At 45.8% G+C, this 107,417-nt stretch overlaps 1 protein-coding gene across 1 annotated transcript; it reads right to left on the reverse strand.

Moving 5' to 3' along the window:
- Positions 1–22,253: 22,253 nt before the first annotated feature.
- Positions 22,254–81,988, reverse strand: SDE2 (SDE2 telomere maintenance homolog). The gene is made up of 7 exons (XM_030195718.1): positions 81,874–81,988; positions 64,053–64,170; positions 62,338–62,449; positions 56,394–56,563; positions 49,215–49,326; positions 47,854–48,208; positions 22,254–25,234 (listed from the first exon to the last, which is right to left on the reverse strand). The coding sequence occupies exons 1-7, from the start codon at positions 81,973–81,975 to the stop codon at positions 25,019–25,021; spliced, it is 1,185 nt and encodes a 394-aa protein (XP_030051578.1). The 5' UTR covers positions 81,976–81,988; the 3' UTR covers positions 22,254–25,018.
- Positions 81,989–107,417: the final 25,429 nt, after the last annotated feature.

The following is a 107,417-nucleotide window of genomic DNA, read 5'->3' on the forward strand; positions in this document are numbered from 1 at the left end:
AACGATAACTTCATGAATTTAGGTAGCTGTTTGGATAATTTCCGGAATTGGTGGTGGGACATATGGGGGTGGGGGGAGGCAGAGCTGGGTGTGCAAATAAATTCCTGAGGGAGGGAAATGTGAGGTAATTTACCTAAAACGGTGGAGAACGTACAAGAAGGTGATTCTATCACAGCTCACGTAAATATCGTGCCTAAACGCACACCTGGATAGATGGCATTATCACATGTCCAACAGGGGGGTAAATGTAAGCAACCTGTCGTGAAATGAGGGGTGATATGGATAAAGCGAAGTTACTTACCTGTAGCAGGTGTTCTACAAGGACAGCAGGCCAAGTATTCTCACACTAGGGTGAAGTACCAGACAGAGCCTGGTGCGGATACAGCCAATAGAAAGTTCTAGCAGCATCCCACCACTCATGCACGGGTGCCTTCCCACCCGACTTGCAAGCGCAAGTTCCTCAGTACAGTAATATAGCTGAAGGAATACAACTCCTAGGGGAGGTGGGAGGGTATGCAAGAATATTTGGCCGCCTGCTGTCCTCAGAGAAAACACCTGCTAAGAGTAACTTTGCTTTCTCCAAGGACAAGCAGGCCATTCATATTCTCACATCTGGGAAAACCTAACTACCAGGTTCACAAAAAACAATAATGCTAGAATAATAGGGACTCAAAACATCGAGGCGGTGAAGTCAACCAACCTTAAGTTATATACATAGTAGTTGTGAAGGTGCAGCCTGGAACATAACAAAACTGGGCCTAGGAGGGTGGAGTTGGATTCTAGACACCAAATTCTGCAGGACTGCCTGACTGAACTGCCTGTCACGTCAGATATTCTGCTCAAGGCATTTGTTGTCAACACCTTCTGAGTAGATGGGAAGCCAGAGTCCATTGGGCACCTCTCAAATGAAGGCAAGCCATGGGAATGACATGCACCATGGAGGCCATGTGGCCTAACAATCTCAATATCTGCCAAGCTGTGACCTCCTTGCTGCTTTGGACTTGCAGGGCAAGCAAGCACTATCAAGGTATCTGCTCTCGTTAGGCACAGAAAAGCCTCAGCATGCACCATATCAAGCAAGGCTCCTCTGTATTCCAGTTGTTGAAGTGGGAGAAGGTGGGACTTGGGATAATTGATGATGAACACTAGGAACTCCAGCACCCGAATAGTTCTCCGCATTGACTCTTGCACTCCCTCTTGCGATGTGCTCTTGACCAGCCAATTATCCAGGTAGGGGAAAGACAAACTCCCAGTCTTAAAAGTGCTGCTGCAACCACTGCTAGACACTTGGTGAAGCACCTGGGAGCCGATACAAGAATGCAATACTGGTAGTGGTGTTTCCTTACTTGGAATCTGAGATACTTCCTGTGGCTAGGAAGTATTGAAATGTGGGTATAAGCATCCTTCAAGTCCAGACAGCATAGCCAATCTTTTTCCTGAATCATGGGAAGGAAGGTGCACAGGGAAATCATTGAATGTTTCTTTGACCAGGAATTTGTTCAGGGTCTTTAGGTCTAGGATGAGACAGAATCTCCATGGTTTTTTGGGGCACAAGGAAGTGCCTGGAATAGAATCCCTTCCCTTCCTCCCCTGGTGGAATGGGTTCAACCGTATTGGCCTGTAGAATGGCGGAGATTTCCTCTACAAGTACCTGCTTGTGCTGAGAGTTGATGGAAGATGCTGTCGGTAGGCAATTTGGTGACACCAAGAATTCTGATGCCAATGAAGTGCGTAACCGAGATTAACTATTCAGCCTTTCTGCCACTGGTAGGCTGACCAGGGTGGATGCTTGGATTGCAGTTATACTCTCCTGGAGCCAGTCAAAAGCTCATCCTATGACTGGGGCTTCTATGGACAGGACTGACTTGGCTGGGAACATTGGGGCTAGGGCTGCTGGGTAGAGCGGGAAGGCTTCAGAAACCTATGCCTTTGAGATTAATAGGCCCACTCGAGAACCTCCTAGTAGAGGACATAGCTGGAGCTGCCAAGAGAGGGACTGGATGGTGTCAGTGTTTCTTGATGAGATCCGTGACTTACTCCACCTTGTCCCTAAAAAGATTTCCATCTCAACATGTTACGTTCACCAACCTCTCTTGAACCGCTGTTTCTAGGTCAGAAACATGCAGTCATGAGAATCTACGCATCCCCACACCCATGGCAGAGAGCCTGGATGCAATATCAAAGGTGTCATAGGTGCCCCTGGCAACATATGGTCTACACTCTAGTTGCTTTTTGGCTAACTGGCAAAGCTCTGCTCCTGAAGGAAAGAGTCCATGAAACTAAGTGTACTGCGCACCAGAGACTTCAAGTATATGCTCATGTAGAGCTGATAGGTCTGGATGCAGTTAATGAGCATTGAGGCCTGAAAAACTTTCCTCACAAACGAGTCCAGGGTCTGAGCCTCTCTACCCCAGGGAGCAGAGGCATGAGACCTGGAACTTTTGGCTCGTTTGAGGGCAGAGGTGAAGTAATTGCACCCTCTCAAATTCAGGAGCCTTCTGTATACGATATTGAGTATCCAACTTCTTTGGAACAACCTGCACTGAGAGGGGAGATTCCCAATTCATCATCAGCGCATCTTTAAGGATAAGGAGTAATGGAACCATGACCTCTTCCTTGGGAAGAGATTCATAGTCCAGGACAAATAACATCTCTGCCCTGGGCTCCTCCTCCATCTTCAATGGGTTTCCTTTACAAAACCTGTGAATGAGAAATTCTCAGGTGGAGGTTTATGCCTCTCTTGAGGCAGGGAGGGGTCAGAAGAGATTTCCATAGGGCTCCTTCTCCTCCGAAATGTAACGTGGATCCTCCTGTGACTCCCATGAGTGGTCCAAGTCAGACTCCGCACAATACTCTCTAGGGGAAGAGTGAGTATGCACCTGCTCCTCCTTCAGCATGTCCCAGTACCGGTCATCAAGGAGGGCATTGGCAAAGACTGGGAAACCAGTTCAAAGACATCATGAGAAAGAGTCTGTGTCAAACTGGAAGCAGGAACCTGGCTGCTCGGAGACTGGTGGACCGGCACCTCCACCAAGGAGGGACAGAGACCCTCTCAGTGCTGATGCTCAGGTGCTCCAACATCATGCTTCAAAGAAGACTAATGCTAATGCTTCTTTGGCTTCCCTTTACGCTCAGCATTCCAGTTCCTCAGTGCCGATGAAGACGTTTGTCCCAGGCCTATTATCAGCATCTGATGTCAAGGGAGGTAGAGACTTCCTTGATGCCAATGCACTCCCAGTGGTAGATGAAGTCTGAGCAGCCATCCAGGTTGATGTTTCCAGTGCAGATGTCGATGGACCGACCTTCAAGGAGCCAAAAAGTTTCTCCTGCTGGACCTAACGCACTTTCTGTGTCCTCAACTGCATTTTAAACAGAGATAACAAGAGTCAGGCTTGTGCTTAGGACCTAGGCACCTGATGCACTAAGTGTGCAGGTCCATTACCAAGATCACCCGACTACACTGGGCACACCTTTTGAAGCCACTGGGGGTCTTCTTGGAATGATGGCTAAATTAAACTCCTAAATACTGAGCAACATAAAGGGCAAGGGTCAAATTGAGGCTGGTGCTCAGGCCTAAAAAGGACCTAAAGAGTTGTGTGAAAAAGAAGGAAAACGTGAAGGGCCTAAAAACCTACAGAAATAAAGGGGAAGTGAGAAAAAATAAATTTTTTAGGAAAATAAGAAAAAATGCAAGGAAAGCCTGCACAGGAAGGTACTCCACGTTAGGAGTCATGGACCAAGAAAGAGATCTAGGTGTCGTCGTTGATGATACGTTGAAACCTTCTGCTCAGTGTGCTGCTGCGGCTAAGAAAGCAAATAGAATTTTAGGTATTATTAGGAAAGGAATGGAAAACAAAAATGAGGATGTTATAATGCCTTGGTATCGCTCCATGGTGTGAGCGCACCTCGAATATTGTGCTCAATTCTGGTCGTTGCATGTCAAAAAAGATATAGTGGAATTAGAAAAGGTGCAGAGAAGGGCGACAAAAATGATAAATGGGATGACTTCCCTATGAGGAAAGGCTAAAGCGGCTGGGGCTCTTCAGCTTGGAGAAAAGGCGGCTGAGGGGAGATATTATAGAGGTCTATAAAATAATGAGTGGTGTTGAACGGGTAGATGTGAAGCGTCTGATTACGCTTTCCAATAATACTAGGACTAGGGGGCATGCGATGAAGCTACAATGTACTAAATTTAAAACGAATCGGAGAAAATGTTTCTTCACTCAACGTGTAATTAAACTCTGGAATTCATTGCCAGAGAATGTGGTAAAGGCGGTTAGCTTAGCGGAGTTTAAAAAAGATTTGGACAGCTTCCTAAAGGAAAAGTCCATAGACCATTATTAAATGGACTTGGGGAAAATCTACTATTTCTGGGATAAGCAGTATAAAATGTGTTGTACTTTTTTGGGGATCTTGCCAGGTATTTGTGACCTGGATTGGCCACTGTTGGAAATAGGATGCTGGGCTTGATGGACCTTTGGTCTTTCCCAGTATGGCAATACTTATGTACTTATGTGCTGAAGAGAGACCACAAAGACGTGTCCACCCAGCTCCACAGAAAAAAAATACAGAGGAACCTGTGCTCACACATCAGGCAGGAAGGCACTGGCACATTCACAGTGGGATGCTGCTAGAATTTTCTAGTAGTTGTATATTCTAGGTAGCGTCCGCACTAGGCTCCATCAGATGAGGTCACCCAGATGTGAGAATACTAATGGCCTGCTTGTCATTGGAGAAAGAGTGATACACTACAAGTGGTTCAGCTTCTGTGGCTAGCAGTCGGGATGCATCCAAAGGACAGAAATAAGTGAGCAAACTGGATGGGCCAATTAGTCTATCATCTGTCATCCAGAGCTGGATTAAGGCACAGGCAAACCAGACTCTTGCCTAGGGCCTAAATGTGTAGAGGAGGGGCCCGGTCACATGTGCACAGTACTCATGAATGAAAATCTCAGTGGTGGGAGGGGGAAAGAGTGACTGTGGCTTGGGGAGGGGGGAAGGGCTGAGGGTTGATAGAAGTAGAAAGTGTGTGTGTGTGGGGGGGGGGGGGGGGGGGGGGGGCAGGGAGTAGAATAACAGAGATGTATGTTTGCCTGTGTTCCAATACAGTGTTAATCCAATGCTGCTATCTATATAACTAATGTGATCACTCATTTAGGGCCCTATAAGAATAGCCATACTGAGTCAGACCAATGGTCCATCTAGCCCAGTATCCTGCTTCCAGCAGTGGACAATTCAGGTCAGAAACTGAGATAGTAGCAAGATTCATGCTACTGATCCCAGGCACAAGCAGTAGCTTTTTCCCATGTCTGTCAATTTATTTATTTATTAATTGCACTTGTATCCCACATTTTCCCACCTATTTGCAGGCTCAAAGAGTTACAAAGAGTATGACAAAAAAGAGCTAGACAAACAATATAGAAGGAAGATGTTCAGAATAAGGGAAGAGTGGTGAAGTGTTATAATTAAGCTATGGATTCTCGTGGTAGGCCTTGTTGAAATGATAGGTTTTCAGAGATTTGCGAAAGTGGGTTATATCGTTAATTGTTTTCAGGTTAATTGGTAGTGCATTCCACAGCTGCGTGCTCATGTAGGAAAAGCTGGATGCGTGTGTTAGTTTGTATTTTACAGACTATGTACTTTTCCTCCAGGAACTTGTCCAAACGTTTTTTTATAAAACCCAGATACACTAACTGCTGATACCACATCCTCTGGAACGAGTCCCAGAACTTAACTATTCATTGAGTGAACAAATATTTCCTCCCGTTAACTTCCTTGAGTTAGTCTTTGTGCGGAGGTCTTCTGTGCCCATGCAGAAAAGTCCCAGGGCCAGATGCACTAAACTTAACGAGCAAGTAGGAAATTCTTATTCGGTTAATATGATTGACATGATATTCTTATGCAACTTATCTGAATCTATATTCTGAAAAGTCTTATTCCATTAATGTGAGTGTTGTTGTAACTTATTTTGGGCCACATTGAGCCTGCGAGTGGGTGGGAAAATGTGGGATACAAATGCAGCAAATAAATAAATAAAAATAAATAAACCCTGGCATGCACTAAAGACTTTTTTCCCATGACGGTAGCAGCTAACGAAAACAGAATGCAGATGAGCAAATTGTGTAGAAACCCTTATTGTAATGAGATGCACTAACCTTTTCCGATTGCCTTAACGCTGGAAAATCTAAAGAGAGGTCTGTACCTTTCGTTAAACTGCTACAAAAGTAAAAAAAAACAAAAAAATCGGGGGAAAAAAGTCATGCTCATCAGTGCAATAATAAAAACGTCTATTTTAGCCATCATTCCCCCCCCCCCCCGAAGACGCCACGCTGCTCACCCCCTCCGATGCGCCTTGATGCAGAGGACAGTGCAGTTGAGGACGCCCATCCAAAAAACCCCACCCATTTTGGCCGCCTTTCCCCCCCCTGCAATAATAAAAATGCCTTTTTTGGCAGTGCTTCACTCAGCTGAGAGACCTGGAAGTCTCTGAGCCAATCATAACGTGTTTAGCAGAGCTAAATGCGCTGCGATTGGCTCAGAGACTTCCAGGTCTTTCAGCTGAGTGAAGCACTGCCAAAAAAGGCATTTTTATTATTGCGGAGGGAGGGGAGGGGGAATGATGGCCAAAATGGATGTTTTTTTTGATTGGGGGCGGCGGGGAGGCCGGGGCTGCGGGAAGCTGTCATTTCAATGCAGGGGGGAGGGGGAAGCGGAGGTGATCTCAGGGGGGGGGGGGGCGCGGCGATTTTGGACGTTCTTGGCATGCGCAGCGCAGCGCAGCCAGCATAACGCTTGGCTGCTGTGCGCATGCTCGACCGGCTGACTGTTTAACGACGGAATAGAGAATGCAAGTGAGCTACAATGAGCAGCTCATTTGCATTCCTTTTCCTTGATGCATGCCCGTTCCTTACCGATTCGCTAAGGGAATCGGTAAGGAAAGGGCTTTAACCAGTCTTTAGTGCATTGGCCCCTTGAGTTAGAACCTGCTGACTTTGGGTCTGCAAGCTAACCTCAGTAAGGAATCCCTTTCATAGCTCCTCAGTTCCCTCTGACCTCTCAGATTCAAGAAACTTTATTGGCATAGCAATTTGTATCTGTGTTGCCACAGGCACACAGAAAGTGCCTCACACAGGGGTGCACAGAGTGTCTGACAGGAGCTTTTCAAAGCCCTCTGCTAATAATGTCTGTGACTGAGAAAGTAAACCTGCAATCCACATCTAAAGAAAGGGAGGCTTCTGCAGGAACCGCTGGAGGTGAGCTTTGGGGAAAAGGAGCCAGGGACCAGGCACATCAAGAAATTCAGCATCTGGATGAAGCATGCTGTAATTTGTTCACAGCTTTTGATAAGCAAGTGAAGCTGTCACATAGGGAAGGCCAGGGGTAATTTTTTGCAACAGGTGAAGTACTGGGGGAAAAAGAGAGTAGTGAGCTGTGTTTAAATATCTTTTACTACATTCAAAAGCCAAAATGTTGGAACTTAGGAAAAAACCCAACAACCTTAGCTACATACCGTAGTTCATCAGAATGCTTTGCTAAATCGTCCTTGCTTAATTAAACTTCTTTTAAGTTGATCCAAACTATACCTTAAAACCAATTACGACGCTCAGCTAAGGAATTAACCATATAGATTCCAGACTAGGTGAAACAAATACAATTCTATGTAACACATATTCAAAGTAATGCAAGTTATGCAATTCAGCAGCAAAAGAGCAAGTAAGAGCAGAGGGCTGAGAGGAGGGAGAGCAGAGCTCCCTTCCTGCCTCTCCCACTTACCTTGGCTAAATCATTCACCCACCACTACCTCAGGTTATCAGCTTAAGAGTGTAAGACAGTGGTTCCCAAACCTGGTCCTGGAGGCACCCCAGCCAGTCATGTTTTCAGGATACCCTCAATGAATATTCATGAGAGAGATTTGCATGCATACAAACCTCATACGAATATTCATTGAGGGTATCCTGAAACCCCAACTGGTCAGGGTGCCTTCAGGGCCAGGTTCGATGCTACTAATATGGTTCTATCACATTTCGACATGTAAGTTATATACATTAAGCCAATAGGTTAAATACATAAGTAATGCCAAACTGGGAAAAGACCAAGGGTCCATCGAGCCCAGCATCCTGTCCACGACAGCGGCCAATCTAGGCCAAGGGCACCTGGCAAGCTTCCCAAACGTACAAACATTCTATACATGTTATTCCTGGAATTGTAGATTTTTCCCCCAAGTCCATTTAGTAGTGGATTATGGACTTGTCCTTTAGGAAACCGTCTAGCTCCTTTTTAAACTCTGCCAAGCTAACCGCCATATGCTGTATGTGTATATTGTGTTTTTATGATTTGGCATTATGCATGTCACATTTAGTGTGTTTTCTATTGTATTTATATCAATCAAGCATGTTTGATTGGTATAGCGAATGCTACATACCTGTAGAAGGTATTCTCCGAGGACAGCAGGCTGATTGTTCTCACTGATGGGTGACGTCCACGGCAGCCCCTCCAATCGGAAACTTCACTAGCAAAGTCCTTTGCTAGCCCTCGCGCGCCCGCGCGCACCGCGCATGCGCGGCCGTCTTCCCGCCCGAAACCGGCTCGAGCCGGCCAGTCCAGTATGTAGCAAGACAATACACCTCAAGGGAAGACACAACTCCAAAGGGGAGGCGGGCGGGTTTGTGAGAACAATCAGCCTGCTGTCCTCGGAGAATACCTTCTACAGGTATGTAGCATTCGCTTTCTCCGAGGACAAGCAGGCTGCTTGTTCTCACTGATGGGGTATCCCTAGCCCCCAGGCTCACTCAAAACAACAACATTGGTCAATTGGGCCTCGCAACGGCGAGGACATAACTGAGATTGACCTAAAAAATTTACCAACTAACTGAGAGTGCAGCCTGGAACAGAACAAACAGGGCCCTCGGGGGTGGAGTTGGATCCTAAAGCCCAAACAGGTTCTGAAGAACTGACTGCCCGAACCGACTGTCGCGTCGGGTATCCTGCTGCAGGCAGTAATGAGATGTGAATGTGTGGACAGATGACCACGTCGCAGCTTTGCAAATTTCCTCCATGGTGGCTGACTTCAAGTGGGCTACCGACGCTGCCATGGCTCTAACATTATGAGCCGTGACATGACCCTCAAGAGCCAGCCCAGCCTGGGCGTAAGTGAAGGAAATGCAATCTGCTAGCCAATTGGATATGGTGCGTTTCCCTACAGCCACTCCCCTCTTGTTGGGATCAAAAGAAACAAACAATTGGGCGGACTGTCTGTGGGGCTGTGTCCGCTCCAGATAGAAGGCCAATGCTCTCTTGCAGTCCAATGTGTGCAGCTGACGTTCAGCAGGGCAGGAATGAGGACGGGGAAAGAATGTTGGCAAGACAATTGACTGGTTCAGATGGAACTCCGACACAACCTTTGGCAGAAACTTAGGGTGAGTGCGGAGGACTACTCTGTTGTGATGAAATTTGGTGTAAGGGGCCTGGGCTACCAGGGCCTGAAGCTCACTGACTCTACGAGCCGAGGTAACTGCCACCAAGAAAATGACCTTCCAGGTCAAGTACTTCGGATGGCAGGAATTCAGTGGCTCGAAAGGAGGTTTCATCAGCTGGGTGAGAACGACATTGAGATCCCATGACACTGTAGGAGGCTTGACAGGGGGCTTTGACAAAAGCAAACCTCTCATGAAGCGAACAACTAAAGGCTGTCCTGAGATCGGCTTACCTTCCACTCGGTAATGGTATGCACTGATTGCACTAAGGTGAACCCTTACGGAGTTGGTCTTCAGACCAGACTCAGACAAGTGGAGAAGGTATTCAAGCAGGGTCTGTGTAGGACAAGAGCGAGGATCTAGGGCCTTGCTGTCACACCAGACGGCAAACCTCCTCCAATGAAAGAAGTAACTTCTCTTAGTGGAGTCTTTCCTGGAAGCAAGCAAGATGCGGGAGACACCCTCTGGCAGACCCAAAGAGGCAAAGTCTACGCCCTCAACATCCAGGCCGTGAGAGCCAGGGACTGGAGGTTGGGATGCAGCAGAGCCCCTTCGTCCTGCGTGATGAGGGTCGGAAAACACTCCAATCTCCACGGTTCTTCGGAGGATAACTCCAGAAGAAGAGGGAACCAGATCTGACGCGGCCAAAAGGGAGCAATCAGAATCATGGTGCCTCGGTCTTGCTTGAGTTTCAACAAAGTCTTCCCCACCAGAGGAATGGGAGGATAAGCATACAGCAGACCTTCCCCCCAATCCAGGAGGAAGGCATCCGACGCCAGTCTGCCGTGGGCCTGAAGCCTGGCACAGAACTGAGGGACCTTGTGGTTCGCTTGAGATGCGAAGAGATCCACCAGGGGGGTGCCCCACGCCTGGAAGATCTGTCGCACCACACGGGAATTGAGCGACCACTCGTGAGGTTGCATAATCCTGCTCAACCTGTCGGCCAGACTGTTGTTTACGCCTGCCAGATATGTGGCTTGGAGCACCATGCCTTGACGGCGAGCCCAGAGCCACATGCTGACGGCTTCCTGACACAGGGGGCGAGATCCGGTGCCCCCCTGCTTGTTGACATAGTACATGGCAACCTGATTGTCTGTCTGAATTTGGATAATTTGGTGGGACAGCCGATCTCTGAAAGCCTTCAGAGCGTTCCAGATCGCTCGCAACTCCAGAAGATTGATCTGTAGATCGCTTTCTTGGAGGGACCACCTTCCTTGGGTGTGAAGCCCATCGACATGAGCTCCCCATCCCAGGAGAGACGCATCCGTGGTCAGCACTTTTTGAGGCTGAGGAATTTGGAAGGGACGTCCCAGAGTCAAATTGGAGCAAATCGTCCACCAATACAGGGATTCGAGAAAACTCGTGGACAGGTGGATCACGTCCTCTAGACCCCCGGCGGCCTGATACCACTGGGAGGCTAGGGTCCATTGAGCAGATCTCATGTGAAGGCGGGCCATGGGAGTCACATGAACTGTGGAAGCCATGTGGCCCAGCAATCTCAACATCTGCCGAGCTGTGATCTGCTGGGACGCTCGCACCCGCGAGACGAGGGACAACAAGTTGTTGGCCCTCGCCTCTGGGAGATAGGCGCGAGCCGTCCGAGAATCCAGCAGGGCTCCGATGAATTCGAGTTTCTGCACTGGGAGAAGATGGGACTTTGGGTAATTTATCACAAACCCCAGTAGCTCCAGGAGGCGAATAGTCATCTGCATGGACTGCAGGGCTCCTGCCTCGGATGTGTTCTTCACCAGCCAATCGTCGAGATATGGGAACACGTGCACCCCCAGCCTGCGAAGCGCCGCTGCTACCACAGCTAGGCACTTTGTGAACACCCTGGGCGCAGAGGCGAGCCCAAAGGGTAGCACACAGTACTGGAAGTGGCGTGCGCCCAGCTGAAATCGCAGATACTGTCTGTGAGCTGGCAGTATCGGGATGTGTGTGTAGGCATCCTTCAAGTCCAGAGAGCATAGCCAATCGTTTTGTTGAATCATGGGGAGAAGGGTGCCCAGGGAAAGCATCCTGAACTTTTCTTTACGAGATATTTGTTCAGGGCCCTTAGGTCTAGGATGGGACGCATCCCCCCTGTTTTCTTTTCCACAAGGAAGTACCTGGAATAGAACCCCAGCCCTTCTTGCCCGGATGGCACGGGCTCGACCGCATTGGCGCTGAGAAGGGCGGAGAGTTCCTCTGCAAGTACCTGCTTGTGCTGGAAGCTGTAGGACTGAGCTCCCGGTGGACAATTTGGAGGTTGAGAGGTCAAATTGAGGGTGTATCCTTGCCGGACTATTTGGAGAACCCACTGATCGGAGGTTATAAGAGGCCACCTTTGGTGAAAAGCTTTCAACCTCCCTCCGACAGGCAGGTCGCCCGGCACTGACACTTGGATGTCGGCTATGCTCTGCTGGAGCCAGTCAAAAGCTCGCCCCTTGCTTTTGCTGGGGAGCCGCGGGGCCTTGCTGATTCGCACGCTGCTGACGAGAGCGAGCGCGCTGGGGCTTAGCCTGGGCCGCAGGCTGTCGGGAAGGAGGATTGTACCTACGCTTGCCAGAAGTATAGGGAACAGTCTTCCTTCCCCCGAAAAATCGTCTACCTGTAGAGGTAGAAGCTGAAGGCTGCCGGCGGGCGAACTTGTCGAATGCGGTGTCCCGCTGGTGGAGAGACTCTACCACCTGCTCGACTTTTTCGCCAAAAATGTTATCCGCACGGCAAGGCAAGTCCGTAATCCGCTGCTGGACTCTATTCTCCAGGTCGGCGGCACGCAGCCATGAGAGCCTGCGCATCACCACACCTTGAGCAGCGGCCCTGGACGCAACATCAAAAGTGTCATAAACTCCTCTGGCCAGGAATTTTCTGCACGCCTTCAGCTGCCTGACCACCTCCTGAAAAGGCTTGGCTTGCTCAGGGGGAAGAGCATCAACCAAGCCCGCCAACTGCCGCACATTATTCCGCATGTGTATGCTCGTGTAGAGCTGGTAAGACTGGATCTTGGACACGAGCATAGAGGAATGGTAGGCCTTCCTCCCAAAGGAGTCTAAGGTTCTAGCGTCCTTGCCCGGGGGCGCCGAAGCATGTTCCCTAGAACTCTTAGCCTTCTTTAGGGCCAAATCCACAACTCCAGAGTCATGAGGCAACTGAGTGCGCATCAGCTCTGGGTCCCCATGGATCCGGTACTGGGACTCGATCTTCTTGGGAATGTGGGGGTTAGTTAATGGTTTGGTCCAGTTCGCAAGCAATGTCTTCTTCAGGACATGGTGCAAGGGAACAGTGGACGCTTCCTTAGGTGGAGAAGGATAGTCCAGGAGCTCAAACATTTCAGCCCTGGGCTCGTCCTCCACAACCACCGGGAAGGGGATGGCCGTAGACATCTCCCGGACAAAGGAGGCAAAAGACAGACTCTCGGGAGGAGAAAGCTGTCTCTCAGGAGAGGGAGTGGGATCAGACGGAAGACCCCCAGACTCCTCGTCAGAGAAATATCTGGGATCTTCCTCTTCCTCCCACGAGGCCTCACCCTCGGTGTCAGACACAAGTTCACGGACCTGTGTCTGCAACCTCGCCCTGCTCGACTCCGTGGAACCCCGTCCACGATGGGGGCGTCGAGAGGTAGACTCCCTCGCCCGCATCGGCGAAGCTCCCTCCGCCGACGTAGTCGGGGAGCCTTCCTGGGAGGTGGCCGCGGTCGGTACCGCACGCGGTACCGACGTCGGGGACCTCAACCTGGGCGATGGGCCAGCCGGCGCCACGCTCGACGGTACCGGTGGCGCAAGCACCGCCGGTACCGGAGGGGTAGGGCGCAACAGCTCTCCCAGAATCTCTGGGAGAACGGCCCGGAGGCTCTCGTTTAGAGCGGCTGCAGAGAAAGGCTGAGAGGTCGATGCAGGCGTCGACGTCAGTACCTGTTCCGGGCGTGGAGGCTGTTCCGGGCTGTCCAGAGCGGAGCGCATCGACACCTCCTGAACAGAGGGTGAGCGGTCCTCTCGGTGCCGATGCCTGCTGGGTGCCGAATCCCTCGGCGACCCAGAGCTCTCGGTGCCGACACGGGGAGGAGACCGGTGTCGATGCTTCTTCGATTTCTTCCGAAGCATGTCACCGGAGCTCCCCGGCACCGACGAGGAGGACGTCGAATCCACCCGTCGCTTCCTCGGGGCCGAGACTGAAGAAGGTCGATCTCGGGGGGGCTGTACCGCAGGAGCCCTCAGGGTAGGCGGAGACCCACCCGAGGGCTCACCGCCACCAGCAGGGGAATGGACAGCCCTCACCTGCACTCCACCCGATGCACCACCGTCCGACGACATCAGCAGACGAGGTCCTGGTACCACCGACGTCGATGCAGCTATCCGATGTCTCGGCGCCGATGCAGAGGCCCGATGCCTCGATGCACTCGATGCAGGGGCGGCCGAGGAAGATGGTCTGGACGCTGACGACGTCGATGCACTCGAAGATCCCGGTGCCGATGCCGACGAAGAGCCCGAGAACAACACGTTCCACTGGGCTAGTCTCGCTACCTGAGTCCGCCTTTGAAGCAGGGAACACAGACTGCAGTTCTGAGGGCGGTGCTCGGCCCCCAGACACTGAAGACACGACGAGTGTCGATCAGTGAGCGAGATAACCCGGGCGCACTGGGTGCACTTCTTGAAGCCGCTGGAAGGCTTCGATGTCATGGGCGGAAAAATCACGCCGGCGAAATCAAAAGCCGAATGGCGAAATTCGAAGCACCAAATTTAGAGGGAGAAAAAATCTCGACCGAGGCCGAAAAAAGGCCTACCCCGACGACGAAAGAAAACTTACCGGGGCAAAAAAGCTGGAAGTACGGGGAGGATTTACACGAAACCCGGCGGGGGGTTTCCGGAGCACTTCCCGACTAGGACAAAGCTTTCCCGAAGGAAAAAAAACACGTTCAAACAAATTGGACGCGCGAGGTCGACTTTCCGGGGCTCGACACGGCGAAAACACGACCGTACCGAGTGCGGACAAAAGAAGACTGGCCGGCTCGAGCCGGTTTCGGGCGGGAAGACGGCCGCGCATGCGCGGTGCGCGCGGGCGCGCGAGGGCTAGCAAAGGACTTTGCTAGTGAAGTTTCCGATTGGAGGGGCTGCCGTGGACGTCACCCATCAGTGAGAACAAGCAGCCTGCTTGTCCTCGGAGAAATATTTTTACACTTAGTTTTTTTGTAGATGATTGTCATGGTATTTATAACTATCCACGTTTCTTTAGTCCATTATTATTGTTTGAAGTCTTCATAATTTTGTGTATTTATTTTTGAAGCCCCTGACACAGCCCTTATGTGGGTGAAACACAGCCTGTGTCATGCATTGAGTCTTTAACAGAAAACTTGCTTGACAGTAGAGAGTTGCACAGGGACAGAAATCCAACCCGTCCCCACTGGAATCCAACCCATCCCCATTCATCCCCGTAGGGAATCTAACCCATCCCCACCCGTCCCTGTGGGGAATCTAACCCATCCTCACCCAGTCCCACAAGAATTTAATGGTACATTAAAAAAATTCCTTTTGGCTCTCTCAGTCTCTGGGTTTGAGCTGCCGCACTGCAGGCAAGGAAGGAACGGAAGTTGGAACACTCTGGTGCGCACAAGTAAGACTTCTCTGATTCACTGGCACTGCGTGCTAAGAGATCACCACATGCACACGCCAGTAGGTCAGGTGACATCTGATGCTCGTGCCTATGTCAAAGCTGAGGTCTGCGCATCAGCCTGGAAGCAGAGAGGATTAATAGTAACATAGTAAATGACAGCAGGTAAACTCTGGATCGGTCCATCCAGTCTGCCCAATAGTCACAATCATTATCAATTCATGATTAAATCAACAATGAATATGACATTATCTCCCTCCCACACACCTTTCCTCTCTAACCCCACTCCAACCAGCAACTTTCCTTCTCTCTTCCCTCCCCCTTATGCATCTGGTTCATTCTCCACTGTGGGTTCAGCATTTGATCCCCCCCCCCCCTTATTCCTTTATCTCCTTGATCCAACATCCCTCTCCCTTTCCTCTAACACTAACCCTTCCCCCTCTCATAGGTCCAGTACTTCTCTCCCTTCGTTCTCGCCCCCCTTGCAGGTCCATATCTCTCTCTCTTCCCTCCAGCCCTCCCCTGCATATCCAGCACCTCTCTCCCTTTGCTGCAGCCTCCCTTGCATGCCCAGCACCTCTCCCCCTTCCCGCCTGCCCTCCCCCACAAATCCAGCAGCTCTCTCCCTTCCCTCCCACACCCTCACCCAGCACATCTCTCCCTTCTCTCCCTCCTACATATCCAGCACCTCTCTCCCTTCGCTCCCACCCACATATCCAGCACCTCTCTCCCTTCCCTCCCACCCACATATCGAGCACCTCTATCCCTTCTCTACCCCTACATATCCAGCAACTCTATCCCTTCCCTCCCCTCACAGTTCCACATCTCTATCCCTTCCCTCCAGCACCTCCTTACATGCCCAGCACCTCTCTCCCTTCTCTCCAACCTCCCACCCACAAGCATGCATGTCAAGGGCCCCTCCCCTCCAGCCCCCATGTCCAGGGCCCCTTCCCTCCCCTCCAACCCCCATGTCCGGCGCCTCTCTCCCTTCCCACAGTTCCAGCATCAGCACGGCGCCACCTCGGTGTCTTCCTTGCCCACCCCCCATCCTTGCCGCGGCGCTTGCTCTCTGTCGTTGCCGCCCAGCGGGAACTTCGGGCGGCGCGTCGGCGCTGTGTCGGAGCCTTCCTCTCTGCCGCATCTCACGCAACTTCCTGTTTACGCAGGCTGGGTGGGATGCGGCGGAGGGGAGGGCTCTGGCGCAGCGCTGATGCGCTGTTTGGGGTTTCTGCTGGGCGGCGATGGTGGGGTGAGCGGGCGCCGCGACGGGGATGGGGGGTGGGTGGGGAAGATACGGAGGTGGCGGTGCCGGAACTGTGGGAGGGGAGAGAGCCGCCGGACATGTGAGGGTGAAGGGAAGAGGCGCTGTGCTGGACATGGGAGTGAGGTTGGAGGGAAGGGAGGGAATTGGTTTGGGTGTAGTGCTTCTGGGTGGGCCTGAACCAAGACTGGATGGGCCCAGGCCCACCTGTAGCTACGCCCCTGTTTTGTACTTATGTAAGAAAAGCTGGATGCATAAGTAGATTTGTATTTAAGTCCTTTGCAGCTTGGGTAGTGTACATTTAGGTATGTTCGTGTTAATTTGGATGCGTTTCTGGTTGGTAGGTCAATAAGGTCTGTCATGTAGAAAGACTAAGGAGGCTAGGGCTTTTCAGCTTGGAGAACAGACGGCTGAGGGGAGATATGATAGAGGTATATAAAATAATGAGTGGAGTGGAATAGGTAGATGTGAAGCGTCTGTTCACGCTTTCCAAAAATACTAGGACTAGGGGGCATGCGATGAAACTACAGTGTAGTAAATTTAAAACAAATCGGAGAAAATTTTTCTTCACCCAACGTGTAATTAAACTCTGGAATTCGTTGCCGGAGAACGTGGTGAAGGCGGTTAGCTTGGCAGAGTTTAAAAAGGGGTTAGACAGTTTCCTAAAGGACAAGTCCATAAACCGCTATTAAATGGACTTGGGAAAAATCCACAATTCCAGGAATAACATGTATAGAATGTTTGTACATTTGGGAAGCTTGCCAGGTGCCCTTGGCCTGGATTGGCCGCTGTCGTGGACAGGATGCTGGGCTCGATGGACCCTTGGTCTTTTCCCAGTGTGGCATTACTTATGTACTTATGTACTTATGATTATGGTCTTTCTGTGACGTTTCTGGGCCATAGACCATAAAAGTCTGCCTGGCCCTATCCTTATGTTCCAACTGCTGGAGTTTCCCTCAAAGCCCACTCCAGCCTATTCACTTATTTGTGGGACACAGGCCATAAACGTCTGTCTAGCACTGTCCTCATTTTCCAGCCACTAAAGTTGCTGTCTAAACCCTTTCCAGCCCATCCTAAACCAGATTGCCATATATAAGACACAGACCGAACAAGTCTCCCAATATTGGCCCTAGTTCATCACAGCCAGAGTCACCATGTAAGTGTCACGTGACACATCCACACACATGCAGCCATTTAAGTTTAGATTTTTTATAACTTCCATTTTCTAATTAGAGATCCTCTGTGTTCACCCCATGCCTTTTTGAATTTCATCTCCATTTGTATCTCTACCACCTCCTTAATGGAAGACTTTCCGCATCTGTGCTGTTAAAGCGAGGAGGAGGAGACAGCACTCAAAGAACTTGGTACTCAGTAGGTGAGAGGCTGGTGCAAGTGCTGCATACGCTTCATGAGAACCCCACAGGCACTGCTTCCGTCCCCACGGGGTCCCCACAGAACTGCCTCCGTCCCCGCGGGTTCCCCGCAAACCCTGTTCCCGTGCAGGTCTCTACTTGACAGTCATCCTTTGGTCTTATTCCTAGGTCTCCCTTCTCTTTTGTACAAGAAAGGGATCTGGGTGTCGTCGTCGATGATACGCTGAAACCTTCTGCTCAGTGTGCTGCTGCGGCTAGGAAAGCGAATAGAATGTTGGGTGTTATTAGGAAGGGTATGGAGTCCAGGTGTGCGGATGTTATAATGCCGTTGTATCGCTCCATGGTGCGACCGCACCTGGAGTATTGTGTTCAGTACTGGTCTCCGTATCTCAAAAAAGATATAGTAGAATTGGAAAAGGTACAGCGAAGGGCGACGAAAATGATAGTGGGGATGGGACGACTTTCCTATGAAGAGAGGCTGAGAAGGCTAGGGCTTTTCAGCTTGGAGAAGAGACGGCTGAGGGGAGATATGATAGAAGTGTATAAAATAATGAGTGGAATGGATCGGGTGGATGTGAAGCGACTGTTCACGCTATCCAAAAATACTAGGACTAGAGGGCATGAGTTGAAGCTACAGTGTGGTAAATTTAAAACGAATCGGAGAAAATTTTTCTTCACCCAACGTGTAATTAGACTCTGGAATTCATTGCCGGAGAACGTGGTACGGGCGGTTAGCTTGACGGAGTTTAAAAAGGGGTTAGATAGATTCCTAAAGGACAAGTCCATAGACCGCTATTAAATGGACTTGGAAAAATTCCGCATTTTTAGGTATAACTTGTCTGGAATGTTTTTACGTTTGGGGAGCGTGCCAGGTGCCCTTGACCTGGATTGGCCACTGTCAGTGACAGGATGCTGGGCTAGATGGACCTTTGGTCTTTCCCAGTATGGCACTACTTATGTACTTATGTACACTGTTATATATATATTTTTTTTAACTTACAGACATTCTGTTGCTGCAGAAAGACTGGCAAAGACTGCCCTATACTTTTTTTTAAAGTTGGGAGGGAGGATGAGGAACAACTCAACACAGGGAGAGAGGGTAGAAGAGACAGAGGTGGCCACCAAGGTGGGCCAGAAAAATTCATTTCATTGGTTCCTCTGTTTCATCAATGTTAGGGTAAGCAAACCCCAAAAGATCTCAGGTGTGTTTCCATGGCTTGATGAGCAGTTTAGGCCAGATCTATGAAAGCACAAACCTTTCAAAGGCCTTCCAGACTGAACAGCAAAGTCATAAATGAATTCCATGCTTGAGGGAGACCAGATTGGAGAACACTGGTGGCCAAACTGCAGGCATCATTACACACAGCTTTCTTTTATTCCCAATTTGTAAGGTGAAAATGCAGAGCCGTAATGTAATAGCAGCTTCCTTAGGATTCTTTGCAGACTTCTTGATCATATCCAACCTCCTCCTTTCACCCAGAATCCAGACACAGCTGGAGAATTTTCCCTCACCTTCTACCACCAAGGGGAATCTCCTAGCCCTAAGTTAAGGTATAATACAGACATTATTATATACCTTCCAGTCATGTGCGACTTGCACAGAGCCCAAGGAAAGGAAACCCTCATCCACAACAGCCATAGCATGCTTTGACTCAGGCCTCTAAAAATAGTCAAACATAGTTTTCATATAAATTCAAATTGGTCAACATAGCAGCAGTGGAAATACTTCCCAAGACAGTTTCCACCATAGTCCTGACCCTATGAAAAAAAGGACAGTACAGGAGGGCTGTACACTCTATAGGACCCTACGCGCATACATGGATGGGCTCCTACCACAACCCTCCCCCCCCCCACCTATATATATATAGTAAATGATGGCAGATAAAAGCCTGTATGCTCCATCCAGTCTGCACAAAATAAAGAGAAAGGGAACTGGGACTTGATATACTGCCTTTCTGAGGTTTTTGCAACTACATTCAAAGTGGTTTACATATATTCAGGTACTTATTTTGTACCGGGGGCAATGGAGGGTTAAGTCACAAGGAGCTGCAGTGGGAATCAAACTCATTTTACATGCTATGTGATACTTTATATGTATACCCGAGTTTGATTTGTCCTTGCCATTCTCAGGGCACAGACCGTAGAAGTCTGCCCAGCACTGTTCTTGTACTAAGTTCTGAAGCTAACGTCGAAACCCCTTAAAATTTACACTCCAGCCAATCCATACCTATTCAGTCATGATCAGGGCACAGACCATAGAAGTCTGCCCAGCACTGGCCTTGTTCTCCAACTTCTGAAGCTGAATCTGTCCAGCCACAATCAGGGCACAGACCACAGTAGTCTGCCCAGCACTGGTTTTGCTTCCCAATTACCAGTGTTGCCACCCAATCTCTGCTACAATTCCATAGATCCATTTCTTCTAAACAGGATTCCTTTGTGTTTATCCCACACGTTTGAATTCCATTACCAGTTTCATCTCTACCACCTCCTGCGGGAAGGTATTCCATGTATCCACCACCCTGTTTGTGAAAAAAATACTTCATGTCATTACCCCTGAGCCTGCCCCCCCTTCAACCTCAATTCATGTCCTCTAGTTCTACAGCCTCCAAAACTGAACACCAATGACATGTAGAGGGGTATCAACACCTCCTTTCTTCTGCAAGAAACGAGTGAGCGAGTGTGTATGTGTCTCTTCATACACACCCACACCTCTTCATAGTCACATTCACTATTTTTCAGCCCCTCATTCCCCCAGGTCTTTCGTCATGGTTTTCCCCTCACACTGTTACACTCAGCGAGCCTGTTGATGTAGGTCCAAGCAGCCATTTTTACATTGGAGCCAGCATGTGCAGGAGTGACTTAGGATTGCTCCTGCCCTGCTAGGCCACTAAACCAATGGTTCACAACCCAGTCCTCAGGGTACACCCATCCAGTTGGGTATTCAAGATATCCACACTGAATATGCATGAGACAGATTTGAATGCATTGCTTCCTTGATATGTAAATCTCTCTCATGCATATTCACTGTAGATACCTGAAAACCTGACTGGCTGGGTATGCTTTGAGGACAGGGTTGGTAAGCCCTGCACTAAACCACCAGGGCTTCTAAGGTAGGCTGGGGAGGGTGGCGCTTTTAGTCAGGGGAGGAGAGCTGGCTTGCTGTAGGGGGGCATTTGGTCTGCTTTTGGTCTGGGGGACCATGGCGTACCTGTTTCAGCCAAAACTGTAGTAAAATTTGCTCGCAGATTCAGTTTTGGCTGAAATCGAAAAAGCTGTTTTCAGTCGCCCTCTAGCTGCCTATTATGGTATCACCCATATTTTACTGACATCGTATTCTGTTATAGGATTGTTTTATAGTGCCGTTCAAAGTTTATATTTCTATTAGTCCTATCCTCCCATTGATTGTATGCATGCTTACAGTGGGCACAGCTAGGACTGAATGGGCCCTGGGCAGAAAAATTGAGATGGCCCCTCTATAAAACCACCATCACTAGAGAATACACATTTTCCAAAGCTGGCACAAATAACTTTTTTTTTTCTACCTTTGTCGTCTGAGCAATGCTTTGGTTCTAGTGTCTCTTAAGTCTCTCCAGGGTCTCTCTTTCTCTCTACCATCCATCTTTCCTGTGTCCCCCTATCGATCCTGTCCAGCATCTCTGTTATGTGTCCCCTAGCCATATCCTCCCTTCATGTTCAGAACCTCTCCTCTTGTATCCAATACTGTACCTCTGTGTCTCTGTCCCTATGCTTCCTCCATGGCCAGCATGTCTTGTGTACCTGCTTCTCTCCGCTCTGCCCTTCCTCCTGCCCCCCCCCCCCCCCCAATTCTGTGGTGTGGAATTTCTCTCCACCTCCCTTTCTTGGTCCAGTGTCTCTACCACAGCATCTGCTCCCTCTCCAGTCCAGATCTCTCTGCCATCTGTTCTCTAACCCATCCCTGCTCCCTCTCTTCTCAGTCCCCTTTGGTCCAGGTGTCTCTCTTCCATTCATTCTCTACCCCTCTCCCCCAATCCAGGTCTGTTTTCCCCAGTGCTGCAGCGAGTGGCTGGCACAGGAAGCGCTGTAAACTGGCCAGAGAGGGACAGTTTTCAGCACTTGCTCTGCCCATCCCACCCACAGGAAGTTACATCAGAGGCGGGACATGGCAGATGAAACACCCCACTGGTCGGCCACCCACCACACCATGGAAGAAGCCAAGGATGGAGCGATGCTGGGCTGGTCACAGAGATGGGTGAGGAGGAGAAGAAGAGAGGAAGGTAGAGATGCCAGACCTGCAGGCGGGAGCAGCTTCAGGTAGCCCCTACCATTGGGCAGCCCAAAGCATTTTTGCAGGTTCACTCAATGGTAGCTACACCCCTGCTTGCTTGTCTATGATCATTTTACTATTACTATGCTGTTAACAAAATTGTGTTTTGTTTTGTTTTTTTAAGCTGTACACTGCTGTATACTGGTTTTGGTGAAACTCACCATAAACGCAGTTAATACATCCCAATAAATAAATAAAAATAAAAGAAACACCTCCAAAGGCGTTTTTTTTTTTTTGCAAGGATATCCTTGTTTACCAAGAGAATTATTTCTGACCCCGCATATGAAGTCAGATACAGAAAATGTTCTCATTTTTGTATTCATTTATCAACCAAATTATTTAGAAATATTGTGACATTATTATCATCACATACTTGTTCTATAAATAAGACATTGAGGATAAGCACCTTAAAGAAACATAATGTCCTTCAGATGTTAGTAAAGATTACACAACTTACTTTCGATTTGCTTTGGTTAGACATTACAAATGTGGTCAGTGGCTGATGTTCAACATTACTTTAGAACGTTTGCAAATCCTGCAGCTACAAGGGAAGTTTAAAGAAAAATGTATCTTTCTGCTAGTTTCTGAAACTAATGAGAATTTGTTCAGGTTTTGAAGAATTCCATCTACAATCACTGACTATGGCACAAAGATTTAAGAGTAGGGGTTATCTAGTTGAGCACATATCCGTTGGATACACTACAGCACGTCAAAAAGAAAGAAAAGAATTACCACCACCAAGACAAAACAAAAATACACCATAGTCTGTACCCCTCAGTACTCCTTTCAGGAAAACAGGATCCAGAAAATAATTAGATGCCATTGGCATATACTAGAAGGTCACAAATGCTTCAAAGATAAGCAACTCAGAAGGAAACTACCCTTCGGCCCACCGGGATATAGTCTGGACCTGGCCTGCGCCCAAGCTCATCTGAAGTACAATCTGTTTTTGTGAGCACAGGTCCCGGGTACCTGACCCAAGGAGCTTAGCTGGCAGCCCTGAGGGATAAGCCAGGGAGGGTTACATAAAACTGGCGACCAATGTGGGGTGAAAGGGGAAATTTTTCTGGGACAAAGACATTGGTGATCAAGAGATCTAGTAGAGACACTTTTTTTTGGACTGAAAGATTACATCTTGCATGAAACAAAGTAGAAGCCCAAACCGGTGCTGAGCCCTACCTGCCTCGAAGATGAGCCGCACAGAGAGACTGTGGCGCAGCCCTGCCCAAGAAACTGAGAGTAGCATTTGGTGCAGAGTTGGGTGAGAGAGAGTGCACAGACATATGGAGGTAGTTCCTGCCGGCAGGAAATTTCACTGGAAGAGAAGGAGTTTGTCACCACGATTCCATCACTGGCGTAGAGCCCACACCAGTATGACAAGGGATGAGAGTGATATAGAGCTGGACCACACCCAGGAGACTGAGGTGAATGTGGAGAGAGCGAAATTGGAGTGTGGAAGCACAAAGAACACGACATGTTGGTTGAGCTGGCAGTGAATTTCATCGAAGACCCCAGCAGGCCACATTGACTTATGGCCCTGGGAGAGGTGAATCCCGGGATGCCTATGGAACTTATGACAGTCCAAAGTCTGGGATTGACTAGGTCATTAGGAACGCAGAGTCTAGCTGCAGGTGCACAGAGACTATGGTCTGTTCTCCACAGGGGGCCAGTGAAGAGACCCGGTGGGTGCGAGCACCCTACAGGAGGGGGGGGGGCATCATTCTTGGATTGAGCCCGGGAGGGCCAATCAAGAAAAGATGCCTAAACTAAGCAGGGCAGATCGCTACCTGTGGCGCCTATGGTATCCATATGTCCCCCTCCAGGTAATGAGCATGGTGGAGGCCCAGATGCAGGTGTACATTTATGAGATTTTCAAATCGGATGCAGTCAAACCCAATCTGCTGGGCTACACCTTGGAGGATCCCAGCTACAGCGGAGCCATCCACCAACAGTATTTGGACTGGCAGATTGGTCGTTCCATCAAAAAAACAGTTTGTTGAACTTGTAGACGACAAGAATCATCATATGTGCAAGCACTACTGTTAAGAAGCCAGACCCAAAGTGGTATGTTGAAAGAGTAAAGCTGGTTTTGGGGGAGGGGGGAGGTGAGAGAACTGCCAAAATGGGGGACAATATTATGAAGAATAAAGTTGTGATTAATGGTAGAGAGAGAATTATGTATTACAGAAAAAAAGAAAGGTTGAAATCTGCTTGTTGAATCACTGTCATATGAAACCTGAGGACAGAAGAAAAATGGATTTCTTTTGGGAAAAGAAGAAAGAAACCTTTGGTCTGTACTAGTGTGGCAACTTATGTACTTATGAACTAGGGGGGGGGGGGAAGTGTGACATCTTCCCGAAAAGTGCCTCGGCTGTAGGCAAAGGGTGGAAAGATTTTCTGGGGGTCACTAAGTCAACAGGGGCTTGGTTTGCCAGCCTGGTGGTGGACATGGGCAGGGCCAGGATGTAACACAAGAGGTTGACTTTGTGAAAATGTGGTCTTTGGTTGCCAACCCCCACCAAGATCCAACTACCAAGGGGAAAGTCTCTGAACTGCAGAGGAGAAATTTGAATTGCACAGTGAATGAGACCCCTGCCACAGAGCAGAGGGTACCCACAGTTTGATTTCCCAAAGCGAGGAATCTTTAAGGAAGGAGTTGCCTGGGGAAAGGGATGGAGACTATCATATGATCAAGTGAAATAACAGCTAGTCTACAACCAAACTGGCCCTTGGAGTAACTCTGAAGAACAGCATCTCATACCTTCTACTCTAAGCATCTGTTGCAACTACTGAAAAATTATGACTAGGCCTTGACCAAGACAAGGGAGAAACAAAGACAGATGTGTAACAAACAACCAACGAGAAAAAAAAATTTGCTGAGAAAAATTGTAAAAACCCCTCAATTTTCCATCATGTTAAAACACCTGCTAAAAGCTGAAACATTTACAGGTTCCACTGTATACTCCTGAAAGGCTTTTTCAAAGTATGACATAAAAGGGTAATTGACAGTTGGCCAGTTTTATTTCTTTGTGCCCTTTGAAGGTTTGGCAAATAGTGTTGGACTGATCTGCTCCTTAGACAGGCCTCTGACAGAAAACAGTCGGGCAGCACGCTCCTGTAATGTGCCTCCACATTTCAATCCCCAAGACATCAGCCCCAGCTTCAGTTTCTCTGGTCCCAGCTCTGCCAGTTCTGCAGCTGAGCTGAAATTCATCAAATCCAATGGTTCTAGCTCCTACAAAGGATGACAACAGAAAACTCATTATATTACCTTTCAAAATGGATCCAGGGGTAGGGACAGCAATTTTAAAATACAAACCACCCTTATGAATTTCAGTTTAAAGCAAGTTATTTCTACACAGAGACATTAACTTGGAAATGTAATCTCCCAACACCAGTAATTTGTCAAGTTCCAAAATGCTTCCTTATTGCTTCGGTCTGCCCTAGATCAGCGGTTTGCAACCCTTCAAACTATAAAAACAACATATTTTCCTTCCACCCAAGGAAACTAGTGCTGTTGGTTAACTGCCATTAACATCTGTGATTAAAGTGCAAATGTTAATCACAGTTAAAATGATTAATGCTGTTAACGCTGACCACCACAGCCTGAAATCAGGCATCTATGCCTTTCACAAGCTGCTTCTACTACTACTAATTATTTCTATAGCGTTACTAGACACATATGGGCCAGTCCCTGCTCAACAGAGCTTACAATCTCTTCAAGGTGGACAAATAAGAGATTGGGAATGATTAAAAAACATGGGCACTGAACAGGTGAATATGGAGCTGAGAGTTAAAAGCAGCCTTAAAAGGGTGGGCCTTTAGTCTGGATATGAATAGGGCCAGAGATGGAGCATGACATACCGACTCAGGATGTCTATTCCAGGTATAGGGAAGAGAAATTATTTAGGCTAAGAAAAATGTTTACGATCACAATTTGAGAGGTCTGACAATTCTAGTAGGACACTTCTCAAAGTTTTTGATAGTTTAATTAATACAGATTTATTGTTTATGATTCGAGTCTCTGCAGCCAAGCACAGAGGACTTAATGCAATTTTTCCAGCTTAAGGTTAACAAGATTAGGCAATCTTTTCCTACGATCCAAATGAGAGTATTATATCACTGGGTGCACCAGAACTTCCTACTACATAGAATATGTGATATGCCTGGAACAGCCTTCCCGAGCCCATACGTCATGCGCCCTCCCTGCCCATCTTCAAGTCCTTACTCAAAACCCATCTCTTCTCCCTTGCTTTTGGCGCATAACCACCTTCCCCATTCTTGATACCTATACTGACTACATAGTTTGTAACCTTTAGATTGTAAGCTCTTTTGAGCAGGGACGGTCCTTCCCCGTGTTAAACTTGTACAGCGCTGCGTAACCCTGGCAGCGCTATAGAAATGCTTAGTAGTAGTAGTAGTGATATGTTCCTTGTATACTGCTAACTCCCTCTAGACAGAGGTTCAAAGCGGTTTCACAAACTAAAGACAAAAACAAAAATGAAAAAAAAAAAAGAAAAAAAGAATGTAAACAGAAATGAGAATTAAGACAAATCGTTTAAACAAACACGACTAACAATTTCCTAAAAGAAAGATAACTGGAAGATCCACGTAAATCCTGAGGGACAGAAAGCAAGAACTGCAGTGCCTGAAAGCAAAAGGACATTTCCAAATACCAATAAAAGAAGGGAGTAACAGGCAAAACGGATCCCTAACTTTCTACATTCCACGAGCAAAGGGATTATAAATTAATTAAAAAAAATATTCTGCAGCAGAGCCATCAAACATTTAAACAAAACTCTAAAACGGACACCAATGTAAAGCAGCTAATACAGAAGTTCAGCTGTCAGATTTTTTCAGGCCCAAAATAAGTTTGGCTGCTGGATTCTGCAACAATTGTAGTTTGAAAGAAAGTTTTAACATAAGAGAAACATACAAACCATTGCAATAATCCAAATGACTCAAAATACATGCCTGCATTATATTTATTATCAAATTACTTTCTAATGCAATACAACTGACGTAGTTTAAAGAAAACAGTTTGTGTTAAATGCTTGACCTAGGGTTCTACAGAGAGAGGAATCCACAATGCCCAAGAATTCTGGAAGTCTGATCTATTTTGAGGATCTGATTCAGGCATAATGCTGCCCTTGTATGCTAACCAGAGTAACTTTGTCTTGTCTTCATTTAATTTAAAACCATGAAGAGCTATAATGTTTGATAGTATCAATACAACTTATCACCTTCAAAATGGTGTCAGACCAGTTTTCACAAACAACAACAAATCATCTGCATAAGAATAAAAATTCACTCCTAAGGAGGAAAAGCCAAAATCCATAGTAGTCATATAGATATTGAGTAAAATCGGTGATAATGGAGACCCCTGTGGGATACCCGCAAGGCAGTATCGACAGAACAGAAAATTCACCTCTCACTTTGATCGAATACTGTCTGTTGGACAAAAATTTCTTTGAATCACTGAAGAACTCTGCCAGAAATACCTATCAGGGTGGTGGACTTTGGTCCTGGGGAACTGAGGAACTGAGTTCGATTCCCGGCACAGGCAGCTCCTTGTGACTCTGGGCAAGTCACTTAACCCTCCATTGCCCCATGTAAGCCGCATTGAGCCTGCCATGAGTGGGAAAGCGCAGGGTACAAATGTAACAAAAATAAAATAGATACTATTGGAGATTCTACATGGAATGTTGCTACTATTGGAGGTTCTACATGGAATGTTGCTACTATTGGAGATTCTACATGGAATGTTGCTATTCCACTAGCAACATTCCATGTAGAAGGCTGCGCAGGCTTCAGTTTCTGTGAGTCAGACTCACAGAAGCAGAAGCCTGCGCGGCCACATTGGTGATCTGCAAGGGCCAACTTCTACATGGAATGTTGCTAGTGGAATAGTAGCAACAGTGGAGGAGTGGCCTAGTGGTTAGGGTGCTGGACTTTGGTCCTGGGGAACTGAGTTCGATTCCCACTTCAGGCACAGGCAGCTCCTTCTGACTCTGGGCAAGTCACTTAACCCTCCATTGCCCCATGTAAGCCGCATTGAGCCTGCCATGAGTGGGAAAGCGCAGGGTACAAATGTAACAAAAATAAAATAGATACAATTGGAGATTCTACATGGAATGTTGCTACTATTGGAGATTCTACATGGAATGTTGATACTGTTGGAGATTCTACATGGAATGTTGCTACTATTGGAGATTCTACATGGAATGTTGATACTGTTGGAGATTCTACATGGAATGTTGCTACTATTGGAGATTCTACATGGAATGTTGCTATTCCACTAGCAACATTCCATGTACAAGGCTGCGCAGGCTTCTGTTTCTGTGAGTCTGACGACATCAGACTCACAGAAGCAGAAGCCTGCGTGGCCACATTGGTGATCTGCAAGGGCCGACTTCTACATGGAATGTTGCTAGTGGGACTCTGGGCAAGTCACTTAACCTTCCATTGCCCCATGTAAGCCGCATTGAGCCTGCCATGAGTGGGAAAGCGCGGGGTACAAATGTAACAAAAAAAAAAAAAAATTATACAGTAAGACTGCATGATCCATGTATCAAATGCAGCAGTTAAACTGAATTTTAACAATAATGACTTTCCCTTTTGCCATAACACATCTAGCATCTGAAATCAAAGCTAATAATACTGATTCACTACTATGAAATGCCCTAAATTTATTTATTGAGAACATTTATATCCCACATATTCCCAACATAGCAGGCTCTATGTGGCTAACAACAGTTAGAGAATTTACATCATACCAATGCAAGGATAGGACAGAGAATAAGGATCAACTGGGGGGAGGGGGAACAACAGGGGAAACAACAAGGGACGGCAAGAAGTTAAGTAACTACGGAGTAAGTTTTATCACAGAGACAAGTCTTGAGGAGTTTCTTGAACAAAATATGGTAGTCTCTAGCAAAAAGAGGAGGTGAAGAGCAGTTTGTAACGGAGATTTCTGCAGTTAGAATAGTGGAGATTTAGATGTGTGTGAGACGGTTTTATGGAATTTGTGGAGGAAGATCAATCAAGCTGAACATATAAACTGGAGGAACCCCATAGACGATCTTGTGGGTCAGGGCACAGACTTTGAATTGGATGCGCTCTTTTATCGGGAGCCAGTGGAGCTTCTCTCTTAGAGGTTTTGCTGCTTCAAATCGAGATGCACCAAATAGTAATCTTGCCGCCGTGTTTTGCACCGTCTGAAGTTTCTTAAGGGTGTGTTCTTTGCATCCGGTGTAAATCCCATTGCAGTAGTCAAAGTGGCTCAACACTAGAGAGTGGAGTAGAGTCCGGAACAGATCAAATGGAAGGAACTGCTTGATATGTTTGAGTGAGCGCATGGAGAGGAATATTCATTTCTTAATAGCGGAGATCTGAAGGTCGAGGGACAGGTGGGAGTCCAGAATGATATCAAGGAGCTTCAAACTATCTGTGATAGGGATGGAAAAGTCAAGCGCAGAAATCGTGCCTGGGATAGATTTATTGAATTGGGAGGAGAGAATGATGCTTTGTGTTTTCTCCTTATTAAGCTTGAACTTGAATGTGCTCGCCCAACTGGTCATGATGTCAAAGCTGGTCTGTATTGCGTCAGAGATTTCAGTTAAAGAAGAGCGGAAAGGAATGTAGATGGTTATATATTATCAGCATATACAGTGGGGGAAATAAGTATTTGATCCCTTGCTGATTTTGTAAGTGTGCCCACTGACAAAGACATGAGCAGCCCATAATTGAAGGGTAGGTTATTGGTAACAGTGAGAGATAGCACATCACAAATTAAATCCGGAAAATCACATTGTGGAAAGTATATGAATTTATTTGCATTCTGCAGAGGGAAATAAGTATTTGATCCCCCAACAACCAGTAAGAGATCTGGCCCCTACAGACCAGGTAGATGCTCCAAATCAACTCGTTACCTGCATGACAGACAGCTGTCGGCAATGGTCACCTGTATGAAAGACACCTGTCCACAGACTCAGTGAATCAGTCAGACTCTAACCTCTACAAAATGGCCAAGAGCAAGGAGCTGTCTAAGGATGTCAGGGACAAGATCATACACCTGCACAAGGCTGGAATGGGCTACAAAACCATCAGTAAGACGCTGGGGGAGAAGGAGACAACTGTTGGTGCCATAGTAAGAAAATGGAAGAAGTACAAAATGACTGTCAATCGACAAAGATCTGGGGCTCCACGCAAAATCTCACCTCGTGGGGTATCCTTGATCATGAGGAAGGTTAGAAATCAGCCTACAACTACAAGGGGGGAACTTGTCAATGATCTCAAGGCAGCTGGGACCACTGTCACCACGAAAACCATTGGTAACACATTACGACATAACGGATTGCAATCCTGCAGTGCCCGCAAGGTCCCCCTGCTCCGGAAGGCACATGTGACGGCCCGTCTGAAGTTTGCCAGTGAACACCTGGATGATGCCGAGAGTGATTGGGAGAAGGTGCTGTGGTCAGATGAGACAAAAATTGAGCTCTTTGGCATGAACTCAACTCGCCGTGTTTGGAGGAAGAGAAATGCTGCCTATGACCCAAAGAACACCGTCCCCACTGTCAAGCATGGAGGTGGAAATGTTATGTTTTGGGGGTGTTTCTCTGCTAAGGGCACAGGACTACTTCACCGCATCAATGGGAGAATGGATGGGGCCATGTACCGTACAATTCTGAGTGACAACCTCCTTCCCTCCGCCAGGGCCTTAAAAATGGGTTGTGGCTGGGTCTTCCAGCACGACAATGACCCAAAACATACAGCCAAGGCAACAAAGGAGTGGCTCAGGAAGAAGCACATTAGGGTCATGGAGTGGCCTAGCCAGTCACCAGACCTTAATCCCATTGAAAACTTATGGAGGGAGCTGAAGCTGCGAGTTGCCAAGCGACAGCCCAGAACTCTTAATGATTTAGAGATGATCTGCAAAGAGGAGTGGACCAAAATTCCTCCTGACATGTGTGCAAACCTCATCATCAACTACAGAAGACGTCTGACCGCTGTGCTTGCCAACAAGGGTTTTGCCACCAAGTATTAGGTCTTGTTTGCCAGAGGGATCAAATACTTATTTCCCTCTGCAGAATGCAAATAAATTCATATACTTTCCACAATGTGATTTTCCGGATTTAATTTGTGATGTGCTATCTCTCACTGTTACCAATAACCTACCCTTCAATTATGGGCTGCTCATGTCTTTGTCAGTGGGCACACTTACAAAATCAGCAAGGGATCAAATACTTATTTCCCCCACTGTATGAACGGGTTCAGGCCATGCAACCTCGGTGGATAGGGCCGTAGCAAGCGGAGACATCATAATGTTAAAGAGGGTAGGTGACAGAGGGGAGCCCTGAGGAACTCCACAGTAGGATAAGTACATAAGTAATGCCATACTGGGAAAAGACCAAGGGTCCATCGAGCCCAGCATCCTGTACACGACAGCGGCCAATCCAGGCCAAGGGCACCTGGTAAGCTTCCCAAACGTACAAACATTCTATACATGTTATTCCTGGAATTTTGGATTTTTCCAAGTCCGTTTAGTAGCGGTTTATGGACTTGTCCTTTAGGAAACCGTCCAACCCCTTTTTAAACTCTGCTAAGCTAACCGCCTTCACCACTTTCTCCGGCAACGAATTCCAGAGTTTAATTACACGTTGGGTGAAGAAAAATTTTCTCCGATTTGTTTTAAATTTACTACACTGTAGTTTAATCGCATGCCCCCTAGTCCTAGTATTTTTGGAAAGCGTGAACAGACGCTTCACATCCACCTGTTCCACTCCACTCATTATTTTACATACCTCTATCATGTCTCCCCTCAGCCGTCTCTTCTCCAAGCTGTATAGCCCTAGCCTCCTTAGTCTTTCTTCATAGGGAAGTCGTCCCATCCCCGCTATCATTTTAGTCGCCCTTCGCTGCACCTTTTCCAATTCTACTATATCTTTCTTGAGATGCGGCGACCAGAATTGAACACAATACTCAAGGTGCGGTCGCACCATGGAGCGATACAACGGCATTATAACATCCTCACACCTGTTTTCCATACCTTTCCTAATAATACCCAACATTCTATTCGCTTTCTTAGCCGCAGCAGCACACTGAGCAGAAGGTTTCAGTGTGTTATCGACGACACCCAGATCCCTTTCTTGGTCCGTAACTCCTAACGTGGAACCTTGCATGACGTAGCTATAATTCGGGTTCTTTTTTCCCACATGCATCACCTTGCACTTGCTCACATTAAACATCATCTGCCATTTAGCCGCCCAGTCTCCCAGTCTCGTAAGGTCCTCTTGTAATTTTTCACAATCCTGTCGCGATTTAACGACTTTGAATAACTTTGTGTCATCAGCAAATTTAATTACCTCGCTAGTTACTCCCATCTCTAAATCATATATAAATATATTAAAAAGCAGCGGTCCTAGCACAGACCCCTGAGGAACCCCACTAACTACCCTTCTCCATTGTGAATACTGCCCATTTAACCCCACTCTGTTTCCTATCCTTCAACCAGTTTTTAATCCACAATAGGACATTTCCTCCTATCCCATGACCCTCCAATTTCCTCTGTAGCCTTTCATGAGGTACCTTGTCAAACGCCTTTTGAAAATCCAGATACACAATATCAACCAACTCCCCTTTGTCCACATGTTTGTTCACTCCTTCAAAGAATTGAAGTAAATTGGTCAGGCAAGATTTCCGCACACAAAAGCCATGCTGACTCGGTCTCAGTAATCCATGTCCTCGGATGTGCTCTGTAATTTTGTTTTTAATAATAGCCTCTACCATTTTCCCCAGCACCGACGTCAGACTCACCGGTCTATAATTTCCCGGATCTCCCCTGGAGCCTTTTTTAAAAATCGGCGTTACATTGGCCACCCTCCAATCTTCCGGTACCATGCTCGATTTTAAGGATAAGTTGCATATCACTAGCAGTAGCTCCGCAAGCTCGTTTTTCAGTTCTATCAGTACTCTAGGATGAATACCATCCGGTCCAGGAGATTTGCTACTCTTCAGTTTGCCGAACTGCCCCATTACGTCCTCCAGGTTTACCGTGAAGTCAGTAAGTTTCTCCGACTCGTCCGCTTGAAATACCATTTCCGACACCGGTATCCCACCCAAATCTTCCTCGGTGAAGACCGAAGCAAAGAATTCATTCAATCTCTCCGCTACGTATTTGTCTTCCTTGATCGCCCCTTTTACCCCTCAGTCATCCAGCGGCCCAACCGATTCTTTTGCCGGCTTCCTGCTTTTAATATACCGAAAAAATTTTTTACTATGTTTTTTTGCCTCTAATGCTATCTTTTTTTCATACTTCCTCTTGGCCTTCTTAATCTGCATCTTGCATTTGCTTTGACACTCCTTATGCTGTTTCTTGTTATTTTCAGACGGTTCCTTCTTCCATTTTCTGAAGGCTTTTCTTTTAGCCCTAATAGCTTCCTTCACCTCATGGACTTTGACCTGATAGGATCGATATGATAGAAATCCACGAAACCAGTCTAAGACATAACCTCCCACACCAAATTCCGATAGTAAGGTGAGTAGGAGGTCGTGATCCACCATGTCAAAGGCGCTGGACATATCAAATTGCAGAAGTAAGATGTTTTTCCCAATTGAAATTTCCTTCTTAAAATTGGAGAGGAGAGTGACCAGTACTGTTTCGGTACTGTGGTGAGATCGGAACCCGGATTGGGAGGCATGGAGAATAGAGAATTTATCCAGGTATTCAATGAGCTGTGAATTGACCAAGCTCTCCATAGACTTGACTAGTAGCGGGATAGTTGCAACAGGGCGGTAGTTGGATATTATGCAAGGCTTGTGCTTCGGGTCCTTAGGGATTGGTGTAAGGAGAATGCTACCATGATCGGTGGGGAAGCGCCCTTGCTGGAGCATGAAGTTCAGATAGGTGGCACAGTCAACAATAAAACACTCCGGCGCTGACTGGAGCAGGTAGTTTGGGCAGCTGTCCAGTATGCAGTGCATTTTAGAAAATTTTCAAATGGCTAGGGAGACCTTTTCGGTTGAGACCGTGTCAAAGGTAGTCCAAAAATGGTCAGCTGGAATTTGGCCATGTGGAGGCGAGAGGTCAGTGAGAAAGTCATCCATAGTAGAGATGCACGAGGGGAGCGAGTTCCGAAGTGATTGGATTTTTTCCTTAAAATAGTTGGCTAGCTGAATCGCTGACGGCATGCCGGCAGTCGGAGAGGTAAGCGGGGAAGTGTCAAGGAGAGAGTTCAGTTGTCGGTAGAGCTTTCTAGCGTCCTTTATAACTTGCAGAATACGTTTCTGAAAGAAAGTTCTTTTGGCTTGCTTGATGGCGTATTTATACTTGCGGTGAGCTTGTTTCCAAGCCGTTAAGGTGTGGTGACTTTGTGACTTTAACCAAGCTCTTTCTAGCCTTCGAGTTTGGAGTTTTAATGTTTTCAGGTCAGGAGTGAACCAAGCTTTAGATGTGTGATGGTGGGAGGATTTAAGGTGCAAAGGAGCCAGGTCTACCAGAATGCAGAGGCAGAGGCATCTGTTATCCCAATGTGTAAGGAAATCAAAGGAGTCTGCGTTTACTTGCCAGTCACACATATAAATGTGTTTCCAAAAAGAGGCCAGGTCGACTTCCCCTTGTGTATAGGGAGTGGCTGACCAGTCTTCCACCAATTAATCGAAAAGTTCAGCTTGTAGTGGTCTGTCCAAGGAGCAGCTGACCATGCAGTATTCCCCAAACAAAGGATGGTATCATTGAGGAACTTGTAAGTAAGGAGATTAAAGGTGTGGCCCTTTACGTGCGTCGGATGCATATCGGGGTATTGAAGATCCAGTAGTTGGAGGAAATTCAGGCACTGACAAGCATTAAGTGAGAGATGGTCTTCTAAATGAAGGTTCAGGTCATCCAGGATGAGGACATTGGAGAAATTGGTGCAGGAGTTGGAGAGAAAGTCCGTGAAATGTATTTGACTGTCCGCCCAGTTCTTCGGTGGCCTATAGAACAGAATACAACAAAGAGAATCATGAAGAGATCTGTTATGGACCTTTACTGAAGTGATTTCCAGGAGGGGTGATATGGATTCAGCTATAGGGTTAACTATGAGGCCCGAGTGGTAAATCAAGGCTAGTCCCCTACCTCTTTTCCCTTGTCTAGGCCAGTGCATAATTTTGAAACTAGGGGGGCAAAGATCTAGGAGAATTGGGTCTTTAGAGTCCCGTAGCCATGTTTCAGTTATGAAAAGAAGGCCAAGTTTGTCATTGGTGAGCCAGTTTGAGACTGTTTTGGTCTTGTTGATCACGGACCTAGCATTACTGTAGCCCACCTTAACGTTTTGATATAGGTCCGGTTGGCCCTTGGAGCAGGGGATGTATTTGAGGTAATGATGCCTGGGGGTACTGCTGCATGGAGAACTGTGCTGGTGAAGAGCACTTGAATGGAGGCCAGGGAGTGAATCTGTGGGGCAACGAGAGAAGAGGCTAGATAATTTCCGATTGGATATAAGTACAGGTATGGAGCTGCAGTCAGGCAGGACTGCAGTGCGTGAGGAGCGGATGAGGGTCACAAAATAGAGAATCATGGTAGTGACTACAGTAGAATAATCCTGAATTCAAAGCTGTGCAAGCGTGTCTTGGGCATGGTAGCTGTGCTGTCCTTCAAGGTGGGGGTAACCAATGCTACAGCAATCTGGCCTATGCAGGGCAAAAGACACTTGTCTTGCTTTGTGCTGAGAGGATACGGATGACGGCAGGAAGGAAAAACTAGACAGACAATTAGGGGAAGGCTTATTGGAGCAGGACTGGACGCGCCTCCTCTTCAAGTCACAGCTAGATGGGTCCTCCAATACAGGAACAGCTGGCACTGTTCAATGAAGGCAGGAGAAATGAAGTGAAAGAATTCAGTTCAGGGAACAGGCTGGTGTATTCAATCAGAAGCGGTAAACTGGTGGGTTGGTCTGAAACAGAGAGGTAAGTGCAGAGCGAATCGTCTCCTCGAGTTTTAACCGGCCAGGCCCTCTTATCCAGGGCAGCCAATGCCACACAGTAAGGGCCAACGGACAGTCAGCAACTGGTCAGGGCGAGCAGGGCAAACGACTTCCAAAAGCCCAAATCCCTGGCAGCAGCAGACCGATGCGTCCCTCCAGTCTGAACAGCCCAAATCCCGGGCAGCAGTGGACTGACACGCCACTCCGGTCTGAAGGAGAAGCCCACCTTCACGACAGGGCCTCCAGATGGATCCAGGCGTGCAGGGCAATGGTTGTCGCCAGCTCCTTAGGCCCGTCAGGAGCCTACCGGTCAAGCGTCGTCAGACCACCCTCGAGCTGCAGTCCAGCAGACAGAGCTAGGTAGGAAATCGGCTGAGGTGGAAAGAAAAATTTGAAAAAAAGGGAGTAACGGTTGGGGGGAACTCTGACGCAAACAAACTGGGCAACACAATAATAATGGAGTGGAGGAGTGGCCTAATGGTTAGGGTGGTGGACTTTGGTCCTGGGGAACTGAGTTCAATTCCTGGCACAGGCAGCTCCTTGTGACTCTGGGCAAGTCACTTAACCCTCCATTGCCCCATGTAAGCCGCATTGAGCCTGCCATGAGTGGGAAAGAGCGGGGTACAAATGTAACAAAAATAAAAATAATGGGTGATTTCTATTACCCAGATACTGACTGGGTAAATGTAATATCGGGGCACGCTAGGGATATAAAATTCCTTGATGAAATCAAGGACAGCTTTATGGAGCAGCTGGTACAGGAGCAGACGAGAGAAGGAAAAATTCTAGACCTAGCCCTTAGTGGAGCGCATGATCTGGTGCGGGAGGTAATGGTGCTTGGGCTGCTTGATAACAGTGATCATATGATGATCGGATTTGATATTAGCTTTGAAGTATACATAGGAAATCAAATACATTAGTGTTTAACTTTAAAAAAAGAGAGTATGATAAAATGAGAACAGTGGGGGGGGGGGGGGGGGAACTTAGAGGAGCGACTGCGAGGGTCAAAAATTTACATCAGACATGGATGTTGTTCAAAAACACCATCCTGGAAGCCCAGGCCAAATATATTCCGCGTATTAAAAAAGGAGGATGGAAGACCAAACGACAGCCGGCATGGCTAAAAAGTGAAGTGAAGGAAGCTATTAGAGCTAGAAGAAAATCCTTCAGAAAATGGAAGAAGGAACCGACTGAAAATAATAAGAAACAGCATAAGGAATGCCAAGTCAAATGCAAAGCGCTGATAAGGAAGGCTAAGAGGGACTTCGAAAAAAAGATTGCGTTGGAGGCAAAAACACATAGTAACATTTTTTTTTAGGTATATTAAAAGCAGGAAGCCGGCAAAAGAAAAGGTTGGACTGCTAGATGATCGAGGCGTAAAAGGGGCGATCAGGGAAGACAAAGCCGTAGCGGAGAGATTAAATGAATTCTTTGCTTCGGTCTTCACCGAGCAAGATTTGGGTGGGATACTGGTGCCGGACATGGTATTCGAAGCTGACGAGTCGGAGAAACTTAATGAATTCTCTGTACACCTGCAGGATGTAATGGGGCAGTTCTACAAACGGAAGAGTAGCAAATCTCCTAGACCGGATGGTAGTCATCCCAGAGTACTGATAGAACTGAAAAATGAGCTTGCAGAGCTATTGTTAGAAATATGTAATTTATCCTTAAAATCGAGCATGGTACTGGAAGATTGGAGGGTGGCCAATGTAACGCTGATTAAAAAAAAAAAAAGGTTCCAGAGGAGATCCGGGAAATTATAGACCGGTGAGTCTGATGTTGGTGCTGGGCAAAATGGGGAAGACTATTATTAAGAACAAAATTACAGAGCATATTCAAAAGAATGGATTAATGAGACAGTCAACATGGATTTAGTGAAGGGAAATCTTGTCTCACCAATCTACTACATTTCTTTGAAGGGGTGAACAAACATGTGGATAAAGGTGAGCCGGTTGATACTGTGTATCTGGATTTTCAGAAGGCGTTTCACAAAGTACCTCATGAAAGACTCCAGAGGAAATTGGAGAGTCATGGGATAGGAGGTAGTGTTCTATTGTGGATTAAAAACAACTCTACACAAATGGGGAAAAGGGGGCGTCTGGAAAAGTGAAGATACTTACCTGTAGCAGGTATTCTCAGAGGACAGAAGGCTTCATATTCTTATGTGGGGTATACGCATCCCGTGTCGCCTGGGCCAGCAAAATGTCATAGAAAAGAACAAGAGCTTTCTGGCGCACAAGCAGCGCTCCAATGCATATGTGCTTTCCTACCTGCAGCGCAGGCAGCCTTTCAGTTTAATACAAAAGCAAAATACAAAATAAAATATGAAGAAAAAAAAATTCCAAGGGGAGGTGGGCAGGATTGTGAGAATGTGAAGCCTGCTGTCCTCGGAGAATACCTGCTACAGTAAGTATCTTCGCTTTCTCCGAGGATAAGCAGGCTTACCATTCTCACAGGTGGGGAATCCCTAGCATCCAGGCTCATCCAAAACAACAAACATTGGTCAATTGGGCCTCGCAATGGCGAGAACTTAACACAGATTAACCTGAAACTATATACAACAGATGAGGGTGCAGCATGGAACAGGACAAAACGGGCCTAGGAGGGTGGAGTTGGATTCTAGACCCCAAACAGATTCTGCAACACCAACTGCCCAAGCAGACTGTTGCATTAGGTATCTTGCTCAAGGCATTAGTGAGATCTGAATGTGTGGACTGAAGACCACATTGCAGCCTTGCAAATCTCTTCAATGGAGGCTGACTTCAAGTGGGCTACCCATGCAGCCATGGCTCTAACATTGTGAGCCATGACATAACCCTCCAAAGTCAGCCCAGCAAAGACTAATAAATTGAGTGCCCTTGGTATAGGCCCTAAAGTGAAAGACTGGGTTAGGAACTGGTTAGCAGAAAGTGACAGAGGGTAGCGGTAAATGGAGCTCATCCTGAGGAAAAGAATGTTACCAGTGGTGTGCTGCAAGATTTGGTTCTTTTTAACATATTGCTGAACGGCTGTCTGGTAAGGTTTGCCTCTTTGTGGATGATACCAAAATCTGCAATAGGGTAGATATCCCTGATGGTGTGGATAACACGAGGAAGGACTTAGCAAAGCTAGAGGTATGGTCTGGAATTTGGCAGGTTAGATTTAATGCTACAAAAATGCAGGGTCATGCATTTGGGCTGCAAAAAACTAGAGGGAATGGTACAGTTTAGGGGGTGAAGAACTTTTGTGTACGAAAGAGGAGTGGGACCTGGGTGTGATCATATGTAATGATCTTAAGATGACCAAAGAGGTAGAAAAGGCGATGACAAAAGCTAGGATGCGTGGGTGCATAGGGAGAGGAATAGCAAGTAGGAAAAAAAGAAGGTGATGATGTTCTTGTATAAGACTCTGGCAAGACCTCATTTAGAATATTGTGTATCAATAGAAATCAAACAAAATAAAACATGGAAAAGAAAATAAGATGATACCTTTTTTATTGGACATAACTTAATACCTTTCTTGATTAGCTTTCGAAGGTTGCCCTTCTTCCTCAGATCGGAAATAAGCAAATGTGCTAGCTGACAGTGTATATAAGTGAAAACATTCAAGCATTACTATGACAGTAAAATAGATACTATTGGAGATTCTACATGGAATGTTGCTACTATTGGAGATTCTACATGGAATGTTGCTACTATTGGACATTCTACATGGAATGTTGCTACTATTGGAGATTCTAGATGGAATGTTGCTATTCCACTAGCAACATTCCATGTAGAAGGCTGCGCAGGCTTCTGTTTCTGTGAGTCTGACGTCCTGCACGTACATGCAGGACGTCGGACTCACAGAAGCAGAAGCCTGCGCGGCCACATTGGTGATCTACAAGGGCCGACTTCTACATGGAATGTTGCTAGTGGAATAGCAACATTCCATGTAGAATCTATAGAAATCAAACAAAATAAAACATGGAAAAGAAAATAAGATGATACCTTTTTTATTGGACATAATACCTTTCTTGATTAGCTTTCGAAGGTTGCCCTTCTTCCTCAGATCGGAAATAAGCAAATGTGCTAGCTGACAGTGTATATAAGTGAAAACATTCAAGCATTACTATGACAGTAAAATAGATACTATTGGAGATTCTACATGGAATGTTGCTACTATTGGAGATTCTACATGGAATGGTAAAATTATGTATAATCATACCTGATAATTTTCTTTCCATTAATCATAGCTGATCAATCCATAGACTGGTGGGTTGTGTCCATCTACCAGCAGGTGGAGATAGAGAGCAAACTTTTGCCTCCCTATATGTGGTCATGTGCTGCCGGAAACTCCTCAGTATGTCGATATCAAAGCTCCATCCGCAGGACTCAGCACTTAGAGAATTACACCCACGAAGGGACACTCTGCCCAGCTCACCACCGCCGAAACGGGGGAGGGGAATTAACCCAGCTCATCCCCACACAAGTGGGGGAGGGGAATCCGTCCAGCTCATCCCCGCGGAGCGGGGGAGGGACACCACACCCGCCGATGCGGGGGGGATCTGGCTTATCCTGCAACCGCAACCGCGGGAGGAGCTGACTGACCCTAACACCGCCGAAGCGGGAGGGGTACAAAACTGCCCTACAGCCGCACGAAGCGGGAGGGAGTGCCGGCAGAATTTATGTCTCAATCCAGCCCCGTAAAACGGAGGGGAGAGGAATGCAGCAGCTCACTGTAACACAAACTCGTCTCAACATTTGAAGAATCCAAGTGAAAGAACTTGAACACGAAGTCTTTCTGAAATAACTGAAGACTAAACTTGAACCTGAAATGCAACCAGAATAAAAACAGAACAGATATCTGGGAGGGGCTATGGATTGATCAGCTATGATTAATGGAAAGAAAATTATCAGGTATGATTATACATAATTTTACCTTCCATATCATCAAGCTGATCAATCCATAGACTGGTGGGATGTACCGAAGCAGTACTCACCCAGGGCGGGACATTGAAATCCCTGACCTCAACACTGAAGCTCCAAACCGGGCCTACGCCCGTGCAGCCACAGTCAAACGGTAATGCTTGGAGAATGTATGAGCCGAAGCCCAAGTTGCCGCCTTGCATATCTCTTCCAAGGAGACGGAACCGGCCTCTGCCATCGAGGCCGCCTGAGCTCTCGTGGAGTGAGCCTTCAGCTGGATAGGCGGCACCTTCCCCGCGGCCACATAAGCCGCTGCAATGGCTTCCTTGACCCATCTTGCCACTGTAGGCTTAGCAGCCTGCAGACCCTTACGAGGACCTGCAAACAGGACAAACAGATGATCCGATTTCCGGAAATCATTGGTCACTTCCAAGTATCTGAAGATGACTCGTCTCACATCCAGATATTTAAGAGCAGAGTACTCCTCTGGGTAGTCCTCCCTACGAAAGGAAGGGAGACAGAGCTGCTGATTCACATGGAAGCAAGAAACAATCTTGGGCAGGAAGGAAGACACTGTGCGAATAGTCACTCCTGCCTCAGTGAACTGCAGAAAAGGCTCTCGACATGAGAGCGCCTGGAGCTCGGAAACTCTTCTGGCTGAAGTGATAGCCACCAAAAAGACTGCTTTCAACGTCAGGTCTTTCAGAGATGCCCTCGACAAGGGTTCAAAAGGCGGCTTCTGCAGTGCTCTTAGCACCAGGTTGAGATTCCACGCAGGCACCACTGAGTGCAGAGGAGGGCGCAGGTGATTAACTCCCTTGAGAAAGCGCACCACATCTGGCTGCGAAGCCAGGGAAGCACCCTTCAGGCGGCCCCTGAAGCAAGCCAGAGCCGCTACCTGGACTTTAAGGGAACTGAGCGACAGGCCTTTCTCCAGACCTTCTTGCAGGAACGCCAACACTGAAGAAATTGGAGCAGTGAAGGGAGAAAGTGAGCCTGCTTCACACCATGCTGCAAAGATACGCCAAACCCTGGCGTAAGCAGTAGAAGTAGAGCGTTTCCTCGCTCTCAGCATAGTGGCGATGACCTTGTCTGAGAAGCCCTTCTTCCTCAGACGCTGCCGCTCAATAGCCAGGCCGTAAGACCAAAGGGAGAGGGATCCTCCATCACCACGGGACCCTGATGTAACCGGCCCTGCTCCACTGACAGCCGCAGAGGATCGTCGACTGAGAGCCTGATCAAGTCCACATACCAGGGACGTCTGGGCCAATCCGGACCCACCAGGATTACCCTGCCGGGATGCTTTGCCACCCGGTCTAGCACCCTGCCCAACATGGGCCAGGGCGGGAACACATAGAGGAGCTCTTGTGTCGGCCACTGTTGGAGAAGAGCATCTACTCCCAGGGATCGAGGGTCCCGTCCTCTGCTGAAAAAGCGCGGCACTTGGCAATTGGCCGATGACGCCATCAGATCTAGGCTCGGCTGGCCCCAGCGCTTCGTGATGTCCAAGAACGCCTGAGCAGATAGTTGCCACTCTCCGGGCTCCAAGGTATGGCGACTGAGAAAGTCCGCCTTGACATTCATGACTCCGGCAATGTGGGCCGCTGAAAGCTGCTCCAGGTTCGCTTCCGCCCACTGGCAAAGACTCATAGCCTCCTTGGCTAGAGGGGCGCTCTTGGTACCTCCCTGGCGGTTGATATAGGCCACAGCCGTGGCATTGTCCGACAGGACCCGTACAGGCTACAACACCAGTACCGGGATGAACTCCAATAACACCAACCGAATGGCTCTGAGTTCCAGGAGATTGATAGACCACTTGCCTCTGCAGGAGACTAGAGCCCCTGCGCTGTCCTTCCCAAGCAGAGGGCTCCCCAGCCCATCAAAGAGGCGTCTGTCGTGACGACAATCCACTCCGGGGTCACCAGAGGCAATCCTGCAGACAACTTGTCTGTCTGCGTCCACCAGCTCAGCGCCTTGCGCACTGCTGGGTCCACGGGAAGGCGCACAGCATAATCCTCCGACATCGGAGTCCAGCGCAGCAGCAGAGATAGCTGTAGTGGTCTCATATGAGCCCTGGCCCAGGGCACTACTTCCATCGTGGCCGTCATAGAGCCCAACAGCTGCACATAGTCCCAAGCCCGAATAGGAGAGGCTACTAGGAACTAGTCCACCTGAGCCTGAAGCTTGACAATCCGATTGTCTGGCAGGAACACTCTGCCCACTTGGGTGTCGAATCGAACTCCCAGATACTCCAGGGACTGAGTCGGGCGCAGCTGGCTCTTCTTCCAGTTGATGATCCATCCCAGGGAGCTCACAAGAGCAACTACCCGGTCCATAGCTTTGCCGCACTCTGCATAAGAGGGGGCTCGGATCAACCAGTCGTCCAGATAAGGATGGACTTGTACTCCTTCCTTTAGCAGGAAGGCCGCTATGACCCCCATTACTTTGGAAAAGGTCCGCGGAGCAGTAGCCAACCCGAAAGGGAGGGCTCTGAACTGGAAGTGTCGTCTCAGGACTGTAAAACGCAGAAAGCGTTGGAGAGGAGGCCAGATGGGAATATGCAGGTACGCTTCCTTGATGTCCAAGGAAGCCAAGAACTCTCCTGCCTTCACTGCCGCTATAACAGAGCGGAGAGTCTCCATGCGAAAGTGCCTCACTTTCCAGGCCCGATTGACCCCTTTGAGGTCGAGGATAGGCCGGACAGAACCTCCTTTCTTTGGAACCACAAAGTAAATGGAGTAACGTCCCTTGCCAATCTGATTTTTTGGCACCGGAACGACCGCACCCAGGCGGATCAGGTTGTCCAAGGTCTGCTGCACTGCCACAGCTTGACCGGAGACTTGCAGGGAGAGAGTACAAACCCGTCTCTTAAGGGTTGGCAGAACTCTAGCTTGTAGCCGCCTCTGATGACTTCCAGCACCCACGCGTCTGAAGTTATAGTGGTCCACTCGCCCAGAAACGAGGACAGCCGTCCTCCAATCTGCACTGGGGCGTGGACCAAGGCCCCGTCATTGGGTACGAGACCCTGGGGGAGGACCGGAGGGAGCACCTCCGGGACGGCGGTCTCTGCGAAAGGAATGCTGCTTGGGGGAGAAATTCCTCTTGAAGGAAGAGGGGGCAGAGGAACCCGACTTGCCCGGGCGGTATGGAGGTATCGGGACGAGTACTAACCCGAGCCCTGACCTCTGGTAATTTCTTGCCCTTAGACGTGCCGAGATCGGTCACGATTTTGTCCAGCTCGACCCCAAAGAGCAGCTTGCCTTTAAAAGGCAATCTAGCCAGGCGGGATTTAGAGGCGTGGTCAGCAGACCAATGTTTCAGCCAAAGCCACCGCCGCGCAGAGACTGTCTGAGCCATGCCTTTAGCTGAGGCTCTCCAGACATCATACAGCAAGTCTGCCAAATAGGCTAAGCCCGATTCCAGGGCCGGCCAATCAGCCCTCAAGGAATGATCCGAGGGGGAAGCCCGCTGCACCATAGTCCGGCACGCCCTGGCCACATAGGAGCCGCAAACTGAGGCCTGCAAACTTAAAGCAGCTGCCTCCAAGGACGACCTTAAGGCCGCCTCCAATCTTCTGTCTTGGGCGTCCTTTAGGGCCGTGCCACCTTCCACCGGCAACGCCGTTTTCTTAGTCACCGCAGTGATTAAAGAATCCACGGTAGGCCACAGATAGGCCTCACGTTCACTCACAGCCAAAGGATAGAGGCGGGACATAGCCCTAGCCACTTTAAGGCTCGTTTCCGGGACATCCCATTGAGCCGCAATTAAGGTGTGCATGGCATCATGCACGTGGAAGGTTCTAGGCGGGCGCTTCGTCCCCAGCATAATGGCAGAGCCAACAGGGGCTGAGGGAGAGACGTCCTCCGGAGAGGAAATCTTCAAAGTGTCCATGGCCTGTAACAACAGGTTGGGCAAATCCTCTGGGCTAAAAAGCCGCGCTGCAGAGGGGTCATCCGCTCCATCCGAGCGGGGATCTATCTCCTCCAAGGAATCCGCAAAGGATCGTTGGGAGACCTCAGACACGCTGCCCTCATCTACATCGGAGGAGACAAAAGTCCTCCAAGGCCTGGAAATCAACCCGAGGGCGTTTACCTCTGGGAACCTCAACCTCTTTATCAGAAGAGGGAGCAGGGGCAGCGTTTTGCATGAGGAAAGCCTGATGCAGCAGCAAAACAAACTCGGGGGAGAAACCCCCCAGACTGTGCACTTCCGCAGCCTGGGCAACAGCCCTAGACGCACTCTCAACCGGCGCTCGCAATAGCGGGGGAGAGACATGCTGCGCATCCAAAATGGCGTCCGGCGCGAAACTCCGTGAAGGAGCCGCGCGGGAAGAACGGCGCTTAACTTTAGCCGCTTTTGTGCCGTCGCCCAAATTAAGGGCGTTCATGGCATTAATGTCTCCAACCTCAAGGGCGGCCCCGAAGAAGCCGTCCGAGCCGCGTGGCCGGCCAAGATGGCGGAGGCGAGGAGCGGGGGATGGGCGTTTATGGCGGGAAAAAAACCGCCACGCCGGAGGAACGACCGGGACATTCATCGGTCACTAAACTATCACCCATCAAGGGCGAATCAGGTTGTAAAACCCCCGCATCCCCTCTAGAAGCGCTCCAGCGATCCGGGGAGCGACCCTTTGCGCCCTCGCCCTCCGACGCCATTGCCACGAGGGGAAGAATCGGGGAACCCCCTGCCCGCTATAAAAAGGTAAAATTACCTGCTTGCCGCTCCGAGCTGTAACGAACTGGTGTCCCAGTGAGTAGCTGCAATGAACGTTTAAAGAAACGTCGAATTAAACGCCTTTAAAGACGTTTAAAAATTTTTTTTTTTTTTTTTTTTTTTTAAACGGAGCCAGCGGGAGGGGGGAGAAAAGGAGGGACCTGGCACCACCAGGTTTGCACTTGCTCAAAAGAGCCCTCAACCCCAGGCCTCAACAAAACCTAAGGATTAGGCTTGGAGGCCTAGCCAGAGCTGCTGCTGTGTGTGACCACCACCTGCTGAGATAGAGAACATACTGAGGAGTTTCCGGCAGCACATGACCACATATAGGGAGGCAAAAGTTTGCTCTCTATCTCCACCTGCTGGTAGATGGACACAACCCACCAGTCTATGGATTGATCAGCTTGATGATATGGAAGTTGCTACTATTGGACATTCTACATGGAATGTTGCTACTATTGGAGATTCTAGATGGAATGTTGCTATTCCACTAGCAACATTCCATGTAGAAGGCTGCGCAGGCTTCTGTTTCTGTGAGTCTGACGTCAGACTCACAGAAACAGAAGCCTGCGCAGCCTTCTACATGGAATGTTGCTAGTGGAGTAGCAACATTCCATGTAGAATCTCCAATAGTAGCAACATTCCATGTAGAAGTCGGCCCTTGTAGATCACCAATGTGGCCGTGCAGGCTTCTGCTTCTGTGAGTCTGACGTCCTGCACATACGTGCAGGACGTCAGACTCACAGAAACAGAAGCCTGCGCAGCCTTCTACATGGAATGTTGCTAGTGGAATAACAACATTCCACGTAGAATCTCCAATAGTAGCAACATTCCATGTAGAATCTCCAATAGTATCTATTTTACTGTCATAGTAATGCTTGAATGTTTTCACTTATATACACTGTCAGCTAGCACATTTGCTTATTTCCGATCTGAGGAAGAAGGGCAACCTTCGAAAGCTAATCAAGAAAGGTATTAAGTTATGTCCAATAAAAAAGGTATCATCTTATTTTCTTTTCCATGTTTTATTTTGTTTGATTTCTATTGATAACCTTTAAGAGTGGACTAACACGGCTACCACACTCCTCTACTTAAGATGGAATATTGTGTACAATTCTGGATACTATACCTTCAAAAAAATATAAACAGGATGGGGGCGGCTAGTAAAATGGCCAGTGGTCTATGTCACAAAGCAAACTGGTACAGACTTAAAGATCTCATTATGAATACTTTGGCGGGAGAGGGGAGATATGGTAGATATATTTAAATACCTTCGTGGCATAAATGCACAAGAGGCGAGAGTCTCTTTCAATTAAAAGGAAGCTCCGGAACGAGGCAGCATAGGATGAAGGTGAAAGGGGACAGGCTCAGAGGTAACCTGAGGAAGTACTTCTTCATGGAAAGGGTGGTGAATTCGTGGAGCAAGACTAAAATTGTATCTGAATTCAACAAGCTTGGGTCAAGTACATAAAATCTTTAAGGGAAAGGAACATATAGATGGACAGACTGGATAGGCTGTTTGATCTTTATCTGGATTAAGTTTTCTATGTTTAAGTCAAAGTAACACCAGACGATTCAGGGTACTGATGCTGAAAAAGGATACTGGGTGGAAAGAGCTGATTTGAAATAGGGAAGAGAAGGCCAAACTGTATGGCCTATAAAGGTCTCTTCAATCCAACAGGTAAGTAATTGTATAGTTTTATGAGCAGTATAAGTATTTTTATAGTTGCAAGCTTTCCCTTGGAGCTTAATGGTTAGAGCTGGAAACTGGATAGTCCAGGTTCAAATCTCAGAGCAGCTCCTAGTGGCCCTGGGCAAGTCTCTTAACCCTCCGTGCGCTGGGTAGGTTCTAGCAGAAATGCCTGTCTGGATCATGCCTCCCTATATTGGACAGCAATTGACATTGTGCTGCCTTACACTGTATGGGAGAAAGTAATAGCAAACCACTCCTGTATCATACTAAGAAAATCAAGAGGGGGGGAGCCCTCTGTGTGTGTGTGGCACATCTGGATCTGGACGTTTTCCTTTATTATTTTGTATATTGGGTAAGTATAACTGTTATATTAATGTTTCTAAATTGATACCTTGAGAGTTCCTGTAAACCTGGGGTATCAAATAGAAGGCAAACATTTCCCTATGCTTCAAATGTAACCTTTTAAAATAAAGTATATATACGACCCTCGCCGGCATTCCTGAGCATTCTAAAGTACTACTTACAGCTATGAAGCCAGAAGAGAGAGGGTTACAAGCAAGGAACCCAAGTAGAGAGAGAGAGTCCCTAGTTCAGATGTACTCACGTTGGTCTGTGACTCTTCCAGTTCAGGCTCTGAATGCTTTTCCACTGTTCCTTCTGTGGCCACTTTGGTCAATGTATATTCAACCTGAGTTTCAGCTGGTACGTCTGTAGTATTTTTTTCTGTTTTTGTCTTCTGCTGTGAGTCACTGGCCGTGTCTGTAACGCATTCTTGTTGCTTTTCAGCAGTATCAAATGTGGAACTACAGTTTTGAAACACCTCGGATTCAGTGGCCCCCTCACTTTGAACAGGGCTTCTGGAGCACTCCACATCTTCTAAAGAACTTGAGCTTTCCGCATCTTCAGATTCACTTCCATCATCAGAACTTATAGAATCCTGCAGTTCTTCCACCCCTGTCCTGCCAAGAACAAAAACAAACTCTTAAATGTGGCACAAAGACTAAAAGGAGGTTCAGTATTATTTTCACACTAGTAAAAAAGGCCCGTTTCTGTCTTTGATGAAACGGGCTCTAGCCAGCTCCGGACTCCCTTCCCCTCCCCTTACGGTTGTGTCCCTGGTGGTCTAGAGGTACCTGTTCAGTCGGGGCAGGAAAGAAAGACCCCCCTCTTTCCTGCCCGTAGCGGTGTTGGTAGGTGCCTTGCAGCATCGTGTGGAATTCCAGCTCTCGGCATTTCAAAATGGCCGCCGAGAGTTGAAGTCTCGCGAGGCAGCTTGAACTCTTGGCGGCCATTTTGAATCGCCGAGAGCCGGACTCCGACACGATGTTGCCGGGCAGCTAGCAGCAGCGCTCCAGGCCAGGAAACCGGGGGTTCCTTCGTTCTTGGCCGTGCAAACAGGTACCGCTAGACCACCAGGGATAGTGGCGTAAGGGGAGGGGAGGTACATGGGGGAGGGAAGGTGATGAGGGGAAGAGTTTGCTACCGGGTGCGGGGCGGTACGTTGAAAGGGGCGGTGAGATGGGGCGAAAGGGGGCGGGTTGATGGGCACGTCGTCGGCTGCAGGTATTTTTTGGAAGGGGAGGAGTAGGGAAACCGTGTGTTGTTTTGCCTCGCCCTCAGCGTCATAACGTGTGACGCGAGGGCGGGGCATGCAGACATGGTGAATGTTGTGGCTTCACCACCATGAAGTTACGAACTGGTGTGTGAGTGCCTGCAGTGACGTCAGTGTCCTCAGAACGTTGAGAATGCGTTTTATTATAGTAGATTGTATTTCTATGGTGCTGAATACTATATATATATATATATATATATATATATATATATATACACATACACATACGTATACAATACACATACGTACATATGGGGGACGCAGTCTCTGGATCAAAGCACTGGTAGCTATATCCTTGAAAATTCTGTGGTGAATAGATGCCTATAAAATTCAGAGATTAATAGTACTCTTACCAAATGCATTTCCTTTTCTCTGGCTTCCCTCCTTTCAGCTCGGATGCATTAGAGCGTTTATGACCAATGCTTGTGTGAGGAGATACCATCGTGCTAGAAGATGCCTGCATGCCTAATACAAATGTTTAACAAAGTTAAGCATTTCTGATATTGCCACTGTAGCTACTAATTGTAGTTTCTCTTTGTTTGTTTTTAAAACATTGTCTATTATTTATTTATTGGGATTTATTAACCGCATTTATAAAGAGATTCACCCAAGGCGGTGTAAAGCAGGTACAGTTTAACATAAAAATTACAATTTTGATAATAGTATAACAATAGGAAAATAACCAAGAATAAACATAAATACAATGAATGAGGTAAACTTGAAAACAGTAAATTGAACCCTAATAATAGAACTACAGTGAAACAGTATCAAAAATATACACATTTAACAGCACTGGAAGTCAAATACCAGAGATATAATACAAGCATACGCCTAATAAGCGTGAATTAGAACTTATCATATGGTGTGAGAGAATAAACTGAATTAAGTCCAAAATCTTGAACTATAAAAATGTATATATAGTACAACAATGGATAAAGCAGGCAATTATGAAAGAAAAGTATAGAATGCTATATGAAAATCAGAGTGAAAAGTTAAATGAGACGACCTACTCAACTGTTGAACACAAGAAAACATCAGCATGCAGGCTTCAAAAAGAAGCCATGCAAAATGAGTTTTCTAGCACCAGAAGCTCTAGCTCCTGAAAAATAGGAGGGTTTGAGCCAAGAGAATTTGTCAACTGGATGTAATAGTCCTGTTTGGCAAGTAAAAGAGCAGACTGGAAGGAGGTCAGCAAGAATTTGAAATGTATGAAGTCAGCATGGGCACGGGATTTCAGCCAAAGGCACAGTGGGCACAGGAACGTATGTAGCGGATTCTAGAGGGCAGCCAAGGCTGGGGTTTGGTACGTTTTACAGAACGGGGAATGGGAGGAGTGAGAGTATCCAGAGCAGAGGAGAGAATAGTGTTATAGGAAGAGACAGCCTCATTGACAGACTTGGATAACATAGTGGTAGAGAAGAGATAAACAATAAAGAGACAAGTATCTTCATTACACTTAATTGGTCAATCCTACTCCTTGTTATTCCCTATCATAGTTCACCTTTTTACACTTGTGAATCACACTAATATGACCTTCATTCAGTGCAATACATGTTCTGCTTTAATCCTAAGGCAAACTATCTGGAACCTCAGAGCTTGTCCTGTCTCCAAATATCAGCTTTGAAAGATGACATCAACAAACTCAAGAAACAATCAGCTACAATTAAAGAAGCATCCAGGATCACTCATTTCCCAGCCAATTTACCACCACCACTGCCCTCAGAGAAGAGGAATAGATGAGTCACAGTAGATCTTTGACACAAAAATACTCACACTCCCAAGCTTTGCCCCTGTCAAATTCTTTTGTAGCGTTGCAACATTATGATGCTGAAAAAAGAAGTACTGTGGTGGAACCAGAGGCAATGAAAGTAACACAACCCAAGCAACATCCCCCAAATAATGACAGATTGGTGAAAAGCAGAAAATTCTTACTACTCGGAGACTGCATTATCAGAGGCATTAACTTAGGAACACAGTTCAGGGGATCCAACCTAGTGAAATGTCTTCCAGGATCTTCAGCTACAAGATGAACAGACCAAATACTGAAAGTGATCCGAGAAGAGAGCAAGGCTTCAAACACTGATGTTACAATTCACCTGGGAACAAATGACCCGGCCAACAATAGGAAGTTTACAGCACAGAGAGTGTTCCAGAAGCTTGAGGAGGGACTGAAATCTTTGGTTCGGACTGTGGCTTTTTCTGAAGTAATTCCTACATTGGGGAAGGGCGAGAAAAGACTACGCAAAACAGTGGAATTCAATAAGTGGCTTAAGTCTTGGTGTAAAGAAGGTGGTTTTAGATACATAGGAGAATGGGGTAATACATGGAAAAATAACAGGTTGTACTGTAATGATGGGCTACATCTTTCTGTGATGGGAAAAAGGATCCTTGGGGAGAAATTCAGACAATATGTTTCTAGACATTTAAACTAGAGGGTGGGGGTGACAAAAGGAAACAAGGGATTTCAAAACGTCACCCCCCAGAATAAAACATGATGGCAGAGGGAAAGGTCATCTAAATATAGAAAACCACCTAAACTCACTAACACATGGAAAGCAATGAGCACAAATGCTTATAGTCTAAGTAAAAAGGTTCAACACTTGCAAGCCCTGATGTTTGAAGAAAATTTGGATATTGTTGCTATTACAGACACGTGGTTCAACGATTCCCATGAATGGGATGTGACTATACCGGGCTATAATCTTTTTAGGAAGGATAGGGAGGGCCGAAGAGGTGGAGTACATAAGTACATAAGTACATAAGTAGTGCCATACTGGGAAAGACCAAAGGTCCATCTAGCCCAGCATCCTGTCACCGACAGTGGCCAATCCAGGTCAAGGGCACCTGGCACGCTCCCCAAACGTAAAAACATTCCAGACAAGTTATACCTAAAAATGAGGAATTTTTCCAGTCCATTTAATAGCGGTCTATGGACTTGTCCTTTAGGAATCTATCTAACCCCTTTTTAAACTCCGTCAAGCTAACCGCCCGTACCACGTTCTCCGGCAATGAATTCCAGAGTCTAATTACACGTTGGGTGAAGAAAAATTTTCTCCGATTCGTTTTAAATTTACCACACTGTAGCTTCAACTCATGCCCTCTAGTCCTAGTATTTTTGGATAGCGTGAACAGTCGCTTCACATCCACCCGATCCATTCCACTCATTATTTTATACACTTCTATCATATCTCCCCTCAGCCGTCTCTTCTCCAAGCTGAAAAGCCCTAGCCTTCTCAGCCTCTCTTCATAGGAAAGTCGTCCCATCCCCACTATCATTTTCGTCGCCCTTCGCTGTACCTTTTCCAATTCTACTATATCTTTTTTGAGATACGGAGACCAGTACTGAACACAATACTCCAGGTGCGGTCGCACCATGGAGCGATACAACGGCATTATAACATCCGCACACCTGGACTCCATACCCTTCTTAATAACACCCAACATTCTATTCGCTTTCCTAGCCGCAGCAGCACACTGAGCAGAAGGTTTCAGCGTATCATCGACGACGACACCCAGATCCCTTTCTTGATCCGTAACTCCTAACGCGGAACCTTGCAAGACGTAGCTATAATTCGGGTTCCTCTTACCCACATGCATCACTTTGCACTTGTCAACATTGAACTTCATCTGCCACTTGCACGCCCATTCTCCCAGTCTCGCAAGGTCCTCCTGTAATCGTTCACATTCCTCCTGCGACTTGACGACCCTGAATAATTTTGTGTCATCGGCGAATTTAATTACCTCACTAGTTATTCCCATCTCTAGGTCATTTATAAATACATTAAAAAGCAACGGACCCAGCACAGACCCCTGCGGGACCCCACTAACTACCCTCCTCCACTGAGAATACTGGCCACGCAATCCTACTCTCTGCTTCCTATCTTTCAACCAGTTCTTAATCCATAATAATACCCTACCTCCGATTCCATGACTCTGCAATTTCTTCAGGAGTCTTTCGTGCGGCACTTTGTCAAACGCCTTCTGAAAATCCAGATATACAATATCAACCGGCTCCCCATTGTCCACATGTTTGCTTACCCCCTCAAAAAAATGCATTAGATTGGTGAGGCAAGACTTCCCTTCACTAAATCCGTGCTGACTTTGTCTCATCAGTCCATGTTTTTGTATATGCTCTGCAATTTTATTCTTAATAATAGCCTCCACCATCTTGCCCGGCACCGACGTCAGACTCACCGGTCTATAATTTCCCGGATCTCCTCTGGAACCTTTCTTAAAAATCGGAGTAACATTGGCTACCCTCCAGTCTTCCGGTATTACACTCGATTTTAGGGACAGATTGCATATTTCTAACAGTAGCTCCGCAAGTTCATTTTTTAGTTCTATTAATACTCTGGGATGAATACCATCAGGTCCCGGTGATTTACTACTCTTCAGCTTGCTGAACTGACCCATTACATCCTCCAAGGTTACAGAGAATTTGTTTAGTTTCTCTGACTCCCCCGCTTCAAATATTCTTTCCGGTACCGGTGTCCCCCCCAAATCCTCCTCGGTGAAGACCGAAGCAAAGAATTCATTTAATTTCTCCGCTACGGCTTTGTCCTCCTTGATCGCCCCTTTAACACCATTTTCGTCCAGCGGCCCAACCGACTCTTTGGCCGGTTTCCTGCTTTTAATGTATCTAAAAAAGTTTTTACTATGTATTTTTGCTTCCAACGCTAATTTCTTCTCAAAGTCCTTTTTTGCCCTCCTTATCTCCGCTTTGCATTTGGCTTGGCATTCCTTATGATCTATCCTGTTACTTTCAGTTGGTTCTCTTCTCCACTTTCTGAAGGATTGTTTTTTGGCTCTAATGATTTCCTTTATCTTACTGTTTAGCCACGCCGGCTGACGTTTAGTCTTTTTTCCCTTTTTTCTAATACGTGGAATATATTTGTCCTGAACCTCCAGGATGGTGTTTTTAAACAGCATCCACGCCTGATGCAAGTTTTTTACTCTGCGAGCTGCTCCTTTCAGTCTTTTTTTCACCATTTTTCTCATTTTGTCGTAATCACCTTTTCTATAGTTAAACGCTAGCGTACTTGATTTCCTAGTTTCACTTCCTTCAATGCCAATATCAAAACCGATCATATTATGATCACTGTTATCAAGCGGCCCTCGTATCGTTACCCCCTGCACTAGATCATGAGCACCACTAAGGACTAAGTCTAGTATTTTTCCTTCTCTTGTCGGCTCCTGAACTAGCTGTTCCATGAAGCTGTCCTTGATTTCATCAAGAAATCTTATGTCCCTTGCGTGTACAGATGTTACATTACCCCAGTCTATATGCGGGTAATTGAAATCCCCCATTATTATTGTGTTGCCCAGTTTGTTTGCGTCCCTGATTTCCTTTAACATTTCCGCATCCGTCTGTTCGTCCTGGCCAGGCGGACGGTAGTACACTCCTATCACTATCCTTTTCCCCTTTGCACATGGAATTTCAATCCACAGTGATTCCAAGGAGTGTTTTGCTTCCTGCAGAATTTTCAATCTATTTGATTCAAGGCTCTCGTTAATATACAATGCTACCCCTCCACCAATCCGATTCACCCTATCACTACGATATAATTTGTACCCCGGTATGACAGTGTCCCACTGGTTATCCTCCTTCCACCAGGTCTCAGAGATGCCTATTATATCTAATTTTTCATTTAGTGCAATATATTCTAACTCCCTCATTTAGTGCACTGTATTTGACACACAATATCAGAGCGGCTGAAATGCGGGAAACCTGAGGAAAAGAAGAAGCTTTACGGATCGTCCTGGAAAGAGAAGACGGAACCTCTATCCACAAGGGGGTTTGTCTACAGACAGAGAAGTTAGGCAAGGATCTGATAGAAGATATTCAAAAGATTGATATGAATGGGAAAGTTCTACTGTTGGGAGATTTCAATTTGTCTGATGTGGATTGGAACGTCCCGTCTGCAGAATGGGAAAGAAGTAGGGAGATTGTGGATGCCTGTCACAGTGCCTTGCTCAGACAAATGGTGACAGAACCCACGAGGGAAGGGTCGATGCTGGATCTAGTGCTCAACAATTGAGGAAGTGTTTCCAATATCCGGGTGGGTGCCCACCTATGTAACTAACAGTGATCATCACACCATATAGTTTCATATAAGGGCAAGGGTGGAATGTGGACGCACAAAACTCAAAGTACTGGATTTCATACATACTGATTTTGATAAAATGGGGGAATACCTGAAGAAGGAACTGTTGGGGTGGGAAGGCATAGGAGATGTGGAAAAACAGTGGTCCAAGCTAAAGGCTGCTATAAATATGGCGACTGATCTTTATGCAAGGAAAGTAAACAAAAACAAGAGAAGCAGGAAGCCTAAATGGTTCTCCAAACAAGTAGCTGAAAAAATAAGAGCAAAAGAGGCTTAGTTCAAGAAATACAAAAGAATGCAACAAGAGGATCAAGGAAATAAATTATCGGATTAAACTCAAAGAAGCGAAGAGGGGAATACGGCCAGCGGAAGAAAAAAATGGCTAAAGATGTAAAGAGAGGTGACAAGACTTTTTTCAGATATATTGGAGAAAGGAGAAGAGATAGGAATGGAATTGCAAGACTGAAAGATAATGAGAATGGCTATGTGGAGAGTGATGAAGATAAAACAAACGTACTAAACAATTATTTCTTTGCGGTGTTCATGGAGGAAAATCCTGGAGAAGGACCGCGGTTGGCCTGCCAAGGGAACGTCTGGGAATGGAGTGGATACTGTGCCGTTTATGGAAGAAAGAATTTATAAACAGCTGGAGAATCTGAAGGTGAACAAAACTATGGGGCTGGATGGGATACATCCCAGGATACTGAGGGAGCTCAGAGAGGTCCTACTGGGACCTCTTAAAGATTTAATAGATCTTTAGAAACGGGAGAGGTCCCGTGGGATTGGAGACGAGCGGATGTGGTCCCTCTTCACAAAAGTGAAGACAGGGAAGAAGTGGGAAATTACAGACCGAACTGTACTCAGAATTTCAATCCAATAAACCACTGCGTCGCAATCAAACTTCTTGCAACTTGTAACTCTGCGAGTTGCCAATTCGAAACATGCCGCCACATGAAGTATACAAAACAGCCCTATTCCTCACTTTCACTGTTATTTGTTATGTGGATGTTGACTACAGTGTTTTATAAAGATAAGTATATTTTCTATATGGTATAAGAATTGTTTAATAAAGTATTCTGAATAGATTTTAAGAGTGCCTAGTGGTTACTAGGAGTGTAATATTACTTGAATGTAACTAGATTGAAATCAGGATACTCATTTTTGTTTTGATTAATATTCATGAATGAGATATGGCATGCACGCTACCTCCATTTTATGCAAATCTCTCATATGCATATTCATTTTAGATATTCTGAAAGCCTGGTCTGTTTGTGGGTCTTGAGCATTGAACCTATGCAACCCTGCTCTACAGAAGCTCCAGAATATCAAACCTGCTCTCCTGCACAGAAGTACAGGATCACCACCGTGCTTTGAACCAAGTCCAAGCTTTTAATGCACCACCACCAATAGTTATTCCTATCTTCCTACCTTTCAGGACAGAATCTTCTAAGCGTTCAGACATCTCGAGGCACTGCTGTTGGTACTCGGGATTAGTGAAGTAATGTTTTGGCTCACTGAGCTTCCGCTGCAATCTTTCCAGACGTCTTTGTTCTTTTTCTGCTTCCCGGTCTGCTTGTTTCTTCACCCAGTCAGCCATGCTGTTCAAAAAAAGTAGCAGGCAGATGAGGACCAAGGAGGAGAGCTCTCCAGAGAACAACAAAAGAAGCACTAATAAAATAACCACTGGTGTCTGAAGGCTAATACCAGACCTGTTTTGGCCAATAACAAGTGATAAGGAGGATCATGAGTTTCAGCATAATTTTCTAAAATGAGAGGTGTGAGAGGATATGCGTACAGAAGTCCCTTCCCCCAAACTGAGGAGTAAAGCATTCAAGGTCAATCTGTTGCTTGATCCTGGCCTGAAACAGAACTGACGGACCTTGTTATTCAGGTGAGTGGCAAAGAGATCAATGGGGTGTCCCACTTGATCCCTTGGGCTATGTCTATGTTGAAAGACTGCGCGAATGGCTGCATTATCTAGATCAGTCTGTTGGCCAGTTCTTCACTGTCAGATATGTGGCTCTGAGCACCATGCCATGGCTGGATTCCCAACACCACATCCTGACTGCTTCCCGACACAGGAAATATGATCCTGATCTCCCCCCTCCTTGTTGACATAATACATTGCAACCTGATTGTCCATTTGAATGAAGATAATTTGGTGCATTAGCTGATGCATGAAAGCCTTTAGAGCATTCCAATTGGGTTGTGGTTCCAGGAGACTGTTGTAATGCAGAACATCCTGGGGGGGGGGGGGGGGGGGGGGGGGGAGGGGGGGACACTGACCTTCAGGGTGGAGCCCATCTACATGAGCTCCCTAACCCAGGTTGGATATATCTATTGTTGATTTCTTGTGGGGGTGGAGGAATTTGGAATGGAAGTCCCACAGACAAATTACTTTGGAATTATCCACCCAAAGAGGCAACAATGATGGCATTCTCCTGGATTGGGACCACTGAGAAACTAGAGACCTCTGGGTGCCATAGGGGTGACATGCACAGCTGAGGCTCTGTCCTAAAAATCTCAACATCTACTGAGCTGAAACCTACTAGTTCTGATGGATTTGCAGTGCTTTGGAGAACAACACCTCTGCAGCCTGCCCTGGAAGAAAAGCCCAAGCTCAAATGGTGTCTATCAGGGTTCCAATGAATTCCAAGCATTGTACAGGAAGATGGGACAGGGTAGTTTATGACAAATCCAGTATCCGAATAGTTGTTTGCACTGATTCTTCCTTCCTTTGATGTGTTTAACCAACTGTCTAAATAGAGAAATATGTGTAATCCCTAACCTTATCCTCCCTTCAACTGTCTCTTATCCCTTATATGTCCTGTCTGTCCTAACCTTTATCCCTTACCTGTCCTGTCTGTCCTAATTAGATTGTAAGCTCTGTCGAGCAGAGACTGTATCTCCGTGTTCAAGTGTAAAGTGCTGCGTACGTCCAGTAGCGTTATAGAAATGATAAGTAGTAGTAGTAGTAAGGGTACAGAGACTAATAAAGTTTGGTGGGGTTTTTGTTTTTATTCTATCAATAATCTACAATTCCTATTTTAAACCCCAATCTTTAAGTTACCAAAGGATGTTCACTTGATGGCCAGAAAGCCCGACATGCAGCGAGGGCGGAAGGTACGACAGCCAGAAAAAGAGCAAGGCGCCTCCTCCATAGTTGAGCCGGGCTTGAAAACCACAGATGGAGCAAGGTCTGACCTCCAAAGACTGAACAAGGCTCTATATCCAGAGACAGAGCCAGCCTCAATATGCAGGGGTGAAGCGCCCCACCCCCTCTGGGGAATGCGGGCAGGAGTATAGCTCGCAAGGCAGCGAAACTCACCAGGCTTGAAAGAGCAAGTTCCACCAACCAGTTCTGCTCAACTGCTTCACCCCATGAGAAACGCCAGAAACCGGATCAGTAACGTCCCGAAGGACAGTACAGGGAAAAAGGGACAGAACTGGAAGGAACATGATGACAGCCAGAAAATAAACCAGAGGGCAGCGCCGTCAAAGGCTGGGAGAAAAGTACAGGAAGGCAGGAATTGACCCCAAGAAATTTCAACGTGGCACAGCATATGGGCCCCATGGCAATCAAACCTGGGTCCAATGGAGAGCAGGCCCCTAACTGAAACCCAGGGCAGCCTGCAAACCTGGGAAGAGAAGACGACAAACATGGTTAGAAGAACCATCCTGGGAAGGGAAAACGTAGGCTGGCACTGCCAAAGAAAGAATCCTGAAAAGTGGCAAAAGACAAACACAGAAGAGGGCACCAATGTGGCTTGAGCCCCAGGAGAGGCCCCCGACCTGAGAAGAGACTGGACAGCCAACTCAGAAACTGGATGGCAGGTCTGTCAAAGGACAGTGTGTCTAAACAAGAACACATAAGTATGTGGCTCCAGATGGGGTGGCAGAGCGACCTGCCCGAAGCCAGGAAGGCAGACCGGCCATGGTAGAGCAACAGAAGCAACTGCTGGCACGCCCCAAAACCAGCTCGGAGGCCTGGGAGAAACAGAATACCCGCACCTATGCCCTGCCAGTCCCACGCCTGTGAACCAAGGCCGCAGGCCCTGGGGAAAAGCCCCAAAGTTGAAACAGGACTAGAACTGGGACCCTTGGGTCGCAGTCCAGTGCACTAACCATGAGACTACTCCTCTGACCTCGACCCCGAAAGCTAGACTCCAGCCAAAGACCGTCAAGCATACAACAAAGGGGCAGATCACTGATGACCTGTGTGAAGGACTGCAAACAAATATCAACTCCTGAAGGGAAACCAACACAGGAAAGTAGGCTGGACAAACAAGGAAGGGCAAAGCCAAGACCCCAAAGAAAGGAACCGTATTGTCAGCCGGGCGCAAAGCTCTCTCAAGAAGATATAAGGCTACAGGGGAATGGACTACTGCTCTGAAAGGATGGCTTAAAGTGGCCAGGCCCTAGGGACAAAAGTGGGCCAGGGAAAAAACAAAATGGAAGGTGCCACTATGAATCTGAGCATGCCCGGGACACGAAAAGAAGGCAACCTTAACTTAAAAACCAGACCTCCAGGCCCGCAGCCATAACCATCTCAAACACCAGCCAGGGAGTTCGAGTACCATGCACAAAGCAGCGCCCAGCACAGAGCCAAACCACTCAGCCGATGCCCCTGTGGGACAGAAGAGAAACTGAAAGAAAAGACAAGGATTGAAGCCCAGAACACAACGCCCACAAGGACCTGCTGACGAAGACATCGGGCAAGCTGCTGCAAAAATACCAACACAAAAACAAAAGGAGGATGGCCAAAGGGCATCCTCGAGGGGGCTACAAACAACTGCATTTCCAGAAAAGACTGCGCCCCCAAAAGGCCAATAATACCAGAAGACCTAGCTCCACACAAATAAAATGCAGAACAAAAGGCAGAAATACTCCTACCGAAGTCTGAGTTGTGGTTTTTTTTTTTGCAAGGGGCTACAGTCTGCCAAGACTGCCGGCCGTGTCTCAAAGCCACCTCTCCAACACAAAAGAAGATAGGAGGGATACTGCCAAAAGTGTGGACACCAACCCTGGTAAAGAAATCCGACATCTGCTGCAGCGGGAGCCACCCCTGGAATCACTGATTGCGAGACGGTGGAACCAAGCAACAGGCGGCCCAAAGAGCAGGGTGGGGAAGCAACCTAACACGCCAGGCCGAATGAGGTTCTGGCCCACCTTCCTTTTTTTTTTTTGCACAGGCAGGAGATGCAATGATGCAAACCAGAATAAGCTGACATGCTGGCAGGCAGGAGAGGAAGGGAAGGGGCAAGGGAGAGACCTGGCAGCACCAGGTGTGCACCCAAAATGGTTGAGTCCAGCCAAGACCCCCAGGCTCAACTAAACCTGAGGGCACAGGCTAAGAGCAAGACCCATCCTGAGAGCTCCACAGGATATGGCCATCCACCTGCTGAGAGAGAGAGAGAGAGAACATGCCCACAAACAGTAAACCTCTGAAGTTCTCTATCTCCACCTACTGGTAGCGGGACATAACCACTTATCTCTGGATTGATCTGTGGGACTTAATGGAAATACTGTGCAACTAATTGTTGGATCACAGTGTACCAAGATCTGGCCTGAATCACTTTGTAAAAATGGATGGAACTGTGAAAGGTGACTCATTTTTCCCATCTATCAAAACTTGCAATATTAAATGATTGTACCCATTTGGACGATGGATTACAATGGCTGGCACATCCCGCAGGGTCAAAACTATTGCTGAGGCTTGGAAAGCTCGAGGATTTGGGCTGTAACAATTTCCTACCACATAAGCCTTCTAGTGCATCCATGTCAGTTAAACGGACTGTGCATGGCAGCAGGTCCAGAATGGGCGCAAAACCCACAGAAGACTATGGATGTCCCAGGTAGAGGAATTGCAGAAATTTTATTGGCTTCTTGACTAGGCAAATCCAGCCGCAAAAGACTTTTAATGTATATACAAACAGTGTTCAGAAAGCCGTTTATATATGTGGGGGAGGGGGGAGTGTGAGAGTTTAAGGGGACTGCAGTATTGTGGCACCTATGATAGATGAAGGGGAGGAGTACGGATAGACTAAATAATTTCAATGTTGGGCACTTCTTGGGGACCTGAGCACACAGGGATCGGATTATTTTAATTTCATTTTTAATAATTTACATACCTCTTAGACCTAAGAGGTTTACAGTTTCATTTTATAGACACTGGGATGGAGGGGGTTGGAGATTAGGGTTCTAGGGATGTTTTCATTGCATCTTGGAACATGAACAGAAGAGATAACTCAGGAAAAAGGAGATTATAACCAAGCAATAACTATTCCTGCAGAAGTTACCAATACGCTGCTAGATAAAGCTATGGCATTCACCAATATTACTCGACACTTATAGAACACGACTCAGATAAATGACCCTTCGATGAAATGCAAATCACATGGTCAACTGCAGATTCTCTGGTACACCTGCCATTGATATACATTATATCCACATTTGTGTCTTTGCCTAATCCTTACAGAACTTTAACTCTCCTCACACATGGCGCCACAATTAAACAGCAGCTATAATAATAATCATAATAAAACATGATACTTATATCCCACACATCATAGTTCAGTGTGGCTTACAAAAGAATAAATGGACCAACTCCAGAAATTATTACATACCAACAGTCAACTGACTACAATTAAAACTCACCTAATTCACATTTTAAAATTTTCTAAATTAAAAAAAAAAAAGTTTTCAATAATTTCTGGAAAACCAAATAATTAGATTGCATTCTACGATCAACTGGTAATACGTTCCAGTGGCTAGCTGCTAAATATACAAATGTACCAGCAAAGCCTTCTTATACAACACCCATTTTGGATCTGGATATTGTGGGAAACCAAAAATAAACAAATCACCACCTAGATCCAAGAACAATATTCTTATGCGATAATCTTATTAAACTTAACATACATGGGTGCTTCGCCATGCACAATTAAAATGAGGCAGCAGATCTTAAAAATAACACACGCTTGTAATAGCAACTAGTGCTTGAATCTCTATTTTCATGGAGAAAATTGAAAATTCCGTCACTCAACGTGCAATTAAACTCTGGAATTCATTGCCAGAGAATGTGGTAAAGGCAGTTAACTTAGCAGGGTTTAAAAAAGGTCTGGGTGGCTTCCTAAGGGAAAGTCCATAGACCATTATTAAATTGACGTGGGGAAAATCCACTGCTTATTTCTGGGATAAGAAACATAGAATGTTTTGTATTTTGGGGGGATCTTGCCAGGTATTTGTGACCTGGATTGGCCATTGTTGGAAACAGGATGCTGGGCTTGAAGGACCTTTGGTCTGTCCCAGTGTGGCAATACTTAAGTACTTAGGCACTTTATAAGTAACCAAAATTTGAATAAGAGCTTACGCTTTCTCATGGTTAACATCTCGAAGTCGCCTTCCACTGAGATCCCGACAAGCCTCTCTGTTTGTAGTTTTCTCAATTTGAGCACCAAGTGCTCGAAGCATAGATCCAAAGCCTGAAATATAATATTTATTAACACTAACAGAAACTTACAAAATCATGCAGCCATAACAGGTTTTACTTTCAAAATTGCTATACTCCAGTACCACAGCTTCAGAATAATTGTTTATGTCTAATTACTCCTATGTAGAATTCTGCTCTGGAGACGTGCTTACTATTAATCACATTAGAGAACAGCCTGCAAAGGCTGCCTGTGTCACGACTAAAACACACAACTAAATGTGGCAACTATGATATTTGTTTGAGGAAGTTGTTCTAAATAGTGTGTAAAATCTTGCTAGTCAGATCAACTGGTCAGTGATTAAGTACCGCTCCTCCAGTCCACTAGGCCACTCCTCCACTGTTGCTACTATTTGAGATTCTACATGGAATGTTGCTATTCCACTAGCAACATTCCATGTAGAAGTCGGCCCTTGCAGATCACCAATGTGGCCGCGCAGGCTTCTGCTTCTGTGAGTCTGACGTCCTGCACATACGTGCAGGACGTCAGACTCACAGAAACAGAAGCCTGTGCAGCCTTCTACATGGAATGTTGCTAGTGGAATAGCAACATTCCATGTAGAATCTCCAATAGTAGCAACATTCCAGGTAGAATCTCCAATAGTATCTATTTTATTTTTGTTACATTTGTATCCTGCGCTTTCCCACTCATGGCAGGCTCAATGCGGCTTACATGGGGCAATGGAGGGTTAAGTGACTTGCCCAGAGTCACAAGGAGCTGCCTGTGCCTGAAGTGGGAATTGAACTCAGTTCCTCAGGACCAAAGTCCACCACCCTAACCACTAGGCCACTCCTCCACTGTTGCTACTATTCCACTAGCAACATTCCATGTAGAAGTCGGCCCTTGCAGATCACCAATGTGGCCGCGCAGGCTTCTACATGGAATGTTGCTAGTGGAATAGCAACATTCCATGTAGAATCTCCAATAGTAGCAACATTCCATGTAGAATCTCCAATAGTAGCAACGTTCCATGTAGAATCTCCAATAGTAGCAACGTTCCATGTAGAATCTCCAATAGTAGCAACATTCCATGTAGAATCTCCAATAGTATCTATTTTATTTTTGTTACATTTGTACCCTGCGCTTTCCCACTCATGGCAGGCTCAATGCGGCTTACATGGGGCAATGGAGGGTTAAGTGACTTGCCCAGAGTCACAAAGAGCTGCCTGTGCCAGGAATCGAACTCAGTTCTTCAGTTTCCCAGGACCAAAGTCCACCACCCTAACCACTAGGCCACTCCTCCACTCCATTTTCTGTAGTAGTCTAATTAAGAGTAGATAATATATATTTGACTACTGAAATTGTATGTAACCCTTGAAGTGATTACATCAGCAATGTGAGATGGCGAGGCCAACATTTGCCAGGTAGCTCATCTGCGGCTAACAGCTGGCACTTGCATGATCCCTATATAGTCCATTCAATTTAGTCACTAACTAAGTATTAGAATTATTTTGTAAGTACTTTCGAACCACTTTTTGTAGTAGTGAACATCACTGAATATGAAAACATAAAAACTAGTAAGCACAAATCTTGTTTTCCATGGAGAACTTTAATATGCTGCCGAGTACAAAAAAAGCATCAAAAAGTTAGAACAGACCTCCTTTTCCGCCACACAGTCTAGGCGCCAGACTATAAACCAGTCCATTCTGCAATTCTTGATCAGCACCAACCAGTCGCCCATTACACGTCACATATAAACTATCCACAGGAATACCCTAGAAATAAAAGGGAAACGAACAGTCATGAACAAATGGGTATTTAAACTCAAAACCATGGTTCTACAGAATCAGAGTATGAAGACAGACAAGGACAGTAACGCTAATCTAGTCTGGTCCCACAGACACACCAGTTAACCTCTGTGCTTATCCCAGTTTCTCGAGTTCACTGCCTCATATATAATGTTACTCCCAAATCCACATCCCTTGTCAAATTAGAAGTCACAAGGGTTTCCTTCATCTGCGTTACTATATTAGAAGGTGTTTGCATATCATTATTAGCATTCCACCATTTCACTTAGATCCCTTAGAAGCTGCAACCATGGATGCCCAGCCACAGTGTTACCTTCTCAGCTGGAATGGAGAAAGGGGAAATGAAAAGGAGCCTGAAAGAGCTGGAATGCGGGACTAAGACAGAGAAAGTAAAAATGAAGGAGATGGCAAGTGACAGTAAAACTAAGAGAGTTCAATGTTTTCATTGGGGGGGGGGGGGGGATTGAGCCTAGACGTGGAAAGCAGAGCATGATGGGGGAGGGTGGCAGCAGGGGCCCCAACCATTAGGCATAACAGAAAATTATAGATAAACGGAAGACCACAATATAAGAAAACCAAGTCTACAAATTTACTTCTTACTATACCTTGGGTAAACACTAATTTTTTAAACTTTTTATATTGCAATTATAAAGTGTTTAAATGTGCTCAGACCATACCCATTCCAACCATTATATCCCCAAGGGATGTTCTGCCTCCTTACCATGTATGTACATACACCTGAGCTTACTTTAAAATCTTTATCACATATCGTAGGTTGTAACAGTGAAAATTCTGTATATTCGATATATTAAAAAGACATCTTCAAATTGTCCTAAACACGATACATAGATATATCTACTACACAGTACAATACTGAGCTCAGAGGGTAACCCACAGATTTAAATAATGTAACTTCCTGATGTATACATAGGGAGGTGCAGTGTGCTTAATTTTTATTACATTTGTACCCCGCGCTTCCCCACTCATGGCAGGCTCAATGTGGCTTACATGGGGCAATGGAGGCTTAATAACACTAAATGTATAATTCCCACATACAAACCTTAACAATCTCCCACAACAAATCATAACTCAATAACAAAAAAAATATTTCATCACTTCCCTTGAGGATATATCATGATCACGTTTGTGCTTTTAAAACCAAATCAGTCCATTCATCCAAATCATTCTTGCCAGCTCCATGAGTATTCCCTTTAACTCTGGCCGAGTTTCACATATCTTCTTCAGAAAGGGAAACTATAACACAGAATATGGCAATAATCAAGCACAGCTCACATGCATGCTGGAGTATATCATGGCAACAAGTTCATCGTTTTCAATATTCTCAAACTATATTACTCACGAAAACAAACTTTAAACTGATCACGGACAACAAACCCAGAGTGGGTTCGTGTCTGGAAATCTCCTACGCGCCAGATAAGAGCGTCTGATGTCATACTCCCACTCTTTAAATACCCATCTATACTCGCGCCTAATAGGCTGCATCAATGATAAAAACCAGCTGATGACCTGCTCCTCTTAAAGGGCTAGATCCCCAAAAACCCCATATGGAGGACACACCCACCCATTTTCTCAGTCAATATCTGGGAAATTGAAATCACCCATTATTATTGTGTTGCCCAGTTTGTTAGCCTCCACACTGGGAAAAGACCAAAGGTCCATCGAGCCCAGCAGCCAATCCAGGCCAAGGGCACCTGTCGAGCTTCCCAAACGTACAAACATTCTATACATGTTATTCCTGGAATTGTGGATTTTTCCCAAGTCCATTTAGTAGCGGTTTATGGACTTGTCCTTTAGGAAACCGCCTAACCCCCTTTTAAACTCTGCTAAGCTAACCGCCTTCACCACGTTCTCTGGCAACGAATTCCAGAGTTTAATTATACGTTGGGTGAAGAAAAAGTTTCTCTGATTTGTTTTAAATTTACTACACTGTAGTTTCATCGCATGCCCCCTAGTTCTAGTATTTTTGGAAAGCATTGACGCTTCACATCCACCTGTTCCACTCCACTCAATATTTTATATACCTCTATCATGTCTCCCCTCAGCCGTCTCTTCTCCAAGCTGAATAGCCCTAGCCTCCTTAGTCTTTCTTCATAGGGAAGTCGTCCCATCCCCGCTATCATTTTAGTCGCCCTTCGCGGCACCTTTTCCAATTCTACTATATCTTTCTTGAGATGCGGCGACCAGAATTGAACACAGTACTCAAGGTGCGGTCGCACCATGGAGCGATACAACAGCATAACATCCTCACACCTGTTTTCCATACCTTTCCTAATAATACCCAACATTCTATTCGCTTTCCTAGCCGCAGCAGCACACTGAGCAGAAGGTTTCAGTGTATTATCGACGACGACACCCAGATCCCTTTCTTGGTCTGTAACTCCTAACGTGTAACCTTGCATGCTGTAGCTATAATTCGGGTTCTTTTTTCCCCACATGCATCACCTTGCACTTGCTCACATTAAACGTCATCTGCCATTTAGCCGCCCAGTCTCGTAAGGACTTCTGTAATTTTTCACAATCCTGTCGCGAGTTAACGACCTTGAATAACTTGTGTCATCAGCAAATTTAATTACCTCGCTAGTTACTCCCATCTCTAAATCATTTATAAATATGTTAAAAAGCAGCGGTCCTAGCACAGACACCTGAAGAACCCCACTAACTACCCTTCTCCATTGTGAATACTGCCCATTTAACCCCACTCTCTGTTTCCTATCCTTCAACCAGTTTTTAATCCACAATAGGACATTTCCTCCTCTCCCATGACCCTCCAATTTCCTCTGTAGCCTTTCTGTGAACAGCTATGTAGATAATGATGAAGAAAAAGCAAATCTGCTAAATAGATACTTTTGTTCTGTTTTCACTGAAGAAAATCCTGGAGAAGGACAGCGATGGACTGGCAAAAGTACAAATGAAAATGGAGTAGATATAGCACCATTCACGGAACAGAGTGGTATAAACAACTTGAAAAGCTAAAGGTGGACAAAGCCATGGGACCGGACGGGATCCACCCCAGGATATTAAGGGAGCTCAGAGATGTTCTGGCGGGTTTGTTTAATAAATCATTGGAAACGGGAGAGGTTCTGTGGGATTGGAGAACGGCGGATGTGGTCCCTCTTCACAAGTGGTGATAGAGGGAAGAAACTGGAAACTACAGGCCGGTAAGCCTCACTTCAATTATTGGAAAAGTAATGGAAGCGATGCTGAAGGAAAGGATAGATTTCCTGGAAGCCAATAAGTTGCAATATCCGAGACAACATGGTTTTACCAAAGGTAAATCGTGCCAAAAGAATCTCATTGAATTCTTTGACTGGGTAACTGGAGAATTAAATCAGGGATGTGCTATAGACAATCTACCTACATTTCAGCAAAGCTTTTGACACGGTTCCCCACAGGAGGCTCTTGAACAAACTGGACGGGCTGAAGATAGGTCCTGAAATGGTGAACTGGATTAGGAACTGGTTGACGGACAGACGCCAGAGGGTGGTGGTAAATGGAATTCGGAGGAGGGAAAGGTGAGTAGTGGAGTGCCTCAGGGATCGGTGCTGGGTCTGATTCTGTTCAATATATTTGTGAGTGACATTGCTGAAGGGTTAGAAGGTAAAGTTTGCCTATTTGCGGATGATACTAAGATCTGTAACAGAGTGGACACCCGGGAGGGAGTGGAAAACATGAAAAAGGATCTGCGGAAGCTAGAAGAATGGTCTAAGGTTTGGCAATTGAAATTCAATGTGAAGAAATGCAAAGTGATGCACTTAGGGAGTAGAAATCCACGGGAGACATATGTGTTAGGCGGGGAGAGTCTGATAGGTACCGACGGGGAGAGGGATCTTGGGGTGATAGTATCTGAGGATCTGAAGGTGACGAAATAGTGTGACAAGGCAGTGGCCGTAAGTAGAAGGTTGCTAGGCTGTATAGAGAGGGGAGTGACCAGCAGAAGAAAAGAGGTTTTAATGCCCCTGTATAAGTCGTTGGTGAGGCCATACCTGGAGTATTGTGTTCAATTCTGGAGGCTGTATCTTGCTAAGGTTGTAAAAAGAATTGAAGCGGTGCAAAGAAAAGCTACAAGAATGGTATGGGATTTGCGTTACAAGATGTATTAGGAGAGACTTGCGGACCTGAACATGTATACCCTGGAGGAAAGGAGAAACAGGGGTGATATGATACAGACGTTCAAATATCTGAAAGGTATTAATCCGCAAACGAACCTTTTCCGGAGATGGGAAGGCGGTAGAACTAGAGGGCATGATATGAGATTGAAGGGGGACAGACTCAAGAAAAATGTCAGGAAGTATTTTTTCACAGAGAGTGGTGGATGCTTGGAATGCTCTCCTGCAGGAGGTGGTGGAGAGGAAAACGGTAACGGAATTCAAACATGCATGGGATAAACATAAAGGAATCCTGTTCCGATGGAATGGATCCTCAGAAGCTTAGCCGAGATTAGATGGTGGGAGGTGGGGGATAGTGCTGGGCAGACTTATACGGTCTGTGCCCTGAAAATGACAGATAGAAATCAAGGTAAGGTATACACAAAAAGTAGCACATATAAATTTATCTTGTTGGGCAGACTAGGTGGACCGTGCAGGTCTTTTTCTGCAGTCATCTACTATGTTACTATGAGGTACCTTGTCAAACGCCTTTTGAAAATCCAGATACACAATATCAACCGGCTCCCCTTTGTCCACGTTTGTTTACTCCTTCAAAGAACTGAAGTGAATTGGTCAGGCAAGATTTCCCCACACAAAAGCCGTGCTGACTTGGTCTCAGTAATCCATGTCCTCGGATGTGCTCTGTAATTTTGTTTTTGATAATATTTCTAAATCCGTCTGTTCATCCTGGCCAGGCGGACAGTGGTACACTCCTTTCACTATCCTTTTCCCCTTTACACATGGAATTTCAATCCACAGTGATTCCAAGATGTGTTTTGTTTCCTACAGAATTTTCAGTCTATTTGATTCAAGGCCCTCCTTAACATACAATGCTACCCCTCCACCAATTCGATCCACCCTATCATCACTATAATATAATTTGTACCCCGGTATGACAGTGTCCCACTGGTTATCCTCCTTCCAGCAGGTCTCAGAGATGCCTATTATATCTAATTTTTCATTAGGGCTTGCTAGAGAGGTAAACTTCCTGGACGAAATCAAGGACTGCTTTACGGAGCAGCTGGTACAGAAGCCAACAAGAGAAGGAAAAATTCTCGATCTGGTCCTTAATGGAGCGCATGATCTAGTGTGGGAGGTAATGGAGATGGGGCCGCTTGATAACAGTGATCATAATATGATCAGATTTGATATTAGCTTTGGAGTAAGTATATACAGGAAATCCAATACGTTAGAGCATAACTTTCAAAAAGGAGACTATGATAAAATGAGAAGTACATAAGTACATAAGTAGTGCCATACTGGGAAAGACCAAAGGTCCATCTAGCCCAGCATCCTGTCACCGACAGTGGCCAATCCAGGTCAAGGGCACCTGGCACGCTCCCCAAACGTAAAAACATTCCAGACAAATTATACCTAAAAATGCGGAATTTTTCCAAGTCCATTTAATAGCGGTCTATGGACTTGTCCTTTAGGAATCTATCTAACCCCTTTTTAAACTCCGTCAAGCTAACCGCCCGTACCACGTTCTCCGGCAACGAATTCCAGAGTCTAATTACACGTTGGGTGAAGAAAAATTTTCTCCGATTCGTTTTAAATTTACCACACTGTAGCTTCAACTCATGCCCTCTAGTCCTAGTATTTTTGGATAGCGTGAACAGTCGCTTCACATCCACCCGATCCATTCCACTCATTATTTTATACACTTCTATCATATCTCCCCTCAGCCGTCTCTTCTCCAAGCTGAAAAGCCCTAGCCTTCTCAGCCTCTCTTCATAGGAAAGTCGTCCCATCCCCACTATCATTTTCGTCGCCCTTCGCTGTACCTTTTCCAATTCTACTATATCTTTTTTGAGATACGGAGACCAGTACTGAACACAATACTCCAGGTGCGGTCGCACCATGGAGCGATACAACGGCATTATAACATCCGCACACCTGGACTCCATACCCTTCCTAATAACACCCAACATTCTATTCGCTTTCCTAGCTGCAGCAGCACACTGAGCAGAAGGTTTCAGCGTATCATCGACGACGACACCCAGATCCCTTTCTTGATCCGTAACTCCTAACGCGGAACCTTGCAAGACGTAGCTATAATTCGGGTTCCTCTTACCCACATGCATCACTTTGCACTTGTCAACATTGAACTTCATCTGCCACTTGCACGCCCATTCTCCCAGTCTCGCAAGGTCCTCCTGTAATCGTTCACATTCCTCCTGCGACTTGACGACCCTGAATAATTTTGTGTCATCGGCGAATTTAATTACCTCACTAGTTATTCCCATCTCTAGGTCATTTATAAATACATTAAAAAGCAACGGACCCAGCACAGACCCCTGCGGGACCCCACTAACTACCCTCCTCCACTGAGAATACTGGCCACGCAATCCTACTCTCTGCTTCCTATCTTTCAACCAGTTCTTAATCCATAATAATACCCTACCTCCGATTCCATGACTCTGCAATTTCTTCAGGAGTCTTTCGTGCGGCACTTTGTCAAACGCCTTCTGAAAATCCAGATATACAATATCAACCGGCTCCCCATTGTCCACATGTTTGCTTACCCCCTCAAAAAAATGCATTAGATTGGTGAGGCAAGACTTCCCTTCACTAAATCCGTGCTGACTTTGTCTCATCAGTCCATGTTTTTGTATATGCTCTGCAATTTTATTCTTAATAATAGCCTCCACCATCTTGCCCGGCACCGACGTCAGACTCACCGGTCTATAATTTCCCGGATCTCCTCTGGAACCCTTCTTAAAAATCGGAGTAACATTGGCTACCCTCCAGTCTTCCGGTACTACACTCGATTTTAGGGACAGATTGCATATTTCTAACAGTAGCTCCGCAAGTTCATTTTTTAGTTCTATTAATACTCTGGGATGAATACCATCAGGTCCCGGTGATTTACTACTCTTCAGCTTGCTGAACTGACCCATTACATCCTCCAAGGTTACAGAGAATTTGTTTAGTTTCTCCGACTCCCCCGCTTCAAATATTCTTTCTGGCACCGGTGTCCCCCCCAAATCCTCCTCGGTGAAGACCGAAGCAAAGAATTCATTTAATTTCTCCGCTACGGCTTTGTCCTCCTTGATCGCCCCTTTAACACCATTTTCGTCCAGCGGCCCCAACCGACTCTTTGGCCGGTTTCCTGCTTTTAATGTATCTAAAAAAATTTTTACTATGTATTTTTGCTTCCAACGCTAATTTCTTCTCAAAGTCCTTTTTTGCCCTCCTTATCTCCGCTTTGCATTTGGCTTGGCATTCCTTATGATCTATCCTGTTACGGTGAAAAAAAAAAAAAAAAACTTAGAGTGGCTGCGAGGGTCAAAATTTACACCATGCGTGAATGCTGTTCAAAAATACCATCCTGGAAGCCCAGGCCAAATATATTCCATCTATTAAAAAAGGAGTGAGGAAGACCAAATGACAGCCGGCATGGTTAAAAAGTGAGGTGAAGGAAGCTATAAGAGCTAAAAGAAAATCCTTCAGAAAAGGAACCGACTGAAAATAATAAGAAACAGCATAAGGAATGGCAAGTCAAATGCAAAGTGCTGATAAGGAAGGCAAAGACGGACTTTGAAAAAAACATTGCGATGGAGGCAAAACACATAGTAAAATTTTCTTTAGGTATATTAAAAGCAAAAGAAGCTGGCAAAAGAATCGGTTGGACCACTAGATGACCGAGGGGTAAAAGGGACAATCAGGGAAGATAAAGCCATCATGGACAGATAAAATGAATTATTTGCTTCAGTCTTCAACGAGGAAGATTTGGGTGGGGTGCCGCAAATGGTATTCGAAGCTGATGAGTTGAAGAAACTGAATGAAATCTCTATAAACCTAGGAGGATGTAATGGGGCAATTTGACAAACTGAACAGTAGCAAATCTCCTGGACCGGAGTACTGATAGAATTGAAAAATGAACTGTCAGAACTATTGTTAGTAATAAGTAATTTACCTTCAAAATCGAGCATGGTACCAGAAGATTGGAGGGTGGCCAATGTAACGGCGATATATTAAAAAGGTTCTAGAGGGGATCTGGGAAATTATAGACCGGTGAGACTGAGGTTGGTGCCGGGCAAAATGGAAGAGACTATTATAAAGAACAAAATAACAGAGCATATTCAAAAGCATGGATTAATGAGACAAAGTCAACATGGATTTAGTGAAGGGAAATCTTGCCTCACCAATCTACTACATTTCTTTGAAGGGGTGAACAAACATGTGGATAAAGGGGAGCCGGTTGATACTGTGTATCTGGATTTTCAGAAGGCGTTTGACAAAGTACCTCATGAAAGACTCCAGATGAAATTGGAGAGTCATGGGATAGGAGGTAGTGTTCTATTCTGGATTAAAAACTGGTTAAAAGATAGAAAACAGTAGGGTTCAATGGTCAGTATTCCTAATGGAGAAGGGTAGTTAATGGGGTTCCCCAGGGGTCTGTGCTGGGACCGCTGCTTTTTAACATATTTATAAATGATCTAGATATGGGAGTAACTAGTGAGGCAATTAAATTTGCTGATGACACAAAGTTATTCAAGGCTGTTAAATCGCAAGAGGATTGTGAAAAATTACAAGAGGACCTTACGAGACTGGGCGTCTAAATGGCAGATGATGTTTAATGTGAGCAAGTGCAAAGTGATGCATTTGGGAAAGAGGAACCCTAACTATAGCTATGTAATGCAAGGTTCCACGTTAGGAGTCACCGACTAAGAAAGCGATCTCGGCAGCGGCGGCATTGAGGATACGTTGAAACCCTCTGCTCAGTGCGCTGCGGCAGCTAAGAAAGCAAATAGAAAGTTAGGTATTATTAGGAAAGGAATGGAAAACAAAAGTGAGGATGTTTTAATGCTTTTGTATCGGTCCATGGTGCAACTGCACTTCGAATACTACATCGTAACATAGTAGATGACGGCAGAAAAAGACCTATACGGTCCATCCAGTCTGCCCAACAAGATAAACTCTTATGTGCTACTTTTTATTTGTACCTGTCCTCTTCAGGGCACAGACCGTATAAGTCTGCCCCGCACTATCCCCGCCTCCCAAACACCAGCCCCGCCTCCCACCAATTGGCTCTGGCACAGACCGTATAGGTCTGCCCATCACTATCCCCTTCTCCGAATCACCAGTCCCGCCTTCCACCAACGGCTCTGGCACAGACCGTATAAGTCTGTCCAGCACTAGCCCCGCCTCCCCCCACCGGCTCTGCTACCTAATCTCGGCTAAGCTCCTTAGGATCTATTCCTTCTGAACAGGATTCCTTTATGTTTATCCCACGCATGTTTGAATTCCGTTACCGTTTTCCTCTCCACCACCTCCCGCGGGAGGGCATTCCAAGCACCCACCACTCTCCGTGAAAAAATACTTCCTGACATTTTTCTTGAGTTTGCCCCCCTTCAATTTCATTTCATGTCCTCTCGTTCTACCGCCTTCGTATCTCCGGAAAAGGTTCGTTTGCGGATTAATACCTTTCAAATATCTGAACGTCTGTATCATATCACCCCTGTTTCTCATTTCCTCCAGAGTATACATGGTCAATTCTGTGTTCAATTCTGATAGACGCATCTCAAAAAAGATATAGTGGAATTAGAAAAGGTACAGAAAAGGCTGACGAAAATGACAAAGGGGATGGGATGATTTCCCTATGAGGAAAGGCTGAAGCGGCTAGGGCAGCTTGGAGAAAAGACGGTTGAGGGGAGATATGATAGAGATCTATATAAAATAGTGGAGTGGAACGGGTAGACGTGAATCGTTTGTTTACTCTTTCCAAAAATACTAGGACTAGGGGGCATGCGATGAAGCTACAAACTAGTAAATTTAATACGAATCTGAGAAAAAAGATTTCTTCACTCAACATGTAATTAAACTCTGGAATTCGTTGCCAGAGAATGTGGTAAAGGCAGTTAGCTTAGCAGGGTTTAAAAAAAGGTAAGGACAGCTTCCTTAAGGAAAAGTCTCTAGACCATTATTAAATTGACATGGGGAAAATCCACTGCTTATTTCTGGGATACCTAGTTTGTAAGGATTTAGTGTTAAAAAAAACTTCAAACTTTATTAAATAGCATTGCACGATTTATATTCATGGTTTCAGTTGCATTGGTTGCCAATCCAAGCGCGAGCTGTCTAAGCTTTGTTACCTTGTTTTTCAAATTTTGCACGGTGAAATACCAGAGTATATGGTTGTGGTAAAACAAGGCTTTTTAAGCCCCTGAACTGTAATGTTTTCATGCAGTGTTATTTCTCTTTTTTGGTCAGCAGGTGGTGTTTGTTTTGTGTTTTAAGGCTGTTGCAGAGAAGCCTTGAGGAAAAAATATTCTGCCCTGTTATTGGCCAGATTCTTGCAAAAGCTAATGCTCTGGATGACTGCAGCAGTACCAGGGTCCCTTCCCCATTCAGTATTTTTTGGTAGTGTTAGGAGATTAGCAGTGTGCTGATGGCGGCTGATAGTGGCCCTCAGACACCGGATATGCCTGACCTAACACAAGAGCGATCGGATGTCCTCAAGGAGTTGGAGTGGCAGGACTTGGCTGTGTGGAGTTCTCTCGGGGTGAAAGCAGAGGCTCGTGAATTGGAAGGCCAGATGCCACACCAACTGAGATCCGGCAGATCTACCTGGTAGAGCAGTAGCAGCTAGACCAATAGCGACGAGAGGACCAGGAAGAGCGAGAGCAGCTAGGCCAGCTGCAGCGTGAAGAACGTGAGCAAGAATTCCTGCAGCAGTAAATGAGATTAGAGATGGAAGTGGCTCGTATTCAAAGTTCCAACCCAACCCCTGCGCTAAGGCCAGAGGTAGGAACCACAACCCGGATTGGAAACAACCAGTTTGTGCAATTTGATGATACGCAATGTGATATTGATGGATATCTAAATGCCTTTGAGAAAATTTGCCACCTCAATGAGATTACCAAGAAAGACTGGGTGCGCTACTTGGGAGGAAAGCTCAGTGGTAGAGCATTTCAGGCATTGCAAGGGCTGTCCATGGAGACGTGCTCCCAGTTTGAGGAGGTGCGCAAAGCTTTGCTGAACCATTATGCCATTGGAGATGCACAATCAAAACCTGATGCAAGTGTCTCCCTCCTTTAATTAGGAAACTTGACAGTTCCGACACTTAGTAACTAAACAAATCTTTAAAAATTTATGGTTTTGACCTATATTGTGAACGTGCCCCAGGTGTGTGGACCCAAAGGGCTTGGATGTTTCACTTCTTTAAGTAACCTGTCCCTCCAGACACTGCTGTAAGCTATTCTAAGTATGATGGTGGGCAGTTCTCTTTAAAAAAAAAAAAAAAAAAAAAGTTAACCTATTAACAAATACATTTAAAGGTTATTTCTCTACAGGTCACCTAAAGTGTGCACTAAGCACAAATTGTATAATGTAAATTAAGTGTTTAGCTTTCATTATACGTGTTGCATTAGGCGTGCTTGCTCTATGAAGGAGTAAATGCCTACAACTAAATACAACTAACAGTATTCTAAAAGCTTAACACACAAGGGGGAAATGTGACTTGATATACCGCCTTTTTGAGGTTTTTGCAACTACATTCAAAGCGGTTTATGTACATTTAGGTACTTATTTTGTAGCGGTCGACACATCCCTCTCGCTGCTTACCCGCTATAGAACTACTAGGGAAAGGGAAATGAGACTTGATATACCGCCTTTCTGAGGTTTTTGCAACTACATTCAAAGCGATTTACATATATTCAGGTACTTATTTTGTACCAGGGGCAATGGAGGGTTAAGTGACTTACCCAGAGTCACAAGGAGCTGCAATGGGAATTGAACTCAGTTCCCCAGGCTCAAAGTCCACTGCACTAACCACTAGGCTATTCCTCCACTACTACTACGGCACAGACACGAGAGGACATGAAATGAGTTTGAAGGGGGCCAGACTCAAGAAAAATGTCAGGTATTTTTCACGGAAAGAGTAGTGGATGCTTGCATTGCCCTCCCGCGGGAGGTGGTGGAAATGAAAACGGTAATGGAATTCAAACATGCGTGGGATAAGCATAAAGGAATCCTGTGCAGAAGGAATGGATCCTCAGGAGCTTAGTCAAGATCGGGTGGCAGAGCCGGTGGTGGGCGGCAGGGCTGGTGGTTGGGAGGCGGGGATAGTGCTGGGCAGACTTATACGGTCTGTCCCAGAGCCAGTGGTGGGAGGCAGGGCTGGTGGTTGGGAAGCGGGGATAGCACTGGGCAGACTTATACGGTCTGTGCCAGAGCCGGTGGTGGGAGGCGGGGCTGGTGGTTGGGAGGCGGGGATAGTGCTGGGCAGACGTATACGGTCTGTGCCAGAGCCAGTGGTGGGAGGCGGGGCTGGTGGCTGGGAGGCGGGGATAGTGCTGGGCAGACTTATACGGTCTGTGCCAGAGCCGGTGGTGGGAGGCGGGGCTGGTGGTTGGGAGGCGGGGATAGTGCTGGGCAGACTTTATACGGTCTGTGCCAGAGCCAGTGGTGGGTGGCTGGGAGGCGGGGCTAGTGCTAGGCAGACTTATACAGTCTGTGCCCTGAACAGCACAGGTACAAATCAAAGTAGGGTATACACAAAAAGTAGCACATATGAGTTTATCTTGTTGGGCAGACTGGATGGACCGTGCAGGTCTTTTTCTGCCGTCATCTACTATGTTACTACTACTTATCACTTCTATAGCGCTACAAGGCATACATACATGAAAAAACAGTCCCTGCTCAAAGAGCTCACAATCTAAATTGGACAGGTAAACAGAACAATCCCAATCCAGGTCCCCCACACCAATCCTCATCCTATCTATGCAGACCACTCCGGAATGTCTCCAACCTCATTTCCATTCCCCTCCTCTCCCCTCCCCTTCTCATGCGCCCTATGGAATGCCCGATCTATCTGCAACAAACTCTCCTTTACCCATGACCTCTTCATCTCCCATTCTCTCCAACTCCTCGCCCTAACTGAAACCTGGCTCACCCCTGATGACTCTGCCTCAGTCGCGGCCCTATGCCATGGAGGCTCTCTCTTCTCCCATTCTCCCCGCCCAGTTGGCCACGGTGGCGGTGTCGGGTTACTACTTTCGCCCTCCTGCAGTTTTCAACCTCTCCTCCTACCGCAGTCTCACTGCTTCTCATCCTTTGAAGTTCACTCCATCCGTCTATTCTACCTGCTGCCACTCAGAGTTGCAGTCATGTACCGCCCCCCTGATAAGTCCCTATCTTCCTTCCTTACCGACTTCGATGCCTGGCTCTCCATTTTTCTTGAGCCCTCATCCCCATCCCTCATTCTCGGAGACTTTAACATACACGTTGATGACCAATCCGACCCTCACGCTTCTCAGTTCCTCACTCTAGCATCCTCCTTCAACCTCCAGCTATGCTCCACCACCCCTACTCACCGAGACGGCCACTGTCTTGACCTCGTCCTCTCCTCTACCTGCTCACCCTCCAATTTCTGCACCTCAGCTCTTCCTCCCTCTGTCCATCACCTGATCACCTTCACACCATCACCCTCCCCTGCAGTCCCGCCCAACACTAACCACTACTTCCAGGAATTTCCAGGCTGTCAACCCTCTCACCTTATCCTCCATTATCTCTAATCTCCTCCCTTCCATCATGTCCTCCGAGTCTGTCGACAAGGCTGTCTCCGCTTACAATGCCACTCTCTCCTCTGGACACCCTTGCACCATCCATCTTCCGTCCCACAAGACGTACTAATCCTCAGCCCTGGCTGACCCCTTGCATCCGTTACCTTCGCTCCTGCGCCCGATCTGCTGAACGCCTGTGGAGGAAATCTCGTACCCATTCAGATTTCCTTCATTACAAATTCATGCTATCCTCCTTCCAGTCCTCCTTATTCCTTGCCAAATAGGACCATTACAACCAATTGACCAATTCTCTTAGCGCCAACCCTCGTCGTCTCTTCGCCACCCTTAACTCCCTCCTCAAAGTGCTCTCCGCTCCCACCCCCCCTCACTCTCACCTCAATCACTTGCTGACTACTTCCGCGACAAGGTGCAAAAGATCAACCTTGAGTTCACTACCAAGGCACCTCTTCCTCTTCACCCTTCAACCCTCTCCCTCAACCAACCAACCCAGGCCTCTTTCTCCTCCTTTCCTGATATCACCGAGGAGGAAACCGCCCGCCTTCTTTTCTCCTCGAAATGCACCACTTGTTCCTCTGATCCCATCCCCACCAACTTACTTAACACCATCTCTCATACTGTCACCCCCTCTATCTGTCATATCCTCAACCTCTCTCTCTCCACTGCAACTGTACCTAACACCTTCAAGCACGCCGTAGTCACACCTCTCCTCAAAAAAACATCACTTGACCCTACCAGTCCCTCCAACTACCGCCCCATCTCCCTCCTACCCTTCCTCTCCAAAATACTTGAGCGTGCTGTTCACAGCCGCTGCCTTGATTTTCTCTCCTCTCATGCCATCCTCGATCCGCTTCAATCCGGTTTTCGCCCTCTACACTCGACAGAAACGGCACTCTCTAAAGTCTGTAATGACCTGTTCCTTGCCAAATCCAGAGGCCACTACTCCATCCTCATCCTCCTTGATCTATCCGCTGCTTTTGATACTGTCGATCATGATTTACTTCTTGCCACACTGTCCTCATTTGGGTTCCAGGGTTCTGTTCTCTCCTGGTTCTCCTCCTATCTCTCCCACCGCACCTTCAGAGTACACTCTCATGGATCTTCCTCCACCTCCATCCCGCTCTCTGTTGGAGTTCCCCAGGGATCTGTCCTTGGACCCCTTCTTTTTCAATCTACACCTCTTCCCTGGACTCACTGATCTCATCTCATGGTTTCCAGTATCATCTCTATGCTGACGACACCCAGCTATATCTCTCCACACCAGACATCACTGCGGAGACCCAGGCCAAGGTATCGGCCTGCTTATCCGACATTGCTGCATGGATGTCCAACCACCACCTGAAACTGAACATGTCCAATCTGAGCTTATCGTCTTTCCACCAAAACCCACTTCTCCTCTTCCTCCACTCTCTATCTCAGTTGATGGCACCCTCATCCTCCCCGTTTCATCTGCCCGCAACCTCGGAGTCATCTTCGACTCCTCCCTCTCCTTCTCTGCGCATATCCAGCAGATAGCCAAGTCCTGTCGCTTCTTTCTCTTTAACATCAGCAAAATTCGCCCTTTCCTCTCTGAGCACACCACCCGTACTCTCGTCCACGATCTCATTACCTCTTGCCTTGACTACTGCAACCTACTCCTCACTGGCCTCCCACTTAGCCATCTATCCCCCTTTCAATCCGTTCAGAACTCTGCTGCACGTCTTATATTCCGCCTGAACCGATAGATACCGCAAACAGTTCAAGCTTCTCCTTCTTACCTACAAATGCACTCAGTCTGCAGCCCCTCATTACCCCTTACGTTCCCGCCTGTAACCTCCGCTCACAGGACAAATCCCTCCTCTCGGTACCCTTCTCCACCACCGCCAACTCCAGGCTCCGCTCATTCTGCCTCACCTCACCCTATGCTTGGAATCAACTTCCTGAGCCAAGCCCCCTCCCTACCCATCTTCAAATCCTTGCTCAAAGCCCACCTCTTCAATGTTGCTTTCAGCACCTAACCTTTATACCTTTCAGGAAATCTAGACTGCCCCTATTTGACTGACTGCACATTTGTCCTTTAGATTGTAAGCTCCTTGAGCAGGGACTGTCCTTCTGTGTTAAATTGTACAGCGCTGCGTAACCCTAGTAGCGCTTTAGAAATGTCAAGTAGTAGTAGTATAAGAGGTAAGGGAATTAAAGAGGAGGGGATAGAAGGGTACAGGGTAAGTGAGTAGTAGAACATTATAGACTACCTCCTCTCAGTACCCTTCTCCACCATCGCCAACTCCAGGCTCCGCTCATTCTGCCTCGCCTCACCCTATGCTTGGAATAAACTTCCTGAGCCCTTAAGCCAAGCCCCCTCCCTACCCATCTTCAAGTCTTTGCTTAAAGCCCACCTCTTCAATGCTGCGTTCGGCACCTAACCCTTACCGTTCAGTGAATCCAGACTGCCCCAATTTGACTGCCCCTATCGGACCGACCGTTCACTTGTCTATTAGATTGTAAGCTCTTTGAGCAGGGACTGTCTCTCTTTGTTAAATTGTACAGCGCTGCGTAACCCTAGTAGCGCTCTAGAAATGTTAAGTAGTAGTAGTAGTATTACATATAGCAGTGATTTAACCAGAGCTGAGATTGTGATGTCATAATGCCTCATTCCACCAATGCCTAAGAGCCAACCTCATCAGTGATGTCACAATGGCTTGACTGTCCTATACTTGGCTCATAGCAGTGATTTAACCAGAGCTGAGATTGTGATGTCATAATGCCTCATTCCACCAATGCCTAAGAGCCAACCTCATCAGTGATGTCACAATGGCTCGACTGTCCTATACTTGGCCCACTTCCCCCCTTAGTGTGAAGAGTTTCAGTCTCTGGTATCCAGAGCTGAGATTGTGATGTCATAATGCCTCATTCCACCAATGCCTAAGAGCCAACCTCATCAGTGATGTCACAATGGCTTGACTGTCCTATACTTGGTTCATAGCAGTGATTTAACCAGAGCTGAGATTGTGATGTCATAATGCCTCATTCCACCAATGCCTAAGAGCCAACCTCATCAGTGATGTCACAATGGCTTGACTGTCCTACACTTGGCTCATAGCAGTGATTTAACCAGAGCTGACATTGTGATGTCATAATGCCTCATTCCACCAATGCCTAAGAGCCAACCTCATCAGTGATGTCACAATGGCTTGATTGTCCTATATTTGGCCCACTTCCCCCCTTAGTGTGAAGAGTTTCAGTCTCTGGTATCCAGAGCTGAGATTGTGATGTCATAATGCCTCATTCCACCAATGCCTAAGAGCCAACCTCATCAGTGATGTCACAATGGCTCGACTGTCCTATACTTGGCCCACTTCCCCCCTTAGTGTGAAGAGTTTCAGTCTCTGGTATCCAGAGCTGAGATTGTGATGTCATAATGCCTCATTCCACCAATGCCTAAGAGCCAACCTCATCAGTGATGTCACAATGGCTTGATTGTCCTATATTTGTCTCACTCTTGTCTATTAGATTGTAAGCTCCTTGAGCTGGGACTGTCTCTCTTTGTTAAACTGTACAGCGCTGCGTAACCCTAGTAGCACTCTAGAAATGTTAAATAGTAGTAGTAGTAGACTAGTGCCTAAATGCAGTTACGCACATTCCATGTTTTATTTTGATTTCTATTGATAACCTTAAGAGTGGACTAACACGGCTACCACACTCCTGCACATAACTATAAATTAGGACCACTCTGTGCCAAGTCACAACTGCTACAATTCTATATTACCCGCATGAAAAGGTGCATAAATTTGCAAACACATTTAGAGCAGCTCAAAAAACCTGCTCTTGAAAATAAATCCCTAAAAGTGATGCTCGCACCACCTTAGCCTTAAAACTCCAATTTCTCCCCCCTGAAGAGAAACGGTTTCAGCTCTGGCCGGGCCTAAGTTCAGAAACCACTTTATGAGGGACGTAGGGAGGCGCTGGAGCCCGAGCAAGCCCACCCTCCCCGTCCTTACCGTGCTTCGAGCATAGGCGGAAAGCAGATCCCCACCGCTGCCCCTCACCGGCACCGCCGAAACCCTCCCAGTGAGCGCGTCTCTCACCAGCACCGCCGCCATATTCGCGCCCGCTCTGCGCAGCCGCAGTAATAATCCAGACAGAGCAACCGCGCGCGCGCGCGCGCGACCAATCCGTCAGCTGTCTACCGTCAGTGACGTAAGAAGCCCAATAGCAATGAGGATGTGACGCGCATCAAACCCCAGTCACGTGGCTGGAGGGAGGGGAGGGGCAGCCCCAGGAGGGTTTTTATGATGGACTGCGTCGTGTGACAATCTGGGCTAAAGGCAATGGGCGGAGCTTCCGCCATATTGAGTGACCCTAAATATTCGCATATCAAAACCAATAGCAAACTTGTTGTCAGGTTTGTATTATTTTAGTAGAGAGGTGTGGGAGCCGTGTTAGTCCACGCTTAAAGGTTATCAATAGAAATCAAACAAAATCAAACATGGAAAAGAAAATAAGATGATACATTTTTTTATTGGACATAACTTAATACATTTCTTGATTAGCTTTCGAAGGTTGCCCTTCTTCCTCAGATCGGAAATAAGCAAATGTGCTAGCTGACAGTGTATATAAGTGAAAACATTCAAGCATTACTATGACAGTAAAATAGATACTATTGGAGATTCTACATGGAATGTTGCTGCTATTGGAGATTCTACATGGAATGTTGCTACCATTGGAGATTCTACATAGAATGTTGCTACTATTGGACATTCTACATGGAATGTTGCTATTCCACTAGCAACATTCCTGTGCAGGCTTCTGTTTCTGTGAGTCTGACGTACGTGCAGGACGTCAGACTCACAGAAGCAGAAGCGTGCGCGGCCACATTGGTGATCTACAAGGGCCGACTTCTACATGGAATGTTGCTAGTGGAATAGCAACATTCCATGTAGAATCTATAGAAATCAAACAAAATAAAACATGGAAAAGAAAATAAGATGATACCTTTTTTATTGGACATAACTTAATACATTTCTTGATTAGCTTTCGAAGGTTGCCCTTCTTCCTCAGATCGGAAATAAGCAAATGTGCTAGCTGACAGTGTATATAAGTGAAAACATTCAAGCATTACTATGACAGTCTGACAGGGTAGGAGGATGGGGGTGGGTAAGAGGTATGCATGGGGACATCAAAGCATATCATTGATATTCTAACAGGGTGGGTGTGGAAAGGTGAGGGGAGGGTGATCAACAGAGACATACAGCTTTATGGTTTATAATGGGCTAGGAACCCCAGATCCTTGTTAAGTCCTTTCTGTTGGGTGTTAAAATATTCAATCATTCTGACTTCAAAGGTCTTACGTTCTTGTATGGTTTTAAAGTTACCTTTGAGGATTCTCACTGTGAAATCACTGGTACAGTGTCCTTGTCCTGTAAAATGTTGACCAACAGGCGTGGGAACCCTGCTGGCACCAGTATTGTTCATATGATGTCTATGTAAATTGAATCTTGTCTTAAGCATCTGGCCTGTTTCTACAATATAGCATTATTTTATTATTTTAGTAAACCTCCTTGGTTTTTGCAGACTTTTTTTTTAGGAGGGGATGGGAGTGGTTTAGGGAGTTTTTGAGGGGTCTAGGAAGGGGCAGAGGATTATATTCAAAATGTATTTTGTCAGTGCTCCAGAGCTTGCTTTCTTATTTACAGTACAAAATTACAGTTCCCTGGACACAATGAAGCAGTTTGCTCACTGTTATGAGTGTTCAGCGCCTATACCCGTCCCACGTTTGGCTCTCATGCAGTCCCATGGTTTAGTTGTGTGTGAGCTGCTTGAGTGAAGCTCATCCTCCAGAATGGCCAAATCTCAACCAGATTTTCTGCATCAAGGCCAGCTCAAGTGTATCTAACACCCTAGGCTGTGTGAACCTGCCGCCGCCACCACCACCAATCCCCCCCCCCCCCCTCCCATTTAAAATTTTTGAAAACTAATATGAAAAAAGTTGCACTAAAAACAAATTGATTATCCAGGCCAGCATCTCTCCCCTTCCTTCCCAAGGCTTCTGCTTCCCTCTTCAGGTCTAGTACATAAGCACTGCCACGCTGGGAAAAAAAACAAAGGTCCATCAAGCCCAGCACTCTGTCTCCGACAGCGGCCAATCCAGGCCCCAAGATCCTGGCAAAAACCCAAAATTGAATAATGGTTGGGTTCTGGATATCCCTCATTTCTTCCTTCCATGCTTTTCTCTCTCTCTCTCTCTCTCTCTCTCTCTCTCTCTCTCTCTCACACACACATTGAGCTACTGAAAAAGGTGCAAGCAGGCTGCCCACACAATTGCCAGTCAAAGGCAACCTGGCTTAATCACTGCCACAGACAGCAAAAACACATTTGGAGAACATAAGGGGGAGAAAGTGTATGATCAAAGGGGTGGGGAAGAACACAACTAGGCTCTTTGGCACTGGAGAAGGGTGGGGTATGGTATGTCTGATTTCAAGCATCGCTAAAATTCTGTCATTTTAGGTGGCTGCCTAGGGCTAAGCCAGCCCTGTTCCACATGTACAAGCTGCAGAGGCTCAGCTACATAGTAAATGACGGCAGATAAAGACCTTAAAGGTCCATCCAGTCTGCCCAACAAGATAAACTCATTTTACATGGTATGTGATACTTTATATGTATACCCAAGTTTGATTTGTCCTTGCCTTTCTCAGGGCATAGACCATAGAAGTCTGCCCAGCACTGTTCCTGTACTAACAGTTCTGAAGCTAACATTTAAGTCCCTTAAAATTTACACTCCAACGGATCCCTATCTATTCAGCCACGATCAGGGCGCAGACCATAGAAGTCTACCCTGCACTGTTTTTACTCTCCAAATACTGGCGTTGTCACCCAATCTCCGCTAAGAGTCCATAGATCCATTCCTTCTAAACAGGATTCCTTTATAGTAACATAGTAAAAGAAAGACCTGTACAATCCATCCAGTCTGCCCAACAAGATAAACTCGTATTCACTACTTTATATGTATACCTGACCTTGATTTGTCCTTGCCATTTTCAGGGCATAGACCGTAGATGTCTGCCCAGCACTAGCCCCGCCTCACAATCTCATAAGTACATAAGTAGTGCCATACTGGGAAAGACCAAAGGTCCATCTAGCCCAGCATCCTGTCACCGACAGTGGCCAATCCAGGTCAAGGGCACCTGGCACGCTCCCCAAACGTAAAAACATTCCAGACAAGTTATACCTAAAAATGCGGAATTTTTCCAAGTCCATTTAATAGCGGTCTATGGACTTGTCCTTTAGGAATCTATCTAACCCCTTTTTAAACTCCGTCAAGCTAACCGCCCGTACCACGTTCTCCGGCAACGAATTCCAGAGTCTAATTACACGTTGGGTGAAGAAAAATTTTCTCCGATTCGTTTTAAATTTACCACACTGTAGCTTCAACTCATGCCCTCTAGTCCTAGTATTTTTGGATAGCGTGAACAGTCGCTTCACATCCACCCGATCCATTCCACTCATTATTTTATACACTTCTATCATATCTCCCCTCAGCCGTCTCTTCTCCAAGCTGAAAAGCCCTAGCCTTCTCAGCCTCTCTTCATAGGAAAGTCGTCCCATCCCCACTATCATTTTCGTCGCCCTTCGCTGTACCTTTTCCAATTCTACTATATCTTTTTTGAGATACGGAGACCAGTACTGAACACAATACTCCAGGTGCGGTCGCACCATGGAGCGATACAACGGCATTATAACATCCGCACACCTGGACTCCATACCCTTCCTAATAACACCCAACATTCTATTCGCTTTCCTAGCCGCAGCAGCACACTGAGCAGAAGGTTTCAGCGTATCATCGACGACGACACCCAGATCCCTTTCTTGATCCGTAACTCCTAACGCGGAACCTTGCAAGACGTAGCTATAATTCGGGTTCCTCTTACCCACATGCATCACTTTGCACTTGTCAACATTGAACTTCATCTGCCACTTGCACGCCCATTCTCCCAGTCTCGCAAGGTCCTCCTGTAATCGTTCACATTCCTCCTGCGACTTGACGACCCTGAATAATTTTGTGTCATCGGCGAATTTAATTACCTCACTAGTTATTCCCATCTCTAGGTCATTTATAAATACATTAAAAAGCAACGGACCCAGCACAGACCCCTGCGGGACCCCACTAACTACCCTCCTCCACTGAGAATACTGGCCACGCAATCCTACTCTCTGCTTCCTATCTTTCAACCAGTTCTTAATCCATAATAATACCCTACCTCCGATTCCATGACTCTGCAATTTCTTCAGGAGTCTTTCGTGCGGCACTTTGTCAAACGCCTTCTGAAAATCCAGATATACAATATCAACCGGCTCCCCATTGTCCACATGTTTGCTTACCCCCTCAAAAAAATGCATTAGATTGGTGAGGCAAGACTTCCCTTCACTAAATCCGTGCTGACTTTGTCTCATCAGTCCATGTTTTTGTATATGCTCTGCAATTTTATTCTTAATAATAGCCTCCACCATCTTGCCCGGCACCGACGTCAGACTCACCGGTCTATAATTTCCCGGATCTCCTCTGGAACCCTTCTTAAAAATCGGAGTAACATTGGCTACCCTCCAGTCTTCCGGTACTACACTCGATTTTAGGGACAGATTGCATATTTCTAACAGTAGCTCCGCAAGTTCATTTTTTAGTTCTATTAATACTCTGGGATGAATACCATCAGGTCCCGGTGATTTACTACTCTTCAGCTTGCTGAACTGACCCATTACATCCTCCAAGGTTACAGAGAATTTGTTTAGTTTCTCCGACTCCCCCGCTTCAAATATTCTTTCCGGCACCGGTGTCCCCCCCAAATCCTCCTCGGTGAAGACCGAAGCAAAGAATTCATTTAATTTCTCCGCTACGGCTTTGTCCTCCTTGATCGCCCCTTTAACACCATTTTCGTCCAGCGGCCCAACCGACTCTTTGGCCGGTTTCCTGCTTTTAATGTATCTAAAAAAATTTTTACTATGTATTTTTGCTTCCAACGCTAATTTCTTCTCAAAGTCCTTTTTTGCCCTCCTTATCTCCGCTTTGCATTTGGCTTGGCATTCCTTATGATCTATCCTGTTACTTTCAGTTGGTTCTCTTCTCCACTTTCTGAAGGATTGTTTTTTGGCTCTAATGATTTCCTTTATCTTACTGTTTAGCCACGCCGGCTGACGTTTAGTCTTTTTTCCCTTTTTTCTAATACGTGGAATATATTTGTCCTGAACCTCCAGGATGGTGTTTTTAAACAGCATCCACGCCTGATGCAAGTTTTTTACTCTGCGAGCTGCTCCTTTCAGTCTTTTTTTCACCATTTTTCTCATTTTGTCGTAATCACCTTTTCTATAGTTAAACGCTAGCGTACTTGATTTCCTAGTTTCACTTCCTTCAATGCCAATATCAAAACCGATCATATTATGATCACTGTTATCAAGCGGCCCTCGTATCGTTACCCCCTGCACTAGATCATGAGCACCACTAAGGACTAAGTCTAGTATTTTTCCTTCTCTTGTCGGCTCTTGAACTAGCTGTTCCATGAAGCTGTCCTTGATTTCATCAAGAAATCTTATGTCCCTTGCGTGTACAGATGTTACATTAACCCAGTCTATATGCGGGTAATTGAAATCCCCCATTATTATTGTGTTGCCCAGTTTGTTTGCGTCCCTGATTTCCTTTAACATTTCCGCATCCGTCTGTTCGTCCTGGCCAGGCGGACGGTAGTACACTCCTATCACTATCCTTTTCCCCTTTGCTAAGCTTCTGAGGATCAATTGCTTTTGAACAGGATGCCTTTATGTTTATCCCACGCATTTTTTAATTCCGTTACCGTTTTCATCTCCACCACCTCCTGCAGGAAGGTATTCCACCACTCTCTCTGTGAAAAAATACTTCCTGAAAGTTTTCCTGAGTCTGCCTCCCTTCAACCTCATTTAATGTCCTCTAGTTCTACCACCTTCTCATCTCCAGAAAAGGTTTGTTTGCGGATTAATACCTTTCAAATATTTGAACGTCTGTATCATATTAACCCTGTTTCTCCTTTCCTCCAGGGTATACATGTTCAGGTCAGCAAGTCTCTCCTCATACTTTTTTTTAATGCAAATCCCATACAATTTTGTAGTTTTTCTTTGCACCACTTTAATTCTTTTTACATCCTTAGCAAGATACGATCTCCAATCCAGTTCAGCACGTTGGGTCCTATCTTCAGCCTGTCAAGTTTTTTCAAGAGCCTCCTGTGGGGAACCGTGTCAAAGGCTTTGCTGAAATCTAAGTAGATTACATCTATAGCACATCCTTGATTCAATTCTCTGGTCACCCAGTCAAAGAATTCAATGAGATTCGTTTGGCAAGATTTACCTTTAGTAAAACCATGTCTCAGATCCTGCAACTTATTGGATTCCAGAAAATTCACTATCTTTTCCTTCAGCATCACTTCCATTACTTTTGAAATAACCAAAGTGAGGCTTACTGGCCTGTAATTTCCATCTTCTTCCTTATCACCACTTTTGTGAAGAGAGGCCACATCTGCTCTTCTTCAATCCCACGGAACCTCCCCCATCTCCAAGGATTTATTAAACAAATCTTTAAGAGGACCCGCCAAAACCTCTCTGAGCTCCTTCAATATCCTGGGGTGGATCCCGTCCGGTCCCATGGCTTTGTCCACCTTTGGATTTTCAAGTTGTTCATAAACACTCTTTTCTGTGAATGGTGCTATATCCACTCCGTTCTCATATCCCACGCATGTTTGAATTCCATTACCGTTTTCATCTCCACCACCTCCTGCGGGAGGGCATTCCACATATCTACCACCCTTTCCATTAAAAAATACTTCCTGACATTACTCCCGAGTCTGCCCCCCCTTCAACCTCAATTCACGTCCTCTAGTTTTACCACCTTCCCGTCTCCGGAAAAGGTTCGTTTGCGGATTAATACCTTTCAAATATTTGAACGTCTGTATCATGTCACCCGTTTCCTCCTTTCCTCCAAGGTATACATGTTCAAGTCGGCAAGTCTCGTATGGTTTACAACGCAAATCCCATTCCATTTTTGTAGCTTTTCTTTGCAGCGCTTCCAGTCTTTTTACATCTTTATCAAGATATGGCCTCCAAAACTGAACACAGTACTCCATGTGGGGCCTCACCAACAACTTGTAGAGGGGCATCAACACCTCCTTTCTTCTGCTGGTTATACCCCTCTCTATGCAGGATAAGATCCTTCTAGCCACGGCTGTCGCCTTGTCACATTGTTTCTTCACCTTCATATCCTCTGACACCAACACCCCAAGGTCTGTCAGATGATAATGTTGTAATAATGTGTTGATGGATATATGTAATTTCTCTCAAATTCTGACATGTACAGACTAGCCACTGTGGGCACCACCATTGCTCCTATGGCAATTCCACATGGCTGTAGATAGTATGTTTGATCAAAACAAAAATAATTACGTGCCAGAATCCTTTGTGCTATCTGATTAAGAAAATCTTTCTTATCAATAGATAATTTGATTATTTTAACTGCCAGACCCTCAACCATTTTTCTAACTTTTGTAGATCCTTTCTCATTGTTTCTACTCCCTCCAGGGTATCCACTCTATTGGCTATCTTTGTGTCATCCGCAAAAAGGCAAACCTTTCCTTCCAACCCTTCAGCAATATCTCTCACAAATATATTAAACAAAATGGGCACCAGCACCAACCCCTGAGAAACCCCACTACTTACCATCCTTTCCTCCGAACAGATTCCATTTACTACCACCCTCTGCCACCTGTCGGTCAACAAGTTTTTTATCCAGTTCACCGCTTTCGGTCCTAAGTTCAGCTCTTTCAGCTTATTCACGAGTCTTCTGTGGGGGACCATATCAAAGGCTTTGCTGAAATCCAAGTAATTACATCTAGCGTATGGCCTTCATCCATTTCTTTTGTCACCCAGTCAAAGAAGTCAATGAGATTCGTTTGGCAGGATTTTCCTTTGGTAAAGCCATGTTGCCTTGGGTCCTGTAACCTGTTGGCTTCTAGAAAGTTAACTATCCTTTCTTTCAGCAGCAACTCCATTATTTTTCTTACAACCGACTTGAGACTTACTGGTCTGTAATTTCCCACTTCTTCTGTCTCCACGTTTGTGAAGAGGGACCACATCCGCTCGTCTCCAATCTCTCGGAACCTCTCCTGTCTCTAAAGATCTATTAAATCTTTAAGAGGTCCCGCCAGGATCTACCTCAGTATCCTGCGATGTATCCCATCTGTCCCCATAGCTTTGTCCACCTTCAGATTATCCAGCCGTTTATAAACTTTCTTCCGTAAACGGCGCAGTATCCATTCCATTCCCAGATATTCCTTCAGCAGCCAACCGCAGTCCTTCACCAGGATTTCCTCCATGAACACCGAAGTAATTAGCACATTCGCTTTATCCTCCTCCCTCTCCACATAATCATTTTCATTATCTTTCGGTCTTGCAATTCCATTCCTATCTTTTTTTGTTTGTTTTGTTACATTTGTACCCCGCGCTTTCCCACTCATGGCAGGCTCAATGCGGCTTACATGGGGCAATGGAGGGTTAAGTGACTTGCCCAGAATCACAAGGAGCTGCCTGTGCCTGAAGTGGGAATCGAACTCAGTTCATCAGTTCCCCAGGACCAAAGTCCACCACCCTAACCACTAGGCCACTCCTCCACTCTTTTGTCCTTTCTCCAATATATCTGAAAAAGGTAATCACCTCTCTTTCCATCTTTAGCCATTTGTTTCTTCTGTTCGCACTTTCGCTAGCCGTATTTCCCTTTTCGCTTCAAGTTTAATCTGATAATCTTTTCTGTGATCCTCTCGTTGCGTTTTTTTTTTATTTCTTGAACAAGCCTCTTTTGCTCTTATTTTTTTCAGCTACTTGTTTGGAGAATCATATAGGCTTCCTGTTTCTGTTTACTTTCCTTGCGTAAAGATCAGTTTGCCGTATTTATAGCAGCCTCCAGCTTTGTCTACTGATTCGCATCTGCAGGAGGTAAAATGTCCATGAACAATAGAAGCAGCACCATGCCTTTTATTAAAGCATGAATTATAGCATTAATGCCATGGCTCCAGCCCAGCAGCACATGCTAATTCACACATAACCTGTCATGGTTTAGGAAATGGATATGAGCTGTGTCCTGCAGTCAGCACATGGCACTTTACCCCACATAAGTGCATCCACAAGAACTATGACAGCACCTGGCAAAGAACATCCGTCCAGCAACCCTACAGGAACATGCACATGAGGGGCACCTGGAGGTGGGTTCAGGGCTAGATACAGTGCTTGGGGGCCTCAATTGCAGAAGTCTGTAGGAGCTAAAAAGCAAGTCCCTTATGCAACAACACAGTCACTCAATGGTAAGGCTGACTGCATATCCACACTTTATCACAGCTTAGTAAAGGAACCCCTTAGGCTGCAACCCAAAAATGTAAAGGAAACAGGCAGTCTGCCAGAGTTGCACTATTGTTATTTGTATGATGGATGCAGGAGGAAGGGTGGTGGCTGAGATAGAGGGCATGTAAATATATAGACCAAAGGCAAAACAAGTAACTCTGCTCTCTATGGGGTAGAGCTGTACAAAATAGCACATTTTTCTGTTTGACCACATAGGGCACTGAAATTTAACATAAATAATAAAAGATGCAATATAAAATCACAGATCAAGTGTTTATTTCAGTATGATTTAGCACAGTAGAGTCCTGGATTATTCATACTGAAAATTTTAAATCACTATTCAGCCAACTATAAAATGTATTCGGGGCCAAATCGAATATTCAGTATAGCCCTAATAATGAGTGACATTTACCCACCATCAACAGGTGAAAGACTGTATTGCACACTGTTTTTTTTATATGTGAACTTTTAGAATCTTGAAAGTAAATGTACACTATTTAAATGTAAGAAAGTTTACATACATGCAGACTTATTTGTAGTCAGATTTAACAAATGTTTGTTTACTCCTGAGAGACTTCCTCTACATAAAGCAGGCAGCAGAAGGAAGGAAGCACACTGGGTCACTTCTTCACCCTCACCAGCTTAGACCCAACTCCAGATCATATACACAAACCAGTCTAAGCTGGCAGAGGAGGAAGTGGTGACTCAATGAGCAGCTGTTCACTACTTCCTCCTCCTCCTACACAAGCCCTGTAGATGGGGAGAAAGCAGCTGATGCTAGATAAATGTGCCATTGGGAGGTGAGGGCAGAGTAAGCTGAATATGCCTTGGAGGCAGGCTGAGAAAGCCAAGAGTGTGGTAATAGGAGTGGGGGGGAACCTTGAAGGTGTCAGGGAAGAGTGGAAGAAAGAATAGCAGCTGGGAAGAGGAGAATGAGAGATTGGTAGGGGGTGTGCATGGTAGAGGAAGAATGAGACATGGGGGTATTGCATGAAGGCTTTGGGGGCAGAATTTGCTGGGAGGGAGAGAACAGCAGTTGGCAAGAGTTGGAACCAAGGAGGGAAGTTCAGGCCTTATGGGGTAATTCTGTGCAAAAACCACTAAAAAGCAAACAATGCAGAGAATATAGAACTCTGCAGAGAGAAAAACGGTCTGTGCCAGAGCCAGTGGTGGGAGGCGGGACTGGAGGTTGGGAGGCAGGGATAGCGCTGGGCAGACTTATACGGTCTGTGCCAGAGCCGGTGGTGGGAGGCGGGGATAGTGCTGGGCAGACTTATACGATCTATGCCAGAGCCGGTGGTTGAGAGGCAGGGCTAGTGCTGGGTAGACTTATATACACAAAAGTAGCACACATGAGTTGTCTTGTTGGGCAGACTGGATGGACCGTGCAGGTCTTTTTCTGCCGTCATCTACTATGTTACTATGTTAAATAGGTCTGGTCAAGTTAACCCCACTTGTGGGGATTTATTCTGCAGCAAGACAGCTGTACAGAGACAAAATTTTGTTTTTCTGCCCAATGAAACCCTGAATGGGCAATCTGCTAAAGTCTACATTATTTTAGACTTATCAGCTAGAATGTGGTTTCTAAATTGGAGGTGTTTGGCAGTCAGCTTAGAGGTAAGGGGGGGGGGGGGGAGAAAAGTATCCCTTAAGGAGTAAACAGAATAGACAAAGTAGAAATTGCCTCATCCTCTCCTCTCCATATAACAAATACAAACCCACAACCATAAATACTCCAGGACATACCCTCCCTACCTCGGACAGTTTGAAAATACTCGGTGTCACAGTTGATCGCAACCTTACCCTCGAGAGCCAAGTAAAGCGAAGATACTTACCTGTAGCAGGTATTCTCCGAGGACAGCAGGCTGATTGTTCTCACATGTGGGTGACGTCCACAGCAGCCCCAGGTCCGGAAAATCTTCCTAGCAACAAAACTTGCTACAGCCTTCAAGCGCACAGGCGAGCACAACGCACCTGCGCAGCCATCTTCCCGCCCGTCGCACAAGAGTCCCGCTTCACTCAACTTACTACTACTACAAATCACTTCTATAGTGCTACCAGTCGTATGCAGCACTTTACAATTGAACATGAAGAAGCCAGTCCCTGCTCAAAAGAGCTTACAATCTAAATCAGGACAAACAGACAGGACCAAAAAGGATAAGGGAAGGACAGACAGAAGGACACATATGGATAAGATAAAAGTTACAAGTCATCTTAAAAAGCAAAAACCAAAAGAAAAGGAACAACTTCAAAGGGGAGGCGGGCGGGTTTGTGAGAACAATCAGCCTGCTGTCCTTGAAGAATACCTGCTACAGGTAAGTATCTTCGCTTTCTCCAAGGACAAGCAGGCTGCTTGTTCTCACATGTGGGTTATCCCTAGCCCCCAGGTTCACTCAAAACAACAAACAGTGGTCAATTGGACCTCACAACGGTGAGGACATAACAGGGATTGACCTACGAAGAAACATCTGAGAGTGCAGCCTGGAACAGAACAAAAATGGGCCTAGGGGGGTGGAGTTGGATTCTAAACCCAGAACAGATTCTGCAGCACCGACTGCCCAAACCGACTGTCGCGTCGGCTATCTTGCTGAAGGCAGTAATGAGATGTGAATGTGTGGACTGATGACCACGTCACAGTCTTGCAAATCTCTTCAATAGTGGCTGACTTCAAATGGGCCACTGACGCTGTCATGGCTCGAACACTATGAGCCATGACATGACCCTCAGGCAAAAGTGAAGGAAATGCAATCTGCTAGCCAATTGCAAATGGTGCGTTTTCCGACAGCCACTCCCCTTCTGTTGGGGTCAAAAGAAACAAACATTTGGGCGGACTGTCTGAAGGGGCTGGTCCGCTCCACATAGAAGGCCAATGCTCTCTTGCAGTCCAATGTGTGCAACTGACGTTCAGCAGGGCGGGTATGAGGACGGGGAAAAAATGTTGGCAAGACAATTGACTGGTTCAGATGGAACTCCGACACCACCTTCGGCAAGAACTTAGGGTGAGTGTGGAGAACTACTCTGTTATGATGAAATTTAGTATAGGGAGCATGGGCTACCAAGGCTTGAAGCTCACTGACTCTACGAGTAGAAGTAACAGCCACCAAGAAAATGACCTTCCACTTCAGATGGCAGGCATTCAGTGGCTCAAAAGAAGGCTTCATCAGCTGGCTGAGAACGACGTTGAGATTCCATGACACCGTAGGAGGTTTGACAGGGGGCTTTGACAAAATCAAACCTCTCATGAATCGAACAACTAAAGGCTGTCCAGAGATAGGCTTACCCTCCACACAATAATGATAAGCACTAATAGCACTAAGGTGAACTCTTAATGAGTTGGTCTTAAGACCAGACTCGCACAAGTGCAGAAGATACTCAAGCAGGGTCTGTGTTGGACAAGAACGAGGATCTTGGGCCTTGCTATCACACCAGACGGCAAACCTCCTCCATTTAAAAGAGTAACACCTCTTTGTGGAATCTTTTCTGGAAGCAAACAAGACTTGGGCGACACCCTCAGAAAGACCCAAGGAGGCTAAGTCTATGCCCTCAACATCCAGGCCGTGAGAGCCAGAGACTGGAGATTGGGATGCAGAAGTGCCCCCTTGTTCTGAGTGTTGGAAAACACTCCAATCTTCACGGTTCTTCAGAGGATAAGTCCAGAAGAGGGAACCAAATCTGACGCAGCCAGAAAGGAGCTATCAGAATCATGGTTCCACGGTCTTGCCTGAGTTTCAGCAAAGTCTTCCCCACCAGAGGTATGGGAGGATATGCATACAAAAGGCCCTTCCCCCAATGAAGGAGAAAAGCATCCGACGCTAGTCTGTCGTGGGCCTGAAGTCTGGAACAGAAGTGAGGGACCTTGTGATTGATCTGAGTTTTGCAACCACATCCAAAGCGATTTATTTGGGGCAACAGAGGGTTAAGTGACTTTACCCAGAGTCACAAGGAGCTGCAGCGGGAATCGATCCCAGTTCCCCAGGCCCAAAGTCCGCTGCATTAACCGCTAGGCTACTCCTCCACTCCTGTGGCAAAAAGATCCACCGAGGGGGTGCCTCACGCTCGGAAGATCTTGCGGACTACTGCCATGTTCAGTGACCATTCATGAGGTTGCATGATCCTGCTCAACCTGTCGGCCAGACTGTTGTTTACACCTGCCAGATACGTGGCCTGGAGAAACATGCCGTGACGGCGAGCCCAACGCCACATCTGGACGGCTTCCCGACACAGGGGGCGAGATCCGGTGCTCCCCTGCTTGTTGATATAATACATGGCAACCTGATTGTCTGTCTGAATTTGAATGATTTGATTGGACAGCTGATCTCTGAAAGCCTTTAGAGCGTTCCAGACCGCTCGCAACTCCAGAAGATTGATCTGAAGACCTGTTTCCTGGAGGGACCAACGTCCTTGAGTGTGAAGCCCATCTACATGGGCTCCCCAACCCAGGAGAGATGCATCCGTTGTCAGCACTTTTTGCGGATGAGGAATTTGAAAAGGACGTCCCAAGGTCAAATTGGATCGAATTGTCCACCATATCAGGGAGTTGTGAAAAGCAGTGGGCAACAGGATTGCATCTTCTACATCCCCTGCAGCTTGATACCACTGGGAAGCTAGGGTCCATTGAGCTGATCTCATGTGAAGACAGGCCATGGGAGTCACATGAACTGTGGAGGCCATAGGGCCCAGAAGCCTCAACATCTGCCGAGACGCTCTGGCTAAGGAAACCAGCGACAGAAGATTGTCTGCCCTCGCTTCGGGGAGGTAGGCATGAGCCGTCTGTGAGTCCAGCAGGGCTCCTATGAACTCTAGTCTCTGAACCGGAAGAAGGTGGGACTTTGGGTAATTTATGACAAACCCCAGTAGCTCCAGGAGTTGAATAGTCATCTGCATGGACTGTAGAGCTCCTGCCTCCGAGGTGTTCTTCACTAGCCAATCGTCGAGATAAGGGAACACATGCACTCCCAGCCTACGCAGCGACATTGCAACGACCGCCAGGCATTTGGTGAACACCCGAGACGAGCCCAAAGGGCAGTACACAATACTGAAAGTGCTGTGTTCCCAGACGGAATTGAAGATACTGCCTGTGAGCTGGCAGTATCGGGATGTGTGTATAAGCATCCTTTAAGTCGAGGGAGCATAGCCAGTCGTTTTCCTGAATCATGGGAAGAAGGGTGCCCAGGGAAAGCATCCTGAACTTTTCTCGAATCAGGTATTTGTTCAGGGCCCTTAGGTCTAGGATGGGACGCATCCCCCCTGTTTTCTTTTGCACAAGGAAGTACCTGGAATAGAATCCCAGCCCTTCTTGCCCCAGTGGCACGGGCTTGACCGCATTGGCACTGAGAAGAGCGGAGAGTTCCTCTGCAAGTACCTGCCTGTGCTGGAAGCTGAAGGACTGTGCTCCCGGTCGGCAATTTGGAGGTTTGGAGATCAAATTGAGGGAGTATCCCCGCCGGACTATTTGAAGAACCCACCGGTCGGAGGTTACAAGAGGCCACCTTTGGTGAAAAACAGCCGCTCTTGACCGTGGAAAAAAGAAGACTGAAGCGGGACTCTTGTGCAACAGGCAGGAAGATGGCCGCACATGCACAGTGTACGCTCGAAGGCTCTAGCAAGCTTTGTTGCTAGGAAGATTTTCCAGACCTGGGGCTGCAGTGGACGTCACCCACATGTGAGAACAAGCAGCCTGCTTGTCCTCAGAGAAACTCTGTAACAAAGAAAATGTTCTATTCAATGTGGAAGCTCAAACGATTAAAACCTTTCTTCCCAAGAGCAACTTTTCGACACCTAATACAATCAATGGTCCTAAGCCATGCAGATTATTGCAACGGAATCTACGCGGGCTGCAAAGAACAACTCATTAAAAAAAACCTCCAAACCGCCCAAAATACAGCAGCCAGGATGATATTCAGCAAAACACACTTCGAAAGTGCCAAACCCCTCCGAGAAAAGTTGCATTGGCTCCCAATCAAAGAACGGATCATCTTCAAAATATGCACCTTAGTCCACAAAATCATATACGGCGTAGTTCCAGAATACATGACAGACCTCATAGACTTACCAATAAGAAACAAAGTCAGATCATCAAGATCCTAACTAAACCTACACTACCCAAATTGCAAAGGACTGAAATACAAAACAACTTACGCATCCGGCTTCTCCTACATAAGCGCACAACTATGGAATGAGGTCCCAAAAGCTGTGAAAGCAATCCACGACCACTTGAACTTCAGGAAATCACTAAAAACCAACCTCTTCAAAAAGGCCTACCCCAACGACCCCACGTAACACTCTTCACCTACCAACACAGCATGACTATGATCGAACAGGACAACATGCAATTTTCATTCATTCCTACCCTCCACTTATACCTCATACGATCACGATACAACTTTGTATTTGTTATCCACTGACTGGGCAAACGCCTTTGACGGTACTATGTAAGCCACATTGAGCCTGCAAATGACCCTTCACTGGCTCCCTATCCGTTTTCGCATACTGTTCAAACTTCTTCTACTAACCTATAAATGTACTCACTCTGCTGCTCCCCAGTATCTCTCCACACTCGTCCTTCCCTACACCCCTTCCCGTGCACTCCACTCCATGGATAAATCCTTCTTTATCTGTTCCCTTCTCCACTACTGCCAACTCCAGACTTCGCGCCTTCTGTTTCGCTGCACCCTACGCCTGGAATAAACTTCCTGAGCCCCTACGTCTTGCCCCATCCTTGGCCACCTTTAAATCTAGACTGAAAGCCCACCTCTTTAACATTGCTTTTGACTCGTAACCACTTGTAACAACTCGCCTCCACCTACCCTCCTCTCTTCCTTCCCGTTCACATTAATTGATTTGATTACTTTATTTTTTGTCTATTGTAAGCTCTTTGAGCAGGGACTGTCTTTCTTCTATGTTTGTGCAGCGCTGCGTATGCCTTGTAGCGCTATAGAAATGCTAAATGGTAGTAGTAGGTGGAAAATGTGGGGTATAAATGGGTCATTCCATGTCAAGTGGTCTGATTTCAGAGAAGTGCCCTGCTCAACCATCACGGATTTCGATGAAATTTTCTGTGAACATTCATACATGTCCCCAATGAACATTGGTAAAGTTTTACAATCGCCGATGCAATACTTGCTGAGATATAGTAATCTGTTTGACCCTATACTGCAGCCTTCTATGTTATGACTCCGAGATTTCGGCAAATTTGAGACACTATCTCCGGCAATATTTTGTTGAGAGAAACAAAACTTGGCCATCTTTTACAACTTTTTGCGCTCTATTAAATAAAATAAAAAAATCTTCACGAGCGATTTCCATGAAGAAAACTTGGAGCAAACCTGGTTCGAAAAATTTGCGGCACAAAAAAATTATAAGGCCCTAGAAATAGGGACAGAGTTGAGGATGTTGCTATCGCACACTGCTATCGCAACATCACATGCATTCTATTATTTTTGTTTTATACAGACATTATTAGTACCTAAATTGCGTTGGTTCTTGGTGACATTGTCACTACCAGTTCAGGAACTTGAACCAATAACCCCATCGCCATAGGGGTCAAGCACGATAGCTGTGCAATACCAGCCACGGGTGGGTTTCTTGGATGAGGATCCCAAGCCTCTAGTTTGGTTTCTTCATCAAGGTGCCAAAGCCTAAAGTGGGTATCTTAAATGGTTCCCAAGCCAAAGTCCATAATGAAAACTGCCGAATTCCAACGATTGCTTATTTATTATTGAATTTACAAGCCACTTTCTTTAGTGTCACTTCTGGGAATTGATACTGCGGCCTGACGATGTAACTAATGGCGCTGGAAGCACACAAATAAGATGTTGTGCTGGAACCCAACAAACATCTTTTCTTTCAGGCCAATAAAATGAATGAGCCGGGCCTGGTGGATGCATAAATGTTACTAATGCATCATTTTGTTTGATGGAAATTTCTACAACGTTGCCTACCCACCACTTACTGTCATACATGCAGGTAACATAACAACCAGGCAATAGTTTGGCCAATTTTAAATTAGGATCGACGATATCGGAAATTTTGGCCACAAAGTCAATCGTGTCATTTGAAACTTTGCTGACAGAAATCGAATTTGAATCAACTGGCACAAACTGGTGATGATCTCTTGTGCCAGCTATTGTGCAGCTAGCTTTCCATCTTTCTTCTTGCAGCATCCTGTTTTCTCGGATTTCTTCAGTCGGAACATACATATAATTCCATGAATGTTTTTGTCACAAAAGTTAAACAGATCTATTGGCGTCAGTATTTGATTGGTTAATGGTCGCTGGAGGCTGGCTCAAGCAGCCAAACGTTTAGTCGTGCCACCAACTCCATCACATGGTGACTTGCCATGACTCGTGCCAAAAAAGTTCCATTTGGCCTCAATTTCAAAATCATTCTTGTGATTGCACAGATTGACGAAATGTTTGTATTGTGCTGCTGAACCGTCACTAAAGTAGTATATTCTTGTAATCTTTGTTTTATTCGTCAAAAACTCAATCAACTTCCGAATGAACATGTGCACAGAAACCGTATCATGTTGCATATGATCAGAAATTATGCAGCAGTTGACAATTTGCAGTACATCATCTTTATTGATATAATAAACGACGAATGGATGCACTGTGCATTGTGAGTTCTCCCAGTGAAAGCCTTGAGCAGCGTCTTGGACAACAAACGAGTAATTCTGAGCAAAATCCATCAGTACGATGTTTGGGTTTTTTTAGGCCAGCTTTTAATGACTTCAAATATTCACTTTGATGTTTTGAAATGAAGTGGTGGCCAGTCAGTTTCCAAATTTTGCTAGCGAGTTTTTCAATAAAGTTGTCAACAATGAGAACATGTGTTTCGAGTGTTTCACAGTCAGTATGAACCCAATGTTTGAATTCTATTGATTCTTCCGAGTCCCAGTCCTCAAATATTTCTTGCAAATATGCTATCAGTGCCTCTTCACCAGGACAGTTTTGGCATCGCTGCAACAAACAATCTTTGGCGTCCAGATCACAAACTGCCTTTCCCATGAGCATCTTGTAGTCTTCTTTAATGTTGGCACCTTGCAGCATAAGCTTAATATTCTGATGGATGGCGCAGACACAGATGGAATGTGTGCCTGAGGCACCGACAGTAACACAAGCAGCGTGGTGTTGTCTATATCAAAAACAAGGACATCAAAGCAGTCCAACTTAGTCCAGAAAAAAGAAAAAGAGGGGGAAAAGTCTCAACAAGTGCTGAAATATTGAATGTTGTTCATTAATTGCATGCACAACAAGTCATCATAGACTGAAACCCCCCCCCCAAAAAAAATAAGTCTATTTTTATTTTCTTATATTTATAAATGCTTATAATCACACTTAGTTCCAGCTCTAAAAAGTCAAACAAAACCACAAAATAACTTATCTTTTAACAAATCTGTCCTGCGTATAGACTCCGACGGTCCCGTTTCATATTTCTTCCTCAGGGAACCCAGACGCGGACTTGTGCAAAAATTAAGTGACTAAAAAAACGCTGGACTGGACGCTGAATCAGCACAAGTCCGCATGACTTGTTGTGCATGCAATTAATGAACAACATTCAATATTGCAGCACTTGTTGAGACTTTTCCCCCTCTTTCTTTTTTCTGGACTAAGTTGGACTGCTTTGTTGTCCTTGTTTTTGATATAGACAACACCACGCTGCTTGTTTGGATTTCATTTTCATTTTGAATGGCAGATGTGTGAGATCTGAGTGTGATTTTTTGACCGACAGTAACACACCACTTTGGTCTGAGCTCACAGAATTTGGAAAAACCAATTTCAGCACCATATTTGTTTCGATATGCTACATACAGTTCTTTCAGATTGCACAGTAGCAACCGCTTTTGTTTTTGAACCTTGATGCCATCAAGCCGAACAGAAACAAAATCTTTACCACGGCACATCCTGCTAAATTCATCATCCTCATAGAAATCTCGAACTTTGTCGGTGATTGCCTTTGGTACCAGTTTGCCAACTTTTGCATCCGGTAGTGCACAAATGCCTCTCTCCTGCTTTAAATTTCGCGCTGATTTAACCATACGTTCTGAAACGCTAAACGTTTTTGCTGCCACTGGTATTGACCAACTCTTTGGAGCCAAAGTCAATAATTGAATTTTCATGGATCTATTGGATATTTTAATTTTCGTTTTCACATCTTCGATTAGGTCAGTATAATCTTGGCACGACAGGCATTCCTTAGCAGCCGACTTGCTAGTTTGTCCAATATCTTCGGCTGATACTGCAGCGGCTACCATTATTTTTTCTGCTACCTGCAGCGGATACCATTATTTTTTCTGCTACCACTTTCTGCACGCGTTCAATTTTTCGTTTCACATATCCAGTTTTATCCGTACTGGCCAACCTCCAAATTTTTAATGGAGAAGTCCCCAAATCAGTCAAACTTTGATCAAGAGTATCTGAAATGTCCATATCATAATTTTCTGATGATGATGACGACTCTGCCTTGCTTTCGACATATTTGGCTTTACACTTGGAACACATTTTTTGGCCTGGCTTCACATTTTTCAATTTTTTCAAATCATCGTACATGGCTAGATCAACTTTCAACAGTCCATGTTTAACTATGTGATTTTGTTTGTCGAATGGGTTGCAGCACGACTTTTGCTTCATTTCGTACTTTTCCAAATACATCGCTTTGTGATGCAGGCAGATTTGGTCGTCGTCTGCAAACTCAACCTCCGATCGCCAAGTAATGAGCATTTTTTCATTGGCAGACAAGCTGTGCACATAATGCAGCCCAATTTTTTTAGAATAAAATGAACCATGGTGGCAAGTTGACGACAATTTTTTTCCAACAGCGCAAATGGGCAAAGTGGGATTGTCAGTTGACTCTTTGACATTCATTTTTCGCATATTAAGCAAAATCGCAATTATTAATAATATGAAGTGTATTATTAATTCTGAAAAAGAGAAGTTATAAAGATTATGTTATGACAGATACAACTACACCTGCACAGTACAGAACCCTATAGCCGAAGCATGCTAATGCGCGGCATCAATAAGGTACTTACAGAATATTTAACCAGTCATTAGTGTACAAGCACCGCTAGTAGACTAACAGATTCATATAGCATACAAAAAATGAATTCTACACTTTAAACTTCATGCTGATCCCACTTGCTACCGCCCTCTGCAACCTTGGCTTAAATCCGTACATTTATGCCGATGATGTGCCAGAACCGGTGGTGGGAGGCGGGGCTGGTGGTTGGGAGGCGGGGATAGTGCTGGGCAGACTTATACGGTCTGTGCCCGGAAAAGGACAGGTACAAATCAAGGTAAGGTATACACAAAAAGTAGCACATGTGAGTTTATCTTGTTGGGCAGACTGGATGGACCGTGGAGGTCTTTTTCTGCCGTCATCTACTATGTTACTATGATGTCACTATCACAGCCATTGAGGGCTTGTTACATGAGGCCTCAATGCCATGGAGTATAACCCTGGCACATCAAATCACCTGAAGTCTGTATTTTTATGAAGTCTCTTTTATTGAATAAATCACAGATAATTTACTCACAGATAGATGTTCAAAGATGCTGTTTCAGGATACAGAGACTTCTTGATCTGGAAGCTGTGGGAGGCGGAGATCTGAAGAGAGGTAGTTGTATTGCGGGGGGGGGGGGGGGGGGGGGAAAGATAATTGAACAGGTAGAAATAGTCCAAAGCTGGGTGACTGGAATGTGCAATATCTCATTTGGGAGGAGATATCTTCAGGGTAAAAAACCAGGTTCTTTACAGGGAGTTCTCAGCAGGACAGAGCTGTCTGGAGCAAGATGGTGTTAGCTCCATGCCCCTGGCTAGATGGTGTTAGAATACCCCGTGGCTGAAAGGACAAAGAGGTGATGGGGCTTTACACAGGCTCAGGGAGGAGCAGATAGAGGCCAATGGGAACAGAGCCTGCCATCGGGTGGCAAGGGGTGGTCCTAGAGATAGGAGGGAAAGGTCATACCTGGCTGACAGGACAGAGATAGTAAGACTGAACAGGAAGTGATAGCAGGAAGACAAAAGAGCCAAGCTCAGCAGAGAGAGAAAGGAGGTCTGGGCAGCCTCACAACCAGTGGTAACAATTCTTGCACAACCAAGCAAGTGTGGTTGCATTGCCTGTGAAATACATTACCCACAGTGCCTTGCTCATATACCTTTACAATGAGAGACTACAGCAGCGAAAGTCCTTAGAAATAAGAACAGTAAAAGCATCACACACATTTATGGATCACCTTATAAACTAGTGCAAGGCTGTCAGCGGACAGAACAGTCACCATCTCCATCCCTTTCCGTGACACAGTAGCGGAAATCTTAGACCTGATTGCTGCAAGCTTATCTACAATGGAACATTGGGCGAGGGTGTTCCGGTTTAAATTAAATAAGGATAAAACTCAGTGCCTTTATTCTCCACTCCCCTTACTACTCAGTGCCTTCAAATACAATCACGATAAATGACTATGTTCTCCCTCTATCTAATAGTCTGAAGCTCCTTGGGGTGACCTTGGATAAGCATTTGCATCTGGATGATCAGGTTCGAGTTGTCACTAAGAGAATGTTCAATGCAATGTGGAGGCTTCGGCAGGTTAGATATTGCCTAACTAGAGAACTGTTTCGCACCCTTGTTCATTGGTTGGTGCTCTCTCACCTGGATTACTGCAGCGGGATTTACGCAGGTTGCCTTGGATATCTTTTGAAAAAATTCCAGACTGCTCAAAACACAGCGGCGAGACTAATCCTGGGAAAGTCACGTTTTGAGCATGCTCAACCTCTGCGTTTCTATCTCCACTGGTTGCCCGTGAGGGAACGTATCTTTTTCAAAATTTGCTCCCTAACTCATAAAATAATTTATGGGCAGACTCCGGAATATATGCATCGCCTTATCGACCTACCTCCCAGAAACGCAGTTGCCACCTCGAGGTCGTATCTCAACCTGCACTTCCCAAATTGCAGAGGCGTCAAATACAAGAAGATCTTCACTTCGTCTTTCCAATACTCCTGTGCCAAGAATTGGAATGTTTTGCCGAAGTACTTAAAACTGCAAAATGATCACCAACTGTTCAAGAGGCTGCTGAAAACCCATTTGGCTGGTCTATTCCCCCCCACACTCTTACCGATAGTCCCACTTACCTACCCTTTTGTTAATTTGTACAGCGCTGCGTAACCCTAGTAGCGCTCTAGAAATGTTAAGTAGTAGTACCCCTACAATTGTTATGCCCCCTTCCCCTTCCTTGCCTACTCTTTGTCTCTTACCATTTTCTCTTATTGTATTGTCATTTTTATTTATCCTGTTAGCCACATTGTGCCTGCGTGCGTGGGAAAATGTGGGGTAGAAGTGTACTATAAATAAAGAAAATGACAATATAGAAAAATGCATGTTGAAGTATATGACATTGTGATAGCAACATCCTCAACTTTGTCCCTATTTCTAGGGCCTTATATGCCAGCGATGAAAAACCAACCCTACTTTTTTAAGGAGTTTGAAACATGCTTTAATGAAAATGATTAAAAAGTTTCCAGGTCTTTTTTTTTTGTAAAAGTGAGCTAAAAATACCCTATTTTTGGTATTTTTGCAAAAATCATCATCTTTACACGCAATTTGTGAACTAATGGAAAATATTAGAATGAAATTTTATATTCGAAAACCTTGTGTTGATACGTTGTTGTGTGCAAAGTTTCACATTTATCATACCTTTAATTCCAGAGATATAAAAAGCCAAACCTTAAAATTTTTTCGTACAACAAATTTTTCGGACCAAGCTTGCTCCAAGTTTTCTTCATGAAAATTGCTCATGAAGATTTTTTTATTTTATTTAATAGAGCGCAAAACGTTGTACAAGATAGCCAAGTTCTGTTTCTCTCAACAAAATATTGCCGGAGATACAGTGTCTCAAAGTTGCCGAAATCTCGGAGTCATACCATAGAAGGCTGCAGTATGGGGTCAAACAGAGTATTGCATCGGCGAACGTAAAACTTTACCAATGTTCATTGGGGACATGTATGAATGTTCACAGAAAATTTCATCGAAATCCGTGATGGTTGGCGCAGGGACCACCAGATAACTTGACATGGAATGACCCAAATGCAACAAATAAATAGACCAAGGGGTCTCGGATCTTCAATGCTTGAGAACTGTAATCTCCATCTGTTGGATATTATTGTTGGACAAAAAAAACTTCTCAAATTTGTATTCTGTGAAACTTTTGACAGCCGGTTTCCTCACATTGTGCTACTTAGATCTATTAGTTCAGTTGCTAATATCTAATTTCTTGGAAAGATGATACAAAAAGCAATATTTGGACAGGTACTTTAGTTTTGGGAACCAATTATTTTCCATCCCAAGAGTGAATTTAGGGAAGGTCGGAGTACCAAAATGTTACTAGTCTCACTTTTTAATATAATTTATACTTGTAACCTGGATTGGTCACTGTTGGAAACAGTATGGTGGGTTTGATGGACCTTCAGTCTGTCAACACTTAAGGATGATGTTAAGTACAATTAGATCTTACAGCTACTTTTGATATGGTGGATCATTCTATGCATCTCTTGAGACAGGAATTTTGGAAACTGCTCTAAATTAGTTCAGATCCTATTTTTCAAGTCTCAACATTGCAAGTGACCTATAGTGACAGTTTTTCTGTTACTTTTGCTGGCTGGAATCCCACAAGGTTCTACTTTAGCGACAGCACTTTTTAACGTGCTCAATGCACATTAGGCTACTTTGCTACAAGATATGGGTTTTGGTTTTTATACCTATGTGGATGATATTCAGGTTTTTGGTAACTCCTGGGATACATCATTCTGTAAATTGTGACTAAATTGCTTCAAGTGATTTCTTGGATTACTGATCAACCCTAGAATTAATCTAGCAAAAACTGATCTCTACCAAAGAAAAAAAGATTTCTCTCTAAAATTTAGCACCACCGTTCATTAAGTGTGATCTTTGATGTCTATCATTATTTGAATATTTTTACTGCTGTAATGGGCTACTGCTTGTTTGATTTATTCTTACTTATACCATCTTCAGTGAATTCCTTCTAAAAGGCAGTAAATCAATCCTAATAAAAAAACAATTATATATAGATCAAATTTTAACCAAATTTTCACACATTGTACATGATTTATGACATAGAACCAGTTTAGATTATTATAATTCTTTATTTGCAGGTTTGCCTCACTATTCTCTCCACACCTACAGCTCCTTCAGAATTCTACATTAAAATTATTGCATAAAAGCTAGTTATTACAATCACACAATGCCATTATTAAATTGAGCAGCACTGGCTTCCTGTAGTTAGTAGAATACAGTTTAAGATTCTTCTTTTGCCACATCACGTTATACTGGATACCCTGCATATCACTTTAACCACCTCATACCTCATCAACCATTAAGAACAGTGCAGTCCTCAGTTGCCAATCTTATTCCTTCAGCTAGGAAATTGGTATTTGATGTGGCTACATCTCTTTGGAACCAGCTTCCGGTTTTTAGTCAGATTAAATTCAGAATACGATGGACCAAAATCAGCATTAAATACGGAGTTGTTTAAAAAGACCTTTTCTACCCAATTAGTGTAATTTTAGCATAGTACTGTGGTTATGGCTGTTGTGCTATGCTTCTCCCTTTCCTTATCTGCAAAAGTTTTTAACAGTGTGTTAATTTTATCTTGGTTTTGTTTAATTTGATCTGTTTTAATATAAATATCTGATTTTGCAGTATACCAGATTGTACAAATATCCTTACTCCTTTCTCACTTAAGCTCAGAGGTTTCACACTGCAAGGTCAGTACCAAGCATGTACCAGCACAGCAGATGACTTGAGGACCGGAGGTTCTTGATTGTAAGTAGCCTCTTTGGTAGTGGTTCGATGAAATACCAGGCAATGAACAGACGCAAGCTCTGAAGAGTCTACAACACAACACTAAGGAGTTTTTAAATTTTATTTATACCTTGCTTACTCCTAAGCAGCTTACAAAAAATACATCATAAAATGCATACTTAAAGGATACAAAATGGGAACAGGCCCAAAATCCATCTACTCCATTGCAGGAATTATGTGCATATATGACCTAGAACACTTCACAAACTACTATTAAAATGCCAGTGTCAGGGGGAAAGCCAGGTGCAGGGTGTACAAAAGTCT

The sequence above is a fragment of the Microcaecilia unicolor genome, chromosome 3 (genome assembly GCF_901765095.1).
Source record: "Microcaecilia unicolor chromosome 3, aMicUni1.1, whole genome shotgun sequence".
NCBI lineage: Eukaryota > Metazoa > Chordata > Amphibia > Gymnophiona > Siphonopidae > Microcaecilia > Microcaecilia unicolor.

Bases quoted from the DNA above. Each gene is read 5' to 3' on its own strand.
- SDE2 (XM_030195718.1), bottom strand. From the start codon at position 81,975: ATGGCGGCGGTGCTGGTGAGAGACGCGCTCACTGGGAGGGTTTCGGCG. The intron at 62,450-64,052 runs GTCTGTTCTAAC...ATTATATTTCAG, and splicing joins ACTGTGTGGCGGAAAAGGAG to GCTTTGGATCTATGCTTCGA. The intron at 25,235-47,853 runs GTGAGTACATCT...CATCCTTTGTAG, and splicing joins TGGAAGAGTCACAGACCAAC to GAGCTAGAACCATTGGATTT.